Source organism: Abramis brama (assembly GCF_963993115.1).
Source record: "Abramis brama genome assembly, chromosome: 22".
Classification (NCBI taxonomy): domain Eukaryota; kingdom Metazoa; phylum Chordata; class Actinopteri; order Cypriniformes; family Leuciscidae; genus Abramis; species Abramis brama.
The window spans coordinates 25,619,240-25,758,205 of NC_139984.1; the positions used below are offsets into that span (position 1 = coordinate 25,619,240).

Consider the following 138,966-nt stretch of genomic DNA (forward strand, 5'->3'; position numbering starts at 1 on the left):
TGACCGTTCTCCTTTAATAGTTTAATATTTAATGCACTGAGCACTGCTGTGGTTAATATAACAACACTCTCCAACAACATAAGATTACTTTTAAATCTTTTATGCCCAATTCCTAGTCAAATCAGAATAATATCTTAGTTTTATATAACACCTGTGATGGTATTTTCTATATATGCTCAGACGTGCAGTCTACCAATAACATTAAAGCGACAGCACTAGGAACGCCCACAAGCGGCTTCACAATACAGAGACTAGCGACATGCAGCGACAAAATCGCTGGCGGTGTGAACGGGGCTTGACTGTGCGGATGAATGTGACCCTTCACAGCAGATAATGCTTTACAATGAACTAATATGGCATATGGCAACTTATCTGTTGAATAAAATACCTTACTCACTTGTTGAGTAATAAAAATGCCATCTCCACATCGCTTTTACAACTTTTCAAATCTTTAAGTTCTAGCCCTCTCCGAAAGCCAAGCCAGTGTTGATTCTTGTTTTATTACGAGCTCTGCCACGTTCACTTTCTGCCAGCAGACTCTCCTCTGTTTGCCGTTTCTCGCTCAACCTTTCTCACTCATTGTGACAACTAACCTCTCCCAGTCCCTGGTGAAAAAAAATATGCAAAGTATGCTTGCAGCCAGATCAATTTAGTATACTTCAATTGTGTTAATGATTAGTTAACTTGAAGTGTGCTATTTTGAAACAATTAATTTTGTACTAAGTATATTGTAGTTGTAATTAAATTGTTGTAAAGCATAACTTTAAGTGTATTTAGTGTACTTTTGTGTTCTAAATTGGAACAACTTCAAGTATACTTAGTATACTTTAATTAAATGCCTGTGTAGGGACTAATTACATGCTTGATTAGAGATATTAAAGTGTACTTTATTTGTGTTACAAGTAAATTCATTACGAGTGTCTTTGAAACATACAAGCAATATACCATAAGTGTATATATATATGTATGTATATATATATATATATATTTATATATATATATATATATATATATAATTAAATTTTTTATTTTATTTTTTTAAGATTTATTTTTGGTGTTTTTGCCTTTTATTAGGATAGGACAGTAGCTAGACAGGAAGTGAGGTCTCGGTATCGGGAAAGGTCCACGAGCCGGGACTCGAACTCGGGTCTCCTGAAGCACAACAGCGAACAGTTACAATGATCATTTCCAGCACACAGTTAAAATATACCTAAAATATATTTGTAATAAAGTGCAAATAAATACACTTTTAAAAAATAAACTGAATTTTCACTTCAAGTATATTTTTATAAAATATATTTTTATAAAATATACTAAAGTACAATTAAAAAAAAAATCATAGTGTTCATTTAAATTCTTTCTGGTTCCATCCCTGCTAAAACCCTCAGAAGTCCAGAACACATAGCAACCTCCTGGCAGCCAACCACAGCAAACTATATGGTTTCACATACTATAAAGGTTTAATGTTTTATTTCTTTACACTATACAGAAGCTGAGCTGTATGGATGATCAAATTCAGTCTAATGAATGATTTGGTCATTCATTTGATCACCTCTCAAGTCATTCATCATACACTTTATCTGATTCATTCTCAGAGTCTTGCTTCATCCAATCTGAGTGTTTCTTTCCTCTCCCACGCTATTTCATCCAATCCGACTTCATCAGCCTGCGGCCGAATTCACAATTCCATTCATTAAAGCTGCAAAGTAGATAGAAGACATTGAGACACAGAAATAGAAAGATAATATCTGACATTCTGACATTATCATTATCTACCCAGAAAATCTTCATCTTTGAAAAGGAGGTGGGGTGTAGAGCAAGAGAGAGAGGAGTCATTCATAATGCCTTGTCTGCAACCCAAGTTAGTTTCTCTGCGTATGTGTGGATTTATCCAGACACGTTCCATTTCATCCTGTTAGTTATTAATGAACTCCCTCCATCATCACCATGGCGACAGCACTAACAATCAAAAAGTAGACAGAAAACTAAATCAGGGCCTAAAGAAAGCCCCTCTTTGAGCATTTCTAAGCATGTGTTATTAAGTTGAACCTATAAACCTTCATAGTGTAATCTGTAACTTTCATATCAAGCCGGTTCTGACCCTGGCCCTCTCACCCTGACTGCAGCAAGATAAAAGCAAAAATTTAGGAATGCTTCAATCATACTCCTACTGTCATGTGTTGCGTGTGTTGCCAGCAGAGGCTGCAGAAGGTGGACTAAAATAATCCTCTATATTTATAGCAGCTATAAAAAAAAACTAACCCTGTGGATAACATATGTTAGCATGCAACTCATCCCATTTTATATGCATGTTTGCTTGCTTTAAAGGTGCCTTGTGTAATGTCCGCCAAAAAATCTATTCATACTCCACATTCCATACCAGATGGGGGCAGTATACCTCCAGAATTTAAGTTGGTCTACTCTAGAGTAACAACCGAGAAACGGCATAGTCTCTATGCTCCGCCCCTACCTTCACAGTGATTTTGAAATATTCAATTCAATTCAATTCAAATTTATTTGTATAGTGCTTTTCACAATACATATTGTTTCAAAGCAGCTTTACAGAAAGTGCATTTCAAAAATGTACATAGAAAAATACAGTTAGTTAATCATGTATTAATTTAGGGCATAAACATATCGCCAGCGTCGAGTCGTCTCTTCACAGGCTTCGAGTCGTCTCTGCACGGGTGTTGGGGCATCTGTAGTTTCCATGGGAGGCTGGATACAAACTGGAGCTGACGATCTGTATTTACCTTGGGACTAGCGTCCCGAGATAACAACAGAAAAGCAGATGGGAAATAATTAGCGTAGCTGCTGTTCATAACAATAATGCATTCAATCTGATTCAACTGTAGTAGGCTATAAAAGGTAAAATATGACATCTTCAAGCTACTCCCCTTCACCTTTACCAGTGAATATGTTCATATTCGTTTTGTTCATATTACATTTTTATTGTTAGTTTGAATTACATTAATTTGACAGACAGCATTCGCTGATGTTGACCAAGCTAGCGCCAACATAACCAGAGCTGCCAACTCTCACGCATTCACCGTGAGACACACGCAATTGACACTTTTCACACGCTCTCACGCCACACATCAATTTTCTCACGCACAGAAAAATCGCGAAGCAAAGAGGACACAGAGACCGACAGACTAGACAGAGCAGGTTAGTTATGATATAAAAAAAGCTCAGCTCTCAGATTCTGTCAATTTTATTACGTTTTGGCGCTTGTAAATGTTACACGACAGATCCCTAGCGCACGCGAACCGATCATCTCTACTAATAGTAAAAAAACACGAACACTGTTGAAAGATACAGTAGGCTAGGCTACGACTTACCAAAATGTATTCCTCATACATAATATCGACCAATCAGTGTTTTTTATCAGCGTGAAGAGGTCAATAACATAGCTGGAGAACAATTATGTCAGATTTACCTCAGGAAAGCCATTTAATAAACATAATATAGGTCACGTAGTTGGCAAGAAAAAAAGAGCTATAGAGATTGTGCTATATATGTGTACTATATTACAATACTATATTTATGTACGTTATATATAGCCTACGTTTATCGAACAGCCTTCGATACATTTCTATGTTATAACTTCCCGAAAAAACGACACAAACATATAAAACAAACTTCTAACGAAATACTAACAGCATCTTAATTACCAATCCAAAAGAAATGTTGCAAGTTCGGAGTCTAACCTCATTTCTTTCATGTCCATTAGTTGTCTGGTTCTGTTCCTTTTTTTATCAGATTTTATTTGAATGTAGTAGTGGACTGTACTTTCCACACGATTGACATCAGGTTCAAGTACACCCACAAGCCGTGCGAGTTATTCGTGTATTGCATGTTTGGCTGGTGGTTATGTTGCCCGCATACCGCCTCCCATGGCCGAAACTGGGGGGGGGGACGCTGCTGGCAAAACCAGCAATGCAAGTTTGAGAGGTGGCGCCATAGATATCATATATAAACGCTAGATGTCTTATGGCGCAGTCACTTCCGGCATCACCGTTCGGCCATCTTATGTCAGTGCTCTGTGCATTAAGGTGAGTGATCAGCATGCACACAAATCCTCATATCTCGCTGAAATATTGACGGATTTACAAACGGTTTGGTTTCTTACAAACGTTATTAACGTGGCTATAATTCCGAATGCTTGAACATGTATGTTATAATTTTTCATATGTATGCAGTGTATGTATGTAGTGTCATAACTACATCTCTGACGTTTATAACAAACCAAACCGTTTGAAAATCGGTAGAAAATTGGGCAAGTTATGGTTATTTAAAAGTATTTGCACCATTAAACGAGTGAGCGAGCACACTGTGGCAAGATGGCCGCCACGTGCGGACGTCGACCTCCATTGGCCAGCAGCGCGCACGAGACATCTAGCCTTTATATATGATATCTATGGGTGGCGCCCCAACAAATCTCGCAAGAATCACGACTTGCTTTATGGCACGACGTCACATACATCAACAACATATGAAGCAGCCTCTATGGAAGACACTAGCACGCATTTCAGACATGAATCATGGCAGAGTCGACGAAGAAAATGAAGAAAGCACGGTCGGAAGAGTGCAGAGACGGCTCTGCGTGAGTGGTATTTATGACGGTTACGTTAAATACAAGTACTCCATAGCGACTCTAGGGGTCACTGTTTGACAAAAACAGAAACTGCATAGTGTGTCTTTAAGGCGAGACAGGTGAGTAGGGTAAAAATTTTAACTAGCAGATATCACCATGAACCTTTCCCAGTTGATTACCTACATTAAGATGAGAAATGTACTACAAGTTATCTGTAATTTAATGTTTAAATATGCAAATTATGCATTATCTAATTAAATATGCGCTAAATCTGAGTATTGGATAAAGCCAAGTTCAAAATTATTTTTTCATTGTGTTCACATATTAGATGGGAAAAAAATTACAGAGGGATTTATGGATATCTACTTTTGTTATCCTGTAAATCAGAATATACTGTCAATAGCCTTAAAAAAACAATGTTTTTGCCTGTCGTGTCTCGCCTTAAAGATACGAATGATTACGAAAATCAGACTAACCAGCATAGATGTTATGTTTTTTTATAAGTGATCCAAATTATGATTTTTGCCTGCCAGACACTAAAACAGGGAATAAATAAATTTCCAGTCAAAAGTTTGGAATAATTATGATTTTTCAAAAATACAGTAAAATATATTGTGAAATGTTAAAATTTTAAATTACTGTTTTCTATTAAAAAAATTTTTTTTAAATATAATTTATTCCTGAGATGCAAAGCTGAATGCTCAGCATCATTTCCCCAGTCTTCAGTGTCACATGATCCTTCAGAAATCATTCTAATATGCTCAAGAAACATTTATTATTATTATCAATGTTGAAAACTGTTGTGGCAAGCAGGACGAGGCAGAGAGCTGAGGGAATGCGTCACCTGCGAGCCACAACGGCCTAGAGTCTCGTCTCTACCATGTGCAAAGACTTCCTTGACTCTCTACCTTACCGTTCTCCTGACATCCTCATCCTCATCTAAATGAATGTACACTCATAATCTTTCATCAAAAAAACTTCCCCTCCCTCGTGCAGCTCATCTCTCCTCTTCTCTGATGATGCGTTTACTGGCGCGAGGGCGGGACAACCTGTCACTCACTCGATATCGACCAATAGCAAACCACAACCATCCAATCAATTCCTGGTGGACAAAATCAAGTCTCGCCCTACATTTTTTCTTGTTCAAGAAGCCATTTCACTCAGAAATACGTCACAATAGGGAAGAAAGTCTATCTCAACTTTCATTTCAAGTCGACATGAAATCAAAATTAACCCTATTTGCTTTGTTAGCGCACATTACTAGTCTTGTGGTGAACAATTAATCCGTGCAAGTTAATACACAGAAAAAAATTGTTTGCCGTGGTAATCTTTAATCAAAATCTGAAAAGTTACTTCCGGTCTGGAATGGCGTTCCTTTTCTGATGACGTCAGTTTGACGGCTTGGGTTGAAAACGCTTAACCACTCCCCTCAAACCGTTAGTCTGCTATGAGCGAGAGATGGAGAGGAGGAGCGCTAGAGTAAAACCCTGCCCTCTGTTCAATATTCTGTTTCACTTGGAAATAACGTCACAAAACTGGAGAAAAGTCGTTTGCAACTTCCGGTTCACTGGGATTTTAAAGAGCTGAAGCATTTTAAAGTGGCATTGTTGTGGACGCTAATATAGTTATAATAGTTACCGATCTTGGTGTGAACGGGACTTATATTGTATCTAAAGTCTTGGTTATTGAACTGTTCTATAAAAGCTAGCTGTTGCCTGTGATTTGTTTTTTTAAATATAGGTCTAGTCTATAGTAAACACTGGGAACTCAGCTGTACTTTTAGACACGGGGTGTACATTTACTTTTCTTGCCAAAGGTAGAAAGAATGTGTTATCATAGCTCAGTATAAAAACAATACGATTTCATGGAATTTCTCCACTATGATTTTAAAACAAACGTGTACATGTGCATCGCTGCATGTGGATGTTTTGATATCAGTAAGTAATGTGCTGAATTGGGGCTTCCCCCATGTCATTAAAGCACTATCACTGCTGATCCAGCCAAACCACACTCAGCATGCTTTCCTCGCACACTACCTCCTGCACGCATGCACACTATAATCAAATAAACGCTCGCTGACTTATAAAGAAACAGTAATAGCCTTTAGGGCCGGAACAACCAATGCTGGTGATGTAATCATCCATATTACAATCAATATAGCTGTTGTACTGATGCTTATGTTTGATTTGATGACTGAGATCAAACTAACTTGTGATATCACAGAGATTCTGTTGAAAGAGACCATCATCAAAGGCTATTGTGTTAGTCACTCATGATTTTCATAATTGTCCGAATAATTTACGCCACTCAATGTCCAAGTACTGTCTGTGTTCAGAGTGATCCTAAGTGCCACGTCATATATGAAGGTTTATACAATCATTTGCTTGGGATTTTTTTTTTTTTTTTTTTTTTGTGGTTTTAGCTTTTATTGCCAAATGTTTCTGATTCGACGATCTGAGTAATAATAGTTTCAATAATAATAATTCACAAGAACATCACCTGCCACACACACATACACACACACACACCAATGTTGTGTTTTCATGTTTTATGGGGACTTTCCATAGACATAATTATTTTTATACTCTACAAACTGTATATTCTATCCCTTACACTTACACTAACCCTACCCCTAAACCTACCCATCACAGAAAACTTTATGCATTTTTACATGTTCAAAAAACATCAATTAGTATTACTTATAAGCTGTTTTCCTCATGGGGACCAAAAAATGTCCCCCAAGGACAAAGATTTCAGATATTACCATATTTTTGGGGACATTTATTCCCAATAATGTAGGGTTTACGAGACCATGCACACACATACACTCTCTCTCTCTCTCTCTCTCTCTCTCTCTCTCTCTCTCTCTCACACACACACACACACACACACACACACACAAACAAATTGGTGTAGTGTCTACTTTGAAACAATTTTCACTCAGAAATTGCTAGTAAATTTCACAACTAATTACAAAAAGATGGCAAGTAACACTTTGAATTATATGAGATTTTGAAGTATATAAAGACTTGTAAAACATCCTCCAATCATCTTTTATTTACAATATTTACCCATTACACTGTGCAAAATATAGTTAAGTTTAATCAATGTTACTGAAAAAGCAGCTTGTTAAATGATAAACACAATTAAATTAAAAGAGGAACAATTCAAGAGGTGATCTGACACCAACAACTTTTCAGTGTGCTTGTACAGTAATGGGTTTGTTTGACCCAGACAAGGACGCTATTATCCTCTTTCCTTGATTCTGAATGACACACGCTCAAAATTGTATCCTTCCATCCTCCTTCCTCTCTCATTCTCTGCACATCTCACTCTTTTCTGACTGATTTGATTTGGCCTTATTGGCCCTTACCTGCGTCATCATGTCTTTTTGAAGAGATTCCCATCTGCCTTGTAGCTGAGACACGTTGTCAAACACAGACAGCCCTTCCGGAAGGATCTTTGAGACAAACACGGGCAGTCATATCTAATGGTATTTCCAATAGTCAGAGACCCCGGAGGCCCTAAAAATATCACATGCACGCTGAGAGAGCTTTCCTACTTTTATGTAGCAAAACATCAGAAAGAAATAAGTCATTTTATTGAATGAAAAAAATTTCCAATGGTAAGCATATTTTGCCATATACAATTTATAGATGATTATTAATTAATTCTATAATTAAGTGATTTTATTTTGAATATAAACTAGCTTAAAGGGTTAGTTCACCCAAAAATGAAAATGAACAGAAGCTCAAGCTTGCTTGACGCACAAGAACCAATGAGGTTCATTCTCGTGTTACACAGAACGTTTGAGCTTCTGCAAGAACCAATGAGGTTCGTTCTCGTGTTACGCAGCACGTTTGAGCTTCTGCAAGAACCAATGAGGTTCATTCTCGTGTTACGCAGCACGTTTGAGCTTCTGCAAGAACCAATGAGGTTCGTTCTCGTGTTACGCAGCACGTTTGAGCTTCTGCAAGAACCAATGAGGTTCGTTCTCGTGTTACGCAGCACGTTTGAGCTTCTGCAAGAACCAATGAGGTTTGTTCTCGTGTTACGCAATACATTTGAGCTTCTGCAAGAACCAATGAGGTTCATTCTCGTGTTACGCAGCACGTTTGAGCTTCTGCAAGAACCAGTGAGGTTCATTCTCGTGTTACGCAGCACGTTTGAGCTTCTGCAAGAACCAATGAGGTTCATTCTCGTGTTACGCAGCACGTTTGAGCTTCTGCAAGAACCAGTGAGGTTCGTTCTCCTGTTACGCAGCACGTTTGAGCTTCTGCAAGAACCAATGAGGTTCATTCTCGTGTTACGCAGCACGTTTGAGCTTCTGCAAGAACCAATGAGGTTCATTCTCGTGTTACGCAGCACGTTTGAGCTTCAGCAAGAACCAATGAGGTTCGTTCTCCTGTTACGCAGCACGTTTGAGCTTCTGCAAGAACCAATGAGGTTCGTTCTCCTGTTACGCAGCACGTTTGAGCTTCTGCAAGAACCAATGAGGTTCATTCTCGTGTTACGCAATACGTTTGAGCTTCTGCAAGAACCAATGAGGTTCATTCTCGTGTTACGCAATACGTTTGAGCTTCTGCAAGAACCAATGAGGTTCGTTCTCCTGTTACGCAGCACGTTTGAGCTTCTGCAAGAACCAATGAGGTTCATTCTCGTGTTACTCAGCACGTTTGAGCTTCTGCAAGAACCAGTGAGGTTCATTCTCGTGTTACACAGCACGTTTGAGCTTCAGCAAGAACCAATGAGGTTCGCTCTCGTGTTACGCAGCACGTTCGAGCTTCAGCAAGAACCAATGATGTTTGTTTTTGGGCATCAAGCAGGTTCCATTTACCATATTTGAATGCTCTTTGTATGAATGTATGTTAATTGTCAAATGTTTATATGTGAATAAAAAGCCTAAAGCCTAATCTGTTCATCAAAGTGATCGTGTCTTTTCAGAAAACTTGGATTAAACCACTTGATTCATAAGGAATTGTTTGATCTCTTTATTAACTCAAAATCTTTCTGATTCTGATTCCTTCTGATCTTTCATTAAAAATATATTAATTTGTGTTTCGAAGGTGAACAAAAGTCTTGTGGGTTTGGAATGACATGATGGTGAGTGATTGATCACAGAATTTTAATTTTTGGGTGAATTATCCCTTTAAGACATTGAGCTGTTGCAATGATCTTGCAGTTGAGCCGTATTGATTTGTCCCGTCTCATATTTGCAAATGTATCTGATTTGTTAGCCAGTGACTCACTAATCGTATAAAGTTACTGCTGACCACTCGCTGCTCTTATGCACTGACCTCTCTGAACATGTGATGTCATTAAGAACGGTCTGTGATGACACACACTGATGACATCAAATGCTGTCATACCACAAGCAATTTATTTTCTAGTACATAATGCATATTTAATGCACATACAAACTAAAACACTCTGTAGACACTACAAATAAAGAAAGATACTACAAATAAAGCTTGCACGAATGGATTTGCTGCTTTACGTCAAGCGTTTGTTTGTTTGTATTATTCATCATCCCAGCATGTTTCTTCTGTGACTAAACTTGGCAAACAAAACTATTTATACACATCATACATCTGTCATGTTGTTGATACATCAGAGAGGGACGAGACAGAGAGGAAAGGCAATTAATAAAATATAAAACTATCAATATACAGTGTGGAGAAGGTCGAGTGGGACGTCACATCCTGAACGGAGCAAAACTACGCTCAGAGATGTGGTTCAGTTGAGGTTTAGTTCTAATGGCAAAAATAACCCTAAATTTGAAAACGGAGTATTCTCTGTATATTTATTTGAAAGTTGTTTGACTGAAAGAAAAAGGTTACCCATAGTTTTCCATGTTCCATAGTTTTTCATTTTCCAACCTGAAAGCCAATTCAAACTAATTTTGTTGAGAGAAGCTGGCATCATATGTACTTATTTACAGTGTAGTTGGCTAAAATTTTAAGTGCGTATTATTTTTCCTGAAATTTGTGTGGAAAAATTGTACATTTAAAAAGAAATAATTTAATGCTAATATATCTATACATACACACACACACACACACACACACACAAAATATTGTAATCTGATACATTCTTCAAATGATTCTTCAGTTATTTCCTCCGTCGTTTCTGCATCTCACGGTGCACTGCGCCATGTCCTGTCAAGAACATGTTTGGAGTAAGAGGAAACGTTGTGTTTATCAGGTCATGCATTTTTCATTCATGTTAAATACATTATTAATACTCTCATAACATTTACCCTACTTCCTGAACCATTGTTTTATTTTTCACCCCTGGTTTCACATTAATTAAACATTTTGTTTTATTTTTGCATCAACGCAGCCTTGCTTCTGTCATGAACTATGATGTGATCAGCCATTCATCCTGGCTCTATCCCAGAAAAGCACTCTACAACATGACAAAAATGTTGTGCAGACACTGTGATAATTCATTTTAGGTAAAGTTTCAATTATTAATATACAAATTGTCTCACCAATCAGATGGAGAGCTACTGAAAACAATAACAGCTTATATTTTTTTAGGTTTGATAGCGTAGAGAAATATGGATTTGTGACCATTTTACTATAAATTATTGAATAACATATGTTTGCTTTATTACCTCATATGGTCTTGATAACTTCTTGACAGCGAAAATGATTTAGGTATCTCTATATCCGCAAAGGGCTCAAGTCTAAAGAAATATGAGCAGATAAAGCTTAAATAATCACACAGTAGGTTTTTAACACGCACTATATCATACGCTCAAATCCTAGGCTGTTTTCCTCCAAACAAGTGAATTGCTTATTTTAATGATGAATTACATTCAGTGTACGTAAAGAAAACACAATTTTTGTCAAGTTCTGTTCTGTTCTGTGTCAGAAATCATAGGCAGTCTGCATGTTTGGAGAAGGCGATGTCACCTCTATCCTTAACATGCATAGCCTATTTATTTATTTATTCATGTGGTTGTGAATATTAGCAGTGTTTGTATTGTCAGGTGAAACATAACAGGCTCTTTGTGAATATTTGGATGCTGTGTTGTTTTAATCAGTATTGGTCATTCCAAATAAAATAAACGTGTGTGTGTGTGTGTGTGTGGTGTGTGTGTGTGTGTGTGTATGTGTGTGTGTGTGTGTGTGTGTGTGTGTGTGTGTGTGTGTGTTTTTGAGATTGTGAGTTTTTTTTAAAATCAGACACTTCAAAGAATGTTTCAACAGTTTTTTTCCATATGAAATGATTTAACTAACGAAAGTCAATGGAGTCCAAACTAACACTGAACCCCACTGAAAGCCATACAGGTTTGGTACAACATGATGAGGGTGTCACGGTTTTGGTTCTTTGTGTTTAGAGACTCTTAATGACCTGTTATACTCACAGCGAAGTTCTGTTTCACTCTTTGTTTAGGGGTAAAAAGAAGTTTAAAATACCTTTGCAGTGATATACTGTTGGCGAACATCTTGATTATTATGCAAATATGTGCGCCGCACTTTCAAAATAATCACACAACAAAATGACAGCAGTGAGAAAAGCGACGTGGATGTTTGCACGAGGTTCTGCAATTCGGCACTCCAGTCAGTAAAGTCACGTTTATTTATATAGCACTTTATACAATGAGATTGCTTTAAACCATGGGTCACCAAACTAAGGCCCACGGGCCGACTCAGGCCCGCCACCCCCTTTTGACTGGCCCCTCAGCCCCTCTGCCCCCCACTACTTGAACCGGCCCTATGAGGCAATCCCCAAAAGTCGTCATGGCCTATTATATAAATAAAAATAAAACTTCCGTGCAAATTAATTAATGCAATGCGGAACTACTGTTAGATATGCGGGTTCTTTAGGGACGCCTAATCTGTAGCTCCGCCTTAGCTCTGAAGCAGGCTGTGATGTAAAGATTGCAATGCTGGAATAGCCTATGTTGAGAGAGAGGTGTGGGCGCGATCAAAAAGTCGCAAAGTGTTTACTTATATTTGTGTGAGTGTGTGAGTGAGTGAGGCGCGGGCGCGATCGAACAGTGGAAACATAAAAACATACTCTGTCATTTTGTTTATACAGGACATTATTCAAACTGCAAAGTGTGAATTAAAATTTTAAGGAAAACAAATATATTAATCTGAAATGTAGCAAATTAATTTTCAATTCATTCAGGTACAATTACCAAACATATCTCAAGGTCTTTTTATTAATTTAATTAATAAACTAATTATATAAAACTATTGCCAGTGCACTACAAATAAACTGGTTCTATGCCTTTACTTTATTAATAAAACTTATTTAAAAAAAATACAAGGCTTAAGTAATTTATTTTCCTTTGGTGGTACAGCCTGAGACATGCACAAGCCTTCTGCATTTTTGTTTTGCTTTTCCCTCCATTGTACCGAACTCGTACCGAACCGTGATGTCTGAACCGAGATATGAACTGACTTCTGTGTACCGTTCCACCCCTAATAGAGAGTGCAGAGTTTTCAAAGAACAGTGGACCAACGATTATTTTTAAAGTGAAGAATAACTTTAATTAAAACAAAGTGTGAAGACTTGATTACTACTTTTGCAAACCACTAGTAAAGATAAACAAATATGTGCCAGGAATCAAGTGTTGATATAGTAGTGTTGATATAGTAGTGGGGATGGCTGTGCCAGGCTAGTAATCTCTACTACACAATGAGGCCTGCTGGCGGTCATTTTGGTCTGGGTCATACAATTCTATGTTATATAGCTGAGCCGGCCCCCCCATCACAGTCAGGAACGATAATGTGGCCCCCAGAGAAAAAAGTTTGGTGATTCCTGCTTTAAACCAAACAGCTTTACAGTATTAAACATGAAAAAACAGTGTCAATGTTGCTTTCAATTAAAATTACACTCCCACTCGTGGAAGTCTGACCTTGACGGACTCAACAGAGGAAATTAACAGGAGAAGAAGGCGGAGCCTCAGAGCGCACTTACTTATTACTTAATCGCCACGGACCAATGGTAGTACAAAGGGTTTACCAGTCAAAGCAAACTTTTCCCAGCAAGTTCGCTTTGGCAAGCTGTTTCGAACTCCCCCAAAAAACTCCAAACGAACTTCGTTTTGGCCCGATTTTATTCGTAATGACGTCACACCAGTTTGTTCTTAAAAGTTTATTTTGTTCAGTTTCTTCTAGTTTCCCTTTCCCTATTTAGTTCCTGTTTCCTCGGTTGTCCTGGTTTCTGAGTATGTTCTCATTTGTTTTCTTTGGTTACTGATTATGTTCGCCACCTTTTTTTTGTTTAGCTCTCATTGGGCCTGTTTATAATAATAATAATAATAATCAGATAGCTATCTGATTTATTAAAACGATTCCATTTACACCTGTGTTTTCGCAAAACGGATATAAATCCGATCTTCAATTCACGCGTACAGATTTAACGGAGTTCACGTCACCGAAAGCAACAGATATCAGCTAATTTCAAAATCAAAGACCGCAATAGGAGAGCAGCAACAGCCCTGGAAAGATCATTTTGTTTCTTTACTTTTAATGAAGATGATTGTGTGTTAAGCATCTGCGACTTACTTTCACTTTGATTTGCGATAGTTTGCACGTCGATGTGTGTTGTAGCGTTGTCATATCTGGCTATAACACACTCTCACACGTTTATTTTTTAGCATTGTTGGGAGGAGTAAAATTTACATATGTGGTTTCAACAACCAGATGCGTTTACACTTGTCCAGTTTCGTCTGGAATGCGGCCAGACCACATCCTGAAGTGGTTTGAACGATCGGATTTAAATCCGTCTCGAATGCGTTTCGGAGAGCATTTACACCTTCTTTTCACGATTGGATAGCTATCCGATCACAGAAAACAGATGAAGTGGCACAGTGCAAACAGCCCCAAAATGTCTTGTATTTAAACCCTCAGTTTGGGTCTCTATGTTGTCTTTGTGTTAGAAAGCTGTCACGGGTCCTGCACTATGGATTATCTTCTTTGTTTTTTGTTATGAATAAAGTTTTATTGCTGCAAATAGATCCCTTGCTCTTCGTCTTGTCTTACCAGTTGTGAGTGACAGAGATGATTTTTAAATGATAAATGATTTTTGGGTGAACTATCCCTTTAAGTAAAATATATTTAAAAAAGAACATCCCAAATGAAATAACTGGCTTTAATATTTTTAATTGCAATCATTAAAAAACTATCTAGAAAATATTTACTGTATTAAGTGTACATTTTGTCTACACATTATTGTTAAATGTATACACACTTTGCTATTTTTTCCCCTTTATAACCGACTAACGCTGTCATATTGGCACCTGTTGCTTTCTCTCATTTTCTCTCTCCTCTCATTTTTTTATAGTGTCCTTTTTAGAAATACTTCTGTAGCGTGGGATGATAATCTGTTATAATTGTTGACAGCATGCTTTGCTCTTCAGGTTGAATAAAGACCCATCTTGTCTTACCTGTTTGAACAAAATAAGTGCGTCCATGTGTATTGTTGCACAGAAGCAGTGTCATTAGCGTCCCTTCTTAAGCCTTTAAAGTGCAAATGGAGACACCCACTAAAGCGTTCTCCTCAAAGATATCACATACGCAGTCAGCCTACACACAATGCCATCCTGAGAGGTTCCTCTGCGATCTCTAATGATGTTTTCTGGGGGAGGGAAGACGCGCTGCCCTTTAACATGATGCAGGGCAGAGAATAAGTTTAGATATAGGGAGGTGTCGGAGAGAAGGTCAAACAGTACATTGTCTGGTGGCCAGATCCTAGGAAAAAGACAGACTTTTTCACTTTCTTCCCTCCCATGCACAAAAACAGTGGACGCTTCACACACCCATGTCAACCGCATGTTTTCTTGGTGTTTTCCTGCATCTCCAAACAACTTTGGAACTGTCTTTGCTGGCTTGGGAAGCCAAAACAGAGAAAAACAAAGTGGTAGATTGCTGTTTGGCTCTGGAATGTTCTGTTTCTTCCTCCCCGAAAGAAAATAAATCCTTATATAGCCTCTACCAAAGTAAAGAAAAGAAAAGTCTAAATAAAGGTTAAACTTCTGAAGCATAAAAGGACAATGAGACATAAGACCCTTTTTTTTGTCAAAAAGATGTTTTAATGTTTTTGAAAGAAGTATTTTATGCTCACCAAGGCTGCATTTATATGTTCAAAAGTATTTAAAATATATTGAATAGTATTAATATATTTAAAAATGTAAAAATGTTTTTTTATTTACTTACTTTTATTCAGCAAATACTGTAAATGCTGTTCTTTTGAACTTCATATTCATCAAAGAATCCTTGGGGGGAAATGTTTTCCACAAAAATATGAAGCAGCATAACTGTTTTCAACATTGATAATAATCAGTAATGTTTCTTGAGCTGCAAATCAGCATATCAGAATGATTTCTGAAGGATCATGTGACGCTGAAGACTAATGATGCCGAAAATTCAGCTTTGCATCACAGAAATAAATTACATTTTAAAATATATTCAAATAGAGCACATTTATTTAAAAATGTATTCATATTTCACAATATTACTGTATTTTTGATTAAATAAATGCAGTCTTGGTGAACCTATTATGGGAGACTTTCAAAAACATAAATAAACAACTCTTTGAACAGTATAGTGTATATTCCTTCAAATTTGCTTTGGATAAACGTGCCTTCCATATGCAAATGTAAGCTTCAGTTACCAAGCCAAATTCATTGAGTAACACCCTATCAGCGTGACAGCATACTCTGTTTGATGGTGTTACGACATTGCAATGCATACACTTGACAGCAACAATTCAATGAAATTGAATATAATTCATGCTGAGAACAACTTTCTGCCTCATCTTTAATATCTCATGGCTAACCTCCGTTGCCTGTAATGTAAATATATCCACATTCACATATCCATCAATCCATTTTTTTTTTATTTTTTGGTCTTTTTTTTTTTGTCATCAGCCTCAGAATTAAAATAAATTCCTGCTTTCTGGAAGATCCGGGAGTTTTTGTAATCACTGTCATCATTTCCTGTAAGTGAACATATCCCTTACATTACGATAAGTGCTGTGGTGCAGTTCCTGTTAGCACCATGGTACTTCCTGCATTATTAGTGGAGATCTATCCAGATATTCTGCAGGCATCAAAAACCTTGACATAAACTCTGCCAGTCAAACCAATATTACGCAACAACAGCATTTGTGATGCTTTCAAGGAAATCATTAATAGAGGTTTTCTGACGTCTAGACGGCATGTGCGTCTAAGTGTGTGCGGTTCATCTCCGGTTTCTCTGGAAGAATCGCACTGACACACTCTGCTCTATGATGGGAAACGTAGCGTTTGGGTCATGTGACTGGGCGGAAGTGGGATGCAGTCAACGTCAGGGATGCTGGGAAAGCAAAGACCTCTGATTAGTTCTTAGCAGCTCGTAGACAGGCAGCATCACTGCCCTACTGAGCTGATAGACTTCAACTGAACCATCACACAAGAGATCGATAGTGCTGATACGTTTACAGTAAACCATGGAAGGCAAAAAGACAGCAGTGACACTGAGACTGTCAAAGAAAGATTTGCTCTTTCTGTAAACATTTACATGAATCTGACCATTTGAACATTGTTCAGATTCACTGCATGTGCTACATTTTATTTTTAGATACTCACCAGAAAGGAATTGTAACCAATGATAAACTTTTAAACACTGAGTAGGGTGTAGTTTATGTGATACGTTTACATCACAGACAGCCATGATTTGCTACTTGCTAATACCAGTCTTAGGCAAGTGGTATTAGCAACTGGAAAAATCCATCTTTAAACCAGTTTTATAGGGGTTTGGACACTTACTCTAATGAGAGTTAGTCGACATGTAGGTGCAACGTGACTTATAGTCAACAGATAGTCTAAAGGGGACCATCAAAATTAAAATTAATATTCACGTGCCCCTGTAATCTTTAATCAAAATAACTTCCCCTCCCTCCTCCAGTGACATCTGTTCTCTGATGACATGTTTACTGGCGCGAGGGCGGGACAACCTGTCACTCATTTGAGATCGACCAATCGCAAACCAATCAATTCCCCATGGACAAAATCATGTCCCGTCCTACATTTTTCTTGTTCGAGAAGCCACATCACTGGGATATACATCACAATAAGGCAGGAAAAACTATCGCAACTTCCGTTTCATGCGGACTTCAAACGTCCCTGATCTACAAGTCAGCGTTAAGTATACGTGGTATTAATGATGATACATCATTTATTCAGGATTTGAAAAAAGTTACAAATATTAAAGCCATCCATTGTCACCCTGTGGAGGATGAGAAAAAGTGTGAAGATGAAGGAAAGATGGGGATTTGTATTCTTTCCTTGTAGTTTTAACTTGCTTTCTTGGCCATGTCGAGTGCCAGGAGTTTGTAGTCGGATAGTTTGCAGATGCTGCTCGTGAGATCCTATAAAACAAAGTGATCCACAGCTGCGAATGATAGTTTGATATCATCACCATGTTTGAATGGAGCTTACGATTAAGAACAATGATGCACCTAAGCTGTATTACAGTTTGTCAGACATTTCTCATTTAGGAGACTTTTTTTCTCTTTTTCTGATAAACATAGCCTAGCTCTGCTATGATGTTTGAAGTCTAAGATCTTGTTGATTTAATAGTTTTGGCTCACTTTTGCACCACGAAGGTATAGTGAAATCAAAGAATGCTCTAAACAAAGCAGCAGGAGATTGCACTGGATACTTTTTCTGTCAGAACATCACAAATCCTCTGATGTCCTAAAACTCATTTATCTTCCTCTTAAGTGCAAAGAGGACAGGGATTTGACATCTCAGCACTCCCCAAGAAACATAAGCTTTCCAAGAAAGCAGAAAGCACCTGTTTCAGACGGTTCCTGTGTAACTTCTCTCATGGTTTGGCCATGGAATTGGCATGGAAATCAGATAAAAACTCACAGCAGAGAAATGCAGAACCGAAGCCCAACTTCACTACAGCTCACTCACTCTGAAACACATGAACTTTTAATCTCAAGACCCTTGAGGAGTATTGTCAGTATTGCAAGTTTCCAGAAAATAATATAATATAACCTCTCACACCTATATGAAACAGAACACATTTTGGAATCCAGTGCTAGATTTCAGCTCCTCCGGTGCATTCACTTTCCCATAGAGAGAGAGAGGGTTGTGATTGATGGAGAATGAAAAGTAAATAATCCTGTGAAGTATGACTTCATACAGCCTCAGGAGGAAGGTAGTAACTTTGAAGTTTTGCCACTGTTGGTCTCAAGACTGCGTATAAGTGAAGCATCAAAATCACCAGTGTTGCACCTCTGACCATATAGAGTGCACTTCAACATTTATGGACTAGCTATACACAAAACGCAAAACAAGGAGGGTCGGAATAATGGGTGTGCCGAAAGGTGTGATGCCACATCAGAAACTTCCCAAACCCTACCCCACAACTTGTAGTCAACAGATTGTCTAAAGGGGAACATCAAAATAAAGTGTTACCTTTTTTAAAAATGAATGTGCCCCCAATCTTTAATCAAAATAACTTCCCCTCCCTCCTCCAGTGACATCTCCTCTTCTCTGATGACATGGCACGAGGGCGGGACAACCTGTCACTCATTTGAGATCGACCAATAGCAAACCAATCAATTCCCCATGGACAAAATCAAGTCCCGTCCTACTTTTTTCTTTTACAAGAAGCCACATCACTGGGATATACATCACATTATGGAAGAAAAGACTATTGCAACATCTGTTTCATGCTGACATCCTTGATCCACTAGTCAGCATTAAGTATGGTATTAATGATACATAATTTATCCAGGATTTTGAAAAACGTAACAGATTTTACAGCCATCCACTGTCGCCCTGGGGAGGATGAGAAAAGGTGTGATGATGTGAATATGTACTTTTAACTGTTGTAGGTGAAATGCTAATAAAACCCTAACCCTTCCGCACACCCCCTAACAGGCAGCTTTTGCGAAAAATTGTAAAGACCTTTTGGCACATGCCCGTATTTCGTTACACCTATAACTCCAACCTGCAGATACCCACATTTGCCCTGGGGAATTGGTGTACTGCCCCCTCTACTGGTTAAAGGAAGATATTTCACTGAGACCATTTATAAAATAAAAAAAACTTTTTTCATATTTACTAATTTAATACCTTTTAAAATTGCAAATCATATAATTAGCATAATAGTTTAAGTGAAAGTTAACTAGGTTATTTGAATGTAAAAGTATGAACATTAAAAATATAAGTGTTCATGTTTTTACATATATTTTGCATAATATAAATTCTAAAACTGTTTATTTCGAGAATTTTCAATGTGGTCTCAGACATTTGGATTTGTGCATCTGATGTAGTGGTAACATCCAAAAACAAACACAATGATATCTATAAATAAAAAAAACATTCAGTTTATTCCCATAAATACACAATTTACATGTCCGGCACTCGATAACAGGGAGTTTTATAGAAACCATTCAATGGTAACAATAAACAAATAAGCAAAACCAAACTCTGGAATGGTCTATTTTTATGTACACAAAGCAGTTGCATAATACAGTTGATGGCTTTGTCCAATAGGTTTTGGATCAGAACACGTGCCATGGAACGTTTGCTAGTAGGTGGAGTAATCATCCATCGTAATCTGAAATAAACACTTAAGAACCTTCACTGCAACCTTTTGTTTTCACCTCATACTAACAACATGTGTGCCCTCCACCTCTGGACATTACAACATTAGGAAATGGTGCACGTCCTGTTCATGTCTTCTATTGGGTTTTCTTGTGGTTCTCTCTGGCAGCTTTTCTCTTTAACTGCAGAATCTTCAATTCTGTCATGGTTGAGAAGGTCCTCCATACCCACACAGCCTAAAACACAGAGAATGAGTTTAAATCAACATCTTAAACATACTTTGTAAACATAATTAGATGAGATGCATATTGTAGTATTATATATGAAGAAGAATATTCTTAAAGGAAAACATTACCACAATAATAACTGTGTTGAGCAAGAGCGGGACAGAGTATACTAGTGATATGAACATTCCTTTTGAATCAAAGTATTGGAACTTTGAAAAAGACCTAAAAACAAAATGCAGACACATTCAGTATATAAGAACAAAATACATAACATTATGTCGGTGGGTTGTGGTGGGTGTATAATTACGTACCTCCAATTCATCGCTGCCAACTCATTCAGATATTCTGCACTGTAAACCATTGAGACTGCAAAACATGAACTACTATGTTATCTGTTGATCACAACACAATCTAAAGTGCCTAATATTAATATATATAAAAATGTTGTCCCGCCAGAGCCTTATTTGATCGGTGAGTGAAGTAGATGATTGCTGCGCTTGTGACAGGGGCGAAAATCAATTGAGAATTGACACGATAGTGAAAGATCGGAAGACCGAAGTTTCACGTGGACCATTCAGAGATTTTTTCCTGAATTTCCGGTGGGTGTGAATTGTGCTAAAAAAAAAAAAACGTTGCCTTATCTTCTCTGAAAAGCGTTCCTCATATTCAGCTGACATTAAAAACACTTTCAATAAACAAAAACCGATCTGTCCAACACTGAACTCACGAGGCGTCTGAATCGGTGTATAACAAATCGGTAACACTTTACAATAAAGTTCAATTTATTAAACTCTAGTTAACATTAACTATTAATAAACTGCACTTCTACAGCATTTATTAATCTTTATTAAAGTTAATTTCACCATTTACTAGTAGCCTACATTATTGAAATCAAAAGTTGTATTTGTTAACATTAGTTAGCCTAATGCACTGTGAAGTAACATGAACAAACAATGAACAGCTGTATTTTTATTAACTAAGATTAACAAAGATTAATAAATACAGTAACAAATGTATTGCTCATGGTTCATGTTAGTTAGCGCTAAAACATTAACTAATGTAAAAAAAATAAAAAATAAAAAACACATTTACTCAGAACACCTCTTAAAATGAAAATGTAAGTGTGCTTACCCCATTTTATTTTAGTGGTTAGCAAGATTGAACCTTAAAGGGTTAGTTTTAAAGGGTTCATTTAGGGTTAGTCACCCAAAAATGAAAATTCTGTCAGTAATTACTCACCCTCATGTTGTTCCAACCGCGTAAGACCTTCGTTCATCTTCGGAACATAAATTAAGATATTTTTGATGAAATCTGAGAGCTGGATCACTCCTCCATAGGCTGCTAGGTGACCGAAACTTGCTGGCCCAGAAAAGTTATTAAAGAGATCGTTAATATAGTCCAAGTGACTACAGTGGCTTAATCTTAAGTATATCAAGCGACGAGAATACTTTTTGTGCGCAAAAACAAACAAAAATAACGACTTTATTCCACTATTCATTTCCTTCTATATTAACGATCTCTTTAATAACTTTTCTGGGCCAGCAAGTTTCGGTCACCTAGCAGCCTATGGAGGAGTGATCAGCTCTCAGATTTCATCAAAAATATCTTAATTTATGTTCCGAAGATGAACGAAGGTCTTACGCGGTTGGAACAACATGAGGGTGAGTAATTACCGACAGAATTTTCATTTTTGGGTGAACTAACCCTTTAATAAACTACAGTATTTTCAGGTTATTTATATGACAATGTGTAGAACAATTACCAAAAAGATCTTTTAGTTTAGACTGAAGGTGAAACCAGAATAATGCAAAGCAAGTTGTTGTTAGCTAATTGTATTCAATTGTATATGGTAGAAAATTAGACTATTAGTTAAAATAAACTTTTAATGCTACTTTTTTATTCTACTTTTTGAAATTGATATGATTATATACCAAAATAATTATTAGGTCTAGCAAAGAAGGATTTTATCTTACAAAGCTATGAAATCCAGTGGTAAGACCAATTTTGGCCCAAGAAAAACCCTGATACACGTGTCGATTTGACAGCATTTCTGCACATATATATATATGGTGAGATAAATTTATAATTATGTATTTAATATAATTAAATAAATATAAATTATGTTTAGGGTCCTTTCCCAATCTAACCGCACAACATTCACAAAACGCATCTTGTCTGAGCAGTTTGTCGTCTTGTAATTTTTCGGAAATTTAATTTTGTATTTCACTATAATTTAATACATTTACCCTTACCTTTAACATTTTAATTATTGCAGAAACTCACCCATCAAGAGAAAATGACAGATCTGAAGGCGGTAGTATTTGCAGGACATGATGGTGAAAGCAAAACAGAAGACATGGAAGGCCAGCAGACAAATCAGCCAGGACTCAGTCCAGTCAACCTGGAAAAAAGTTTACATGATGATTATTATTACTAGTTCTTTTAGTAATAAATCGTTTTCTTTATTTAATTCGGATCACGTGACGTCGGATGTACTGAAAAATAGCGACAAAACAAAAACTCTGGATTAGCTTTATGCCTAAGAGAATCAAATGTTGCTGTAAACTTACAGACTGTAGAAAGCTCCATAATGATGTGACGCGAACATTGCTGAATCCATCGATTGGAATGGCGCTGATATTTTTAGCTTTGGACTCGGTCATTTTGTTTGACTACACGCCACTAAACCACATACAACCATAAACACTTCCGCATTCGTCACTTTCTTTCTCTCGCGACACAACCTGAAGCTCACCAATGGATGGCGCTATTACGCTTCTTAAACATGTAGTTGACGCTAAGACTAAGAGCAGTTTATTCACAGACAGTAACATTAAATATTTAATATTTATTTTCAGATACGGGTTTTCTACATTTTTATATTGAAATAACATAGAAAGCCTTTAAATTCCCGCATCGATTTAAAATGAAGAAAAAGAAGATATGTAGGAACGGATATGTCAAAATAAAAGTTCTCTGCAAACCTTTATTTTGCAGACAGCTGGGCGACATTGCAAGCCTACTTACAAATATTATAACAATAAAATAAGATATCAAACGGAAAGAATGTATATGATTATCATATGTTTAAAAAAACAGCAGATGTTACAATTTAATGTCAAAGAGAATGATTCATTCTCAACTGATTTATGATTGATTTGTTTTTTATTACTTTTTTTATACTATTTGACGAAGCATTTTATACACAAATATAGATTTAAGTCTCCCAGTTTGTAGTATTTAATAATAAAAACATTTATTTAATTAATTTATGACTTTTGTATATTTTCTTTAAAGTTGTTTGGTTTATCGTTATTTCCTATTTAATTTCATCCCTTGGCGTTGAATTGTTTTTTGTTTTGTTTTGTTTTGTTTTTTTAAGAAAAGCACTTGATTTGTTAAAATCAACTTGAACCTAAATTATTTTGCATTAATCTATAATTTATATTAAAGTTTTCTTGAAATAACATATCCTTACATCAGGATGGTTCAACGGTTTATTGTAATGGCCATTGCAGATACCTACTAAACTTGTCATAAACTATTTTATTATTGATGGTAGTATTATTAATTATAATTTATTCCTGAATTTAGGGTATAAATAAAGTTTGTTTCAGGTTTCGGTTTTTTGGGACGGGCTCTGGTTCAGGTTTGTCGCATTCCAGCCAGCGATGACGCGCTTCCTGTGACGCAGAGAGATTTTAAAACATTGTCCTTCTCAGTAATGGCGGCTACGTTCCCTTCGCCTTCGCTAAATAACAATAAATGGTACTTCACGCGCGAACAAATCGAAAACAGCCCATCTCGCCGAGCGGGACTTGATCCCGACAAAGAGCTCTCGTACCGACAGCAAGCTGCTAACCTGCTGCAGGACATGGGACAGCGGCTCAACGTGTATCTTTTTCAGTTTGTGAGGCGTCGTTCTCGGCATCTGCTGACGCCGGTTTGGGCGGCTTGTCTAGCGTTGAGTTTCAACGTTATAATGACCTGAAACAGGTCTACCAGTAAACACGCCTTTTGTATTGTGAAACGTGTGAATTAAGGCTATTGGAATAAACGATTTATGTCCCAGTTTTGTGGTTTTTGGGGGTTAGTTTAGGCCTCAGGGCCTAGCTTGAAGTGTCTCTCCTACTGAACAATAGCGCAGCCGGTGTCATTGCTTTTCCCACCCTCCGGTTTCCACTATTTTCTTCATTATACCATTTGTTTACACTCCAGTTATAGACTTAAATGTTGTTTATGCCATTCCAAAGTATGTCTGTTAGTATTGCAATTAAACATATCCCGTCGGGGAGAGATTTGCCCTGTCTGATACAGTAACAGAACATATAGTAATTGGGGAGAGATTATGAGTTGTCCCGATTTATTTTTAGGTTAATTATGTGCCTTCAATTAATGGAGAGCAGTTAAATTCTGTTTTTCTATTTTCAGGAGTGGGTGTTTTCACTCTCTACATTTGAATATTGACAAATATAAATGATTGTTGCTCTAATTAATTAAAATACAAGAATTGAATGTGAATGACAAGCCCATACCACTTTGGGGTGGACGTGTCTTTCTAAATATCTATGGTGGTTATGACCCTGTTGAAATTCTGAGTTTGTTGATATGAACAGTAATGCAGTTTCGACATGAAACTGAAGTTTCAGTAGTCTTGTCCATGTGAAACGGCTTCTCGAACAAGAAAAATTGTAGATTGGTACTTGATTGGATGGTTGTGGTTTGGTATTGCTGTGATATCATGTGAGTGACAGGTTGCCCCGCCCTCGCGCCAATAAATTCGTCATCAGAGAAGAGATCTCGCTTTAAGAGGGAGGTGAAGCTATTTTGATGAAACATTACAAGGGTAGGGTACATGAATAAAAAAAAGAATGTGCACAGATAAATAAATTACAATAAATGCAATATTCCATAATGAAATAATAATTTTTAATTTAGATTTCATGGTGACTAATTGCTTTTAATGTCAATGCCATCCTTAACTTTGGACGATCAGGTCACAACTTACAATTAACACTGCCATTGTGTATATGCACCGGTTCTACATGATCCAGTCCTTCACCCGCTTCCACCGAAATGTGTGTGCCTTATCCTTCGACAAGCTTTTTGCTAAACTTTCATATGAAACTGCTGGCTGGATTGGACAGGAATCTAACCTCTTTGTAAATGTCATGTTTTGCACAGGTGATTGCTCCTGCAGCTCTCTTTTTAGCTGCGAAGGTGGAAGAACAGCCCCGGAAGCTGGAGCATGTGATTAAGGTGACCCATGCGTGTCTCAATCCTCAGGACCCGTCTCCAGACACCAGGAGTGATGTAAGTAATGATAGAATTTATGTCCGATTTCTTTAAACTGTCTATGAGTCATTGGATCAATTTACTTGCTTTGTTTAAATGTAACTTATTAGCAAATAAGTTATTTTACAGCAACAATTTTCACTGCAATAATTTCTTTTGCAGCAAAACAATTTTTAAAGGAATATTTCACCCAAAATGAAAATGACGGAATTTTCCCTTTTTTGAGTGAAATACTAAAAAATAAAATTTAAAAAAATCATTTTTCAGAGTCCTTGATGAATGGTGGATTTTCAGTTTTGTTTTTTTATAGCCATCTTTCTTGTAAAATTAACTATGTTTTTCCCCCTAACTATTTAGCTTGACAAAAATTCTTTACCAGCTTTTTAACTCATATCAGATCAATGATCGTTTTTATCAAATAGGGCTGGGTTAAAAATATAGATTTCTCGATTTTAAGTGATTCTCGTTTTGATGAACTGATGTTCTTCTTAAAACCCAAGAATCGATCTTTTAACAGTTTTCAGTTGATGAATGAACAAAACTTTGTAGCGTGCCTCCCATCCAATAAATCACAATAAGCTTTGTGCTTTGATATGAAACAGAGTCTCAGCCTTCAAATTATGTCAATTTAATTATGAAATTCAAACAATAAATATGTTTTGCCACTCATGAATGTGGTGTGACAGATCGCTATAGTGCCGCTCAGTTAATTTCTTCCACATTACTACTAGTTAAAGCAAATAATCATGAATGAACATCAGAAGGTATGCCTGAAAGATACAGTACAGCTTTCCAAAATCCGCTTCATGTCTCATGTAATCGCTTAATCAGTGTTTCAACAGCGGAAATACGTCATTAAAACAGCTTGTAAACAATGTCATGTAATGTTACATTTACCTCGGAAAAACATTCAATGTCCATTAACTCTGTCTTCTAGAAAAATGTACTCCAGAGAGCAGCATTTTGCTAAATATATGCACTATATTGCATATTCATTGTATTTTGTATTATGTTTTGTTAAGGGATATTTGAATCCGTTATGTTTTTATGACAGCCACCATTTACATTTTTATATTTCAAAAAATGAGTAGAAACAATTATGTCATTCAAAAGTTATTATTATAACATTATTATTATGAAAACTTCCTTTTGTCTAATGTAAATATAAGTAGCCTATACAAATTGAAATTGTAACCTTTAATATTGTAGTAATATACTTAATCGATATCGAATTGAAATCAGAATCGAATTGCAAGCTTGTGAATCGAAACGAATCGTGAAATTTGTGTCAATACCCAGCCCTGGTATCGAATGTGAAATTTAATTGCAGAACTACAGCATCAGACATAACATTGCTTTTCTTTTGAACAGGTTGTGCAAGCCACAGTTTTTGTATTTCTATATTTTCATTTTGAATCAAAATTATCTAAAACATTTTTTCTCTTAGGTTGGATATGAATAATCTTCTTTCTTCAGTCTTTATCTGTTGTGTTAGTATTATTCATATGCCTCTCACTGTCATATGTTGATGAATTGAAGGGGCATAGCTTGTATAATAAGGTGCTGATTGGCTTGACGCAAAAAAGGGTCATCTTAATTTGACGAGAGCGAGTAAACGTGTAGTCCATGACCAAGAGAACATGTGAGTAACCTGCCTGTCCTCTCAATCTCAGACATACCTGCAACAAGCCCAAGACCTGGTCATTCTTGAGAGCATTATACTCCAGACCCTGGGTAAGTTTGGAAGGGCAAGAATGGGTCAGTGAATCACCATACTAGAGAGATGTACCAAATAACCACATTTATTCTCATTCACTGCTAATTCCCAGGGGTCAACAGGACTGTCACTATCTCCTAATTAAGAGTTATTACTACTCTCACCTTTTCCATTTCTATTTCCATGTCAGTCTGGCAATGCACCCTTCCTGTGTGTGGTTTACGATGCTATCGATTTTGTATGCTGAGCCTATTTTAATCTTGAGTACAGTAGGGATGTCAAAAATACTGGTTCTAAATAAAAAAAAACATGTAAATGTACCAATCTTTTTGCAGTACCAACTTCAGTCCTCTTGAATGCTTGAATTTTTAGTAAAAGAATTTGTGCAAAAGCATATTAATTTTATAGCATATTAAATCAGGATATTTCACTGGTAATGGTATCAACTACTGACATTTGTTTATCGTGATAACCCTGGTGTAAACCGTCGTCTGTGTCCTGCTTTGCAGTCCTCCGCTTTGGAAAATTCTGTTCTTGTGCCCATAATGGTAATTTGTTTTGAAAACTTTGACTATAACCAAATCGCCCCACAGGCCACTTGCAAGGAGCTTGGCTCAAAGATATCTCACCAGTCAAGCACAGGAAGCCCCATGTTTGTGATTCACTCACTCATCGTGTATATTGTGTGTGGGGGACTTCACCTATATGAAGAGTCAAAGCACTTCACTGCAGTACAAATGAAAAACTAAAAGTCTGTCTCTCTCTCTCTCTCTCATCTCCTCTCTTCCCTTCAGCTTTTGAGATCACCATTGATCATCCTCATACACATGTTGTCAAGTGTACACAGCTTGTGCGAGGTGAGAACCAGCTGCTCACTGTAAACTGTCCTTCGTATTGCTCGGTAATGAGTACTTCTAGCCCACCAAGCTCACAGATTTCACATCTGATCACGAGCTTTCCTTTTGTTCCAGCGAGTAAGGATTTGGCTCAAACCTCATATTTCATGGCAACAAACAGGTATGTTCAGATAGCATTACTTATGTAGAAGATACCTTACTTGTGTAGAAGTTTTCTCTGTGTACACTACCAGAACTATGTGAGGTTACAGTTACATCAATCTTTAATCCAAGTATGATGAATGAATCTGGAACTTGAGTTTTTATTTGATTGATTGATTTGAAATACAAATAATTTGTAGCATTATATACATGTCACTTGTGATTAATTTAATGTGTCCTTGATTACATTTACAAATGTATTCATTTCTTTAAAAAAACTTTTGAACGGTAGTTTATGTATGGATTACTATAATTCAGTAATAGCAATAAATGGTTTCTAACAAATATTTGTTTCTTCTCCTGTGTTTTTGGTATCTCTGGGTGATCTCATTGCTGCAGTCTCCACTTGACTACATTCTGCCTTCAGTACAGTCCGCCCATTGTAGCTTGTGTTTGTATTCATTTGGCCTGTAAATGGTCCAACTGGGAGATTCCGGTTTCCACAGACGGCAAACACTGGTGGGAGTATGTTGACCCTACAGTGACCCTTGAGCTGTTGGATGGTATGTAAATGTAGCTGTTGTTGGTCTTTTCAAGTGATTTTCTTTTGAAATGGTTGTCTTTTTAATAGAGAGAAAGTTTAATTCTAGAGATCTGGAAAAGTATGTATTGTAGTTTATTTAGTTCAGTTTACATTTATAGACAGTTTTACTAAGATTTTTAGGAAGTAACCATTGGAAGACCTTCAGTGTAACATTGGACAAAATTTGGGTTTTTTAGCCGGGACAAGAAACTATATAGCCATTTAAAGAATTTCTCAAGTAATGTGTGATTTTGCCCCAAGTTGCCCTAAATATTTTTGATAATGATTTCACAGAGCTCACTCATGAGTTCCTGCAGATCTTGGAGAAGACGCCCAGCCGCTTAAAACGCATAAGAAACTGGAAAGTAAGTCAGTTTGCCTCCATTTTAATTATATCTGGATAACTGCAAATACTGTGTGCCCACAAAGTACAGTAGTCAACATTTGAAGTGGATCAAAACCTTTCATCAAAGTTATACATGAATTCTTTAATGAATAGAAAGTTCAAAAGAACAGCATTTATTTGAAATAGAAAAACTTTTGTAACATAAATGTCAAATTCACTGATCGATTAAATGCATCTTTGCAGAATGAAAGTAATAATTTCTTTCCAAAAAAAATGTCTTACTTGCCCCAAACGTTTGATTGGTACTGTGTTCTGACCATCCAAATTGCATCCTCATTATCTTTTTTTTTTTGTTTTACTTGTGCTTCAGGCTGCAGGTCAAACTGCCAAGAAATCAAAGGTGCAAGATGGTGATCAGTCTGAAGCCATTATGAACATGATCTCCATGGCATCGTCTGACAGCACGCTGGCGGGACTGATGAGCCTTTCCGCCCCTCCCTCTGGTTCTTCCATGGACTCCTCAGCAGATGATCCCAGCGCTGCAGCCTCATCCCAACACTGGCAGCCTTCCGGCAAGGAGCAGCCCACTGCTAACGAACTCCACGCGCCTGCTAAAGTCTCTCTGAGTGAGTATCGGGCCAAGCACGCGGATGAACTGGCGGCGCAGAAGCGGAATTTGGTGAACATGGAGGCAAGTGTGAAACAGGGATACGCCACTGCCGCACAGGCCCTCATGAACCAGCAGAGGAAAGACAAGCACCATCACCACCAGCAGCAGAGCTCTAGTTCCTCAGATCTGAGCAACCCCTCACCTATCGTCCTGAAGATCCCACTGGATGAGCGAGAACGCAGTTCCTTAAAGACGCGCTTCCCCGCGCGGGGCCAATCAGACGGCGGGGGGCACAGCAGCGGGGGGCACAGCAGCAGTAGCAGCAGTCGTGGATCCGAGCAGGACATTAAAGTGCGGATTCGGGTTCCAGAAAGGCGAAGTGGGTCCGGGGAAGACGGGAAAAGTCGTGAGAAGCACAGAGATCGGTCCAACCACCACCACCATCATCACCATCACCACCACCACTCCTCCTCTTCCACCACCGGCTCTTTATCTGCATCGTCTTCCTCATCCTCAGCACAAAAACACTCAAGTTCTGCCGGCACCTCAGGAAGTAGCAAAAAGGTCCCTGGTGACTCTGTGCGAACGAGCTCTTCGTCATCGTCGTCTCGAAAAAGGACCCACTTGCCAGATCCTTCCACTGGCACCCACCCCTCGAAAGTCAGCAAATCGTCCAGAAACTCATTTCAGTTGCCGACGCTTTCCGGAGTGCCGTCCCATGCGATGGGTCACGGGTCTGACATCCTGAGCCTCTCGCACCATCAGGGAAACTATTCGCACTCCAAGGCAGACAAAGCCGACACGAACGGCCACAATACGGGCGGCCAGTCCAACGAGTATCAGGACACATTTGACATGTTGAACTCGCTGCTCAGCGCGCAAGGGGTGCAGCCGGCGCAACCTCAGATATTTGACTATCGCTCTCAGTACGGAGAGTACCGGTATAGCAGTAGCGCTCGCGGAGGAACCCAGCCGCCACCTTTACCCTCAGAACCACCTCCACCTCTGCCACCCTTGCCCAAATAAACCCCTTCATCCCCCCTCCCCTCCCCACCATTCATCCGTCCACATACACTGATCAGATCAGTCGTCTTTGGGAGTCCTGGGTTCCTTTTGTGCGTCTAACTTTCTGTGATGTTGAGTTTGACAGCAGAGTAATGTAAGGCAAAAATGTACCTGTATCGTTTTGTGCGGTTGTGTGCGAGCGAGTGTGTTCACAACACCCATCTGTGGCAATAATGTTAAAATAGAACAAAATATTGCAAAAAATGTTATTTATTGAAAAAAAAATTGTACATACTATTTTTGATGTCACTCAGTTTTATATCAGCGCTAACAGAAAAACATAATGGAATTAAGGGTATGTATTACTGAATGAGAGGGACCCATTGTCCTCTTTAAAAAGTGTAACCTTGAATGCAAAAAGGAAAATGTTTTTGGTTTATGTACGGATTTAAGTCTTGCTAACAATATATGTGTCTTTTTTATTGATTATGGTATTTATTATTAGCCTTTTAAAACCATAGTTATTAGCAGTCGTTGCTTGAATGCATCAGGTGATATCTGGATTTTATTTTTATACTGTTGTAACCTGCTTCCCAGTCTGTATTTACTTGATTGATACGTCATGTATGTTTTGAGAATGAACATACGAATCCCCAATATTTGCATCAAAATGTATGTTTCTAATATACGAGTAGTAACTGAAGTAACATTTTGATTTTGTTTGGTAAGTATTTGTGGTCTTTTTTTGTTTGTAACTTTCAGCTTTGTATTCTGTAAATGACTGAAAATCGACACAAATTATTTTTTAAAAATGTTTCCCAAAAACAAGGATATATGCCTACTTTGGGAAAGTATGTCTGGTAAACCTACAATTCAGAGGCAGATGCAGTCATTGTTTTAAATGGTTGTAGAATATCATGCTCATTTATAATACACTATACACAACAGTATGTCCAGCTTGTACTCGTTTCATCTTTTACTTCTGTTTGTTAATAACACAAACCCAAATGGTGTTAGATACAGGCTATTTGTCATACTATGATGTAACTGACTTACAGTGAACGAGTGAATATGAATCTGTGATGGACAAAAGTACAATCTGATAAAGAAATATCTTTCCACCAATTTTCAGTTGAACTAATGTTTTTTTTATGCTGCTTTGGTTGAAACTATGATAGTTTGCCATGCAAATATTTGTTAACTAACAAATTGCTGAAATTCATTCTGTCTGCATTTATGACTGAGTCTCATTGAACTGATGGTACTTTTGTCCATCATACCCTTTTCCACATCATATTAAAGAGATAGCCCCCCCCCCCCAAAAAAAAATCTATATTCTTTATAGTAAATCTATATTTACTCGGCCAAAACTATGATTTTCTTCTGTAGAACACAAAAGAAGATATTTTGTCTGTATAAAGTCAATAGGGTCCACTGTTTTTTTTTTGTTTTGTTTTTTTAATATCTTCATTTTTGGATGAACTATGTCTTTAAATATGGCATCCATTTTATGGTCTGTTAGGTTTATATTAATATCTGTCTCAGTTTAAACACTCAAATCAGCACTTATAGATTGAATGGCGAGCATGCTGACCGTTCATGTTTATTTGTTGCAATACCTCCATTTTTGTTTAACATTAAGGTGCGTTTACGCCATGTTGTAATTACGAGATTTCAGCTCAAAATGACAGCTTTCTGAGAGCTCTTACTTGTACCACCTGACTCTGAACAGAACGTCACGTGTTGTCATTTTGAGACTACGGTAATTACGACACAGCGTGAAAGCTACATTATAACCGTATCAAGGTCATTTTGGTGTTTTCCAGTGATAAGCCATCCAATCCTGATTCATGAAATCTTGCATGAATGCTATACAGTGCACATTAAAACTGATAGGGATTTAAATGTTTTGAGCCAATCGTTTTGTACCTTTAACAATATTGTCTCCATATTCATATCTTGCTTGATCATGTTTTTGTATGCAGTTAATAGCACAATAATGCAGATTACTATATGGATCAGTCTATGTAACTTTCTTCTGATTAAATGGCATGACTTTCATTGATCAATTTACAGACAAAAAAAAAAAAATGGAAGCATGAAATTGAGTTTCTACTGTCAGAGTAAATTTTACTTTAATAAATGTTGCGTTCTTTTATTAAGATGTTAGCAGGGATTCCCCAATACTTTGACCCTTTTCCTGATTGTGCCTGTTGATGATGAGGAACATTTCAGGAATATTGTGAAATTAAATGTAACACTATAAGCTATAAAAGATCTGTCACAGTTTTGGCATATATTCCTTATATGATGCACTCCTCATGTCCTGTCCCTGTTTTATCATTTCTAAGTAGAATTTGAAGGTTTAACATGTTTTAGTTTTGTGTTTGCTGGTGTCTAGTCTGCTTCAGTAAGACTAAAGAGAAGGCGTTGTGTGGGTCTAATGCAATTCATGTCACCACTGTATTTTCTATGTACCTCCATTCTCAAGAATATAGCGTTTTATCAAATGTATATACTGTTTTCTGTGTTTTAGTGGTACCACATGAACTCTCAGGTTTTGAATTGAATTGTTGGGGTGTTTCTTGTCAGAAGTTAAGGTTTGCATTTTTGTGAACTCGGTTCCTTTTTATAAATGTGGTTGATGTACAATAATGTTTTATGAGAAACATACTTGTGGGTGTTTTTCTTACCAATTGCAGTGTAAATTGTTATAATGTGACAGACGTTCTACTCAAGCTTCTTGCCGTAAATTCACTTTTATACGACAACTTGACCAGTTTTGCTTCCACCTGATGTCAACAACACCTTTATGGTTTGCCTTTGAATTCAGTTCTGGAATAAAGAGATACAAGAATAAACCAGGAATGTTAAATGGCTATTTAGAACACAATTCTGAAAATCTGAAACCATTCTGAAAAGCCGAGAAGTCACAAGAGCTGTTGTAATCCTGATTAACTTTCCATTCCATGCATTGGTGTCTGGCCGTAATGTGTAACTTATGTTTTATTGACGCCTTATTATTGAGCATTATCTGAATTAGTGGCATAGTTCCAATTTTAAATTTTACCCCAAGATCAAAAGAAACATATTTTCAATTTCTATTATAATGTACCATTAAGATTTTTAATTGTTGTGTTAGGGTTAGTGCTAAACTGAACCTGTTAACCTCTGTGCGTTAGTATTCACAGAATGTAGATGATCCTTGCGTGCCCAGACCTGAACAGACTCTATTGTTCTTGGAGTCAGCCATCCTTGATCTCTGACACTGTACCAGCCTCCTACAGCAGGTTTGACACAATTTCCCCTTCATTTGCATTAAGCATTGTTTCTCATACACATCTCAAAATGAACACTTGCAAGCTTATCTTACCAAAACTCATTCTATTGCATTTGTAAGGATATGTAAAAAAATTAAATATCAGATGTGGCAAAAAAATGTAAGATGCTTATGGCCACTGACCCAATTAAGAAAGAAAGCCTTTAAAAGCGTCAGATTTCCAGCCAAATGCAGTGCTCCACTGATATCACATGTAAGCATTCTCCAGCTTTGTTCCTCATTAAAAGAAGCTCAGCTTGGAAAAGAGCTTGTAATCTCAATGTGACTCTTAAAAAAATAAGACCCATTATGTAAAATAAAGTATTTTACATTCTTAAACAAAAGGTTGTTCAGTGGTTGTTTGCAGCGCTTCGGAACTATTTTGTTTCTTTTACATTTTAAATGTTTTTATTATTTTTTTATCTATGGTAAGTAGATATTATTGATGTTTTCTTACAAGTTCTTCAAATCTATATTTTGGATTTTTGTTTCCCCTTATATTTTTAATAATAAAATACTTTAGGTTTAAAGTGGAACCTTTATTTTTTTTTAAGTGCCCATGCGCGACTGATCAGCATAATTCATAAATGAGTTTAATCAATTAGTGCAAGTAATATTTAATGGAATTGTAATCTGATAACTCTTGCACAGCATCACTAGGACATACTGCACATTTATCTGTGTGTGTCGTATCAGCATCCCCGACACCTAGAAGCTTAGAGATGAGGACAAGAAACGAAGCTAAAGACAAAGAAGCCCAGAGATGACTACACCTTTGATTGAAAGTGTGATATTTTATACTTTAATGAATTTTTATTTGCCTTAACACTTTTGTTTTTTATAAAAAGAAAAGTAACCAAATAAAATAAATGTAATTGATTACAAAAACTTTTGATTTTTATTGTTTAAGACTTGAGCAAAAGCAGTCTTCTGACTAAATTGTAAGCATTTTTAATGCTTATAATTTAGGCCAGACTTTAATTACTTTACCTAACCTGATAATAAATAATAAGGTTAGAGGTGTCAAGATGAAAGTAGCCTACACACTGTGAAACTGTGTGTGTGTGTGTGTGTGTGTGTGGATGGTCTTATGGGAGGGGCTATTCAGCCACAGATGTATGATGTGGCTATATAAATAGCGATACTTCTGAAGCCGAAAGTCATTAAGGTGCCAACAACAAAGTGACAAAATGAAGCTACTTTCAAGAATACTGATAGTGACCTGTTTGTCTGTGGCTTTAACAAGTAAGTAAAGATTATTTCAATATTATTTATATTTATTGTGTGTTTTATTAATTAGATGCAGCACCATGCTGTATATCATACTTGGAATTGTGTTTACCAGCATTTATATTTAGTGGAGAGGTTTTTTTAACTGCATTGAAAAGAACACTGGTTATCAGGAAAGTCAAAAGAAAATTGTTAACTTAATAGTTAACTATTTCAGTGAATGTTGCTGGAGGGTATTCTTTTGTCTTTGCTGTACTGTTAAAACCTTCCCTACTACAATTCCTAAACCTTACGGGTAGATTTAATGCTGCATGGCAACGTCCTGATCTCCTTGACCCCCTTATATTCATTAAAAGTATGTCTTGGAATTTTCAGATCAAATAGGAAATAATGTATCCTATGACTTAAAAATACAAAATGGCCCAGAAGCATTACTGTAATATGACAAGTCTTTTATACCTATAATGTAATGGTTTTGATTGGCACAGCACCAGCTGTTTCTTGGAGCAAGCCTGTCCTTTATGCAGTAAAACCAAAAGTATGGTCACATGTATAGCTGACCATCACATGCACAGGATTTGGGGTCACACTGCAGAAAGTGTGCTAAATATCTTATCCGGTCACATGCCCCGACTCTCATTCTCTCAACCAATTGTAGACTTTAAAGTTTATAAGCGGGTCAGTCACCCATTTAGAGTTTAAGGGCTTTCAAAGCCTTTTCTCTCAAATCATTTTCAGTTTCCACCAAATAATCTCACTGCAGTTTGTTTCCCAACTTTTCATTTCTGCATAAGGACAAGTTGACAGAAGCAACTCGAAACCCAGATTCAATCAATATCAGACATGGAATACAAAACAGTTCCCAGTGTGGAAAGATGGAGACCCACTCAACAAAAACAGCTGGACAGGTAATACAATTCAGTCAAGAAATATATTTTCTACATCATTACATCAACATGTTTCATCAATTTGTTTCATTACTGTTCTGTAGCTCAAATGGTAGAGCATGTTGCTAGTGACCCCAAAGTCATGGGTTTGATTAGCATGAATTGATAAAAACTTATATCTTGAATGCAATGCAAGGTGATTTACACTCTTAAAAATCAAGCGAAGTGTCAGTTCTGGCAGGTCACGTTAGCCAAGCTCACATAAGCTAACTGATCCACGTCTACCTACGAACTCCTCCTCTCATCAGTCAGAATTTGGCATTCTGATTCCCCCTGAATCAGACTAAAATTCTCTAATTATGTTGTACATTAAAATTAATTAATGATATCTGCAATATATGTTGGTTCTGTTCTGTTTACCCTAAGGGGGGTTATTGCTGCTCTCCCTGCTCTTATCCATGCTAGGCTGTATGGATGTGCGGGGAGTTCTTGCCCAGAACGGAACCATACCATCAATCCAAACTCTATGCTAACTGTCAATCGTATTTGACGATAGTGGTCCTGACAGAAATAAAGGTTCTTTATTGGCATCTTTGGTTCCATGAAGAACCTTTAACATCCATGGAACCTTTCCATTCCACAAAAGGTTCTTTATAGTGCAAAACGGTTCTTTAGATTATTAAAATACTCTTCACACTAAGAAAAAAAGGTTCACTAAAAGGTTTGAGGAACCTAAAATGGTTCTTCTATGGCATCGCTGTGAAACTCCCCTTTGTCAAATGCATAAATGTACATTTCTACAGGTGGACAATTGAAGTTTGAAGTGGGAAATGATGCACCCACCTTGACCGGTGCCAAAATCACCTTCACCATTGACATTGTGTTCCCTCACAACCAGAAGGTCCTGCCAGATGGACAAGTTGTTTGGGCAAAAAACGGCACTTTCAACGGTATATTTACATGATTTTTATCTCACCCTATTTACAAAGATGAAAATGTATATTCTGCTGCCAGTACTATGACCAACAAATGTTTAGTTGTATTAATAATAATGCACAAAAATGTCAACTTTCTAATTTAGGCACACAGTTCCATGAAGGAGAGCCTGTCTATCCTGAGGAGAACTCTGTAGATGCATGGAACGCTGTGTTCCCTAATGCTCCTCTCCTTTCCAGACAGGGGGAAAAGCAACCTCCCTATGTGTTTGTATGGAAAACCTGCGGTAAGGAAAGAAGCACTTACTTTACTGTAATGTGCAGTTATCTCACCTACCTGACAATCCACTATTGTGTTTGACAGGTAAATACTGGCAAGTGTGCGATGGCCCTTCCTCATCGTTGACCATCGGCACTGATGATGTTCCTCTTGGCTCTTATATGATGGATGTTGTCATCTATCACTACAGGCAAAAAGATAAATTCATCCCTATTGGATATGCATCCACACAGTTTAGTATTACAGGTAAGCATAATGTAATCAGAATGTCGATCTTTTGTTTAGTTTGGTTTTCAGATGTAATGAAACTATTTTATCCCTGTGTCTCTAGACCAGATTCCCTTTGCGGTTTCCCTGACTCAGGTAAATGACAAAGATGAAGGTGATCGGAAATTTATCCAGAACAGAGCGGTGGCCTTCAGCATCACCCTTCACGACCCCAGCCAATACCTGAGCAAATCTGACGTGACTTTTAACTGGAATTTCGGGGATGGCAGTGGCACTGTAATCTCCAGGAAACTCACCGTCACGCACACTTACATGGTATCTGGTGCCTTCAAGCCTCAAGTTGTCATACAAGCAGCTATTCCGGATTCATCTTGTGCAACTCCACCAAACCTTCCGACTGAGACTTATCCCACTACCAACACCCTCACCTCTGAGAGCCCCATTGTCCAAACTGAACACATCACTACAGGTGCCCAGCATTGTTCTATGTGTGTGTGCAGGTTTGGCTATAATTGTGAGGGCCAAATGTCCTCACTTTCATAGTGAAGTATTATGACAAACCACTAATGAGGACATTTTACTGGTCATCAGTTAAAAAAGGCTTATACATCGGTCAAAACATGTTTTTATTTAAAACTAGTGTTTTTCACATGTTTCTGTGATGGTTATGTATGGTTATATATATAGATGGTTAAATATGAGGGTTATGTTTGGGTTGGGTTAGTTAGGCAATAGAAGATATCATTAACCTGATATAAAATCAATGGAAGTCTATGCAATGTCCAAACTAATATAGTGAAATATATAGCCTATATATATTGTGTGTGTGTGTGTGTGTGTGTGTGTGTGTGTGTGTGTGTGTCTGTGTGTGTGTGTGTGTGTGGAGATACTAAAATACTACATACTAATAGATAGCCTAGCTAGATAGTTAGTGACTTACTTTTCGCGGAAACACACATTACGTTTCTTGGCTCGTTGAGTCGTTACAAGACCAAATTCAGAGTCAGACTCGCTCCGACCAATTCATTGAATCAGTGAGTTGTCAACTGTCTGCAATCAGATCACGCCAATTCGCTAATGAATCGTTCCCTGTGATTTGTGAACAACTTCAACGGGTTCATCGAAAAGAATCGATTTCAAGTGAATCGAACATCTCGGTTTCGGAGCGGTTCGATTCTTTTGTTTCGAAATAACGAGGAACGAAACGACTTAAATAAAAACATCAATAGAAATTTAAATATCCTAATAAAGTTTGTTACTTACCACCACTGTTTATTTAGATATGCCTGTGTGAAATACTAGAGAGCATAACATAGGCTATAAAAACATCAGTGCTAATTCTAGCCAGAGTAAAATTATCCTACTTTTTGCTTTATGAATTTACAGATGATGCTTCCAGTCAGCCTTCAGCTCCCATTCTGAAATCCACTCCTGCATCTACAATGAAAACCATTCCACCTGCACCTACAAATGAAGTTCCAACAAGATCCATCCTTGAGAAGGTCTTTAACCTCAGATCTGGATCTAAGATGTCCGAAACAGTGAATACTGCAACAAAGACAACACTGAAGACAAACAGTGAGTTGCAGTTTTCTTTTTGTCTTTTTTTTTTATATATTCAGAGATATTTTTAATTATAGTTAATTATAAATGATGTAAATATTTATTTAAATTTACATATGATTTTCCAAAACATCAGCTGCTGACATGGAGGCGATTGTGGAGGAAGACACAAGTGACTGTGTTATTTACCGTTATGGATCCTTTGCCACAGATATTGAGATTATTGGTGAGATTCTTTGACCACTTGTATTTTAATGATGCATTATAGACCTTCATTGAAGAATAATGTATGTTTGTATCCTCAGAGGGCATTGAGAGTGTGCAGATCGTCCAGGTGGCTGTAGCTAATGGTTTTCTGCTAACAGAGATGGAGCAGAATGCTGTTGATTTCACTGTTTCCTGCCAGGGAAGGTGAGGTCTGGCAAAGCATGAAGTTGGAACCACAAAATATAGCCTGATGGAGAATTCATGACCTTACCTGCTCCTTTTTAGCCTACCCACTGAAGTGTGCACTGTAGTGTCGGATGCAGACTGCCATATGCCAGTTATGACCATCTGCAATGCTGTGAGCCCCTCCTCAGACTGCCAACTCATCCTTCGACACTTCTTCAACGACTCTGGGATCTTCTGCATCAATGTGTCTATGACGAATGATGTCAGTCTGGCTGTCACAAATGCCAGGGTTAATATTAACATAGGTGAGTTTATTCACTGTTGAAATGTCATGCATGGTGCGCCAGAGTGAGAACAGTTCTTCAAAATGCTCAGAGTTATTGTGCTATTGAATCATCTTGCATGTCTCTATCTCGGTGCCAAATTTAGCAGGTTCTAGGTTGACATCAGCAGGTGTCGCTGCCCTGTTTTTGGGCATCCTGACTGTTGCATCAGCATTGGGTGCAGTGGCTTTTGCATATAAGTGAGTCATTTTAACACAGCGGAATATCCACGCACTGATTTATTTAGTTGGCATGAATCATTCATGAATTATTATTAATTATTCAAAGTGTTCCTTTTAGGTTTACTAAAGCTTAATCAGTAATCAAATTGGTGTGAACATTAACTGGTAAAAATTGGTTGGAAAACAATAAACTGGCCTTATTTTTCCACTTTTCTAGACGTCTTAAAGGGTATCAAAGGCTGACTGAGGTCCCTGCATGCCAATCCAACAACGCTGGTGTGAGCTCTGTACCAGCGCTCTTCTGGAGCATGGTGAACCAGCAGACGGTGGATCAGAAAAAAGGAGTAGTGTGAATTTTACTTTAAAGCCAATGAAAATTGACCTGAAAAAGAAATGTTACGTTAGCACTATTTTGAAGTGTAAAAGCATCAACCTTTTTTACCATTTCATTTTTATAATCTTTAATGTTTGGATTTTTATACACATATTTGACCCTAAATCATTTTCTACAAAACCTTGTTTTTAATTACAGCATTTGTCTTAAATTTTTTACTTTAAACTTGAAGAGGAAAAAACTGTCATTTAAGCCAACAAAGCATATTTAACAACATGTTGACATTTAAATGACCTCTGGAACCCTATCCATGCTTCTTTTTTTTTAATGCAATTGAATAAAATATCACAAAAGCTGCCATTACTTTCTGGCCTCGTTATCTTCGACATTGGTGTCTACAATCAATTTAATTAAGGTTTTTCACTATAAGACCTTTTAATACCATGACCTGCTTTCCTTCTTTCATGCAAGCATACCACTGCTGTAGCTCATTTGCACCTCCCTAAAAACCTAGAATGGCCTTAATACCGACTGCTGAGTGACTACTAATCTACTTTTCCTTCATCTGAAGTTGTTGGAAGCCAAACAAGGTTAGTAAGCAGATTACTTGTCTTGAATGCCCAGAATGTCTTAAAAGCCTATGTTAAGCTCCACAAAAAAGATTTTTAAAACATTGCACATACAGATTTTTGATCACCATCAATTTATTCAGTCAAAATTTGGCAAGCAAATTCCACAAATAAAAGTCATACTGGCCATATAAATAAAACAACTGATCAAGAATGTGTCTCTAACATTTAGGAGTAGACTTTACACTTGATACCTCATGTATATCGTTTGTAAATTAACGGTCTACTGTTTTCAATCTTAGACATTTAGTGACCATTTTAATACTCCTCGCCCTCTTCCTCTCCTTCACCCTCGATGGAGTCGACACCGACCTCCTCGTAATCTTTCTCCAGGGCAGCCATGTCCTCTCTGGCCTCTGAGAACTCGCCCTCCTCCATACCCTCACCCACATACCAGTGCACAAAGGCACGCTTGGCGTACATCAGATCGAACTTATGATCCAGACGAGCCCAGGCCTCAGCAATAGCTGTTGTGTTGCTCAGCATGCACACGGCCCTCTGCACTTTAGCCAGATCACCTCCTGGAACCACAGTGGGAGGCTGGTAGTTGATGCCAACCTTGAAACCAGTGGGACACCAGTCCACAAACTGGATGGTGCGCTTGGTCTTGATGGTGGCGATTGCAGCGTTCACATCTTTGGGCACAACGTCACCACGGTACAGCAGGCAGCAAGCCATGTACTTGCCGTGACGTGGGTCACATTTCACCATCTGATTGGCTGGCTCGAAGCAAGCATTAGTGATCTCAGACACAGAGAGTTGCTCATGGTAAGCCTTCTCTGCGGAGATCACTGGGGCGTAGGTAGCCAGAGGGAAGTGGATACGAGGATAAGGCACCAAGTTGGTCTGGAACTCGGTGAGATCGACATTGAGGGCACCATCAAACCTGAGGGAGGCTGTGATGGAGGACACGATTTGACTGATCAGCCTGTTGAGGTTAGTGTAAGTAGGACGCTCAATGTCGAGGTTCCTACGGCAGATATCATAAATGGCCTCATTGTCTACCATGAAGGCACAGTCAGAGTGCTCTAGGGTGGTGTGGGTGGTTAGGATGGAGTTGTAAGGCTCTACCACAGCGGTGGAGACCTGAGGAGCAGGGTAGATGGAGAACTCAAGCTTGGACTTCTTGCCATAGTCCACAGACAGACGCTCCATCAAGAGAGAGGTGAAGCCAGAACCGGTTCCACCACCAAAGCTGTGGAACACCAGGAAACCCTGGAGGCCTGTGCACTGGTCAGCCTGAGAAGAAAACCTGTTGGTCAGTAACCCAACATAATATATAATTCATTTTATGTTTGTTTATTTGCAGCTACCAACCAGTTTGCGAATCCTGTCCAGCACCAGGTCAATGATTTCTTTTCCAATAGTGTAGTGACCACGAGCGTAGTTATTGGCTGCATCCTCCTTTCCTGTGATGAGCTGCTCAGGGTGGAACAGCTGACGGTATGTCCCAGAGCGCACCTCATCTGGACAGACGGGTCATGAGTAAATGTTTAGTAAACTGTGTACTCTGGCAAACACAATATCACAGATAAAATGAAGTATTATCCTCTTACCAATGACAGTGGGCTCCAGGTCTACAAACACAGCCCTGGGGACGTGCTTTCCAGCACCAGTCTCACTGAAGAAGGTGTTGAAAGAGTCATCGCCTCCTCCAATGGTCTTATCACTGGGCATCTGTCCATCCGGCTGGATGCCATGCTCAAGACAATAGAGTTCCCAGCAGGCATTGCCAATCTGGACTCCAGCTTGACCAACGTGGATGGAGATGCACTCACGCTGTAGAAGGGAATGGGGAAATCAATTTTTATAGTTTTTATAGTTAACAACAAAAAGCCACAAATTTTTTTATAAGGTCGCTGGCTCTCAAGACATGCTCAAAGGCTTTCTTTTGCTCGTTCTGTTGTCATTTGAATGTGTTCAGTGTTTTAGGTACAACAATGGACATCTGACTGACATTGCATCAGAAACACACCATCATAAATGCGCTGTAAAAACCTGCTTAAACAATATTTATCTTAAGGACAGACATACAAGTGAACTGGCATAGTAAAGACTTAGTAGGTTACCAAAAAGGAAGAACAAAGAAAGCAGTCAGTTCTCTTTATTCAAAGGGAATGAGGGAGCAGAATGGGAACAAGGCGGATGCCCCACCCACACAGAAAAGGCTTGCCAGACCGTGTCTGACTAGCCGTTGAAAGAGAACAATAAAAATGTTGACAGAAATCTACCTTTTCCCATTTATCTGTCATCTCAATGGTCTAGGAAAGAGTATGGATTTCAATTTTGGGAGCATTAGTTATAGCAGGTTTTTAGATGCAGAAACTGAATGGTATTTTCTCAAGGGCTGTGTCCACTATTTGAAGGGAATTCAGAATATTCTTTGATTAATATGGATTTTTTAATGATCAATTCTTGATTATTTATATTTGGTCAATGCTAATCTTGAATATTTGGTTGAATCTTTGAATTTCCCTAAAGACAGCATGATAAAAACTACGGCAGTTCCCAGAAATTCAATAAAAACAATATCAGCAAAATAATAAAATGCATGAACACATTTAATGTAAAATCTCAATGGAGATAATAACAGCTGTGGAATAGAACAGGAATAGAAATCCAGTCATCTGCTGCACAGGCCTGGCATGAGCTTCTGCAGACAGCTGCAGTCCCCACCCAGTTTACTCCTCATGCAGATGGGAGGAGGGGTGGATGCAAATTTCAAGAAAATTCTCTGTTAATATCTGATGGAGGAAAAAAATCTATCTATTTGTGCATTTTTGTTAAGACATCATTTAAGTCACATTTATCAATTATAATACATGGTGATTTAAATTATACAGCAATTGCAAAAGAATATATATTAGATTATTATATCGTATATAATATATAATGATTGAGACAGTGATAATGCACACTGTTTTGACAATCATATTCAATGCATAGGCTACGTCAAAATTTAAAATAATCACTTCATCATGTCAGATGGTTTTGGACATGCACCCTCATAACAGGTGTACTACAACCTAAATATGATTTATAACCAAAAAGGGTTTGTGCATCATCTAAAATTGATTATGTTATTTATAACGGCATTTGACCATCAACGCGTAATTTCGAACATATTCTGAAGGCACCGTTATGAATGAATGGATTGATGAATGGGTGAATGTAATCGGGATGGCGTTTGCAAAGGCATTTATAAACTAAATGTCACTACGATGAATAACACTTTTAACTGTAGCATTCTTTGCATTACAGCACTTAAGATTATTTGCAAAAATAAATCTTTGCTGTCGACACGTCGTCGCAATGTCGCGAGCTTTTCCTCCATTTTAAGGAAAGGGCGCGCGCTGAATGACAAAGAAAAGCCGCTCGAGCCGCTTTGAAGAATACCAGACGAGCATTAAATGACAAGCACATTTGGGATAAAAACCTTTGCCGCGTCAATGTTTGAAAGGTAAAGAAAAATAATTATACTCACCATTGTTCTGGAGGGGATGGAGCGATGAGGAGAATATCACAAGGCAGGCAATTTCTTTTTGGGGGGAGTATACTGTGAGTATACTGTCCAAGATTGAGTCAGTCAGTTGAGGATGAAGGGGAGGAGTTGAATGAGCATGACGACGGAACGAGGAAGAGAGATTAAAATGTAGCAAGTGTCCAATATAAATCAGTGTAATGCACATCAGATATTGTTTTACCGACTAGTGCATTTCTAGTTTTGATATTCATACATGAATATGAACCTGTTAACATTAGCCTTGTATTTCAACATTGAATCAATGTCAACTTGCTATCTGGGTCCTAGACCTGCTGAATGAAAAATGTCAGTTACATTTATACATTTATTATCTATTCAATGCGTTATTAAACCTGTGATAAATGAAGATATGAAACCATCATGAGGTTTTTTTGTAGCCATTCTAGATCATATTGTAAATTATAGGCTAGTGTAAAATCTAATCTGATTGTACACTGTAAAAAATGTTTTTTTGGTGAAGTAAATACTACTGAAAAAAAACAATGTAATTTACATGAAAAAGTTAGTTCAGGCAAGAATTAAAAAAACTAAGTAAATTCCATATCAGTACTTAATTCAAGCGAGTAGAAATGAAAGCGTAAATATCAACTCAATAAAATTAAGTAAAAATTACTCAACTTTTCTGATACTGGGGTTCCCATCATGCACTGGACCTTGAATAATTAATGAGGTTCATTTTTCACTGTTTTCCAGCTGTATTTACACTGTTTTATCATTGCTTTTGTTGTCAGGATTAGTAACTTGCCATTTTGTGACATTTCGAGTAAATTTTCTGCTCAAAATGACACATTCAAACACAAAAATGATCCATCAAATGTTACCGTCATTGTGTATTGTCTACCAAGTATTGAGGTCTTTGCATTCACATGATGCTTAACTTCTGACATGCTGTAGTATAAATTACTTAGATAATCTAAGTAAAGCACATACTATAAATGACTGGTATAATTCAATATTATTGTTTGAGTGAAATGTAATGCAAAGGAAATTTCAACTAAATCGATGTTAATCAACCTTTTACTAGCCAAGTTAAAATTACTTATTTTCTTTGTTACTTTCACTTAACTAGGTCAAGTAAAGTTTACTTAATTCCATATTCCAAGTAAATTTAACTTAAAGATTTCTAATTAAAGCTACTGATAAATATGTTTAGGTTTTTACTTGGCAAACTTTGTAAATTTACTAGCATTTTCTGAGTGAAAAAACTTAGCAAGCTTTTTTCAAGTAAATCCTACTCCAAATTTGTTTCAGTGTAGGCCTACACAGAAATGCCATGTACTATTTACTACTGTATTGCATATCATAGCTTGTGACTTATACCTGCTACAGACTGTGATTTTGGCAAACCTATAAAATCATTACAAATCACACTGTACGGCATGGATCATACACCATCGACCAGTGGTGTAGGGGGGTATGTATATTGCTCTATCATATTTTATCTTTAGGTGATTTTCTTTTGTAGATTAGAAACTTTTGTAGATTAACATTCAACATACTGTTACACACGCGTTATCTTTTGAACTGTTTACGTTCACTTAAGACATAACATAACATAACCGACTATGTTTCACATGGATACTTGCCTATACTGGCATTTTGACATAATTGTGTGTGAATTTGTCCGTTCAAGCGCTGAGAGGCAGCTTTCTGGGATCCAGATCCGGATGTTTACGCACAGAAAACTTTTTACTTACTGTACCACCTTCCTGTAATAATGTAGGGAACCACTCGTTATACATAAGTCATGTAATAGTTAATGTTTTTACTTGCACATCCGATTTAGTTTTAGTTCAAATGACGCATGTGTGCTAAGCGCGATCAGCAATCAAAAGCATGCAACAGAAGTGCTCTCGTGCTCTCTCTCTCTCTCTCTCTCTCTCTCTCTCTCTCTCTTTACCATCAGTTAATGTGAATAAAAGCCTACAGTAAATTCAATCTGTTCATCATAAAGTGATTGTCTTTTCAGAAAATGTGGACTAAACCTCTTAATTCATATGGATTAGTTTTACAATCTCTTTATGAACTTTTTGAAGCGTCAAAGTGGTAGTTAAGTAGCTGTCAATGGAGGGACAGAAATTAAATTAAATTAAATAAAAAAATATCTTCATTTGTTCACAAGATGAACGAAAGGCTTATGGGTTTGGAACAACACGAGGGTGAGTAAATGATGACATCATTTTCATTTTTGGGTAAACTAACCCTTTAATGCATCTACCAGTCTGACATTACATTAATGAGAACTGAGATCCAACAGTGCGAGATGGCTTACAGCAGGGATCATGTTCATACAGACTGACAAGCAACATTGTGCACCCAGCTTTAGGCTACTGTTTGAGGAAATATTGCATCATGTAGAATTGTAGATACCAATTAAATATTATTTTTGACTAATACTGAATAAAATAATAATTTAATCGGTTAAGAGACCAGCACAAAACAGCAAAGACCATACAGAAAACCATATTGGAATTGTTATTGTCAGCAGGGACATATTAAACAAATTTTTGTATTGCCTGTTTTTTTTTTTTTTTTTTTTTTTTTTTTTACTGTGTTGAGTTTTGACAGTGCTGAGTTTGTGAACGCTACACTTTAAAGTATAAAATAAGAATGTAGAAACAGTCAGACAGATGCTATCAGACTGGGCCTAGTGTTGCATGGTACCATGAACCCTCTCACTGTCCTGCTTGCAGTCTCTCCTCCCTCTGTGTCCTAGATTTTGTTGAAATGATGTCATCGTATTCGTCACGTGGGCTGTCAGTGTCAGTGAGCTGTTCACATCTGCTGGGTTTCTGAAAAACTGGAAGCCTGTTTGTGTCTATTTAAACACATTCCTAATTGCAGGGTCTGAGTACAACCAACTCAGTCTTATTTCCTTTATTTTATGTTTAAATACATATAACAGTATAACCTATAACTATATCAGTTAATATAATCAAACTTTCATTTAAATCACATATTGTTTCTCCATTCACAAGTGTGCTTACAACATAACAAAAATCAACAACAAAAAAGCATCATGAAGTGAAGCCCTATTGGCTGTAAAACTGCAGGGAACTCTCACAGCTGCCTGCTACTATGAGAATAGGAAGGGAGGGACGGGTCTGTGTGCAGTTGCCAGTGGTGAGCAAACTTTAAACATAAACCACAAACCCTATTTGGCATTATGCCATTGGCTATGTCAGTCTGTAACTCTGAGTCATGGACTTTTTTACATCAGCTAAATGCTTGCAGTTCTCTACACATGAATACAGTATTGCTCCTTTAAAATACTGCTTTTGTTGTTAGTAAGAAGCCTCCATACTTTTTAAAGTCATCATAAAATCAAAACTGGCCATTCTTGTTTTTTTATGGAATATTGCAGTATTTATAACAAATTATTTATCCATGCATGGATAGGCATAATTTGTGTGCTCTCATAATCTTTAACTAAAATAACTAGCATTTGCAGGAACATCTTCTCTTCTCTAATGACGTGTTTACTGGTGTAAGGGCAGGACAACCTGTCAGTCACATAAGATCACAATACATAAGATCATAATAAAAGACTATCGCAACTTCCATTTTTTCCCTCAGTCTTTAACTTCAAGATGTTAGGAGGTTATTAATTCCAATAAATAACTTTAGAAACTTTAAGAGGAGCATAGTTTACTGTATGTTCACTGCCTATTCTATTCTGTGTTTACACATAAATCAAGTGACAAATGAAGTATCAATAATCTGTCTAGTTATTTAAACTCTATTGTTCAACTTCTGATATCAAAATGCCTCCGGTGTAGATAGAAGTTAACATCTGGAAGTATAAGGTGAAAGAGAAGCTCTTAATCTATATGAAAAGATAATTGTATATCATGTCCGTCAGTGTTTGCATATCAATTTGCATATCAGTGTTTTATCTTCCTGTTATACCCCCTTGGTCATGCAGGACATGCAGGATAGCAGTAGCCATTTTTTACGCCTGCGTCATTTACAATATTGATTTTTGGTCCTTGTCTTAATGGGTTGTGCACTGCAGTGAGCAGGATCAGAGATTATGCTGAAAAAGCAACAGAGATGCAATCTGTTTCAGGGCAGATGATTGATATGGCATTAAATCTTGCCTACAAAAATTGCTAAATGAAAGGACTATATATATATATATATATATATATATATACACACACATATACAATAATGCAAATGGTTACAAGCATAATCACATTAATAATGAGTAATTTAAAATAATACCAATAGGTGTATAAAATACTGAAAAAATGTAAGAATTACAGAGAATTCCTAGCCTGTAGGAAAGCATTAGTATTCTAAACATGTACGAGGAGCTATGTGAGACCGGTAGGCTTATTGTTTTCACTGCTCAAATGTTGTTAGCAACCAGCCTATAAACAGTGAACACTCATGCATAAAAAAAAGAGAGGGAAGAGAGAGAAGAGGGAGAAAAAGGACATAGGCTAAAGTAAGAATTTTACATTTATCAATGACAAATCAATAAGAGGTTATGTGCATTGCAGAAGAATGGCAGCAGAAAAAATTTGCATGCAAATAACCATGGCGGAAGACAAACATCTGATGGCTCATAAAATATATTGATACTGGAAAACATAATCTTTTGGAGCTCACATGAAATATACTAGAGGAAATGTACCTTTATCCTCATAATATTGCATTTCATTGTGTTTATACTAACATAACTCTCAGTTTCAGTGTCTCCTAGACTGCTTGGCGAGAAGAGAATAGCTGAAAATATTTACGTTGGGCCACTTGTATTTAAGATAATATACATTTCATAATTTTCATAATTTATTGATTCTTCCTAATTATATAGCCTCCACTTATATCAGAAGGTTTTCTAGTTTTGTGGAATTTCACACACAGACCAGTCACTAGTCCGGTGGCTATAATTAACAGGCAACACAGCATTTATCATTTAACTTTTTCTCAGGGTTTTCTCAACATTGCGTCGAATCAACTCCTGATGAACACATTAACTATTATTAGAATTATCACTCTGTGAGTCATTTAACAATATTCTTATGTCTTTGGAAGGCTTTTGTCTTTCAAATACATTTTTTTTATTATTATTTTTAAATTATTTATTTAAATTTTACATTTAATTTTCTATGATTTACATAATTATACCTTTTCGAGTTTTATTATTAAACTCAAACCCCCTGGACTTCAATCACGAACCCTATAGGAAACACTAATGTAGCGTTTAATGAACTTCATAGTTGATAACAAAGACTGGGATATATTTTCTTTATCTATGTATTTTTTTTATCAATATGGTACAAGATTATTAAAAAATGTGTAATGTAATATACATACATACATACATACATACATACATACATACATAAAACATTAAGGTTTTTTTATGTTTTTGAAAGTATTCTCTTCATCTCACCAAGGCTGCATTTATTTGATCAAAAATACAGTAAAGAAAGTAATACTGTGAAATAGTATTACAATTTAAATGAACTGGTTTCTGTTGTAATATATTTTTAAAATGTAGGCTAATTTATTCCTGTGATCAAACTTTCATTATTCAGCATCATTACTTTTGACCAGTAGTGTGTATATGTACAGTATATTAGAGCCCGACCGATATATCGGCGGGCCGATATTATCGGCCGATATAAGGCATTTTCCTAACTATCGGTATCGGCATTTATAATGGCCGATAAATTAATATTTAAAAAAATGCAGCGATGCAGTGATTTATGTAAGGATGGCGCTGGCGCTGCTAATAAAGCACCTAAAAGCTGTCACAAAGAACTGGCAAAAGTGGCAAAAAAATAACGGCCGCGTCCGGTGTAGACACAGTGTTAAAGCTCATTCTGCTACGTTACAACATCAAGCAATATTCCAATAATTTATGTAATTATAACACTTTATATAGTGCCATTTTGCATTAAGAGTAGCCAGATGGACACGCGAGACGCAACACATTCAGAATTAATACACTTTTAGTAAACTACAGAACAGCACGAGCGGGAAGCGGCGGGCAGAGAACGCGTCCGAGAATGGACACTGCATTAGTGATATAAAACGCACACACACAGGTCTGTTAAATTAAGCAATACTTTTAAGGTAGTCTAATATTTTTCTGACTAACAAAATTACTGATACAGTAAAGGGTAGATTTAAATAAAGAAAAACGAAATTTAAATAAAGAAATTAAACGAAATTTAAATAAAGAAAAACGAAATTTAAATAAAGAAAAACGAAATTTAAAAAAAGAAATTTAACGAAATTTAAATAAAGAAAAACGAAATTTAAATAAAGAAAAACGAAATTTAAATAAAGAAAAAACGAAATTTAAATAAAGAAAAACTAAATTTAAATAAAGAAAAACGAAATTTAAATAAAGAAAAACGAAATTAAGTTAAATTAAAAACGAGATTAATTTAGATTGATAATAACGGGTAAAAAGGCTAATACATTTTGTTTCTATTATTCTATTTTCCACAATTATGTCAAAGCAACATAGCTTAATCCAAATAACAAGCTCAGACATGCACTTCGTCCATACAAACTCCGCTGTTCTGCGCTCTAGCCAGAGAACACTCCCGTTGCTGGAACACTTGCGCGTCGGTTCTATTTCCGCGTGGCTCGAGCCGCACCTGAGAGACGCGTGTCACACGCAGGCAGTGTGCAAACTCCAACCTGTTAACATGGGAGCCGAAATAAAAATGGCCATGCCACGCAGTCAGTGTGTCGCCGGCCTTATTCAAGCGCGAATGAGAACCGTTTCGCGGGGGATCCCAGATGTAAAAAAAAAAAAAAACGAATATTCGAATGTCAAATTTTCAAATCGAATACCAACCCACCGAACGAATATTCAAATATTCGGGTCCAGCCCTACTAGTTTCACGTTTAGTACATTTTGCTTACTACTTATTTAAAATAGTATAAAACTACTGTACATATGTAATTATAAACGTTTTCATTATGATATTATTAATTTTACTTTACTAAAAAGATCTGAGTTCTTCCTCCACTGGTAGATATTAGAGAAATTAAGATTAAAAATAGAAGATAAGGTTTTGTCAGTGACACTTTTGATATATTTATTGATACAAGTTATGTTTTAAATAATGTGACTAAATTAAAAGACAAAGTCGTTAGTGAAGATTATGCAACAGTATTTAGAATATAATATAATATAAAATGCAATGCAAACTAGTTTGGTTACAGCTCAAATTCTCATTCTATCATTTACCCTGCCTCCATTACATCTTTGTCACACAAGTGTTTGATCACCACATTTGAGTGATCATTGCAAACCGTTTATGTATTTATTCTGTTTATACTGTGTATTCTATATACAGTACCCATCAAAAGTTTGTACACACCAATTGGAAAGTGTGTCCAAACTTACTGTACTATAATACACATAAATAATATTGCTACTGTATTATAATATACACATAAATAATATCGGCCGATATATCGGTATCTGGCTTTTTTTTATCGGTATCGGCATCGGCGCCCAAAAATCCATATCGGTCGGGCTCTACAGTATATATATATATACTCTGTTGACAGCATGTGGTATTGGTGTAACTAAATAGGGCCAGATGGAAGAGTGAGTATTAAAAAGGATGGGCCATCCCCTCATTCCCTGCTCGGGCAGCTGCATCCTCCCCCTGTGTGCTGCTATTCAGATTCAGGGTCACGTGATCTACACATAATGGCCGTTAATGTAGGCTTGTGTGTTGGATACTAGTCAGTATCTAAGCAACTCCGTAATTCATCGCCTAGCAACGGCTGGAGGATGGGTGGAGGGCATGGGGGGTTGGGTGTCCTAGTCCCATCATGGCCTATATTCCTAACGTCTATGCTGGGTCATTTCATCCCATAGCTATTTATGACTCAACATTTTTAAGAAAATATTCAAATGCATTTGTATTCCTTTCTGAAGAGGAATAGTGAAGGAGATGCTGAGTAAAGGCTGCTGATTTTCATAAACTATAAACTATTATTTCTTGAGTTAGTGTGTGTTTGCTACATCCTAGAAATCCTTTATATTTTCACACAAAGCCTTACAACTTCCCTTTTCACCCCACGTTATCATATAGTAATTTCAGCCCATTTCTTCTTTTAATTTGCTAAATTGCACCTTGGATATGCTATATACAAAAGTCCCTATTTTAGTTCCTTTTCTAAGCACAATTTAAAGAATGGGAAAAGAATATGTGATAACTAAGTCCAAAATTTACCCCAGGCTAATCTCTTAAAAGGGGCAGAAGGTGTCAAAGAGAACAGATGGAGAATAGGTTGATCAAGTTACACAAAGTTGCTTGTACATAAAGGTTTACGTATATAAGGTGTTCGTCTAAAATTATTACTAATGTAATATGATACAAGTGTTTTAGAGTCATTAAAAGCATAATGGGAGGGGTAAGGGAGAACAACTAAACTTGATGCAAATTTTAAAATCATAATTTCACCTTTTTTTCTATCTAGCAGCTGAATACAGCAGCGTTCCTGATACTTGATTGTTGAATTGAAACAAAATCGTTGATTCCTGCACAATCATGTCTTGGATTAAAACGTTATTCAGTATTTTAGATGTGTATTGGGTGAGGTTCTGGGAGGTGTTTCACTAAGCCTAATCTTTCTGACAACCAATAGAAATTAGTCTAGCCTTCTGAACTTGGCAGAACTCATCGCGTCTGACCAATCAAATGTGAGAAACGTAGTCGCCAGGACAACACGTATATAAAGTGAGGTCAGTCCGTTATAACGTTATTATTCTTACATCGACCCCTCGTTGTCGAACTGTAAGATCTCTCCGTTGAGAATCTTTCTCGCCCGGCCAAGCAACACTTCCAGAAACAATGGTGAGCATAATTTCATATACTTCATATTGCTTATAATAGAAACAAATATTTTCATTCAACGTATTTACTGTGTATTATGCGTATAATATTTTGGTTATAAAATAGAATATGGAACAAGAAAATAACGTTACACCTCTATACGTATTCTGCAAAAAAGCGGTAGGATGATTTAGTAAATAATGTATTTTTTTTATTATTATTTTTTTATTAAGCTAATGTATGTATTTAAATGTGTGCATTTTACGTGTAGTCATTGATGCATTAATAACCTAAGAAAGATTGTGAAAAATAAGAAAGGTTTTATTAGGGGTGTGATGCACGCTAGAACGAGACAACAAAGAGAACAGAGCCGCATAAATGATCTGGGTGTAGCCGTCTCCTCCATACTGTCCGGTGTGGTGTCATTTTGAATCATGGACAAAAAAAGAGATGCAGCGCCTCCCAAAGGATATGGTCGTTGGTCAGTTATTTATTTGAATCATATGTCCTATTAAGAATATAATTAAAAAAGTTTATTAGAGTAGCGCGATTAAATTTAAAGTGATAGTTCACCCAAAAATGAAAATTATGTCATCATATACTCACCCTCAAGTTGTTCCAAACCTGGGTGTATGAATTTATTTTTTAACCAAACATTTGATGGGCCCCATTGACCTCCGAGTCAATGGGGTCCATCAACTGTTTGGTTATCGACACTCTTCAAAATATCTTCTTTTGTGTCGAGCAGAAGAAAGAAATTCATACAGGTTTGGAACATCTTGAGGGTGAGTAAATGATGACACAATTTTCATTTTTGGGTGAACTATGCCTTCAATTATTCTCAGAAATCGTATCACATTTCAGGGCTGTTGGTGAGGCTGTTAAATATTCATGGTGATGTAGGCAGCATCACTAATGCAGCTGATGGACATTACCAGTAAACCAGCAGTTGAGGGTGTAATGTGATCTCATGATATCTAACATGATATCTCACTGGGATACGACTGCACAGAAACAAGATATACAGGCTGTAGCCTTAGAAGTTTAGATGTGAGATGAAATAAATAAAGTTTCGCTTCACAAGAGAGTGATATTTACATGTTTTTTGTTTTAGTTAGATTTTAAACTTTGCACTTTCCTTCACAGCGTGAGTGCATCTCGATCCACGTTGGTCAAGCTGGAGTCCAGATTGGCAATGCCTGCTGGGAACTCTATTGTCTTGAGCATGGCATCCAGCCGGATGGACAGATGCCCAGTGATAAGACCATCGGAGGAGGCGATGACTCTTTCAACACCTTCTTCAGTGAGACTGGTGCTGGAAAGCACGTCCCCAGGGCTGTGTTTGTAGACCTGGAGCCCACTGTCATTGGTAAGAGGATGGGACTTCATTTTATCTGTGATATTGTGTGTCAGAGTACACAGTTTACTAAACATTTACTCATGACCTATCTATCCAGATGAGGTGCGCACTGGGACATACCGTCAGCTGTTCCACCCTGAGCAGCTCATCACAGGAAAGGAGGATGCAGCCAATAACTACGCTCGTGGTCACTACACTATTGGAAAAGAAATCATTGACCTGGTGCTGGACAGGATTCGCAAACTGGTAGGTAGTTGTAAATAAACAAACATAAAATTAATTATACATTATGTTGGGTTACTGACCAACAGGTTTACTTCTCAGGCTGACCAGTGCACAGGCCTCCAGGGTTTCCTGGTGTTCCACAGCTTTGGTGGTGGAACCGGTTCTGGCTTCACCTCTCTGTTGATGGAGCGTCTGTCTGTGGACTATGGCAAGAAGTCCAAGCTTGAGTTCTCCATCTACCCTGCTCCTCAGGTCTCCACCGCTGTGGTAGAGCCTTACAACGCCATCCTGACCACCCACACCACCCTAGAGCACTCTGACTGTGCCTTCATGGTAGACAATGAGGCCATTTATGATATCTGCCGTAGGAACCTCGACATTGAGCGTCCTACTTACACTAACCTCAACAGGCTCATTGGCCAGATTGTGTCCTCCATCACAGCCTCCCTCAGGTTTGATGGTGCCCTCAATGTCGATCTGACCGAGTTCCAGACCAACTTGGTGCCTTATCCTCGTATCCACTTCCCTCTGGCTACCTACGCCCCAGTGATCTCCGCAGAGAAGGCTTACCATGAGCAACTCTCTGTGTCTGAGATCACTAATGCTTGCTTCGAGCCAGCCAATCAGATGGTGAAATGTGACCCACGTCACGGCAAGTACATGGCTTGCTGCCTGCTGTACCGTGGTGACGTTGTGCCCAAAGATGTGAACGCTGCAATCGCCACCATCAAGACCAAGCGCACCATCCAGTTTGTGGACTGGTGTCCCACTGGTTTCAAGGTTGGCATCAACTACCAGCCTCCCACTGTGGTTCCAGGAGGTGATCTGGCTAAAGTGCAGAGGGCCGTGTGCATGCTGAGCAACACAACAGCTATTGCTGAGGCCTGGGCTCGTCTGGATCATAAGTTCGATCTGATGTACGCCAAGCGTGCCTTTGTGCACTGGTATGTGGGTGAGGGTATGGAGGAGGGCGAGTTCTCAGAGGCCAGAGAGGACATGGCTGCCCTGGAGAAAGATTACGAGGAGGTCGGTGTCGACTCCATCGAGGGTGAAGGAGAGGAAGAGGGCGAGGAGTATTAAAATTACAGAAAGAAGTGTGACATCTAGGAACCATGAAATGGAAACATTTAATGAAATGAAGATTAAATGAAAATTAAACCTCACAACCAATAAAAATATTGTTGTTACAGTTCTTTTGGACATCTGAAATAAACCTTCTTTAAAACTAATTAAAGGGTGTCTTGTGTTAAATTGTTGTGTATAATTATATAATGTATAACAGATATAGCAATGGTAGTGTTTTAAAGATCAACCAAACAGGTGAAGTGTAACTATTATTGAAATGTATAAAACGTTTTGAAAAAAAGTGGGAAAGCATGCTTAAGTTCAACCATTTTTCAACATGACATTTAATCATTTAATCTCCTGGCCTTAAATTTAGGTACGATAGAGTCTGGGTCTCAGTGCTAGTTTATGAATAAACCTTTTGTAAGCTTTATATTCTAATCTCTGAACACATCAGACACACTTTTGGCAGAATTCAAGAATAAACAAACCATTTCTCCTAACTTAAAAAAGTAACATCCATGGCTGCCAACTCACGCTTTTCGCACTTTTCATTATGCTCTCAGACATCCATTTTCCTACGCAGAGAAAAATAGCGAAGCAAAGAGGAAACTTACACCGACAGACAAGACAGAGCAGGTTACTTTTGATATTAAACAAATCCTCAGCTCTCAGATTCTGTCAATTTTATTACGAACTGCAAACAATAGGCCTAAATACCGTTTTGGCGCTTGTAAATGTGACATGACAGATCGCTGTAGCACCTCAGTTCAAGCGGCTCGTGAACTGATCATCTCTTACTAGTTAATAGTAAATAAACACGAATGAACAATAGGTATGTTAAAAGATACGGTACAACTTACCGAAATGTATGCCTCATACATACAGTAGGCTAATATCGATCAATCAGTGTTTTTCAACCTTGGAAAAAAGTCAATAAAACAGATGGAGAACAATATAGTTACAGTTACCTCAGGAAAGCCATTTAATGACCATAGCACATTAGTTGGCTAGAAAAATAGCTATAGAGAGGAGTATTTTGCAAAATATGTGCACTAGCCTATATTACATATTTATTATATTTTTACTTAGGCTATATCATTAAATATTATAACGTTGTTGTTATTATAATAAAAACGCATTATATTTCATTTGAGTTGTTATTTTTAACTTTTAATAATAATACCAGCTGACAGGGATCTCTGTATGTTAACAGCATTAGGTGATTTTTTTTCTTGAGAAAAAATAACATGTATCTACTGTAGCTAATAATTATCCAAATGAATTGATATTGAATCAAGATCGAAGTCAAATCACAAGAATTGAATTAATTGAATTGATACTGTGAAATTTGTGTCAAGCCATAATAACAGTAGCCCAGTCTATTGTACCATGTAAACATTAACATGTTGTCACTAAACATAATAAAAATCAGTTTAGTTACCAAATGTTTTGACAGCCACAATATTGTGATGCAAGGTTTTTTTTTACATCCCCCCCAATCCACCCCTTTCCATAATTCAAACTCTAAACTAAACTCAATAGTTGGCAGCCCTGCATAAACACATAGAGCAACATTAGCCTACACAATAACATTCTGAACATTGCTGCAGTAAATTACAATAATTTTAATGAAATACTTTTTTGACTTTGTAACTATTTTTATTCTTTACGATCCGGTTTTAAAACAAATCAGATCTCTTCTCTGCAGCAACATGTCCATGAGAACAATTCAGTCTGTGTAACTATGTGGGCAGTGCAGATATAACATTACATTTCATGCAAATGCCATCATTGTGTGGTATTCTGATGAATACATATACTTATCATAAAATGAAGGGGAAAAAAATGGGTGTAGGCTATTTTACTCATGAAAATTAAAACCATTATCCGAATTACTGAGACAGTTTACTCATGCCAAGTCTATGATTAATGATATAAACGCTGCCTTTTTTTCAATGGCAAATAATTATATATGCAAATAATAATCAATGCACTTATTGTCAAAGACTTGCTTAACTGGTAAGCTAATGAAAAATACATGCAAAATACAACAGCCATCTATGCCCATAATTATGTAGAGTGCTACACACCCTATTTTAAACAAAACAAAAACCAATCAAAGACAAAATAATGTAAATTTTCTTAATTTTCTTTAAAAGGTCCCTTTTATGACCAACATTCATCATTACACACCGGTTCGTACCGCCCTGGCTTTAACAGATTTTCTAAAACAAACGTTATTGTTCAATAGTTAGAATCAGCCAATGGGGTGTCATTGATTCTCAACCGAACCAATGGGAATGTGACAGGAAGCGAAACATCTCCTCGCGCTCGCTCCGCCTTGTGACGACCAACAGAAAAAGTATAAATTCCCACCCCGCATTTTCCGAACACTTCATTCTCTCACCAGACTCATAAAAGTCAACCTGTGAGAGCGTTAATAACAGAAAAAAACTACGGTTTTCTATCTCCTCTTTTTTTTTTTTAAAGCGAAATATTCATTTTTAAAAATGGTGAGTATAAAGCTGTTTTTAAATTGTGTAATTTATAAAAGAGGTATTGTTATTTATCATTAAGATTGGGTGTTTTTACGTCATCTGTGTAACGGTTCTTATAATACTGTGCATTTAAAATTATGGATTATTATTTTAACATTTAGGTGATATACTTTGGTTCTGATTTTTTTTAAAGCATCAAACATAACCTACGAAATAATATTGGTCTAATTTAGGTATTTGGACTCGTGGTTAATTAATTAATTAATTAATCATTATTATTATTGTTTTTTTGTTGTTGTTGTTTTTTAACATGTTTAACTGATTGAATGCTAAGGAAATCGGTTAAAATATATCTTGGATAGAAACATGACGTCCCTGAAGCTTGGTATAATTTGGCGCACAATTCAATAAAAAAAATTGCCTTTTTCTACCTTGAAATGACATATAAAAACGCAAATGTCATTATCAAGGTCGCTGTAAAGAGGTAAGAGGATTTACTGACGTGTAACGTTAAAGTGAAACATCCTCCTTTTGTTCTGATGATTCTGCACAGTCACTTCTTTAGCAGTGGGTACCGGCACAGGAAGTGAGTCAGGAGGACCACGTGCGTTCTAATGAAACTTGATGAACTCAGTGCTCTTGTGTCAAGAAGTTTAAGCCTTAATAAGTTCCTCATGGTTATGCTTAGTGGCCATCTGGTTCATGCGCATGATCAGCCTAAAACAGAGAGGTGTTTAACCCAATTTAGATTTGTCTAAGTTAAAATTGTATACAATATACAAGGCTTAAATGCCCTTCCATTACTAAAATTAACATTGTAGCTTGGTTTGAGTGCTGTTTTACATTGTGTGTGCTTTAAATTCCATTTTAAGTGTTTAATGAAACTCTTAAAATATGTTTTTGTACTTCTAATATACTTTAAAATTTGATGATGTAATTTTAAAGGAATGCAGGCTACACTATAATAAAACAAAGCCAACTCGCCCCCCTTCTTTGAAACAAGGGCTGGTCTGTTACATCAGCTGTTTGTGTGGTCAGGGGTTTGTGCAACTATAGCAGTTTCTGATTCACAGCGGAGGCATTTTCTATCAGTGCTTCTTCAATGCAATACTTAAAAAAAAAAAAAGGCTTGGGTATACAAACATTCCATTCCTGTATATGTTAACTTGCGCATCATCAAAGAGCCTTTTGTTTGTTTTACGATCTAGTAAAAGTGGTTTTAATTTGTGAAGATGCGCAATTGAATGGTTAAATCATTACTTGCAATTAAAGAATGTTGACTTAAGGTGTGTAATGTCTATAAATCTATCTATTCTCTTCACAGCGCGAGTGCATCTCCGTTCACGTTGGTCAAGCTGGAGTCCAGATTGGCAATGCCTGCTGGGAACTCTATTGTCTTGAGCATGGCATCCAGCCGGATGGACAGATGCCCAGTGATAAGACCATCGGAGGAGGCGATGACTCTTTCAACACCTTCTTCAGTGAGACTGGTGCTGGAAAGCACGTCCCCAGGGCTGTGTTTGTAGACCTGGAGCCCACTGTCATTGGTAAGAGGATGTATACATTTTTTATAATATTTTCTACCATTATGTTTAGTTCTCTAAATATTTACTCATGACTCGTCTGTCCAGATGAGGTGCGCACTGGGACATACCGTCAGCTGTTCCACCCTGAGCAGCTCATCACAGGAAAGGAGGATGCAGCCAATAACTACGCTCGTGGTCACTACACTATTGGCAAAGAGCTCATTGATCTTGTTTTGGACAGAATTCGCAAACTGGTGAGTCATTCAATTAACTTCAAAGGCATTGTAATTTAATTGTGTTGAATTATGTTTAATTAAAATAATACTTGAGTGCCTTTTTAACATGAATCATGTCTTTCAGTCTGACCAGTGCACAGGCCTCCAGGGTTTCCTGGTGTTCCACAGCTTTGGTGGTGGAACCGGTTCTGGCTTCACCTCTCTGTTGATGGAGCGTCTGTCTGTGGACTATGGCAAGAAGTCCAAGCTTGAGTTCTCCATCTACCCTGCTCCTCAGGTCTCCACCGCTGTGGTAGAGCCTTACAATGCCATCCTGACCACCCACACCACCCTAGAGCACTCTGACTGTGCCTTCATGGTAGACAATGAGGCCATTTATGATATCTGCCGTAGGAACCTCGACATTGAGCGTCCTACTTACACTAACCTCAACAGGCTGATCAGTCAAATCGTGTCCTCCATCACAGCCTCCCTCAGGTTTGATGGTGCCCTCAATGTCGATCTCACCGAGTTCCAGACCAACTTGGTGCCTTATCCTCGTATCCACTTCCCTCTGGCTACCTACGCCCCAGTGATCTCCGCAGAGAAGGCTTACCATGAGCAACTCTCTGTGTCTGAGATCACTAATGCTTGCTTCGAGCCAGCCAATCAGATGGTGAAATGTGACCCACGTCACGGCAAGTACATGGCTTGCTGCCTGCTGTACCGTGGTGACGTTGTGCCCAAAGATGTGAACGCTGCAATCGCCACCATCAAGACCAAGCGCTCCATCCAGTTTGTGGACTGGTGTCCCACTGGTTTCAAGGTTGGCATCAACTACCAGCCTCCCACTGTGGTTCCAGGAGGTGATCTGGCTAAAGTGCAGAGGGCCGTGTGCATGCTGAGCAACACAACAGCTATTGCTGAGGCCTGGGCTCGTCTGGATCATAAGTTCGATCTGATGTACGCCAAGCGTGCCTTTGTGCACTGGTATGTGGGTGAGGGTATGGAGGAGGGCGAGTTCTCAGAGGCCAGAGAGGACATGGCTGCCCTGGAGAAAGATTACGAGGAGGTCGGAGCTGAGAGTGTGGACGGAGAAGATGAGGAGGGAGAAGAATATTAGAAATGCTTTTCACTTCCGCTGCCTGTTCTGTTTCTTGTCCATTGTCATTTTTATGTTTCCTTTTTCTTCACTTTCCAGCTGTCAACTGGCTAAAAGGTCAATGTGACAAGCAGGGCGGGGTCAAGGGCCATGAGAGAACGGTGCGAGGCCGGTGGTGTGATTGATGATGAGCAACACCTGCGCGTTGTACCGTCTCATTCTCTCTCGACCCCGCCCTGCTTGTCACAGTCAATCTTGCATAATTATTATGCTCTTGAAAGAAATAAAAGGTTGTAATATTTACATGCTCTCCTGTTTTCATTCCTGTCTAATGACCCTTTATACCCATCTTGGGGATGCATCTTTGTTGCATTGATTTGATTTTAGGTAAATTTAACACCACAGGCTAAGTGAGTTGATTTCTATTAATACAACATCATACAGTTATTTTTTTAATAGTCATTTGTAATTTTGAGTGTAGTATGATCTTACTGCTTTGTTTTGAAGGCAGAGGGCAGTATTGCTGTACAAATGGCAGTTCTAATGTGTTGAACAGTGCAGTAGAGTAATTAAATGTGAATTGACCAATCTGTCTTGTAAGCTTTCTATTGCTTCTGCAAATGCTTAAGTGTTGACGACTTGCAACTTTATCAGAGTGAAATATTCTTTCATGTTCCTGAGTAAATGGTGTTAGAAGAGGCCTGTCAACCACCCTAATCTAAAATTGGGCCTGGCATTCAGACCCTGTCAGGGGAGAATATGTCAAGCTGGTGGACAGGTGGAGTTTAAATATATATTCTTTGTTCCCACTTGCCGCTTCTTCAACAAGAGAAGATTCAGCATAATGTATTCTTTGTTCTTATTTGCCTCTTTTCATCGATAGACATTTTGTGGTATTGAGCTGACAGAAGGCAAACTGCAGATAATGATGAAAATGCAGTGTAAAAGAATGCTTCTAGAAACAACTTTCTAATGCTGACTCAAAAGTAAAGAGGTTGACATGTGCAGTTGAAAGAAATTTATTTGAATTGTGTGGTGAATTTTATTTTATTGTAAGTGCTGAAACACAAGACGCTAAGTGGAGAAGAGGAAAATTTCAAATAGAGAAAACCTCAAGTAATGAAAGGTATCATAACCATGCTGAATACTATTTCTTTAATTATTAGCTAAATGTAATGCATATGCAAGTCATGTTACAGAAACCATCTGATGAGCAACTTGTATTTTGTACAGCTTGAGCTACAATTCTCTTTGAGAATACAGCATTTATTCTAAACAAATACATTTTTTAAGGTTGCAAACAATTTAACTTTTAAGGTTGCAAACAGTGAAAAAAACTAAATGTAGTGAAAAGGGTTTTAAGTCAAAAGGGTTAAAACAATGGGTTAAAATCTGTATTTTGAGTCTCTAATTTGTAAATTCTGAATTAGGACTTGTGAATGAGTCAGATACAACTATTCTAGATATGACTATTTATAACACCCTTTTATTTAATCAATAAATAACGTTTTGGACAGTTAACACCGTATTTCCAATAAGACCTTTACAAATTTGAGGTAATATTTACTAGTATACAAGGGGTAAATTGAGAATGTCTAATACTGCATTAGATATAATAATGAAATGTGCATTTATCTGATAATGTACATAATTTAAAAATGTACAAAAACACTCAAATGTCCACACATGCATAAAAGACACTTTTGTTGCACAACCTGGTTTGGACATTCTCAAATCTCTTGCATACTGTTTTATGTCTAATACAGGCAGAAAAAAATGCTGAAGAACCATCACAAATTCACAGTACAACAGTTATAGGAAGCCACAACATTTCTTTTCTGGTTCCATTCAATAAATAGTGGTATTTTAATATTCTTGTTTAAAATCTCTCATGGCAACTTTTGGAGGCTCTCTCTCTATAGGGATGCTTCAGCTTAATAAAATAAACCTTTTATCTTCTTAGATCTCATTTTCATAATTAAACCGTTCTCATAACAACTTTTCATACCAATTGTATTTTTTTTTTTTTTTTTCAGCCATGTTATTCTTTGTCATGCAGGGGAGACTTTAAGACATTGAATGTGCATACAGCATCTGAGATTGTGATGCATGACACCACCTGGTGTTAAAGCATAAGTGCACTGGTGGATTTTGTTTGTTCTAGCCATTTAAAAGAAAAAAGAAAAACAGTATTGACCCATTTCGTAATGTCATAACTATTTGTTTATTCTCCAAAGATGAATATTACGTGCTAAATGACATATTCTGCTCTATAGGATATTTGACATGATTGTGAATGTGCTCAATGTAAATTAGCCCTTATTATAGATGATTCCAGCTGCCAGCTGCATTAGATTTCAACAAAACTGTTAAATGCAGCAGTACCTTTCACAAACAAAGCAAATGCTTTATTTTATAATGTTCAGGCACTGGGACACACCGATCATTTGCGAGCACTCGGTCCAACTGCAGATGGCAACCATCTGAGTAGCTCAGGAGGGCTGCTCTGAAACTGGATAACGCAACAACAGAGCCGTTAATGGAGCGCAGTGCATCCTCACAGCTCCTCACGGTAGTTTCTTTCACCTGGATGGTTTTGGCTAGAAAAAGGTGTAATAATACCCACAGTGTTTTTACAAGGAAAAAAAAACAGTTGCATTTAATAAATGCACTCAATATTTGCAGAATAGAGGTAGGATATGTAGCAGCTTACCTTAGGCTTTGTCATCTCAAGACAAGATGTGAACAAAAAGAATTGCCAAACCAATGTTCAGCAATATAACCATGCAGATCATAATCGTGTTTGGCCCCTAAGAAAAAAAAAAGAGTTCACACCCATTAGTGTCTGTTGTGTAAAGTATAATAATCAAATGATGGTGATCCAGGTGGCATTTATTTGTGGAATTGCTCAAAGGCCACTTTACAGCAGTTTAGCTCCAACTCTAAATAAACACACCTGAACCAGTAAATCAAGCCTTCAGAGTTGCTGGAAATTTCCAGGCAGGTATGTTGGAGCTAAACTCTGCAAGAAGGTGGCCCTCCAGGAGCAAGATTGGACACCGCTGTCTTAGAGCAGGAGTGTCCAGTCCTGCTCCTGTAGGGCAAGTGTGTTGGGGTAGGCTGGAGCTAAACTCTATACAGGACACTGGCCCTCCAGGAGCAGGACTGGACACTCCTGTTTAAGATGAACCATAGAAATAAAATCGCAAATTTTTCAGATGCAATGGGTAAAAGTCATTCTGCTTACAAATAATTTTTTCTATAGGAGAAGCTTGGTGTGGCGAATGCTTGGTGAGCCACAAGATGCTGCTGTGATGCAATGCAATACTGGGTTTCTGACAGACCACAAGGGGCTTTCTGAAGGTGAGAATTTGTTATTTTGATGGTTCAGCCTTGAATAGATATGCCTGATTGTGAAAAATGGACTGGGGCCAGGGCTAGATTTAAAGGAACACAATCTGTCTGTGTTTCAGAGCAGTGTGTTTCTCTACTCAAGAGCTGTTTAGAAGAATGAGCTTTCTCATTCCATGGCCCAATGGGAGGAGATCTGAAACTAAGATAGGCGGGCCACTGTACTCTAAATTGAGATTTCCTGATTAATGCAAGAAAACAGGCAAAGGTTATAAAAAGCAATTTTGCTGAATTTGTTTTTGTTATGTCTGGAAGCATGTCTGCAATCTTTGGGATGTCTAGTTGGATTCAAATATTCATTGAAAATACCAATTGAGACCTTACTTGTTATCACAAAGAATATCAAGGTTTGATTTGTTAGCCTTACCTCATCTAGTTCCAGAGACTCTTGTGTGGCTTCACTAGAGGCTTTCACAATAGACCTCTGCCTTGCCTCAATTTTGGCCTCGACCTTGGCAACTGGTTTAGCAACCGGCTTGACAACAGGTTCTTTAGGTTCTGGTTTAGGCACTGACTTGGGCTCAGGCTTTGGTGCAGCTTTTGGGGCAGGGCTTGGTTCTCGTTTCGGTGAAGGTTTAGGCTCAGGCTTGTTGGTTAATTTCTTCTCCTCCCTGACTTCTGTCCAAGACCTAGGCTTGATTTCTGTCATCGAAGCTGGGCGCTCTTGGGCAGCTTTTGGGGCAGGGCTTGGTTCTCGTTTCGGTGAAGGTTTAGGCTCAGGCTTGTTGGTTAATTTCTTCTCCTCCCTGACTTCTGTCCAAGACCTAGGCTTGATTTCTGTCATCGAAGCTGGGCGCTCATTTACAGGCTCCCTTGTTTCAGCTCTATGTTTGACTTCAGCTGCCTTTGGCTCTGGCGTGACTGCTTTAGAGGACAGCTTATGAGCAGGGTGAGGTGGTTCTTCTTCGTCAGTGTGGCGGACGGGGCTGGTTCTTACTGGCATTGCAGCAGGGACAGGTTCTGCTGCTTTTGACTCTGAGTCCATTTTCTGCAGGGCTTTGATTTCCAGGTCCGAACCCTGCTCTGTTTTGGCACTTTGGCGGCTAGGGGTACGGGATGGGGCCTTGCTGCTGGGAGCAGAATGCTCCTCAGGAGGGGCTGCTGGAGCGGGAGCAACAGCAGAAGTAGACGACGGGGTGGTGGGTCTACTGCTCGGCCTACTACCTGCTCGACTGCTGCCTCTGCTACCACTGCCTCGACTGACCTTGTCTCCATTCCAGTTGCCAGGGCTCAAGAGATTTGGATCTTCCTTGCTGGGTGTGTGAGGGACGATGACTGGAGTGGGTGAAGGGGTGCGTGCAGAGGTGGAGCTTGGTCTTGGACTGTCCATCTCATGCATGAAGGGGCTCTCTGGGGGTGTTGGTTGGGGATCCTCACCCAACAAGGGCTCGTGCATCCCAATGTCCGTGTTCTCATGACTCTCAGCAACCTCCTGCAGGGCCCGTTTTTTCAGATACTCAGGACCTGAGGGACACCATGTGATGCATGCATTATTACAATATAGGTCCAATAGATGATATTGATACTGGCTGATTATAATTTAACTCATTTTACACATACAATAATTATTGAATGATAGTTTTAAAGGTGCACTAATTAAATGCTTATGTTTTCCAGGCTTTTATTTATGTTCCTAAGCAACCAATACAATTAGGCTCTCTGCTGCGCCTACAAGTTGATGTTCTCTGGAAAATGGTGTTTGAGGTAAATTCATCTTAGGTTTATGTTTATTAACCTGTGATACCCATCTTGTGCAGAACAAAATACCTTTTCTAATCACTGATATGACCACTGTATATTTACACTTTAACAGTTGATATTTACAGATATTTATATTAAATTGAAAAAGAAATGGTCAAAAGATCAATTAATTTCTTGAGATATAAATGTTACCTTTATTTTTTCATTTTTTCAATCTTTCATTTTGCCATTCCTGACAATTGCTTGGTCTCAGATTCATGCTCAAAATATAGTATCATAAAGGAGTGGATGATAGAATAGACTGCATATTATAACTATTTTAGTTTTGATTAAAATTCTTACAAGTGCTGGCAGTTATGAGATAATTGGAAGTGCATGCTAATGTATTTGAGGGTATACTGGAGTCCATGTGCTGCCTCACTGTCTGTCTATCTCTGAATCTGTATCACATTATCACATTTCCTTTCAATCATTTCCACAAAAACGCAAAAGAGGCCTATACTGTATTTTAAACACCTAAACACAAGACCAGGGTCTTGAATAACATGTTCAGTTTCAGGCTAACAAAGGCCAAGAATGCAACCACTCAGGGACAGAATAGAAGAAAGATGAAATGTGATCGCTCTTCTTCAGCTTTGTCTAAAATTTTGGAGACAGACAGTGCCAAAATAAAACCATCAAGAGCTTAGCAGTGCCCTTCAAATGGACAGTTAGAAACACGGTGAGCTGATGAGGGGCTTTTGTCCCAGCAATCTAATCCTGTTTCAGACACTCAGAGATGTTTGCATGTGTTCTTTAGGGACTCAAAACATTATCAGCACCTAGACTGTTCTGTAATGGATGCTGCCGTACAGCGAATCTGACTTTGTCTGGATTAACAAGCATGCATGCTACATTTACTTCTCTGAGCTCACATCCGTTAATCAAACACACTGTCATTGGATCGGGAGGATCTTATCCAGCCTCCGCTCCTGTGGCCTCTGTTGATGTACATTTAGCAAACAATGAAATCTTCTACCTACCTGGTTGATGGAAGGAGGGAGAGAGCTCTCTGGCAACCACACGAGCTATACTAGACTCATTGTTAGCAGCGATAGCCGACTGTTCTGCGGCGTCACCTTTGCTTTTGGCATGGGCCGTTCTGTGAAGAGGGAAAAAGCATTCAGTCATTGGTATTAAATCAAATGCTGGGAAATCAAGTTAATGTTGTGGTCAAAAATGAGATTGGTGGGGGGAAATGGTGTGAAAACTTATATTTGCCCTTTAAAAGTTTATTATATAATGTGTTTACCAGGGTTGGGCACAATTCATAATTGAAGAATTGTGTTCCTTTCACTTCATGGGTGTGAATTTTAATTGAATTATCCACACTCCACAGGAAGTTGAAATGGAATGAAAGAAACTGAATTGCAATTCATAGAAATTCAACAATGGTAATGCATTCTGGGAAGTGTTCTTCCACCCTGCTCCCCAATAGTTCATTAAATATCATTTAAAAAATAATTTAATATAAGTTGATATTTATAATTGAATAAATATCTATTATGTAATAAATTACTTGTCTGTATAATGTTTATGTATACTTGTTTATGTACAGTATATTTGTACTGACAAACTTTTAGTAAGAAATTGCAGCTACATGAATTTCTTTTAAATATCAATTAAAGGCATTCTTCTCAGTTCTATTCTGAATGGTGCGCATCCTGCTTACATATTTGGCTGATGTTTTTAACCACTTGCAGTGTGTTTTTGAGATACATTTTTTGTAATCATTTTTTATGTTTTTGTTTTGTTTTTGTATCTTCTATTCCCTGTGAGCCAAAACCACAGTCTTGGCACTGTTGTTAACATGCGCTACCAGTTGAGCCATAAGGACTGAGCATTTCTATGGCTTCAATAAAACCAAAATAGACATTTATTAGGACTGTATGTTAACACCTGTCTACAACAGTGCATACATGTAATATGTTGTGGCAGTGTTTCAGAGGTGCACTATTAAAGGAAAACTTTTATTAATTTCTGCCATTAGATTAATATTTTCATGTGGCAAAGATACCATCTTCAGTTCTCATATAGTTGGACTAGTTGTTATGTTATGAGAGGAAAGGCATGTGACCTTTTTCCGTAATATTAGACGTGTATTTGTCTAATTTCAACCATATCTTGCTAGTAGAACTAGAGCAACCTAAGACATCCCGCCTCGTCTTTATTTAGAGAGATGGGTTAGCAGTTGTCTGCACTATAAAAAGTAACATTAACATCCCCTCAGCACTTAAGAATCCCATGCAGTACCCATCCCAGTCAGTGCATTAGAACAACAATAATACTGAAGAATGTTCCAGAGAACGCCCTACTGACCCAAGAGCTGCAAGTGTTTGGGTTGCTCTCCGTATGTTTGCCTTGAATACAAGAGGAAGAAGTGTGCTGGGGGGTCGTATGACGGGGGTTATTTATAGCAGAAGAGGGTGTCCTCTTCACCCATTGAGCCGAAACTAAAATAAATCACTCTTTTAACACCCTGCGCCTCACAGTGAGAGATGAGTACTGCTGTGATAGGACACGTTGCTTTAGAGAAGACCACCATTTATTCTTTACCGCATGCACTGATTACATTCTTGAAATAAATTATTCATGTGTTTTATTGGTGTTAGTCACATTAAGAATTACTGCACTGCAAAATTACAGTGCAGGCCACAAAACATTAGTTACAGCGTGATTTTACTTTTTTTTTCATATTTACAAATTTTTTCAAGCAGTTATGCAGAAAAAACAATGTTTTACACATTTATTATTTTTAACAACGCCTAAGTTTGCTTTTAAAGTATGTATAAGTGCTTTTGTAACATGTCTGTCTTTACGCATGCAGTAAAGATGGCAAACCTTCACTCTTAAACATTTTGTTAGTCACTTTGATTAGAAACTGCTTTGTAGTATTTACTCTGTGATATTTTCCATACTGTAATTTCATCCTGAATTCAAAATAGCCCTACCACTTAAAGACACTGTACTGAGGGTGGCTGTAAGTGGAACGTTTAGAAAAGTTCAGACCCTCCCATGTCATAGATATACATTTACAGTAATGTCCGCATTAAATTCTTGGCAGGTACTTTCATAAATTCTCTACTGTAACCAACTATTTCTTAATGCTGCCATGCATGTACAATATAAAAACCCTGATAAATTTAAAATAATGTTATAAAATCATGCTTTCAGCTATTGCAATGTATTGTTCTGCATTACTAGGTTAGTGGCTTGTTGACAGATCTGTGATAGATGCCATTTTCTGGAAAGATACTTTTAGAATGTGTGATGTTAGTAGGCTAATAATGAAACCCATTGACCGTAAATTCATTAACGTGCAAATCAAGTTCTACTTTAGTAATGCTTCTCATGTGGGAACTATTCCACTGTATATCTATCTTAGCAATTTACCATGTCACACCGCATTACAGGTCAGCATTCCAAATATATGATGTATGTATCAGAATACTACCAGCCTTGCATATGTTTTTAATCACATTTTGTACTTAGATCAAAAGTTTTTTGTGATGGTGTTGTCAGTTCAATGACTGATGTTAGAATCACTCTTGGTGGTGAATGATAGTAAGCTATGTGTAGCAGCAAAGTATTATCTGACATAAACTCTCTCTAATCTCTGAATTGTTTTTTCTTTAGATCCATCATGTTTGCCATCCTTATTTTATTTGCATAAATAAGAATATATTTCCTTAAAAATGCAGAAAAAGCTTAAAAAGCACTGAAAAGCATCATAGTCTATAATTATGCATCCGGGTATCATGTACTCTGATAATCATCAATAAAATGAGCTGCAGTGCCTGAGTTCAGGATCTAAGCAGGGTGTTGTACATCTATATACTGCCAGCCTTCTCACTCATTTGCAGGATAGGCAAAATTTATATCCCATGAAACGATCCGACACCATTGCTGACGCATTTTTTTATGTGATACCATCATCAAGAGCTCTTTTGTACTGGTTCCAAGATCAGCTCAAAAGAAAACAGGACTTTCAGGGTGTATATTGTATATTCATAATATTTATATATATATTAGATAATTAGATAATATACAATATTTTTATCTATATTTGTTAATTATATATATTTCCGGAGGAATGTGAGGGTGGTAGATTACATCAAGTTCGTCTGTGTGAGTGTCTAAGAAGCTGAGGATAGAAGAGGCTATCAGCTGTTGCATTCCCCCATGATTGTGATATAGCAACAGTGCCTGTCCTTTTTTAGGCAGGCCTCCTTTTCTGACACCAGACCCATGTGCGTCATTTACACCCAGTGCCGTGGCCTCCCGAGGAGTCTCGTCTTCCCTCTGCTGTTCTAAATACACTATGGTTAGAGCAAAAGGGCTAACCGGCACTTGGACCCCACTGAACAAACTCTACGGCCAATAGTTTTCCTTTCTGATCTCACCACACTGGCAGAGGGCAAGGAAGTCTGGTACAGATAGGACAGGGGGTTGCAGATATGGGATTAAAATAGTAAAAAAGGTAAAAAATAGAATTAAAAAAATAAAAAAATAATTTAATTTAATTTAATTTAACTTTACTTTATTTTATTTTATTTTATTTTATTTTATTTTATTTTATTTTATTTTATTTTATTTTATTTTATTTTATTTTATTTTATTTTATTTTATTTTATTTTATTTTATTTTATTTTATTTTATTTTATTTTATTTTATTTTATTTTATTTTATTTTATTTTATTTTATTTTATTTCTATTGTGGGCCATAAATCCTGAGTAAGATCCCACCTAGCATATACACTGTTAAAAAAATCTGTAGAAATTACAGTATTATTGGCAGCTACTTGCCAGTAACTTACTGTAGATTTAAATTGATGTTATTTACTGGCAACAGTTTGTTCAAAGTTAAATGAACATTAAACATTAACAAGTCTTTATCTTTACAGAATAAAACTAAAATAACAGCCTCATGCAAAGCATTCTGGGAACCAAAATCTGAAGGAAAAAAACGAAAAAAAGGTTGATGAAGATTTCTGGTTCCCAGAATGCTTTGCATTAGGTTGTTATTTTATAGTTTTATTCTGTAAAGACAAAGACTTGTTAATGTTTAATGTTCATTTAACTTTGAGCAAACTGTTGCCAGTAAATAACATCAATTTAAATCTACAGTAAGTTACTGGCAAGTAGCTGCCAATAATACTGTAATTTCTACAGATTTTTTTAACAGTGTACCATTGTTGCCTGATTCATTATAAAAAATGACCAAATAAGAAATACCTTGATTTTTTGTTGTTTTAACTTATTTTCATGCTTGTTTTGTTTTATATATATTATTTTAAGTCCCCTAGAGTGCCCCAGTCCCCTATTTGAGAACCACTGTAAATTATAGGTTACTGGGATTTTTTTTATATGCCAGCCATACACCATTCAGAAGTAGAATAAAAGTGTTTCTGTTTCTTCTTATCACACTTTGACCTGAATGACAACAGAAAAGTTCACTGTAGACAGTTGTGTGTTGGTTTTGATTTCCGGTTGTTCTCTGATTTGTCTAGTAAGGAGTCTGTTTGTCTCTTTCCAATAATGATCTATAAACAATGATCTGGCATTGTATGACTGCACACATGAAAAGTGGCATGGAGGTGTTTATTAACAATAGGCTCCTTATTTGAATAATCTTTACTTAAACATTACTTGAATGTTATTCTATGAAGGTAAAATGATGCCAAAAAGATTTGCATGCGCAGGGTAGGATTTATGAAAGTGTACATAAGATTGCAAGGCGTAAATTAAATCTGCATGCATAAGAGAAGCTTTGTAAATCCCCTTTCAAGTGTAAGAAAAAAACAATCAGATAAAATCAGTAAATCAAGAGTCAGTGAGAACCTTATTTGATTGGCTACTTGAAGACGATGGACCCGCCTTCCCCCTCACGCTTGCAAAACTCCAATGAGTGAGAGAATCGTGCCAAAACTGTAAGTGCAGCTAAAAGAAAGACGGAACAGTATATATCGGGTTATTTCAGGAACTTTTTGCCTATATGTACATTTAGACATTTGCAATAGTTAATTTTTTTTTTTTTTACACAAAGGTTGGTGGCTTTACGCCATCAATCTGTTTTGCAGTTCTTGATACTGTTGTTTTCGTTTGCAAATCGCTGTTCACAGGGTTGCAATGCTTTTAGCAGTATTTTGGCGGAAAAAACTGTAAAACGGAAGTCAGAAGATTACAGATCATATTTATTTTGCGTTAACATGAAGCTGCAGTTTTAAAATACATGAATTACACTTACCAAAAAAAACCAGTAAAATGCTGCAAAAATGTTTTTCAAACACCTGAAGTTGATTTACACTTTTACAAATCCTCTCTTGGGCATGCAAATTTACTTTAGACTTGCATTCTTATGTACACTTTCACAAATCTTACCCATGCGCATGCAGATCATTTTGGGATCATTTTACCTTCATATATTCTGGCAGATATGAATGTTTTGCTTATGTATAAGGAATGAGAACAATGAAGTCTTGTTTTTTGTTCCTAAAATGTGGGCTTTGATTGACTGCTTTTCTTGTCATTGTGTGCATTCTGGTTTAAGTCTGCTGTCAGGTTGTCATCTTTAATAATGCATGAATTCATTTTTATGGGATGAGCATCAACAGTATGCACTTGATGATGACTGAGAACCTAGGGCTGTTTGTCTTTGGTTTGTGCATCTCCTTACAAGGAGGGAAGATTTTATCAAAGCCGCTGCACCTGAATTTGGCCTGCTGTTTATAACCGTTAGCATCTGATAAACTGCAGATGCTGTCAGGACTGTGTGTAAATCTAAATATTTTACCCTGGAGGGAAGCTGTATTATTAGTGTCAGTGCTTTAGACTCCTCTTTATCATGTCTGGAGTTAGGCCTAGCCACCAAGACGCCACGAATAGAAAAGAAGCTTGGAGAATGTGGCCTGCTTTGAGACTGTTTGTTTCTGCATTTGGACAGACTGTCTGGAAACCAACACCAAGGTGGTATCAGGATGTTTTTTGTTCTCCCACAAAGCACATCCTCTGGCTGGCAACTCTGTGTAAGTGTTGACATATTAGTTATCTATCAATTCATTGGGGGAAAATATATATTTTTAATATATATATTTTTTATATTTGTATAATTATATATTAGTTATATAATATACACTGCCTGTCAAAAGTTTGTAACAATACATTTTTTTTAAATGTTTTTGAAAGAAGTTTTTAATGCTCGCTATAGCTGGGTCTTTATAATCATAATCATAAATACAGTAAAAAAAAACAAAAAACAGTACTATTGTTTTTATTATTACAATTTAAAAGAACCTTTTCATTTTAATATATTTTCAAATAGAATTTTATTCCTGAATTCTCAGCATCATTACTCTAGTCTTCAGTGTTGCGTGATCCTTCAGAAATCATTCTATTACTTATAATATTATTATAATTTTTTCTATATTTTTACTATTATTTTATTTTTATACTGTCTTGATCATTTACTGTACATTATCCCGTATATATATATATTATATGTATCAAGGAGGATATATAATATGTATAAAACAATATTGTATGCATTCAATTTCAATTATAGGCCTACACCCAAACAAAAACCGCAACCGTTCAATGATTTACCTTGAGTTGGCGATTTCGGCCTTCTGTTTTGCTATGGCAGCTGCCCTATGGGCTCCCTCCACACTTCGCTCCACTTTCTGCTTAATCTTAGTGCCCTTCAGCTGAATCACCTTCTTCTTAGCAGACTTCACCAGCAGGTTGTTAACATACTTGCCTTCTTCTTTTCCACCCTCAACGAAAGTGGTGCACCCATAACCGTGACGTTGGTTGTTCAGCCATTCGCCCTCATATTTAAGCCCACTAGAACGTTCACTGATCCCATAACCTGACCGCTTGTCGTTTTTCCACTCTCCCATGTAGACTTCAGTGGTGGTGGCGTCAATGTCCGACTCCACAGGGGGAAACTCTTGACCTTCACCTTCCCCTTCGCTCTCACCCAGGCTGATGGTGGAGTTGGCATCGCTGGCGGCGGAGCTAAGAGCTGACTCACTCCGCAAAAAGCTGATCTTGCTCTTCTGGCTAGAGAGGGATGTGCGGGAGTCAGACTTCTTCAACTTGCCAAGAAGTGAGCCACGGCGGAAGAGGCTTCTCTTCTTGGGCTTGACCGCATCTGGGTCCACTTGCAGGGTGAGGGCGAAGCCACCACGAGATGGGCCCAGAGGCATGGGCGCGTTGACCATGGTCTCCTGGCCGGATGCGTTGGTGGCGGTGATGACCGGGACGTCCTGCTGCAGGAGCGTCCCATTGCTGTGTTCACTGCGCAGGGAGCTCAGAGAGTTCCGCAGAGGAGAACGCACCACTGCTGCCATGCCGTAGGGAACGCTCTGACGCACCCCATAGCCGTGCCGCATGCCACCAGTGAACTGGCCCTGGAAGGTACCTGTATTGCCAAAGACATTAATCAGGAAACGTTAAAAATATAGTTCACCCAAAAATGAAAATTCTGTCATGTCATTCCAAACCTGTATGACTTATTTTTGTCAGTGGAACACAAAAGAAAATATTTTGAAAACTGTCTGTTTTTCTTTTGTCCATATAAAAATGACATTTCAAAGTTGTAAATAAAAAGATTATTGGAGAACATTTTACAAGAAATGCTATTTTAGTCTTTCTACTTCAAAATTTAAATTTAATTCAACGTGTTAAGACGCGTTCACACCTATGACCAGTGTTGGGTGTAATTACTAAATAATCGTATTACTGTAATTTAATTACTTTTCCCTTGAAAAAGTAAAGTAAGGGTTTACAATAATTTTTATGTCATTTAATTACAGTTACTTCTTATGTAATTGCATTAAATACTATATAGACTATAACAAATCTCTATAAAACAATAGTGGATTTAGCATAAAAATGTAATATCTTTTGTTAAAGTGTATGTTTTTAATGTAACCTTCTCCCTTTACACACTTTGGTCAATTCAAGAATAATTTATGCAGTTGTATATTGTTTATTTGAAATATTAAAAGTAAAAGTTTTGTATCTATCCTTTTATTGTTCAACTGGTTGAGGTTGATGTGCGATTTAGGAAGTAATTAGTTGTAAGTAATCCAATACTTTTTAGAGGGAGTAATTAGTACAGAAATCGAATCACACTGTTCAAGATGTAATTAGTAGCTAGTAATTAATTACTTTTCTAGAGTACCCAACACTGCCTATATGTTACGTTTCAGTCCAATGATGATGGAGATTCAAATAGAAGTATCTTTATTAACACAAAGTAAACTCAGGTAATCCACAATGATGCAAGACAGCATGCAAGCTTAAACACACAAACAATACCAGACAACGAACTGAATGCAAGGAGGAACTTAAATACACAGAGATAATGAACTGAATACAGACAGGTGTGCTCGTTAAATGAATGTCCATGACAAATGATTAGTGGCGGGAAACTGAAACAAAGGAAACAGGTAACAGAAGAGAAACAAACTTAAAGTCCATGAAAATGAAACTAAAGGTAAACTGAACATAATGGTGACAGAACGCCCCCCACCGGAAAGGCGTGGCTTTGAGCCGTAACAGATGGACAGATGGGTAGGGAGGGTGGGGGCTCTGGAGGTGGACGAGGGGCTGGCGAAGAACCAGACCGAGAGATCTGGAGACACGAGTGAAGCTGAGGCGATGACAGAACCGGACAACACTGTAGGATCAGGCGGAGCAGCAGCGAAGAGCCAATGAGGTCGAGCCAGGGTACTAGTGGACTGAGGCGACTCCCATGCGACCGAGGACCAACGTGGATCCGGAGGGAAGGCAGAGCCTGATGGAGCCGAAGGGGTGGAGGGATGAAGCACAAGAGTCCCGGAAGCCCGCATAGGCAGACCAAGGTGGAGCCAAGGGACGAGGGTGCTCGGTGGAGCCAAGAGGGTGAGGAGTCAAGGTGGAGCCGACAGGTCGCTGGGCCCAGGTGGAGTTATGGGTATGGTGGCCCAGCAGATCCAATACGGACAAAACTTGAAGGGTAAATGCAATGGTGGAGTCGAGGGACTGGAGGGCGCCAGTGAAGGTGGGGCCAAGAGACCAGCTAGCCTGGGCAGAGGAAGTGGGAGAGGGAGGCAGGGTGGGTGTATTATCCACAACAATGAAGTCTTTAAGCTGGGCAAGACCAGTGGCGATGAAGTTTTAGAGCTCGGCAGAACCAGTGGAGAAACTGTCTTAGAGCTGAACAGGAACAGCGGCGATGAAGGCTTTGTACTGGGCGGAATCAGCAGAGGAAGGCTGTCTTCGGCTCATATGCAGAAGTCGCCACACAAACCTGGTCAGACTGGGTGGCGACATTCGGCTCCGGGAAGGACGTGACTTCAAGCTCTGGCTCCGTTGCAGGCATTGGCATTAGCTCAGGGTCCGTGGTGGGCGTCAGCACGTTCTACAGTTCTGCAGTGGGCTCAGGCTCCTTTCCTTTTGTGGGAGAGTGCTCACGCTCTGCAGTGGTCGACAACACATCCATCAGCTGCAGGTATGCACACTGCAGACAACGGAGGATCGCCTCTTTCCAGGTTCCTTTTCCCATGTCTGGTAAGTCAACGGGGCTGTAAAAGTTTGCCCCATCCAATAAAGAGACTTTATGGTCTTGTTATCTAAGTTGGATCTTGCAGTCAGTTGACTAAAGCAGGCAGAGTAAGAGTAAGAGTCCAAGAGAGATTCTTACTGGCTAAGTTGGTGAGTGTTGCTGCAAAATCCATTTTCTTCTCAATTTGGTGGTTCGGTATTCTGTCATGTTACAGTCCAATGATGATGAAGAAGATTCAGATAGAAGTATTTTTATTTAAACACAAAGTAAACAATGATGTGAGACCGTGTGCAAGCACAAACAATACCAGACAACGAACTGAATGCAAGGAGGAACTTAAATACACAGAGATAACGAACTGAATACTGACAGGTGTGCTCGTTAAATGAATGTTCATGGCTGAATCCGAAATCGCCCCTAAACACTCAATCTCTATTCCCTATATTAGTCCACTAATACAGTTTACTTGAAGGACTGAATGAAAACGAGGGAGCGAATTCAGACGGTCGTTGAGTGTACATTGGCTGTACACTCGTTATTGCAGTGAAATGTGGGATTGAATGAGTGCACTCGATAACAACCACTATGGTTTTGGACACCACTACAAGTGGATGTCCCCTCGAATAATGCCCTATTTGAGGGTATAGGGGACGATTTCGGATTCAGCCCATGACAACTGATTACTGGCAGGAACAGAAAACAGGTAACAGAAGAGAAACAAACTAAAAGTCCATGAAAATGAAAATAAAGCTAAACCGAACATAATGTTGCCACTATAACAATAAGTAGATTAGCATCCACACCAAGGGACGATAATGTTAATTTTTTTTAAGAGTGCACTGCATTTATTCCATCTGCTTTTAAATGCTTGTGTTCTTTAAAGTCAGGTGGATTTTGATTGGTTGTCAATGTTTTATTGTTTATCATCTGAAAAAATAAAACGATCTGAAAGTGATTCCAATGATATTGTTCTTCTTTGCCGTTATAGTTGCAGTGTGGACTTCTCTATTCTGATGGAATTAGAAAGATCATTAAAACTTTATAGTTAGTCTTACAGCTATCGTCTTTGGTGAGAACGGGCCTTTACCGTTTCTTTAATTATCTTGGAAATTTACAAGCAATTTGTGAGTGAAAACGGTTTCAAAGTAATTTTTTTCTTGTGAGTAGCAGTTAAAGTCAGTGGTCTCCAATGTTGTTTTGGACTCCACTGACATTCTTCAATACATAATCTTTTGTGTTCCACAGAATTAAGAAAGTCATACAGGACATAAGTGAGTAAATGATGACAGAATTATCATCCCTTTAACTAAACTCCAGATTGTGTTACAACACTGCATTGTATTCAAATTCAGGCTACCCGTAAGCTCATTGTCACTTCAGGCATGAGAGACAATGGTATTTGGAGCGGTACAACTGCTAGCGTGCTGTGTCTTTCATAACTACCTCTGGGGTAATAAACCACGTGTGGTTATTTATGTCATGGGGCTTGTGGGTCTAGTCCTGTCATGCAACACATGTCTGAGATCCATCAGTCCACAGGGATTGGTAAGGCTTTTTATTGTGCCTTTATTCAAACAGTGCTGAACTAGCACTTAACATTACTAATGGTGATGATGACTCAGCTACCAGGTCAATAGATACAGTATATAGGAAAACACACTAGACACACTCTTAAAACAGATTGTATATGGACATTTAGCCAAACTTTGAAATCTATGAATTTTAATTCAATTTTAGTGGATAAGTCAGTTTTCTACAGGTATTTTTCATCACAGTAACTATAAACATATTTCACTAATCACTAATGTGTGATGAACCCAAAGTGTTCACTTGTATTGTTGAACAGTGTATTTTTGTTATATTATAACATATATTATATAATAAATAATGTATAATCTTATATTATATATCCTAATGTTATTTTTGTTTAATGTTTTATTTGAATAATGTCCATGTGCTGCTTGGTTTGATATTTAGCTATTTAATACAGTGACATCCATACAATCTTAAGTGTGGCTTAAGCATCCAAATACTTTTCACAGTCACTACTGTATATGCACATGGAAATCTAAATCTATAATGTCAAAACTGCTGATTAGCCCCAAACATAACACTATGGTGTTGTTGAAACTGACACTTAATTTACATAAGACTTAAAGGATTTTAAGGATTTAAAAGAAGGGAAAGTCAGTCGACGTAACAGCCTAATGTGGCTCAACAAAAGAAAAACAACTTGGCCACTAGTGAATGAGCCTTTTTATTTGTACTCAAACCACACGTCTAGAAAGAACAGGATTTGTGACACTAATTTGTAACCACCCTCCATTCTGCAACTGGCAAATGTTTCTTAGCAATAGGCATTTACCCAAAAGGCCATCTGTGGCAACACCAGGGTTCCATCAGTGTAAGCCTCATGTTTATACTACTAACATGTATTCAGTAAATGACTGTTCATCTGAATGTAATAAAGATTTACTTTTTAGAGGTATATTCATATGAATCTTTTAGCAATGTAAAACGATCAGTGTTGGGGAAAGTTACTTTTAAATGCAATGCATTACAATACCGCATTACTCTCTTAAAAAAGTAGCCTAACTAATTGCATTACTTAGTCACTTTTTATGGAAAGTAATACAGTACATTACTTTTGTGTTACTTTTTCTCACCTGGGCTGGGCTTGCTTGTTTGTTTTTAATGTAAATGTACAGGCCCTTTCACACCAAAAGTTAAATGAATAAGCCTCAGGCAGAAGGAAACGCAAATGAACTGTGCTGCAATTCTGTATTGCAGAAGATAGGACAAAGTAGAAGAAAGTTTGACACTCTTACTTAAGCAATAAAAACAACAGCAACAACAACAAAAAGAAACACAAACGTGATGTTTATCTGAAGTCATTTTTGCTTATTAGTATGGTTGAATTGGATCATCGAAGGTCAGCAGCAAAACATAATAAAGTGAGATTAAATTCATAAAGTAGGCTAGGCCTATATTTGTGATATTTAGCATATTTAATTATTCCAGGTTTGTGAGTTTGCATTTCCTGTTTTTATTCATTTTGAGGAATACTAAATCTTTTTTTTTTTTTTTTTTGAGCAAGTGAGATGAGTAAATGCATGCTCACATTCACAACTACAGTAACCAGCACCTGCACTTCTGATTTCTCTCAACATGGGGACAGGAGAGCTGTCAGTCAATAAATATGAAAACAAAGCAGCTTGTGTTACTCATCTAAAAAAAGAAACTCAGATATTTTTTTGTAAATTTAAAAGTAATGTGTTAGGCTACTTTACTAGTTACTTGAAAAAAGTAGGCCTATTGTATAGAAATTACAGTATTGTATAGGCTAGCCTATACTGGATGTGAATTTTCTTCACACAGTGATATGATATTTTTAAATATAAGTTTTATTCATTATTTGAATCAAAAGTTAAGACATTTTATACAAAATTGAAATGCAAAATAACCATTTCCAAGATGACTTCTAGATGTTTCAAGCTAAATTAAACGTGTAAACTAACATGGTAATGTGACAAGCATAGTGAAGTTATGTGTAGCAAAGGCTACTGTGAAACGCTTACCGTAGGCAACAATACAGTTTAACTTAGCTACTATTTAAAAACTAGATGAGTAAAGTTCATAAACGTACTTGGAAGTTGACTTGAGAAAGCTAGACCAGAAGGTTTTAATTTTAATCAGATATTATTCACTAAATTGTGCATTATTCCATCCATTCCACTAGCTAGGCTACTTTTTAGCGTGCGGCAACACATCGCGACCAGTGTACTGGAACAAACGATTCATATGATTCGATTTTTAGCGAATCAAAACCATATAGGCTTCAGCGCCACCAGGTTCATTTGATTCTCGAACGGTTTGAACCTGAGCCGGTTCCTTTTTGGGGGCATCAAAACCACTGAATTCATTTCATTTTAATGGAATAGCCTATATTACCACATTTCTGTTAGTTTAGTATTTTTGTTCATAGTTAGCAGGCTAATTATTGTATTAGCCAACATTTAGCCTATTTCTGATTTGTAATATGTGTTTTACTAAATTCTGAAATTATCCTCTGTTCTAATTTAGCACAAACATAAGGACAGTAAATACAAATAAGAACAGCATTTTTTCCCTTTAAGGATTTTAAGTAGGCTACACTGTAAAGAAAAAAGAGTTGCTGCTTTAACAGTCAACTGGATGTTTAAGTCATCTCAACTTAAATTTCATGACTTAAAAAACGAGTTGCGTCTTGTTTGACTTATTTCGATGAGTTAAAGCAATGTAAAATCATAACTTATTGATCATATCATGTTTTACAGTGTACTCGTTTTAAGAACTCAATTCCAGTCGGAATTGGAAACCGACTCTTGAACTCCTCACCCCCGGTAGGCATTGCGTTACATACTAACCCTGGTCTTAAAATGTCAGCTCACAGTATGCAGTTTGCACTCACAAAAGTACATTCTCCGACCTTACCGCCATCCGCATAGGTCTCCGTGCCATAACCATCCTGCAGTCCGTTATTCCAAGTGCCCTCGTATCTGGCACCGCTGCCCTGACTGATGCGCGTCCCGTATCTGCCTTTGAATCCGTGCGTCCACTCTCCCTTGTAGATCCAGTGTCCTTTAGTCTCCACACCTAGACCATGACGCTTCCCCTGGGACCAATACCCCTCGAATGTGTTTCCACTCGGCCAGGTGTAGACTCCCACCACCTCGAACCCGTAATTCCAGGAACCGGAGAACTCTCCTTGTCCTTTCGGTCCGGTACAGATCCCGTGCCCGTGCGCTTTACCTCCCTCCCAGCCTCCACAATAAGCTCCGCCATCATCGAACTCAAAGCGACCTCCGCTCATCACTCTCAATGCAATTACTTCTAACTTTTGAAACTTTCAGATATGACTGAAAAATCAACAACAACGAACGACTTAATCTCTATCAGGCGCTGTTAAATCCATCTGTCAAATTCCATAGATGCGTAAAATGGAGAGAAGATCTTTTCCTGGTGCTGAACTTGTAGAATCGTCGTATAGGCTCATCATTTGTTGATAGGTAGGCTATATCCTTAAAATAAACGTCCTAAAGCTTGAAGTTGAAATGACTTGGGAGAGGGAGGATTGGTTTTGTTTGTTTGTTTTTAATTTTTTTTTGTTACATGATATTGTTTGAGTTTATCTATTTAATCGAATTGAGAGCCAGTGGTCTTTCATGGCTTTCAACCCCTCTCCCCTCTCCCTGCCTCCCCTCTTTGCACTTGGTGCTGCTGGAAATGTGTTTGCTGTCCCAACAAGGCTACCAGATCCCAACACAGTTCCAAAAATACAGGCCAATCGGCCCTCAGCACCCAGGCACTTTTAAAAGCGCTGCCAGATCACTTGCAGAATAGGGTTTGGGCGCAATGTCCATATCAGGGGTCGGTGGAGTCTGTGTCTGTTATTTTAAGTGTTTATTTTTTAGTTTCAATACTAGAAACTGTTAATGCAGAAGCATCCTTTTTCTTTTTTGTTATACAGGGCACACTGCTTACACACTTTTTTAGAGTAATAAAGACAAAACATAAAAGGGAAAAGTGAGTACACCTCATACAGTAAACAGATCATCCTAAGCAGTCACTGGGTCAAGATTTGACCTTTTGTGTTTTGCAGAGTTTAACTGAGTAACATCAGTCTAACAGTGCAATAAAAATGACAAATATTATATTGCATCTAAAATGATTTCTGTTGAATTTTATATTGGAATTATGATTATTTATTTATTTGTTTGTTTGTTTATTTATTTATAAGATCTTTATTTTATTCTCCTCTGTTTTATTTTCATTTTCTTTGTTTACTTAACCTTACATTTTTAACTTTAAAAAAATTCTAGCACTTGTTTTGTACTTATGAAATATCATATCCTACATGTTAACAAGCATGTAAATTAAAGCTTTGTTGACTCTGATTTGATAAATAAATAAGCAAATGTCTATAGACACTGATGTTGTTTTTAAAATATTTTAAACTGAAGATTTATTTATTTATTATTTATTTATAATATTTACTAATTATTTTTTTACTTTTATTTTAGTCTCATTTTTCTTCTTTTCATTTTCTTCTTTGTTTACTTTACTGTATATTTTTTCATTTTGTCTGTTTCCTAACACTTTTTATACTTATGAAATATTATAGCCATGTTAACAAAAATGTTTTAAATGAAAGCTTAATTGACTGACTCTATAAATAAATAACCAAAAGTCTATAGACACTGGTATTGTTTAACAGTATAGTTTCAAGCTGAAGTTTAAAAATATATGTATTTTCTCTACGGTAAAATGATATGTCAGTCTTTGTCTTAGTCGAGTGATTGTTGAACAGAGTCCAGCTTGCACTCATTATCCATGCTGATAATGCTGACAGAGAAACTGAATGAGCTCCACTTGATTTCACAGAAGAGATTTAACATGCGTGGAGGGAAACCGCGCCATCTGCTGGTTTATATTTAGTATTGCAGTTGGCAGATGTAATTACAGAAATAATCATTCTTACTCAATCTTTATTTTTTTGTGATTCTTTATTTATGAAACATTTTGTGCGTATAACTATTTACAACAAAGCCAGATCCGCCCATAACCATAAGTACCACACATAAACATGACAAGAACTTAAAATAACATTTTGACCAAAACAATATAGGATCTCAAAGTCTCAGTAAGGTCCAACCAAAATTGTATTGTCTTTCTAGTGGCGCCATGCACTTTAGCTGTTGTACACTCCAAAAGGGCCTCAATCTTTATTTAACTAGGGTGACCATACGTCCTGTTTAACCAGGACATGTCTGGCCAGGCTTTTGAGATCGCCCAAAATGCCCGGGATTCGGCTTTTGCTTTCTACAGTCACCATTCATTATGTTTACATTATTACATTATTTGACACTGACACATACGTGCCAGCTTTGCAGGTCATGCATTCTGCTTCACACGGATCCCGATCAAGACGAAAACACAGGAATTTTCTTAGCAATGCTAAAACGCACATCAACCGATCACTTGTTTAACGTTCATGTAAACACTACATTCAGATTCACCAATCGGAATTAATTCAGTCCTACTGAATCAAAAGGTGTGCATGTAAACAAAATGAATATGGCGACGAGAAAGCAAAAGCCGTATCCTGGATATTTTGGGCGATCTCGAAATCCTGGCCGGACATGTCCTGGAATATGGTCACCCTAATTTAACAGAACACACCACATCGTTTGAGACCAATATTTCACAGTCAGTTTATTTTGCATTTTTAAAAACATGTGTTGTATCCTATTATTAGGCTAGTAGTTATTAACAAAAAAAAAAAAAAAAAAAACCTTAAAATGCCATTCATACAGAAAGTTACTTGAACACACCTCTTCTATGATGGGCATGTTTCATTTTTTTCATTATTTGTTATTATCTAAAGTAAAATAGGCTAATGTTTAGACGGTTCACCATTCAGGGATCATATTGTAATAAAGACAAAAAAAAATTTAAAAATATTTCAATGTTGTTCAAATCAGTGTTGTGTAACCAATATGCAATTACATCACAGAGAAGACCCCTGCATACCCTCATGACTGTGTCGTGACTTTTTAAAATATAATAATAAATGTGTATAATAATAATATTATACACATTATTGTGTATTATTGTAATAATGTGTATATAATAATAATAATAATAAGCTGTAAGGGAAAATAACCAACATGAAAACAAATATGACATTTGTGCATTTTGAACTAGATCTCTGAAATGCTTATTTTGCATGAACCCTTCTATACATTTATCGCGGACAAACAGAATAAATGAGCAGGTCGAAAGTGCGGCTGCCGATGGTGTGGATGATAGGCTACCCCTGTTCGTGGTGCTGAAACCTCCAGGCGCTCGTCCTCCCTCTCTCTCTCTCTCTCCCTCTCTCTCTCTCCCTCTCTCTCTCTCCCTCTCCCTCTCTCTCTGCTCCTCTCTCACACGCACAGAATCCTCTGTCATGGCGTCTTCCAACAATGTTACTCCCACCAACTGTAGCTGGTGGCCCATATCAGCCATGGATGAAGATGGTAAAATCACAGACGGAGAGGAGAGTCAAGAGCCCACGATAGAACACAAGCCATACAACAAAGACCGGCTCGTTCTGTATCACTGGACTCAGTCCTTCAGCTCTCAAAAGGTAAGGAAAAACACAGCATGAAAATGGTGGGTGAACCTATACTATGCAGTGGGACCAGTATTGCCAGACAGATAATATTGCGCTTTCTCTGGGTGGACGCGTGTTTTATTGGCCTACCTGTCTGTTCCGTCCTGTGTGAAGACATTACGAAACCTCAGCAGAAGATGGAACATTTTGACTTGACTGGCTCTAAGTAAACCGCATCCCAATATCATCGATCAGTTTAATGCATATGTCTATCAGATTGATTTATGGGCAAACAAATAGCGGATTTTACTGTATATAACGGGCACAAAGCTATTGTTGAAGAGTTGCGTGTTGCTTTGCTCTGGAGGATGATGGAACTCTAAATTATTAATTAAAATGATGGAGCTTTGTGAAAAACAAACGGTGATTTCGTATTCTGCTGTCAATTGCTTCGTGCACATTTCAGTCAGGGTCTTATGTGTCCTTCATGAACGTGTATACAATGACTTTAACAATTAAAACTGGCACCAACTTTTAATGGGTTATTATAGGCATTTTTATTAACATATCAGCAACAAACAAAAAAAGAGTACATTTATCTTATTTTTAATTCTCTTTGGCCAGTGTTTTCATCTCCTTCCTGCTGTATTATATATTATAATTATGAAATGTTTACATATATGCACATTTTAATGTAATAAATATATATGACAAATATATATGTAATAAATATGAGACATGTATACAAACACACACTATAATATATATATATATATATATATATATATATAGCCTATATATATATGAAGAGTTAAGATGCAAAAGCCTCTAAGTGCCATCTGAAATTTTCATTTTTATAAAGCTTGTATATTTAAGTTAAGTAATTTCACTTAAATGACAATTAATAGGTAATTTGCATTGCCATTTAAGTGAAATTACTGAACTTAAATATACAAGCTTGATAAAAATGATCATTCTAGAAGAAAATTTCAGATGGCACTTAGAGGCTTTTGCATCTGAACTCTTCATATATATATATATATATTTAATACACACATACACACACAGGTGTATATATATATATATATATATATATATATATATATATATATATATATATATATATATATATATATGCACAATCTAATTCAAAATGATATAGTATTTTTTCAAATCAAATTGCGCATATATATTATTGCTTTAAATGTTTAGTCTATATATATTTATATGTATTCTATACATTTGTGCATATTTTAAATATCAATAAATACATAATTTAGAAATAAATACATTCATGTATATGTTACCGGCAAAGTGTGAAATCCCGGTATTGTATAGAATGCCTAGGCAATGTATAGACTTCCTGATGTTTTTTGCAAAAAATACATTACCTAATTCTATACATTACCTAGGCATTCTATAGAATGCCGGATTACACACTTTGCCGGTAACATATATATAAATATAAATAAATACAATATTCATTTCACACATTTACACAAACACACACTATTATATGGATATGAAATATGATAGAATGTTTTCCAATCAAACTGTGTGTGTGTGTACACTGTATATATACACTGATACACATATATATATATTAACTAGAAACATATATAGGCCTATATGTATGTATAAGCGTTAAGCTGTCTTTTGTCTTTCTAGTAAACACCTTGTAGTGTCATGACCTTGAGGCTATGAGGCTAAATGGCTAAATGTGACCGTCAACCCTTTTTTAAAGGCATTGCAAATTCCAACATATATTAAATGTTAAACGTAGCATGAGATGCCACAATGCAATTTCTTAAGACTTAAAGACATTCTTTGTCTGATAAATTGTTTATTCTAATAAGATTTTTATTTTAAAAAATCACTGGAAAAATGGAAAAGGCCCCATATTTGGTGGAATAACACACCAGGTGTGAGGCTTATTATTTGTTGTTCAAGAGATGCCTCTCTCCACAGTCAGCCTGCTGTTGCTGTTTGCATGATTTGAATGAATGTCACGTGTTACCTAAGCTAAACCTGACACCTGACAACAATATTAAATTGACCAAAATACTGGTGAGGCTCAGATCGCAAAGTGATTCATTTTGCTGATTACAGTAGTTACAGACACACATGGAAAGCTGAGCAAAAAATCAATAACCTGCCAAAATCCATCTCCTATTTACTTACCAGCAGACTGAGAAATACAGTTAAACATGGGAAAGCTTCACACCACTGAGTTTTTCTCTTGATGCCAATTACTTTTTGACTCCCTTTTTATAGAAATATTAATTGGAGAACATTTACTGGAGATGAGCCTCAAAACAGCCCTGTCATCTCAGAAAATAGATTGGTGCTGCTGACCTTCCAATATCACTGCCTTGTTGTGAGTTTGTTTTGTGATGAATGGCATTGAATCAATGTATCTTCTTGATGAAGCTGTAAAAAGGTTAAGCCGGGGCTGCTAACTTTTGAGTTCAGCTTGGAGTGAGTGATTCAAATCATGAGCTTGCGATTCTATTTCAATGTCGATTCAATACTCATTTGTATATACATGGATATAGTACATATACATTTTCCTCAAGGAAAAAAAATCTAATGTTATAAACTACACAGGGAAGCCTGTCAGCTGGCACATTATTATTAAAGGTTAATTAATAACTGATTTGTAGACAATTGCATATAAGGCTCTTTTTATAATAATAACATTATGATAATACATTGTAATGGTATTTGAGTAAAAATATAATGAATATGTAATAAGTGTACATTAAGTGTATATTTTTCTCGCTAACTAGGCTACAGTTTATGGTCAATGAATGGCTTTTCTGATGTAAATGTAACCTTACCTGACTCGTTGTTTACAATGTTTTATCCGTGGTGGTTGACGACACACTGATTGAGCGACTACATGAGACACGATACATTTCAGTAAGTTGTACTGGTTCTTTCAACATACCATCTGATGTTAATTCATGTTTATTTTGTACTGTAACTAGTAGTATTGAGGTAGATATCAGTGAAGATCGGGTCACCGCTTCGCTTGAACTGAGGCTCTACAGCGACATTAAGATTGCCAAAACGGTATTTATTGTTTGAATTTCATAATAAAATGTACAAAGTTTTAATGCTGAGACTTTCATATCGAACGTAACCCATTGACAGCGCATTGTCGCATGTTTTGGTGTGAGAACTAGCAAGATGGCGAGCTGTAGGCTAATGCTGGCTGAGCCTTTCCCAGTTGATTACTTTGTGTCTGTTAAAATTCAGACATCGCACAGTTGTTGTGAAGTGCTTTATCAGATGTGTCTATTGGCTTTTCAACACTTCCCAGTCCTCAGCACAGTCAAAGCTGAAAGCAACCTGGCATTGCTCAAGCTTCTGATTGATGCTTTTCACTCATCAGTCAGCGCAGCGCTCCTTGTTTTTCCTCGATCGATTAATCTGGTTTTGTAGAATGAGACAGGATTGTATCTTTAAAGGACAAATCCAGTGAAAAATGAACCTAGGGGTAATTAACACATGGTTACCGAGTCGATCGTTCCCTGCGATGCGTTTTCATGAAAATCGAATGTAAAGAGTTTTATCTTTAAAAACAGATTAGCTCATAACACTAGTATATGGGGCACAGAGTAAGTAAAAGTAAATCGCTAGTTAATACCACTAACAAGGCTCAAAATAGCCTCACACTAACACGGTAGCATAATGAGGGTCCCTACATGCAAACTGAAGCATTGAGAACTTTGTAAGTGTACAGACAGTTTAATAAGAAGATACTTTATAAAGACAGTACATTACGCGTTTACAGACAGGCGTCATCTTGGAAAACAGTCTCAACTAATCGAGTCACGAACGCCGTGCTAAGTGAGCTGGTCGATAGGAATTACACATAGTGAAATCTAACGTAGCACGGCGTTCGTGACTCGACTATGAAAACGCATCGCAGGGAACGATCGACTCGGTAACCATGTGTTAATTACCCCTAGGTTCATTTTTCACTGGATTTGTCCTTTAATGCTACTTAAACCGGATGCCTATTGTATACTAAGCAAGTAGCCTATATGTTCTCTTTAAATAACTATCTGAATCATATTGTGTTGTTTAGCTTAATGCCAGAATGTCAGGGCTCAGGATACAAAATCTCTGAACAGACAGCAAGGCTTTTTTCCCATATTCCCATGTTATGTTTTATTAATATAGTTTCTATATGCATAGTTGCTATAGTTACTGCAGTAGACCTTTAACGCTTAAAAGAAAAGGTTCTATATAGAATCTTAAAGGATTCTGTCAGGCGCTTTATATAATGAACCTTTTAGGGGTTCCCATCATAGGAACATTTTATGGATTTAGTTTGAATTAATTTTTCATTTTAATTCAATGTTATGAATTTAGCAGCTTGGAAACATACTTCATCACTTGAAAAATTAACATGAAAGTATTCTGCAATCGTTTAAGACATTTATCCTTGTTTAAAACCTTTTTGGCATATCTGGTTCTTTAAAATTGAGGGTTCTAGAAGGCCTTTGAAACTTTTTTCCAGTGTAGAGAGTCACTTTTTTATACAAACAGGCAGTTTAAAACTTGCATAGAGTAAAAAGTAAGATATCAATGTTTAGAGCCAAATAATAACAACAACAACAACAACAACAAATTTAGAATTACACAGTGATAAAAGCAATCTTATGTTTTATTAATCTAATTTCTTACAGCTGGCCAGCCAGACATTTAATTAAAACCTGAATGCCTTCCAAACTTGTTTTTAATGATTGTCAAATAGATACAACATTGAAAAAAACTACAGTGGAAAATCTCTCAACTGGTTTGCGTTGTACGTAACCGACATGAAGTGGGACCAAATGTCTCAGACCACTGGGAGAATGCTTTTATTTAATACAGTTGTCTTCATTTCAGATTTTTTATCAGCAAAGAATACTACTGAAAATGTAAAGCTGAACTGCAAAACAAAGAATTTTCTAGTATTTGATATTTAGTTTTAATGACAGCATTTTCTTTTTCAAAATTCTAAAACTCTCCGTCTTGAGGCAGCATGATGTCATGATGATGTCATGTGTGTGTTTTCTGGCAGGTGCGTCTGGTGATCAATGAGAAAGGGTTGCTGTGTGAAGAACGGGATGTCAGTATGCCTCTCACTGAGCACAAGGAGCCTTGGTTCATGAGGCTCAACCTAGGGGAGGAAGTGCCAGTTTTCATCCACGGAGACACTATCGTCAGTGACTACAACCAAATCATTGATTATATAGAGACCAACTTTGTCGGAGGTATGGCTGACAAACCACTTACTCATGACTGCAGAAAGATACCTTGCTTGTTACTGTTACGCTCTATGGCAGGGGTGTCCAATTCTGCTCTTGGAGGGCCACTGTCCTATACATTGTTTAGCTCCAACTTGCCTCAACACACCTGCCTGGAAGTTTCTGCCCAAGGTTGTGTACGAAATCGCATTTACCCTCATTCACCATTTCCTACATTAGTCCACTAAAGTCCACTTGTTGGAGTGAATGAAAACGAGTTAGCGAATTCGGATACCGAGTGCCTACCGTTTTGCATAGTTGTGTTTAATAATTAATAAACTGAAGCAGCTCCAGTAGTAATGATAAGATTTATTTTAAACTCTGTTGTGGAAACTAGCATGGATAAACTTTTATAAAAAATAATAATTATCAATTAAAAAGGAATGTATACCTGTATGATATTACGCCATAGCCACATTGGACCAGTGGTTTGGAAAATGGATGATTCATCTGTGGGCGCCATCTTCTGGCGAGACGCGGGATTCATTTAGCGCACGACCCTGACAGTGCATTATGGGTATTCTCTAGCGGTTGAGCATACATCTGTTGGATACTCGTTACTGCAGTGCATTGTGGGATTGAATGAGTGCACTTGATAATGTCCACTATAGTTTCAGACACCACTACAAATGGCTGTCCCCTTACATAGTGCTCTATTTAAGGGTAGAGAGGGCGATTTCGGACACAGCCCTAGTTAGCAAGAGCTTGATTAGCTGGTTCAGGTGTGTTTAATTGGGATTGGAGCTGAACTCTGCAGGACAGTGGCTCTTCAGGAGCAGGATTGGACACCCCTGCTCTATGGTATGCATTTTTCTTTTTTTACATATATATATATATATATATATATATATATATATATATATATATATATATATATATATTATATTTTTTGTTGACACAAATTAGTAAATAATAATAAAAAATAATAAAAAAATGCAAATAAACAAAATTACCAATAATATTACAGGTAAATTTTTTTACAGGCAGTAAACATTTCTTCTCTAACTAAATTCGTGTATTTTTTTATGATAATATATTTGTATATTTTTGGAGATTCTACAATCTCAAATTGTATTCATTATCATTTATTCCTTGAAAATTGCTGTTAAAAGCAGAGCCCATCCTCAGTGTTAGTCAAATATGCACTCTTCTTCTTGTTGCCATATGTGTGTAGAAAGTTAAAGATATGCCTAAGCAATGCAAGCACTAAATCACTATCAACTGTAGTGCACTACATTTTCTCTCACACACAGTTGCATGACTATGTGTCATTTTGAATGTCTTCACAGTTCGAGTGTGGGAGTGTTTTCAACACAAATGTATTACCATTTAATTAATGTCATAAATCTGTTACATGAAACTTGATTTTCATTTTGAACACTGACTATCTGACTAAAATTTGCACATTTGATCTTTGACCAAAAATATATTTTGAATCTTATAAAAAAAGAAAATTGTTTAAAAAACTAAATTCAAATTGAGTCTATATGTTAAATGTTTCAGGCTAAAGTAAATGCAAAAGTTTAATATTTAGTGCATTGCAGACACTCAAATAAAGCCTAATACTCTGAATGTATAAATATAGTACATAAATCATTTGCATGACATGTAAAAACCTGCTTAACATATTTACAGTATGATTCTCTTTTTCTTTTGTTGTGGATGGTGTTAATGAGTTTAACTGCTGTATTATTTATGCCAGGCCAGTAGTTGGCGATGTCATTTTGTAAAGAAACAATACGTGCCTATAGACTGAACGCGTAATATGCATGCGCATGACGTCACCGTTTTCACAAATTTGCGTTTTTATAGTTAACACAGAAACGATAACGGTATTGTTTTCAAAAATTGCACTTTGAAACTTGTTTTCATAAGTGTGTGTTTTCAGGTCCCAAATGAAGCCCCAAATGAACAGCCAAAACGCATTAAAAGTTTTCCGTTTGAAAATGGTGTCCTGTAAACAGCCCCTTAGTGACAATGCAGATTTTCATGTTGTTTGTCTTGGTGATATGGCATATTTCAGCTGTTTGTGTGCTAGAGAAACAGAGAGATATTTTGATATTGTTTTTATCGGATGAATTGATCTTCCACAGTGAGCTTGGAGAGCTGCAGGTCAGCATGCTGAAGGTGCAGAGCAGTGTAAAATGGGATACCCCTTTGTTTTTATTCTCTATCTGACTGACTTCTTCAGTCTAGAGATTGGTCACCAAGAGACAAAGATGTCTATAATATCTAAAAAAGCTTTCTGTTAACATTTTTCATTCATCTTAATATCAGTGGCTTGCAAAAAAAAAAAAAAGGGTATCTACCAAAAGGGGCAAGAACTTTGACCAGCCAAACTTTGATTTTGACTTTATATATATGTTTGTTTTTGTATGAGAGGTGAATCATTGACCAATTTGGAAAAGTGCACATGTTAACATGCACCCCCTTTTAAGAAAAAAAAGAAAAAAATGGCATATCCAAACTAAAATAGATGACAGTCCATCAAATTTCACAAAATTGACCTATGACAACTAAATTGACCTTGTTGCTGTTTAGAAACTAATTGCACCTAAAACCTTACGTCTTATCATGTTCTATTTCACATTTGAAGATGATATTTCTAAAACTCAGTGTTTTAGTAATTATTTTTTAAGACCATGCCATATGTTTTTATTTAGAGAAGACTCTAAAATGCTAACTGATGTTTATTCACAACTTCTAAGCATCCATCCGGTCTGATATCTTTATTTTCTTCACTGCAGGCAAAAGTGGCCCAAATCTGATATTTTTGCTCATATGTGCCTCAGAATTTCTCCATTCATGTTTTGTCTAACCCTGCACACATTCACACCTCTCTGGCCAGGATATATAGCCAGATCAGAATAGTCGTGGGTATATTAATGTATATTAAAATACTTTGTGTGTGTGTTCTTTGTTCTTTCAGACACAGTAGCCCAGCTGATTCCGGATGAAGGCACTCCGATGTATGAAAGGGTACAGCAGTACCGTGAGCTGCTGGATGGACTGCCCATGGATGCTTACACACATGGATGCATCCTGCATCCTGAACTCACAATTGACTCCATGATCCCAAAGTACGCCACCGCTGAAATACGTAGTAAGTGATGCTACAATTCAGTGCACCATTAATTCTAGAGATGCTGTACAAAAATGCAAAGAATGTATTTTATTTTGTGAAATATGTATACTCTTAAAAATAAAGGCATCTATGGCATCAATTTATTGACATCTATGGTTCCATAAAGGACCTTTAACATCCATCGATCCTTTCCATTGGACAAAAGTTTCTTCATAGGGGGAAAAGGTTCTTTGGAATTTTCAAATTAGATTTAAAATATTTATTTTGAATTTATTTAAAAACCTAATTCCGAATTCGGAAAGGCACGAACAATGAGTAACACACACTACGGAGCCCCTAAAAGGTCATACTTAGGCTTGCTACAGTAGTCAGTTACATTACAGTACATCAGATGTCACTTATCACACAAAGATAGAAAGGAGAGAGGACGCTGTCAGAGGATTTAATGTGCAGCAGATCCTGAGCGTCATTGAGAAATATCTTATCTTGTAAAATGTGTGGTCAGTACTGACGCTCCCTATACACAGAGTATGTGTGATCGCAAATTTGAAAAAGTCAAAGTAAACAGCGAGCGTTCATTCAAAAGCGATTTCAGAACATTGCATATTGATAGTGGCTCCCTGATGCCCACAAATTATATACAATAAAATTACACAACTGTATAATCCTGAGAGAACACAAAAGCACTGAAATATATTTTTTCCTCCCATCTCGTATTTTTTCCATCACCATGTCCCTTTAGAGGCTCCGTAGAATGCCTCCTTTCCTTTCCGAACACAGTATTCATCTTCGGGCACATCTCTAATTAAAATGTTCTGCACATTTACAAAAAAGAAACTTACTACGGACTATAAGTGACTTTGCAATATCATGTCAATTTATTCTACTAACCCTAACCCTAACACCTAACAGTTTACTACAGTCTGCTTATACTCTAATGAGAGTTAGTCGACATGCAGTTGCAAAGTTATTTATAGTTAGCAGAATGTCTAAAGTGGACCATTGAAATAAATTATTAACCAAACCCATTTTTGGAATCTTTATTTTTAAGTGTGTAGAAAGCAAATTCTGTTTCTTTGCGAAACCTGCTTAGTCTGGGAATTCTTTTATTTCTCAGATTTCACGTTTTGAAGCAAATTGCTGTCTCAAATGTTGACTGTAAAGTGACATCCTTTCACTAAAATGCTCTAATGCTCTGTTGCCCTGAGTTCATCGATATTAAATCCAGTGTAAACCCGCAATGCTCACCTATTACGTAATGTGCCAGTGTAATGTAAATCAAGCCAAGAGTTGGTCCAGCCAATCTACTGCAGCATAATAAATTGTTATGGAAACCCAGCATAATTGCAAATAAATCTCTTTTATGGTTTACAACTTGGAAGGAGTCTGTTTGATAGGTGTTCTTTATCACAGTCACTGCTTTGATTTTATGTGTAAAGTCTTATTAAATCCCTTAATTGCTTGTCAGGAACATTAAAACTTTGCAGAAAAATAGTGCCAGTTCACAGTGTGCCACACGACAGTTACAGTATTAACTATTGTACACATATCTCATCACGAAGGAATTCCTAAGGCTACAATATCTGGGGAACTTTACAGATTTCTGGGGTTTTATGATGTAAATACAGTGGTGTAGTCTAGTTTTTTGTAGTGAGTATACTGTAATATACCTATATATATTTTGGAAAAAAAATGGTGTTATTGTTTTGGCAAGTTTACTGTTTAAATTAAAACATGTATGAAAACTTGTGTGATATTCCCTTAAAATAACGTTTTAATAGATTTTATTATTATTATTATTATTATTATTAGTTGTAGTAGTAGTAGTAGTAGTAGTATAATTTTAAAATACATTTTACTGTGCAATTTCTTTCTAATTTCTTTGAGTTAGACCGAACTTTTATTTTGGTGGGTTGTAGACATTTGAGTTTCTGTGTGTTTTAATAAACTATTATTATTATTATTATTATTATTATTATTATTATTAGGCCTACTTGAAGTATACTCTACTGTGCAATAGTAATATATTTCTGTTATAATTTCTTCAAGTTATACCGAACTTTTATTTTGACAGGTTGTCGTAAAGACATTACAGTTTCTGTGTGTATATGAAACGAATGAATGACGATAGTTTTATCAAATGAAATGGTGAAATTCTCGTGAAGTAACTCATAGCAGTTCTGCGATGCGTCCTCACGCTTTTTTTAAGTGGGTATACGGAAATCCTTGGCCTTTTCTAGTGGGTATACGGCGTATACCTGCTTATCACGTAGACTACACCACTGTGTAAATATGTAACCAGATGAAAGCTCTCTTACTGACATAGACATTCTGCTCTGATTTCTCTCAGGACATTTGGCCAATGCAGCATCTGAACTGATGAAGTTGGACCATGAGGAACCCCAACTGACAGAGCCATACCTCTCCAAGCAGAAAAAGCTCATGGTAAGCTAGCAGTTTTACATGCATATCTTATGTGCAGTCATATCTTAATCTGAAAATGAAATAATAGCTTGTCATGATCTTAAATACTTACATTTGGTAGGCTAAGATCTTAGACCACGACAATGTGAACTACCTGAAAAAAATTATTGGAGAGTTGGCAATGGTGCTAGACCAAGTAGAGGCAGAGCTGGAGAAAAGAAAACTGGAATATCAAGGTATGTTTTTTGTTAACATTTTTTTTTTTTCTCTTAATTTCAACAAATAAAATAAATTTAAAATTAAATAATTAAAATTTATATTATTTTAAAGGGATACTTCACCGATTAGCATTAAGCTTTGTATCAGTAGAAACCCGGTAGTATTTTTGAATGACCGTGCTTCCCTCCCTCATGTCCCCCTGAGACCAGAGATTTCTGTACTGTGTGTCTGGAAAAAAAACTCTGATGACGCAAAAATCGTCATTTTGTGTCATCGGAGGCTTTTTTGGCCAGAGACGAGAGACTACAGCCAGTAGTAGGAGCTCGTTCCGCATGTTTTCAACCCGCCCATAGAGTCAACTAGTAGCCTAGATGTATCATTTCTTCCAATACTGCCCTCTGTAACCAGTAGGCGTGGCTTGGGAGTGGCCTCGTAGGGCAGCGAAGCAAGTGCATTCTGGGAGTTGCTGTCTTTCATCCACATGAGCCAAAAATACATTTTCTGGCTTTTCTCATTCTAGAAGGCACCAACTTCTAAAATAATTTCACATTTCTACTACATAAATGACCCAATTTAAATGCACATTCATCTTTCCAGCGGTGAAATATCCCTTTAAAAAACAGCATTATTAAAAAAATATATATATATAACCATAATAAAATAAAATCACCTTATTTAATAACCTTACTTTAATATTTTAACCATTACAATCATGTTTAAAAGTATTTTGTATTTTATTTTATTAAGACAAAAGAACATTAATAAAAATGAAATTAAAATATTTCAAAGGTTACTTTAATTAAAACAATGTTATTTTATTGGATTTTATTATTAAAAAATAAGTATTTTTAAACATGATCTTTATTTATTTTTCTTGATGTTATTCCTGTTTATCTCATGTAAATCACAAGAATTCACATTTGTCATTCTGTGTTCGTTTACATTAGAAACATTAGCTTTGAGAACTGCTGTTTTATGATCTTATTTTTTCAAGAACATCTACAAGTTGTCTTTCCTGTCTACACAGGTCAAAAATGTGAATTATGGCTTTGTGGACCTACTTTTACACTAGCTGATATTTATCTTGGAGCCACATTGCACAGGCTCAAGTTCTTGGGACTCTCAAGGAAATACTGGGAGGACGGGAGCCGGCCGAACCTGCAGTCGTTTTTTGAGCGGGTTCAGAAGCGCTACGCTTTCCGCAAGGTGTTGGGGGACATCCACACGACCCTGCTCTCGGCAGTTCTACCCAATGCATTCCGAATGGTAAAAAAGAAGCCGCCGTCCTTCTTTGGGGCGTCCTTCTTAATGGGCTCTCTCGGGGGGATGGGCTATTTTGCCTATTGGTTTTTAAAAAAGAAATACATGTAGTGAATGTGCTCTTGTAGTGTTTTGTGTCTGTGTATCTGTGCGATGGTTGAACTTTTCGGTAACTGTTTTACGAGAGCAGGAAAATCAAGACAATATACAGAGGTCAACACTATTACTTACTAGGGTGAATACTTAAATAAATATATAATGAGAACATTCCAAGACTAGGAATTATTCTTAACAGCACCTTCTCTGGTAATTGATGCCTTCATTTTTTTGTTTTTATGATTTAAATGTCAGAACACTACACATTCTGACATTTAGGACACCTGTATTTGATTATAAGGTATAGCACAATGGCCAAAGTGTATTATAAACTTAAATCCCAAAATAATGTTTGTTAAAGGTGCAGTAAGCAATTTCTGAGAAAGTCCCTGTCCCAAATGGCACACTTCATATGCACTTGCGGTCTTGTGGACTTACAATGGCCTCCGCGTGCGCGTCTCTGTTAAGTCCTCAAGACCGTAGGGTGTCCCATTTGTAATTTTAGGTTTCAGAAGGGTGCTCGCAAGCGCCGTCTTTTCGGCCGATATGCCCCCTCGATGCAAACATTTTCTTAGCCTGCAAGCTCCGCAGCAGACTTCAACTAGATGGTCAAAGCGGCATTACATCACAAAAGTGGACGGAGTGGAAGATCGCGAGGGCATAGGGTTCCATTTGGGACAGGGCCAAACACTAGGGCTGAGCAAAAAAAAAAAAAAGTACGTTTAATCATTTTTACAAATGTTCTCGATTCGATTCGATTCCACGAATCGATCTCTGTATATTTCCGCAAACACTTAACAATATTTGATTGATGTTAATCTTATAATCTTCTCCACTAGATTTCATCCTCTTATTTACCTTGCACGTTGTTACAGAGGGGACTCTGTCATTCATTCAGTGCTGAACATGGCGGATGCAGGTGCGTCTCTCTGCGTGAAAGATGTTCAGGACAGTTGAAGGAACTGTCAGTGTCCTGATCGGGCCAGTGCTGCATGGTCTCGAAAGTTTATGATTTTCACATTTTCAAGCCTTGCCAATTTAAGCAAAAGAGAACTCATGCACGCTGTGTGAGAAGTTTTGTGTGCGCACACACCCGAAGCGAACACAGGTGCACGTCTCAGACAGTGTGAAGAGTTCTCCCTGCACTTAAACGGTCAAATTCACACAAACTTGTATACACGAGTATACAAGTAAACATAGTCAGTTATGGCTTAAGTAAACAGTAGAGCTAGAACGCATGTGTATCATTATATTTTATCCCTGCATTAGTCTTAAAGTGACAGCAGTGTTCTTATGTCAGTCAAACTACAAAAGACAAAGAAATCACTCCCTGTTCTTCACTGAATAACGTTTTTGTAACTTTAATAAGGATGAACTTTTATTTAATTTGTACAGTGAAGATTATATGCAGTGTTATTTTTACATTTGATTTGAAATTTGTATTAAAAGTGTTTTAGCTGTGGTATCGAAATTGGAATCGAGAATTGTTCAATTTTACTGGTATCTAAAATTTTGGGTGTCATAACCTTATTTATTAAAATACAAGGATACATAGTCAAAAACAACAAAAACAATAACTATTTCATTTATATATTACTTTCTTAGTGGTGGGGTCAGTGAAAATGGAATCACTGAAGTCAGAGAATCGAATCGAGAATCGAATCAAGAATCGAATCAAATTGAGATATTGTGAATCGGAATCGAATCGATACCTAGCCCCTACCAAACAATGTTGATATTTGATATCAACCCAAACAAACAGACCCCTCCCTTCATTCATACATCATTAGGCTACTTTTGCCATTTTTTTGCGGCAAGCTTTATGTGTGCGTTTGAGTGCGAGGCATATACTCCGTCCCCCAGTGGCCTTTGAGTCTGTAAAAAAAAAGTCATCAGGCTGAAAAAAATAAAGTTTTATTAGGTCATATGTAATGTAATCTTAAAAGATTTCTTAAAAGTGGTATCGAAAAAAGTATCGTTCAGGAACCGGTATTGAAGTCAAGGTATCGGTATTGGTATCGATATCAAAAGATAATTTGGACAAAACCCAGCCCTACTCTTTCTGCAGTCTTTCTTCAAATCTCCCTCTCTCTCTTCCCTCCCCCATCATGAGTGTATACGCCCCCTACTGCTGATTGGCAACAGAAATTTTCCAGAAATAGCTTACTGCACCTTTAAAGTACCCTGAATTCTTAATTAAGCATCTTTTTTTTTTGTATTATCAGCCATTGATGGGTTTCCAAACACTTTGCACTTAAAAGACTCAAAATTATGAGACTATTCTGCAAAACTTGTCAGCATTCATTCACTTTTTAGTGCACATTTACATGTGAAAAACTGTTCATTAGCAGAATCCAACGCTGCGCAATTTTCAGTCCTAGCAAACATTTCACAGGCCTAAATCTTCAGAATATTACACATCTTACCAAGAATGCAAAAACAGAAAACACTAAAGAGAACAGAATGTTTTCCTCATACAAGACTGCCAATCTAAGCATTTTCTTTCCTATGTAATTTTTTTCATTTTAGTTTTTGTTATCACTAGCACAATTTCTCAAAAGTCTACTAAACCACAGCATGAGTAAAGTTTCTTTCTTGAAATGTTGGTGGTGTAGAAATGTGAATGTGAAGTGCCAGTTCTGAGTGTAAAAGATACTGGGACATTTGGTGTGAAAACAAACACACCATTATATTCAGTTACGAAACTAGGCTAATAATAAAAATCAAATGGTCATTTAAACTTGCATATCCATTTTTAAGCATGCAACTGTTTGATGCAATGGGTTTATAGCCAAAGACAATGACAGTTTTTTTTCTTTCTTTGTAAGTTTTCAGTAATGTTCAGAAAATAGGAGTTTGTGTACAATCTTCTTCTTAAGTCATCTTAATTTGACTTACCAAAAAACTGTGAGACCATTAAATGTTTGCCAGCAAACTCAAGAATATAACTGAATATTATATGAAGTTCTATATCACCTCACACACAAGCCATATACAACTGTGCAGATGTATTAATACTCTATTATTTCATTTTATGTACTGCTGTTAGTCATTTTCAATACTATAACTGTACAGTACGTCTGAGATTAATATCTCAACACCTCGAATCTCACATAGAAATACACTTATTATGGAATGTTGGATATAAACTGAGATAAGTGGTGATCCCTACGCTAAAACGGAATGACTGGAAGTTAAATTAATACATGAAAAATATATTGATATCTGTGGTCATTAGACTTCACAATAAATTATTTTATTTTGTAATTTTTATTTTTATATTTTTAAAATATGCATTTATTTACAGTGCTTTCTAAGATGTTTGTTCATGAGCCTTAATTTGTTCAGTTGCCATCGATTTCAATAAATGAAAATGCTTACCTTAACCTTTTCGTATGGTCTGTGTGCAGCACAAGCTAGATATAGAAATGATCTCATTTAGTACTAAAACAGCTGTTCAATAAATTAAACAAATGCCTATTTTTTTTTTTTTTTAATAAGAAATGCATTGGACTCTGCATAGTGTAAGAGCATAGTGTTATCAATGCCAAGGTTTGATGCATGAATTGCTAAAAAAAAATTATACCGTTACCTTGAATGCATTAATGCAATGTAAATCGCTTAAAAGAATCTGCCAAATGCATAATTGCAATGTAAATTTAAAATGAGTCTTTATTGCAAAATAACGTTTAATTGATTTGCTGATCATATTCAATATTCAAATGAAGTGTAAAATACCCAAACATATTTTAATTTAAATAATCTGGTATTGCTTTTCTGGATGGATTGCTTCTTCTTTTTTTAAAAGTACAAACATAATCAGATTTGAAGGTGTTTATTGGTACTATTGACATTGCAGTTAGAAGAAGAAAAATAAAGCCATGTTCTTTCTGATTAGTTTTACCCATAAATACATTTGTTTAACTAAAACAACATTCATAAAGAAAACAAAGCATACAAAAAAATAACCCCAGTCCTTATATTGAAATCCAGTGTCTTTCTACAACTCAGATTTCTCCCTCTAATTTGGTCCCCTCTAGTCTGAGGTCTGCATCATTCCTGCCCACAGTGAAAAGGCTGACGACAGCAAGCAGAGCGGCCAGCATCATCCCCGCACAGCCTGCAAACATGTGTCTGGTGCCACTGCCAGCCTCACCCGCACCGGCCCCCGACACCTCCCCGTGAAGAGCCAGTAGCCCCAGGCAAGCCAGGAGGTGAAGAGGCAAACGAAACCAAGCCAGCACGGCAGCTCTGCGTTCCATGGGAACCACACGGCCCTGGAGAAAACTTACCGCCGGGAAATAAAGCCCGCAGGCTAGTTCCAGCAGAAGGAAGGCGAGAAGAGATTCCCTCGGCCGGGGCTGGCCGGGCACAGTGGAGAACGTCAGCATGAAGAAGGAGAAGAAAGCTAGTAGAACGGCTAAGCAGAGCAGGTGACCGGGTTGGAGTCGATACGGGGCCGACGTGGCCAGTCGGAAAAGCGTGGAGCCGGCCAAGGTGGCCGCCATCAGACTGGAGAAAATGATTCCTAGCGGCGGGCCGTGTGGGTCGAGTACAGGAGTCCAAAGAAAAACAAATATATAGAGAACGCTTTCAAAAAGTGCCTGAACGCCACCCAAAAGCATAACGCGGCGGTCAGACAGCAAGCAGCGCAGGCCGTCCACACAGCCACGCCAGAAACGGGCCCGCGTTGACATTTGCAACTTGGGGGCGTTTAGAGGGTTGAGAAGGGGGGCGTTCTTGTCTCCGTGTGCGCCCTCCTGTGTGTCCTCCTGACCCCATTCGAACAGCACAAACCAGGCACAGGCGGCAAGGCTTGGGATCGCCAAAAGAAACGGAGCGACCGGCCCCAGCCCGAGCCATTCGGCAAACAAATTCGCCACCAGCCCGGCGCCAACAGCCAGTCCGTGATTACAATTTGCGACTTTACCGAAGGTAACAGGAATCCATTCTTTGGGAAAATCATGGACGTCAACGTGACCGTGCACATACCAGGCCTCAAAAGTGGTGGTTAGCAGAGAGGTGGACAGGCCTCCTAGAACACGTCCTAGTATGAGCACAAAATAGTCTTGTGACAGCTTGGTAAAGCAGCAGATAGAGTAGGCCAGGCAGAAGAGGAGACACGTCTGTCTTCGCCCAAGAAACTGTGGTAGCCAGCCGGCCACTGGGGCAAATAGCACGCAAGAAGCCAGACCGAATACATATAGGATAGCGATCTGAGACTCCAGGAAGTTGTAATGTCGATACAGTTTATAAAGGTAAGGTCCCTGCAGCCAGTCGGCCCAGAGGGCCAGGAGATACGCCTTCAGAAAGAGCTTCTGAAAACGCTGGAATGCCGGATTGGCGACAGCTGTCTGTGTGGCCTGGAATGAGGTGAGACGACGGGCTGCAATCTCTAAAGCCACGCACAGTCCTGCCAAAACTATAAATGCCAGGTATGCTGTCACAAACATGATGGACAAAAGTTTTCAGGTGACTGGAGAAATCCTAAATAATCCTAGATCATCATCATCCTCCTGCAGCTCTTGGTCCAGTGAAATCTATAGTTCATCTGAGGAAAGAGAAAAATGATGCAAGAAGTGCATTATATAGACTATAAATGTTAATAACAATGGTTTAGTACCAAAATAGTTCTTACCAAAAATGACATTCTTCAACATGTTCTGGATGAACCCAATGGAGAAATCATCATGTCAGACTGTCAGCTTGACTTCTGAAATAAGCCACATGGTTACTATCAATACATTATATATCTATATCTATATATCTATATATATATATATAGAGAGAGAGAGAGAGAGAGAGAGAGAGAGAGAGAGAGAGAGATATTCAACTTGACTTAAGCTTGAAACATCCATAAATGTTTGTTTAAAAGCCTTAAATACCTTACTCTTAACATTGTCCAAAAGAGTTTGCAAGGTCTTCGCTGATTTTAGGAGATAAAACACCTTTTCTATGCCATGATTTCAGATGATTTTACAGCATAAATGTCTGCAATATTTGCCTTTCTGCTCTACAATATCCGTGTGTGTTTCCGGGTTACTCAAACGTAATGACGCAAAACACACGAATGACGTCTTTGCGTAGCTTATAAATATTAATGACGTATTACGGCGTTCAACCCAGTGGGGCTCTCTGATTGGTTACAAAGCAGAAGTTAGCAACGATTAATTAACCAGAGCCGAATAAACGAATTCTTCTGTTGTTAAAGATTGACTGACAATATTAATTAGGGTATGTATCAGGACGCTCCATCAAGTTTACCAAGCAACGTTGGATTAAGCGTGAATGAAACGCAAATATGAGTATATTCATTTTCTTAAATTAAAATGCCTTTTCGCTACTGCGGGTGGCCACACGATGTCACTATAACACCGTTTACTATGTAAAGCAATGTCTTGAATAATTTCATGGATGATATCTCAATGGCTCTCAGATTAAAGAAGACAATACAATACCACTAAAATATGATAGCTTCTACAAAGAAGTTTTTAAAGCATAAGAATAAAAAAATAATAATAATCTGGCTGCATGCATGTGTTTTAACTGATTCTTTTAGAAATAGAGACTAAAATAGCCTATGATTTTCCAGTGTCCTGAATTAAAGTGGATTAACTAAATTTGACAACCAAAATGCAACTGACAGTTTCAGGCCAGTTTATTTCTGCATCACTCTGAAAAGCTCCTGACATAAAGTATACTGAGGAGAAACATGACAACCATTAATGGTTTGTCTACTTATTTATTTTTAGAAAGAATAAAGCATGCATTGATGCTGCAGTATGTTACAGCAGGCAAAGCTCACCGAGGCTGCATTTATTTGATCAAAAATATTGCAAAAATATAGTATATTATTGCAATTTAAAATAACTGTTTTCTATTTTAATATATTTTTTAAATACAATTTATTTCTGTGATGCAAAGCTGAATTTTCAGCATCATTACTCCACTCTTCAGTGTCACATGATCCTTCAGAAATCATTCTAATATGCTGATTTAGAGCTCAAGACACATTTCTTATTATTATCAGTGCTGAAAAAAGTTTTTGCTGCTTAATATTTTTTTGTGGATACTGTGATATAGACCTACTACCAGTTTGAGGCAAGTAAGATTTTGGGATGCATTAAAAAGTGACATTAAAGACATTTATAATGTTACAAAACATTTCTATTTTTTAATTAATGCTGTTCATTTAAAAAAAAAAAATGGTATAATGGTTTCCAAAAAAAATGTAAGCAGCAAAAACTATTTTCAACAATAACCATTTTGCACCAAAAAATGACTGTTTTTACTGTTTTACTGTATTTTTTAAAAACTAAATGTCACAGGTAGTATGTGTATAGTTTTTTTTTTTTTTTAAAACAGACAACATCAGAATAGATAATCTTGTATTTATATATTGGTTCTACAGAAGAAAACAATTTACAAAATATACATTTCCATTGAATAACATAACTTTATCAGCCATAATAAAAATCAACTTAACTGATCAAATCAACCACATGGCAGTCCAAAATGCCTTCTTGACATGCTTTGTGATCTACAGATACTGTGCTGGTGCCAGAAGTTCAGGGGCTCGTTCTCACAACACACAGATAAACAGTCCATTGCTTACAAAGGCACCAGACGCCCCGTCTCATTCAAACACACGACTGCGAATCCCTCATTCTCTGAACAGGCAGTTAAATCAGTGTAACTGTGCAGGATTTTCAGTAAGAAAACAACAAAATATAACATGCATAGGAGAGAATGCTGGTTTTGTATCCCTAGATTTAGATATATTCTTAAAGGAGAATGTGTGGAAATATACTTTGACACACTGTATTCAGCTTGATGATCATAATAAAAAAGCAAACAAACAAATATGACAATTTTATCTAATCTCAAAAGTTAAAATGTTTCAGTTGTTTCTTTTATTTTTTAGATAACTTAAATGGTTGTTGCAGATACAGTAAATCTCCTGTAATTAAATGTATTCTTTATTGTCTCAAACTAAAGTTTTAATGTGATGTAACTGTATAAGTGATATCTATGGCTTATGTACATGGTATTTCTGTCCCTTTCTCAAACACACAGGCACATACACTGACACAATTGGCTTTAAATGGTCCATAAAATTACCTTTCTACTGTATACATGGCCTACTTGACTAAAGACTGTGTATTTCACTTTGCAGGCAGTAAAGAGGAATGACCCGTTTTTTTGGTCTTCAAAAGTTCTGTGGTAAGCTTATTTATGATGATATGACTGGCAAAACTTCCCCTCGGATAAATATAATCAACATTGTTCTCCAGGCGAGCTGAACAGAAGGGCAATGCATGTATGAAAATGATCCGTGAAAGCTTAAATGAAGATATAGTCTTGTTTAGAGCTTGCTGAAAGCCATCTGTTCATTGTGTTCCTCATTAACAAGCATCATAACCAATGGTTCCTATGGGAACACGCTCAACGTCTTCCCCTAAAATGAGCAGTCTTTCTCTTAACCAGGAAAGGTGTTCTCTGACTGGCCAGTCGTGGCCTTTGGTTGAGTTCCAGCTGCAGCGACTGATAGCTCAGGGATCGATACGGAAGGCCAGCAGCTTGTCGGAGTGAAGGTTGTTGAGGGTGCGCAGGTCTGGAAGACGCAGGAGCAGTTTGGGAAAGAGGGAGTTGTCGTCAGGACGGCGACGGTTGACTAAGGTGCGCAGCGCTCGGAGGAGTCCTTCCTGTAACTGTTCCACAGCCACAAAATCCAAAATGCCAGAGCAATCTGTGGATAAAAGAAAAACCATTTATTATCAAAAGCCAACAGAAAAATTATAAATAAATATTTCAAATAAATTGTAAAAGATTATAAATACATTTTGTGTGTATATATATATATATTCACAATATCTGTTACCTATAAATACGATTTTTTTAATTTATCGGTATTCAGTATTGTATATTTAATTATACAGTATATGGTTTGGTTTGGTTTTGATTTGGTTGATTGGGATTTTTAGAGTTTTATTTTATTTTATTTTTTTCATACAATGAAAGTCAGTGGGGTTCACTGTTGTTTGGGATAAATATAATAGATAAAAACTGTTGACAAATTCTCCAAAATATTTTCTTTTGTGTTCTGTAGAAGAAAGAAATTTATTCCGGTTTGGAACTACATGAAAAATGTGTTATAACAGTGTTATTTTAAAATAATAATTTTGGCTATTTATCTGACATTTTTGGGTTATAGGCTAGAACATAAATTATAATAATCTTAATATTGCATTTAATATGAATTGCTATTATAAATAATTAGTTCAAATCGCTAACACTAAGCATGAGCATTAATTATTTACTGTCTTTCCCACTGAAAGCATACCCTGTGATTCATGCCATAGCAAATAGCACTAATTAACTAATGACTCTGATTCCAGTGTTGCTCTTACCTGAAGAAACCAGCACCACAGCCATGAAGAGTGCCAACTCATCTGACTCCAGGCCCAGACAGCTCAGCTTGGAACTGAACTCAAACATGGCGTCCAGCAAGGAGCCCATACCCAGACCCCTAAGGGTGCCCAGTGGGTACGTTTGCCCATTCAGGAAAGTCAGTGATCGTTCCTTGTGGTTGAACAGTGAGCAAAACCTCACCATTAGAACCTGTAAAAGGCAACAAAATAAGATGGAAGTGAAAAGATTGACCCAGATGATGTGTGTATTTTTCAATCTCAAAAAAGACAACAAGTTAGCATTTAGGTTGATGTCCCTAAGGGGCTTAACACTGCTCCACTATCTACACATTGCTGTGTTTGTTTTGAGTGATTTGACAGGCCAACCTTTGGCTTAACCAATGGCATGAGTTTGAATTAGGACAAATTGGGAAATCTGTTTGGGTAGTGCTTCTTTAATAGCAATAAAAGAGATGTAAAAGGTCAGGGGAATTAAAGGGGTTATGTAAGCAGTACCTGGAAAGTGCCTGCTTTGAGCAACATGACTTGATCATGCTGGCAGAGCTCCTGGAAACCTGGAATGCCCTTTGCGAATTCGACCACTTCACGTACAGCCGGCGTGAAGCACTGTGAGAAAGACTCCCACACCTGCTGACTGGAGACGCCAGGTGCTGACACGGGGCATGCGTTCAGTGGACAGGCCTATGAGAGAGGCAGCAGAGACATTTTTTTTTTATAGCACATATGCTTAATTTATTGGTCTGTTCTTGTATTTTGATCTTAAATTATACTTAAAAGTACTATTTCTGCTATAATGAATGCTTCCATGATTACTGAATATTCAGAAAATGGCAGTAAATTATTCATAATTCATTGATTCTCCCCAATTCTTCTTTTTATCTATTTCATTTTCTATTCAAAAAAATGTGATTGCTTATCTATGTTCGAAATGTTTTGTGGAATTGCACACACAGACCAGTCACTAGTCAATATTTAATCTTTTTTTGTGTGTGTGTGTGTTTTTTTCATTTAACATTTTTACTATTTAAAGGGATAGTTCACACAAAAATGATTTTTATGGGGTTGGAACAACTTGAGGGTGAGTAAATGATGACAGAATTTAAATTTCTGGGTGAACTATCCCTTTAATTAATTATTAGCTTTCCATCAATTTAGGAATCCAGTTTAGTTCCTTCACAAACCCCAGTTCAGGAAACCCTGACATAATGTAACGTTTAATGCACTTTATGTTGTTGATAACAAAGAATGGCATAACTATATCAATATGGTACAAGATTAAACTAAGCTAAACTTATTAAACAAAAGTAATATAAAAGTAGTCAGATTATATTACCTAAAATGTGTAATGTAATAGATTACATTATTAACTACAATTTTCATGATGAAATCTGAATTCAGTAATGGGCTACATTTTGTAAGTAATCTACCAAGTACTGTAAAACATTCCTCACCAGCACTTTGGAGCCAGCAGCCAACTTAAACGGACACGAGGCCTGGCTTTGGGACTTGCCGGCCACGTAGCTGTTGTATTCGGCGTGAGTGGGTTGTGAGGGCAGGCTAACTCTAGACTGGGAGTGATTTTGGCTGAATGAAGGCTCGTAGCTGTACCGACTGTTGTCCACCAATGAGACCGGGCATTTGCTGTCGCTGGAAGCAACTGGGCAGCTGGGCGGTGCCGGGAAGCTTTCATGGGTAGTTGCGTGGTACCCTGCGAGAGGGTTTGCATGAGGATAGTTGCTGTCCTGAGAAGGGTTGTTTTGAAAGGTGTTCGTTCCGCTGTTGCCCGCACGCTTGTTTAGGTGGTCCTGCGTGTTTGTGAAGATGTTCTGGTAGGCTCGGGATAAGGCACCAATAGCCTCTTTGGATTGGTTCTCGCTGTTGCTGGGAGGAGGTTCAAGTGGTGGGGAGGTTTCCATGCCCATGGTGGACGATTCGTTGAGGCTGTTCATGTAGCTCTGCATCTCATCCAAAAGCCGCTGCTTCTCTCGTTTGGGGATGCGGCCGAAACGCACAGCTAGGGGTCAGAGAGAGAAACAACAGGTTTAAAGACATGAAGTCTTAATAAATTTATTTGCCATTATTGTGCCTGGTTCATCTGTGCATGTTATTTTTAAAGAAAATGTTTTATTATAATGCTATAACTTTTTTTTCCCTCTGAATAATGCAATTTAAAGAGATAGTTTAGCCAAAATTGAATTGGAAAGTCTGTCATTATTTACTCAGTCATGTTGTTCCAAACCTGTATGACTTTCTTTTTTTGTGAAACACAAAACAACAAAACACTCAGTGGGGTCCAAAACAACTTTGAACCCCCTCTTTCATTGAATGAACAAAAAACTATTTTTTTTCAACATAGTATTTTCTTTCATATTTAACAGTCGAAAGACAGTCAGGTTGAGTAAGTAATGACAGAATTTTCATTTGTGGGTGTACTATCCCTTTAAATGCATTGTGAATTTTCATTTCAAATTAAATATCTGGGATGTATTAAAGACAATTCATCTGAAACCGAGTAGTCATACGCCATGTTAAAAATAAAAAATGTTGTGAAACTACTGCATTTTCTATCCAAATGACTGATAAATGAGGCCATTAAGAGATCCTGATGATCAGTAATCAAAATGTCCATGACCCATTTCTTTTATAATAAACTGCATGTTGCTATCAGAAATAACCTAGTGTGAAAAAATAAATGAAATATTGTCTGAAAATTGCTTTGGAAGTTTTTGAATAGCACAGCCACAGTGTAAGAGACAACTCGCTATCCAGTACTGACAACGGTATGCTGAATTTTTGGTCATTGTGGTGTCAAATATGGATGAACATTAAATGTGTCAGTGCTGTTTTCTATGCTTTGCATCTTTTAAAATCCCCTCACTTATTTCTCCCTCACCACCCCTCCGCTAAGAAAATCTGTCAGCTGTTGAGTCTAAAAATAACACCATTGCAACAATGTGTTAACTCCCCCCACTCTTCATCACTCTCTCCATCACTACCTCCCCTTCCTATCTTCATCCCTATGCTACTCTCACTCCTCTCTGAAGCCGTAAGTAGGGCAGTGGGTCAGGCAGAACTTGATGGCAATGCCACGGTAATTGGGAGAGAAACTAATGAGAAGAGAAGAGAAGAGAAGAGAAGAGAAGAGAAGAGAAGAGAAGAGAAGAGAAGAGAAGAGAAGAGAAGAGAAGAGAAGAGAAGAGAAGAGACTAATACGTCATTTGGCAGATTGAGGTGACAGTAGAAGTAAGGGTTTGTGGTATATACTGGTTTTACCAGATGTGAGAAGGATGCTCAATATATCATATAAGTCTCACAACACCTGTAAATGCGAAAATGAGCCAAGAAGGGGGAAACATCTTTTTAGCTTTCTGTAACAAACATGCATTGGTTGTGTGTGTTACCCTTCAGCATGATAGATATGGTTAAATACACCATTCAGAATTGAATTAAAAATGCCTGTTAAATTGCAATTCAATTCCTGAATTTCAGCTCAATCAGAATTGGGGTAGCAAACAGGATACAGAAATTTGCTCTTCAAATTTGAATGCAAGGAAGTAGAAATCCAATTAATTGAAATTCAAACAAATTAAAATGACTAATTTTAACTAGAAGAGGAAAGTTAAAACTTTGAATGTTGATTTGACAAAGCCTTACTTTAAAGTTAGTTTATAGCAACTCTTCATTTCCCAGAATGCATTGCCTCTGTTGAATCTCTTTCAGTTGCAATTCAGTAAATTCCTATTCCTGTCATTCCAATTAAAATTCCAACTCAGCTTCCTGTGGGGTGTGGCCAATTCCAACTCCAACACACCAAATTTGAATTTTACTTGAACTTGAACCAGAATTTGGTTTAAAATGTTGGTATGAATCTGATATCAAAACTACAAAGATTCATCCTGTGCAAAACAATGTGTGACACATATAGCTGCACTGATTACTGCGCAAAGGCAAGATCAAAGCGGAAGTGAAACCATGCTGGCCCATCGTGTCAAACCAAACATCTGTTTGTATAACACAACCAAAATTAAACAACTGACTGAAGTGAAGTGAAGTGAAATCAGGGCGTCTGCTTTATTGTGGCATTTGAGGCAGTTAAATGAGGTTTTCCTGTTTGTGCATGAGAACCCGTAAGAGAAACAGGTTTCTAGGTTGTGGGCTCTAGCACTTTCAGGAACCATGGTAAAAATGACTGTTTACCTCCCTCACTTTGCACCCAATGGACTCATTTCTGTTGGTGCCCTCTTAGAACAACATCCATTGCAATCCTTGTTAACAGGCAACCCTACACTGTCACGCACATCTGCTGGTAAACACTGCATGAAATGCCACCGAGAACCTGACAGAAGTCAAACCCAGCTTAAATAGGTCACAATGTACTAGTATAATATAGGTACCAGTTTATTTTGCAACATTTCCTTAAATGTTTATCATATTTATTTTTCTTTCCAGTGTTTTTAAAGTTAAATCACAGCCGAAGGCAAATGGATGAGGCATTATTCTTCAGAAGAGTTCAGATGTGTGGCTTTTTCTGCATCCCTTGCTTAATTTTTGCTGCAGAACAACATTAATTGCTGAGGATGTTATAAGGGCATGAGCGAGGTAATCAAGTCGCCCGTGTTCCAATTTCTCAAAATAATTCCTGTATTTGCTGCAGTTTTCCAGATGACAGATAGCTTCAGGGACTGCGTGACTCCATCCCTCATAAATCATTGTCTCTAGGAGGGATTGGGAGGCAGAGCTTAGGGAACGTGTGAGGGGGAAGGGTAAACCGATGAAGAGAAGGAAGCGAGAAAAAGGAGGGACCACAAAGGGCAAAGCTAGAGATGGAAACGAGTGCACAGCCAAACTAAAAGAAACTTGCTCTCTTGAAAATTACCAATGGTGCAAGTCTAAAAGAGGAAAGTAGGTTGAAGGGGGTGGTGTGGTGCTGGGCTGAAGAATAAGATGAAAGTACGACTTTCTGCTATTTGTCATACTGTATGTCAGTGACCTGATAACCTCCTAAAATTCTTACCGTCGCGGGACATGCCAACAGACAGGCATTTTTTGAAGCGGCAGTGTTGGCAGCGGTTGCGGTTCATGCGCATTATCAGGCAGTTCTCGTTCTTCACGCACATCTTGTAGTTAATGTTCTGCTGAATGCTACGGCGGAAAAAGCCCTGCAAAGAATGAAAGACAAACATTATAATAAACCACAATGCTAGAAAAGACTTATGTACAGTATGTTTATTTTATCAGAGGCTCATTATGTCTTACCTTGCAGCCTTCACATGCATGGACACCATAGTGGAACCCTGATGCAATATCTCCACATACTTTACAAAGGAGCACCATGCCTCCTGTTTCTGCTCAGATAAAAATAGAAACATGTAGAGAATGAGGTCAGGATGTAAAAGAACACAAAGAAGGTGTCCTAAATAATAGGGACTCATTATTCTTTTGTGAAAGAAGATGCTGACTGACTGTGTTGCGGGTTTTAAAAAGGGAAAACACTTACTGGTAAACGTGCCAGTGAATCCACAAGGCCTTTTACCGGCGATTGGATGGGAGTAGCTGTGTGGGTTTGATCCTGCCGTAGAGTTACTGTAGATTTCAGGGAACTGAAAGACCCGTTTTGGAGAAGCTGGCGATCCAATACTTCCTTGCTGCTTGAGGGCCCCAATCTCAGTGAAGGTGACCTCCTCTGGTGAAGAGGGCTGGGAGTGGGAAGATGGAGACTGGGTTTGATAGCCACTAGAGGGGCTTCCTGGGCTTGGACAGGCACTGCCATTGGTACAAGCGTAGAGTATCACACTCCCTGTAGAAACACAAAAGTATATAAAGCCCAGTTTATTAAAAATGGAACTTTAGTCAATCGCATAAATTATAAATGAATTTAAACTGATTCTTTAAAACACCTTGGCTTTAAACATATTAAATCCCTAATCAAAAGTTAGGGTTAATTGTTCTGTCATGACAACTCTCAAGAGAGTTTGGCATGGTAATAATGTTAATGTGTTTGGTCTCGGTGGAATAGATCTGTTACGCAGCTGCTGCAGAACAAGTACGGGACTTCTATGACATGCTTCTATGAGCAAGAAAGACATGCTGCTGCTGTACAAGCATTCATTAATCACCCCCATAGCAGATCTATGGAGCTGGGGAGGTGGAGAGTTTCTGAAAGCGTGCAGCAAACTGCTACAGCAAACAATAGGCATGAATTAGAATGTTGAGCAGCAAGCTCATTGGCTACCAATTCAGTGGGAACCAATCAGCTGTGCCCTATATAGAATTATTTAATTGCAAGCAGATTGGGTTAAGGACTTATGAGCCTATGCCTAGAGTTTCATGACAGAACTTGTTTTTTCATGTGTCCCAATTCAGGTTGTTGCATTGGATAATTTACAAATCAAATCCAATAGATTCAGTCCGAGTCGTTTGTAAATTGACTCAACCGATTGACTGAAAATCTCTGGTTCAAATACTGACAACACTATTGCGTGCCTGTTTAATGTCTATCTGTCAGGTAAATAGGGTCATTATATGCAAGATATTTCATACGAAAAACCCTTACAGCAGCTTTCAGAAGGAGGAGATGTAGGCTAATAATCTAACTGACTGGGAGTGAGTGAGGTTCCCTCAGTCAGAACGATCTCACGCGCTAAAAATAGTGACGGCTGCACAGCAACATAGTGCAACGTTCCCGTTTGATGAAATAACCCAGGATGTGTTGTATGTTTTGGTTTTAATAGGCATGGGTATTTTAAATAAAACCGTTGGCTTGTTTTATTTTCATTTCCCCGCAGGTTTCAGGTTTTTTCCCTCTGGTTTTCTGCATCCTATCACATTCACATCCTCTCCGGTCATGCGCGCAGGATGAGCTGAGACACGGTCTCACGTGTTCACAAGCTCTCCCGCCTCTCCTCTCCAATAATAGCCCTGGCATAGTGCCCCAACCAAACTCCACAACACCTGACCGCCGCCTCACATGGATTCCTGACACCGTTCCTGCCCAAACTAAATCCGCAGTCTCGTGTAAACCGCTACAACAATCGCGAGTCGCGAGCATCAAAACAAGCATTCACAGGGGGCGCGCACCGGAGGATGCCGTGTCAGCTTTGCGATGATGTTACAGTTCCCACACAGATGCATTGCCTGAGAGAGCAGGGGCAACGAGGAGTCACGTTTTGTTAGAATGTGCACTGTGGCTTTCTGGTTAACTTTTTAAACAAACCGAGGACACAGTCGGTCTCTGGGCCAAGAGAATGTGATTTAGAGCTGCACAGTTCAAAATGTTTCGGGAATCACTGGCACCATGATTACATAAGATCACTAATGGCAGACATGTTCTCAGCATTCTGCATGATTTGAGGTATCATTAATATCTGTAGTATATAGGCTACATGGCAAATTGTGTAGGCTACTTATATAGTTTTGAATAACCTCTAGCCTTAAATGCTCTAGCACACGAATATATTGATTCACACTGACACAAACCTAGAGTGCATTTAATGAGATAGTTGACCCAAAAATTCTCTGAACATTTACTCAACCTTATGTTGTTAAAAATGCATATGAGTATCTATTTTTATTTTTTTAATGGTTCCTATCCACTTTTATTGTATGTTCCTGATTGATAAATATCTCAACATGAGCAACATGAGGATGAAAGTAAATGATAACAATAAAATTTTTTTTAGCTGAACTATGCCTTTAGTACTGTGTACAATGAGAAATGGCAATAGGGTAAATATTTCCTTAAGCAATGTTCCTCTTACTATCTTTCAATCTGTGTTTTATGGTGTACAAAGAATTTGGAACCCTTATGCAGTAAACAAGTTCAAACTACCATCAAATATCTGCCCTGCTCCTTTGTATGTGTTTTCTCATGCTGCACTCAGTATTTATTTATGCTCAAGTGTTTTTTTCGTGATCCCTCCACAGGCACGTGCAGCGCCGGGACTTATTATTGACATACTAAAGCGCTGGAATTTACAGCCTTGTGAGAGTGAGCCCTACCTGAGCAATGCTACTCAGCCCCGCCCATGCTTAGTAACCCCACCTACATACACAGAAATACTCACACCTGACACACACGAGGCCACAGAGTTTAAAGTGACATTGACATTAAGGATAACAGAACATGCCCCTTAAACAAATAGTGAGGCGCAGCTGCACTTATTTCAAATGATTGCAAAACAATCTAAAACTTTAATGTGCGATATAATTTTATTTTCTTTGTCTTGCCCTTTATAAAAATAACCAGCTCGTAATGAGAGGGACAGTGCAGCAGTTTCTAAAAGCTACATGAGGAGCCATGCACACGTCATTGCAAGTCTGTATAAATTGGGGTCAGTGAAACACCAGCATTAATTGAAGAATCAGCAGGTCCCTGGCAGCTCTTTGTGAGCTTAGGCAACCCATGCAAACACTAATCTGCTAGTGAGCTGAGACAAGCGTAGAAACGTGAGGACTTTGCAGGGACAAAAATCCCCTCCTCCCTTGCCTCAAACACTGGCATGGTCTCCCTCCCACGAGGAAAATAGCTGAAATGCTCTACCTTGCATGACCGCATCCTTTGTGCATTTTACTTGATGTACAACATCTTAACATATCTGCATATGTGTCGGTTGGGGATGCAAGACATTTGCATAATCCAATTGTATAAGTAAAATTATTATTAAGAAAAAAGCACAAGCTTTCACACTTTTTTTTCTTCACTTTTTGTTTTGAGTAGAAGCATGCAGTTTGTTTGCTATTGAAGGAGATATGCTAACTTATAATATTATTTATTAATTGGGTTAATACAGACAGAACTGTCATTCTAAAGTGGGTCAAAAGAACATGAATATGAACCATTTGAGGCAAAGAGTTTTCAAACCCCCAAGGGGGGTTCATTAAATATTTACAAAATATATTCAGTAAGAATATTGCATTTTTGTGACAAATATATTTTATTTCTTAATGTTCATATCTCAATGCAATGTATATTAAGTAGCCTATAGTTTGTATTTGCATTAAAGTTTTGAGTTTATAGCTTGCTCACATGGAGCTATGCACTATAGAAACTGCTTTGAAACAATATTTATTATGCAGTTATAAAAATATTTTTTTATTGAATTTAAAAAATATATCTTATAGGGTAGAAAAGGGACACACAATATACTTGATACAAAATAAATATTTTCCATTATGTTTAATATTTTCATAATCTGTTCTGGCTTTATAGTAGGCTATAGTGTTGTCTACAATGCTGAGCATTTTGCACACACTATTAATATATGATATAGCACCTGTTAGATTTTAGATAGATAATCAAAGACAAAAAGAGGTCCTATGCGATACAAATGTTTAAAAGCCTAACTATAAAATCCTAAACTGCCCTCAAATAGAACCCAAAATGTACGTTTGGGTAGGGCATTTCGTAGGCTACAATACAGAATGTTCTCATGCTGTCATGAAGCTGTTTATGCGAACCGCTCCAAAGAAAAAGTTGCATGAGGCGGGAAAACGTGATGAGGCGCTACACTGACAGCATGAAATCGCTGACCCACTGACCAACCTCCCCCTTTCTATCTTACAATCTGCACCAAAACATAGAATCACTGAAAGAACGAAGCGGTGATGGCGGGGGCGTGGAAATCACGCGCCGCACGCGGCTGAGAGAGCGCATGCACGTGAGGACGATTGTAGGCGCGAGGGATGCGTTCGGTGGGAAGTTGCGCGCGCGCCTCGCTCCTCTCTTATTATAACCCAAAAGCTCTATAAAATGGAGCAAGCGGCTATATCGAACGGTGGGGGGTGGATGGTCCGTTAACCGGCGTAAATCGCATCTGGAACCTCTAATTCACCTTGTATGAACTGGTGCTAACTGAGTAGCCTATAGGCTGAATGTGTGATGTGCATTTAATCACGAACATGTTCCAGAACGCCAGAAACGTAATAGCCTAATTGTTGCTTTTCACGAAGAATGAAAATAAAGCTAGCCATATAATGAAAATAATTCAAGGTCCTGTTGTTGCACAATAGCTCACATCACATTTTCAGCAGAGATTTCATAAGCGATTTTCTAAAGCATCTGAAGTCAGTAGGTTAGTGAACCAAACCATACCCCCAAAAGTTGGGGAATAAAATGGTGTACATGCTCCAGTAGTCCTTTTGAAGATTTTTTTTTTTATATGATTTAAACCCCTTAATGACTTTTGATGGTCAGGTCAATATTTTTGACCTAAATGAAAGCAGTTTATTTTTGTGTTACATTAGGATACCTGAAAACATTGTTATTGTATAGACTACATTAGAATTGCTCCGCTCCCTCCATGTAAATGGAGATGCTATACCGACTTTCTTTCTTTTTTTACCAGTATCAGACTGAATCTAGATATTTATTTTTTTCACATTTCAAGTTTCAAATATACTGTACTGTACATTAAAATGATTAAGCCTGATTTCACTTGCAGCATGTTAGTGTGAACAGTGGGGTTTTTTTTTTACGGTTGTATAGATAGTATAGGTAACAAACATGATATTGCTAATGGGTCATTATCAGTATCTATCAGTCCAAATTGCGATATTTTTGCATCCCTAATACAAATCCATGTGGGTTGGATCTAAACACAAAGTCACATGTATGAGTTGATGTGTAGGCAAGCCCTTTATTTCTGAGTAAATAAATCTGTTTCCTTGTTTCCTGTTGTCTACCACTCAAAGGTCATGTGTTCAGATGTTATTATTTCCCTGTCTTTAATGACTTAAAGTCCATGTCATTGTGCCTCGTATTTGTTTTCAAGGCTTTCTGTCAAACGCAGAGTTGAGAGGGTGCGCCATGCAGGCATGAGACAATGTTTCCATCACCTGTTCCGGAACGTGACTGCAGCTTTTGTAAATGAACCAACCGTAAATTAACATTGAAGTGGACTTGGTTGACTGAGCCAGCATGTAATTAGCCCTTGGCTAACCTCGGTAATGAACCACTATCCAAATCAGCTTAACCGGTTAACCTGCTTGGATGAAGGCTATAGTGCATGCTCAAGTAAAGTTAAATTATTATAAACTTTATGAAATATTGCATTAGTTCCAATGTTCCTCAAGAGCCCACCAACTCTCCCTGAGTGCTGGGACTGTGAAGGATGTCTTTTGACTTTTTTTTTGCTTTTCTATTTATATTACATTTGCATAAATAGTTTATTTTGAATATCTCATATGACTAATGGCCATACTCTAGTTTACACTGGTGAAGTGTGTTCATAAGCCAGAGCCAAGTTTAACAGCGCTACCATCTACACGTGAGTTTGTTTTCAATGCTATAGCAGGAAGTTGTCAGCACATGCGCGTGTTATTAAGCAGATTCCCTGAAAGCAATCACAGAGTTCATGACAACAGTTATAGCAGTTACTCTAAGTATGGTAATATTTATCTCCATCATTTATGTGATTCACACAGTAGACTGATACTAAATATAGATGCACTTTGTAGTCTTTATGGTGCACTGATGAGTCTGCCCAGCGCAATCATCAAAGCAAGTCAATACCTTCATGACACATGCTTAGATCATCTATTGCAAACCATGTGGATCATATAATTCATCACAACACTGTAAAACCCCTACCCTATGAGTATAGTTCATATGAAAGAACATAAAACCTTCTCTTTTAACTGCATTATGCATCTAAACAGTTTAATCAGACCAATCACACAGCATGAAAATATGCTTAATTATGAGCTAAGCATTTGCATGAATTGCCAGAATATTTACAGTAATGATGAATATAACTCAATTTGTTAAGAAGCTATCGGCAAAAACCATTGCCACCAATAATATATAAATAATAATAATATAGGTCACACTTCACATTAGGGTCCAGTTCTCACTATTAACTAACTATTAACTATGACTTTTGCCTCAATAAACTCCTAATTATTGCTTATTAATAGTTAGTAGTTGTTAAGTTTAGGTATTGTGTAGGATTAAAGCATGTAGAATATGATCATGCAGAATAAGACATTAATATGTGCTTTATAAGTACTAATAAACAGCCAATGTAATATGCATGCTAATAAGCAACTAGTTTATAGTGAGAATTGTACCCAAAACTAAAGTGTTACCTTATAATAATAACCCTTATCAGAGCAAAGTATGCACTGAACGCACTGAATTATTTTCATGAAATTATTATTATTATTTAATATTATTAGCATTATTTTGTGGTATTAAGCACAATTACCAACATAAATACAACCAATGTTATTTTATTATCATTTTTCCTATTTAAAATAATAATATAACAATAGACTATATCAGCAAGAAGAAGAACAAGAAGAAATGTATTACTTACCAGGACTATCCATCCTTGATATGCTTTTCAAGATCCTCTGTGTTCAGAAATGTTGTCTTCAGGAAAGTCTGTTTGTGTCAGTATGTTAAAGTCTGGTGAAAGCAGGTAAAAAAGTCACGAAATGCCAGTGCATACAGTGAACAGCCCAAAGTATCTCTCGCACAGAGCATTGGTGGCGGAGCCAAACAGTCGTTCGAAAATACAGTCTGTCACAGGTGTGCAGATGCCCCTTCCGCGCGCTGCTACCTGTCCTGCGTTCCTCTGTTCCTGAGCTAGTGTGAAGGACGCAGTAGGGATGCCTAGTGGTGATGTCTCATTGCCATCAGCATCTCTGTGGGACTGTCAAACTTCACTTCCAACCCTAGCCAAACAAACACACACCCTTCCACACCCACATAAATCACGTTTTCAGGTGACTGGCAAATGTGACTGGATTTAGGGAAACCGTCAACCTCTGTTGTTTTCTTTGACGGGGATTTATCTCACGTGCCCATGATCTCCTAGCTTTCTCTTTTCCTCTTGATCCTAGCGTGCATGTTCATTGGCGGGAGTGTAAGCGGCGAGCTGAGCTGGATGTGCTTATTCGAGCGCGCTACGTGCTGGTAAAGCCACGCTGCATGTGCCCTCCGCATGTGCCGCGGAAAGCGCTGTCCTACTGACACACATTTTTTTTTTTTTTTGTGCAAAACACAGCGTGAGATCAGGCGACATGAGAGGCACGCACATGTACTGCAGGCGAGGCTTTGCGTGACTGCTGCCGCGCGCTTCTTTTAAAATCTCTTCTGTCATGTGAATGATGCATGGAGTCATGGCATTTACAAGTGCATAAAACACTTGAATTGTATATAAGATACAGTAATATGATATAGTCATGTAGGCTATAAAAAAAGTAAAATATAAGATACACAATATAAAAAGCATTGTTTTACCAAAAAATGTTGCAATCAAAAATTTTAATACACTTTAAAAAAAAAAAACGTGATAATTGCCCCATAACATCCGACAAAATGCTCTTATCTGATCTAATTTTATTGTATAGTTGATTCTTGCCTGAATCTATGCTAGTGTGGGTTTTGTTGCTCACTTGTTTACCCAATAGTTACAGCAAAAATATGATGATATTGGAGTTTTAGATGTTAGGACAGAATTCAAAGAATATATTTCAATTTAAGCGGGCTTTGAAACAACACACACACCTCTGATAGAGATAAACTTTGGACTCAAATGTGTACAATTACTGAGCTATAGCCTAGCTCTCTTGTAGCAACTCCCTCCTGTGACAACTAGCCCCGATCTAGCCCCAACGCGCGCGCGTTGTGTTTTCGTGATTTATGGGGACTTTCCATAGACATAATGATTTTTATCCTGTACAGTACAGTAGTTGGATTTGCTTTAACGAAAGCATTGTGCTCATTTTATAAGAAACAGAGTTTTGAGGATAATGATTTGTAAACAATATCGAGTTTGAACTGAAACAAAGGTAAAACAGCGGCCTCTTGTGGTCAATGGACACGAATTGCTGTTTTTACACCTCATCAAAAATGTTTTAGCCTATATGCTGTTGTGGTAGTTTTTGAACAAATATTTGGCTAAATATAATTATATATATTTTACTTGGCATAAAAAAATACATGATATATGGCAATATAAAATCATATAGCCTGTATTTTTTAAATAGTTAAAAAGGTAAAACAGGAATGCGTGTTGTCTTGCAAGCCAAATTAGGCTTTTTAGAATTAAACTTAATATAAACTCGACCAATCACTTTATCCTTACAAAGCCTTGTAAATTGTAGAAATATGTCTTTTAGCCTACACTTTAATATTTTCTAAACTAGTGCTGTGCTACTTGTAGCCTACGAAGTTTTAGGTTATAGGTAGGCTAGTCAAAAATTACCAAAATAATCCAGCGAAACACACAGTTCCCATTCATAGTGTTTATAAACAATTAAAGTGCGTAAAATGTAGAATAATTAGTATAATTAATTAATAATTAATAATTTCGAATACTGTCTGATGGCTTGATGTTGCTTGGGGCGCGATATTTATTTTCCCAGGATGGTAGGGGAAGACTCATGAATATTCATTAGGGAAGTCATCCCTGATTAAGCCTACCCCTAACCCCACCCCTAAACCTACCCGCCACTGGGGTCTGATGACCTACCCCTAACCCCGCCCCTAAACCTACCCGTCGCTGGGGTTAAGACCAATCAGGGATGACTTCCCTAATGAATATTCATGAGTCTTCCCCTACCATCCTGGGGGGAAAAAATTTGCGCTTGGGGCGGAGTAAGGTGGATATCTACCGGCTCCAGGTCTGCAGCCTCCCCCTACTCGATTCCTTTGTTGACCGCTAGGTGTAGCTGTAATGCAAGAATTGGCTCTTAAGGCCCTACCGCTTCATATCTTAATTTAGCATTAGGCCACACCAAGAGATCACTCACAAACTTCCCTTTCAATTTCTTCCTCAGTTCTTAATATATTACATCTTTATCGTGAAACCACTCGCCCTTCCTCCATACATACAAAATATGCCTATAAATGTGTACTATCTGAGATAGTTTGTGGTATCAGTAGGCAACAGGAGAGACTGTTAAACCAGCAGTATGCACCTCAACATATAGGCTAATGAACCTCCTTTCAAGGACTTTATTTGGACATTGAGAAGAATCCAGTCAGACATGAACCTTTTTGCTGTTCTGAATCCATAAAAACTCCAGTTTACAGCTTGTGCGCTTGACACTTTGATTTAAATGGTACATTTCGCACAAGATAGAAATAATCTGAACAGAATGCCTCGCCTTATGTAAACCCTGTTTCTGTGGTGTTTTGACAGTTGCCAGGGTTAATTGGCTGTGTTAAATTTGGAGATCTGTTCCACAGCTATGAACCCATGACTGTGGGCGACTCGTGCACCGAGGAACATGTTATGGCAGGGCACGCCGATAATTACAGAGAGAACGGCAGTGTTTGGGAATCGAACAGGGGCCGCTGCCAACATGCACACAGTAGAAACACCTTGTGCCTCGGGCTAGGCAGACAGCTATCAGTGTCTGTCATCTTTCTGTTGCTCTCTCTTGCCCACCAACACTTACCTGCTCAAACTCTTTCGCTCTTTTATTGAAAGATCTCTGTTTGTGAAGTCATGCCAGATTCTCTGAGGCTGATGAGCAATTTAACAAGTTTAAACCAAGCTCTCTCGCTATAGTGTGGTGAAGAGGAATAGAGGAAAGTGTAGATGCGACTTACAAAATACTTTCAGATTCAAAATGCTTTCAGATTAGAGGCTCTCCTGTCATGATTTAGAACTTCTTAAAGGCTTACAGTTCCCACAAAAATGAAAATTCTGGCATCATTTACTCACCCCACATGTCGTTCCAAACCCATAAGACTGGCGTTCATCTTCAAAACACAAAATGAAGATATTTGAATGAAATCTGAGAGATTTTTGTCCCTCCACAGACGACTTTGACGAGATCGTTAAACTAATCCATATGAATCGAGCGGTTTAGAAGAGACACGATTGCTTTATATGATGAACAGATTGATTTTAGGCTTTTGTACACATATAAACATTCATCAAAGCACACATCAGTTATGATAAACGGAAGCTCAAGCATGTTCGCTTGACGTGCGAGAACCAATGAGGTTTATTCTCGGTTTATTTGAGCTTCAGCAAGAACCAATGACGTTCATCCTTGTGTGTTACGCAGCACGTTTGAGCTTTCTGATAAAAGCCTAAATTCAATATGTTCATAAAGCGATCGTGTCAATGCATATGAATTAGTTTTACGATCTCTTTATAAAAAAATCTAAGCGACAAAGTGGTAGTTAGACTGTCAATGGAGGTCTTATTTTGAAATCTGTTCCCCTATGTTTCCTGTTACAGTATGTTACTGGTACAGGTTTAGGGTAGTCTATAGGAAACAAAGGGGGAACAGACTTCGACACAGAGGGACAGAAAACTCTCAGATTTCATTTAAAATATCTTCATTTGTGTTCCGGAGATGAATAAAAGTCTTACAGCCTTGGAACAACATGAGGTTGAGTAATTACTTAACATTTTTGGGTGAAGTAACCCTTAAAGGGTGCAACCTGTGTTTTATGACCTTTTTTTTAACAAATGTGACAACTTGCCCCTATATAATATGACAAAATTCTCTTATCTGATCTGATCACAGTTCAACATTTCTTAAAAAAAAAAAAAACCCCTTAGTTTTCGAAGTTGTAAATAAAACAAAGCTTAGAGTACATTTGACAAGAAAACGCTTCAAAAATCCTTGTTTAATTCAGTTAGATGCAATTTCTTAGTAATTATTGTGAAATTTACTAGACATTTCTGAGTGAACATTAATTCAAAGTCTTTCTTTTTTTCAGTGTACAATGGCAGTTTTATTTGCTAAGGAGAAGGCATTGAGAAGGGGACCTTTCCTCTCGAGCACAAAGATTTGCCTCAATTACTGAATTGCTTCCATATGTGGATCTGGCAGTTTCTCCCGCTGCCCCCTCCAGCCCCTCTCTAGCTCCTTCCCTTCTTTCTCCTCGTTCTCTCTCCATGTCTCTTTCTTCCCCGACTTCTATCTGTTTTTAGCCGTAGGATACTAAAGCCTATTTTTCCCGCATTGCTTTCTTTCCCTTAGTCCCGCGAACGGTTTTTGAAAAGCCCACCTTTTAAAACAAAGCCCGTCTTAATCAGAACATCCTGGTACTTTTGGCAGTGCGCTTCACGTGTGCTGATTCAATTAGCGCGAGAGAGAGCCAGGGACAGAATGCGCGTGGACCAGAAAACCAAAGGGAGAGAGAGAGAGAGTTAGAGGGGGGGCATGAAGGGAAAGAAGAAAGAAAAAATGTGGTTTTACCAAAAGAATTCGGACTGGAGGGAGGCAGCCTGGTGAGTGCAATAGGGAAAGGTGGAAAATGAGAAGCGAAGGAGAGGGAGAGAGCGAAATGTTTTTTGACAGAGGTCGGTTCAGAGAGGGTTCATGGTGACATCATGGCTGATGTGAGGAAAGTATAGACAGGAGGGCCATTCACCTTTCATTGGACACATATGTTGGAGGGTAGGCTCATTTGCATGCGCGAATTGGCACTTTGTTTGTTAGGGTTTTTTCGACAACTCTGTTTGGACCTCCGAAGCGCGCTCGCGTTTTTGACTCGCGCACACAAACATACAAAAATAAGTGCAAGCATGCGCACACATGCAACCGTAGATTAAATATGACATGTGGCTTATACATTTACATGAACTTTAATGCAAAATATACACCACAGCCTGACCCTTTTTTCCCCCTTAAATCTTTTTCCAAAAGCTCTCTGTTGTTTTTCCCCTGTGTATGTTATTTTTTTCATGTCTGTTGGAGTCTAAATGTGTACATTTTGCCAGGCGGAATGAATGAGGCCCTTTATAGCCGTGCGTTTGACTTTGAAATTGAAAACTGCTTTCCGCGTGCGTGTTTATGTATGTCTTTACGTGTGCGTGCTTTTAGTAAATGGACGTTTTGCTTATTTGCGCGAGAGGGGAGCGCGCGCACATGCCCGCCTCTTGCTCTCTCAGCATGTCTCGTTGCAGCACAAAACTTCACATGACATCAATCTGCATGCAAGGAAATAGTGATCTCATTACAGGCATCTTGTTCCTGATTAAAACCTGCCGTAGCCACCAGTCTCTCTTTTTCTGTGTCTCTCTATCCTCCCCTCCCTTTTTCGTTTCCCCCCTTCCCTTCCCTTTCCACCCAAACCCACTAGTCCTTGGCACAAATAAATACCCTTCTTAGAGGAAATGTTGTTTATTTTTTTGCACTGAGCTATGACTATTAACAGAGGGGAAAGGCGGGTAATGGATGAAAAAAACAAATTAAGTAGGAAGGGGGAAAAAAATTAATCAGAGGCCTTTAAGATGAGTTATGATGTCATAGCAAGGAGTGAAGAAGAAACCATTAGGAGCGAAAGATGGAGAAGTGGAGTGAATGGCAGAGAGGCTGCCTAGATACTTCTTGATTGTTGATGAGTGCATACTATCACATCCATCTTACTGGCATTGAGACATGCGTTATTTGACCTATGACCTATGTGTTAATAACAAACTGCAATTTAGCAATTTACTAAAGGTGTTTCAAAAAAGGAATATTTAAATCCAAAGAACAACATTCACAACTTAAAATAAGCCATGCAGTTCACAATTCTGTTTTTGTTGTTGTTGTTGTTGTTGTTTATTTAATCTGATGGCTCCTCAAAACTGTGACTTTATAGATAGCCTAAGTGTCCGTTAGCATACTTCAAAATCTCAGCTAATATTTTATGACTGCTACTACTCATTTGATGAACTGCTTATTCATGCATGTTCGAAGAAAGAGTCATTCAGTTATTAGTATTCCGTATTGAGACTGTATAATTTAATGCCAGGATATTATTGGTTAAGTTTACGGACATTTCTTTTAACCCTACACTGATTTTTTTTTTTTTTTTTGTGAGTTCTACTTAGAAAATCTACTTCATGTGGTAACATCTACAATAACTGGTTTTGTTGAAATGAAATAAATTATTTAAGATTACTGATAACTAAATTCAACCAACCTGATTTTTTTATTTTTTACTGAAGCATAACTGTCAGTAGATATAACCTTATTTCTCCAGCAATGTAAAATTAATTAATAAGCTTGATATATATATATGTGTGTGTGTGTGTGATGGAAGTCATTTTCCATCTTGCTGTAAATATACTCATAAACGAATTATTTCCCTTAATTACATTGATTAATACACACAATTTCATTTAGATTGTTCAAAATAAAACAGAATAGGATTGGGTCACATAAATTAACTTAGAGGCCAATATTAAAAGATAATAGTGAGTGCCCACCCACACTCTAAGCACAAGCTCTACTCTTCAGCACAATGGTAACCACAAATTTCAATAACAGAAACAACTCTATATGTCCAACATAACTGAACATTAAACATTAGCATAAACTATCAACATGTTTCCCTTTACTGAAAAACACATAAAATGACACTTAATCCCTAAAATGACTCTCCTAATGCAGTCCCTTGCAAAGCATGCTGGGAACTACAGATCCACTGCCCAGAGCTGCAATTCTCAAAAGCATCCTGAGCCAAGTTGATGAAGAGACCATTGGTGGCAATGGCTCTACAATCTAATTAGGCTTACGATGCCTTTTGGAAACGCAGCCCAGTCAACAAAAATTATTTATTGTGTTACTTTAGCTCGTTTTACTTTTAATAATTTATTTAATTAAATTTGTCATTTATTTTTAATAATAATATATTTAATTAAATAATGTATTTTATTTTATTTCATTTCAATTAAATAATGTATTTTATTTTATTTCATTTCATTTCAATTTTGTTTCATTTTATTAAACTGAATAGGCAAAAAAAAAAGTGTACATTTTGAGTGTATATTTGTTTGATAATGCCAGTTGTGATTTTCACTTTGATGCAACATAATGTGTATAATAACCTCAAATCACAATTTCTAATTGAAGCAAAATTCGCCAATCAGCAAGGTGCAGCCAAACACCAACCTTTTCTTCTTCTTTTGCCTCCAGAGCAGATGTCCTGTAGCTGACAGGAGTCATGACTATACTGCCCTCTATGGGGCTGTTTACACCTGGCCACTTCATGCGTTTTCTGTAATCGGAAAGCTGTCCGATCATGAAAAAGACCAGGTGTAAACGCCCTCCGAAACGCATTCGAGACGGATTTGAATCCGATTGCTCAAACCACTTCAGGAGGTGGTCTGGGCCACATTCCTGATGAAACTGGACAAGTGTAAGTGGTCAAATGTGTTGAAACCACATGTAAATGTTACTCTAAATGTTAGACTTTTGAATGCAACATGAATGAAACTTTTCATGCCATTTCCTGAGACAATTATTATACAGCTTTACATTACAGCTTTCTGTACTTCATGAAAGAATATGTAAACAATCATACATTCCAGGGGCATTTTTATAATTACCATATTAAATGTATCTGTGTTATCTTATATGTTAAATACTTCAATTTAGTCAAATAATTCAAACAATCAGAATAATGAGATACTACAGGCTATTACCAATACAATGATCAAAGCAGCTATCTTTACCTTGAGAGGTGGAAAAGAAGCTACATCTGATATTTACACACACAGACTGTGCACAGACATTTACAAGACAATTGCACAATTTTATGAGAATAATGTAATTTTAAATACAAAGTATATACATAAATTATGAAAAAGCTCTATCCTGAAAAAAGGTTTAAGGATTCTCGGATGCCTCTTTTCATTTACACAGAACCAGGGAGCATCAGAACTTAGGACAGAGGTCTAGCTCAAGATCATGACAAAAATCATTTTTGAAGATTATTGCCCTTGATATTGTACGCATGATTATTAATGTGGATTGATAGAATACATTAAAAAAAAATTGTGTGTGGGAAAACAGCACACCATACACTGACAAAACAAGCTGAGAACCCTTTATAAATTAGTTTATTTCTGTTTTAATGAAAAACAAAACGGTTATTCAAATTGAAAATAAATTATATACAGAAAGCGAGCAAAGAACATTCCCCGCTGCACGGACAGTGACTTTAGTCAGTCTCGCAAAAACTCCCGTTATGATCAATAAAGCTGACTACACTGCACTATGAATCTATACAGTACATCTGCAGATCAAATTGTAATGCTGTTATAGACATTCTTCATTCATTTTCACATTTCACTTTAATCAGTCGAGACAATTCAGTAGTTGCTGGGTATTAGTAGGGACATGTCCCAATTGCGTCCCAACTAAATTGGACACCCCTGATGACATCTCTTCTGATGATGTGCTCGCTGGCGTGAGGGTGGCACAACCTGTCAATCACATGAGAACACAGCAATGGTAAGCCACAGCGATCCAATCAATTCCCGATGGACAAAATCAAGTCCCGTCCTACATTTTTTCTTGTTCAAGATGCCGTTTCACTCTTATATACGTCACAATATAGAAAAGACTATCACAACTTCCGTTTCATGCTGACTTTAGCAGTATATTGGGCCCTAATTTTACTGACTTTTCTTAGAGCGTACAACACATTTGACACACTGAGTTTTGCATGCTAAGTAGGAATATACAGATGAAAGAATTCTATATAAAAGCAGGTGAAAGTGTAATGTAATGTGAAAGACTGAAGGACAAAGACAGAAAGAAAGACTGAGAGATAGGTAGTCTGGGAGAAGGAGGAGAGCAAGAGAGGAAGAGAGAGAGAGAGATAGCAGTCTGATCTATCTTCATTATCCTCCACTCTGCAGTCTCCCAACACAGAGATCATAAATCTCAACCTCCAGCACACTTCACTGACAACGAAACACAAACACTGCTAACCTCTGACCCCTCTCCTGCTACTGACACGCAGACACATACTCACTCAGAGACACGCGGAGAATGACAGCACATACTGTAATATTATTTGAAATGGTTACACTTTAGTTTAGGGTACAATTCTCACTTTAAATGCTTATTAGCATGCCTATTACTAGGATATTACTTAAAAAACCACATATTAATGCCTTAATCTGCATGACCATATTCTACATGCCTTATACCTAAGCTTAACAACTACCTTATTAACTATTAATAAGCAGTAATTAGGAGTTTATTGAGGCAAAAGTTGTAGTTAATTGTTAGTTAATAGTGAGAATTGGAGAATTGGAAAAGTGTGAAACCTCATATTTTGCTTTGGACAGATAGTTAGTATATTTCCAAAGAGTGATCTGCAGATCAAGCTGTGTATTGTACAGTTGTGTGGCAAAGCAAACCACTTCCTGTTGACATGTATTGAGACTTATAATGCCAGCCCTGCTAAAGTGTCCTACTTGCACACTTTAGCTAAACTCGGTTTAATCTTAGCAAATAAAAATCTGTTGAGTTCTGAATGCTGAAAATGTTTTTAACTGTTATTTGACAGGAAGTTCATATTTAGTCCAGCATAACCTGAATGGAACCTTTGTACACAGCAAAGTTGTTTTATGTGCAACTGTCCAGTCAAAACACATCAGAATATGATCATATGTAAATATATTGTATATTGCGAGTTCTGTTTGATTTATTTTCTTGACTTACCGACAGACCCAAGGCTGAACCTGATGTACCACCTCCCTGAGCTTGAGATGGCACCGTCAAAGAGGAGCCAGTTAAGGTGTGTCTTCATAGTGAGGTTTGTGGGGGTTTCTTTTAACCAAAGCCAGTGCAGAATGGCAGCTTTAGGAAGAACCAGGCAAACGCCCAGAACCACAAACAAGCCAGCGCAGAACTGTTCCATGCAAACACAAACTGCACACTATAGCCTACTGATAAAAAACACATAAAGTGCCATATATACGGACACACCATCGGCACTATGAAGTTTGGAACTTCCCATTTACAGACTCCCCTCATCAAAAAGATGCCATGTGGACTTTTGTAAGAAATTAATTATTATTATTCATGACAATGAAATTATTCATCAATGGATGTTAACTGTTTTATGTTTTTCAACTCAAAATGGTTAAATCCAATACATTTTTGTGTTTAACATTTTTACATGTTTTATATTTAACACTGTTCATTCTATACCTTGTGTTCGTAATCCACACTGTATAGCTTTGGCACCATTTAGGGTTTTCACACTTTCATGCTGTGTTTTAGTGCACGGTTATTGCATTTTGATGCATATTACAAAGGCATTTTCCTCCCACTGGAATAACATGCACCAGTGAATCGTTCACAATAAGACCGGGAACATGCATCAGTCAATTTTGATTTCATGTTGAGGGGAAACTGTATCCACTTTAAGGAGTTACTCATTGGCATTCCTAAATCATGTGCTACTCACTCAGTGCATGTCACTTTGTGAATACACAGAGTTCAAGGAGTGAGAAAAAGAGGGAGAAAGAAAGAAAGAGAGGCAACGAATTAAAAACAGAAATTTAAGCTTGCCTCTGTTTCTTCCCTCTAGGCATTTTGTGGCTTGTGAAAAATGTGCTGTATATTTGAAGGGTGGAGTCACGTGACCCAGAGAGGGTTCATGAATCAGAGCGCATAATTATTTCTAAGAGAGACGAAAAGAAGAGAAGGAGGGAGGGAGGGAAAGAGAGAGAGAGAGAGAGAGAGAGAGAGAGGCAGAGAAAAGGAAAAAGATAGAAAGAAACGACCGTGTAGTGTGAAAGGGACTCTGATGAACGGAGAGCGCGAGCTTTTCTTCTCCTCGCGGATTTCAGTCACAACGGGTGAGTTTAACTTCCACAGAAGCGATCAAACGATGTTTGAAATAAGTTAAGCCTATACTCTCTTATGTCTGTCAGATATGCTACACATATAACAAAGGAGAAACCGGAGTGATTTAAAACTAAACTTGAGTAGGTGCGACAGAGAAGCGAGAGAGTGATAAAAGAATCGTATTAATCGCTCGCAACTTTTTGTTCGTTCGTTCGCTACGACTCGGTTCTCTTGAATTCATCTAATTGCAGCGCGTGCGCTGTGCGTGTGTTTTCATTTATTTTCGTGCGGCGTTGATGTTTGGCGTGCAAGTGTTTTCTCGATCCGCGATGTGTGTGAAGAGACTGGTTACGTTTCTCGTCCTTACACATACCTTTTCCTAGTGAGTTGTACCATGACACACGTAAAACATTTCTCTGACAGGTCTTTCTTGCCTTAAGTGTTGTGTTTAGTCCTCTGTGGTGTGGCTTACACGTTTTAAGTGTTTGTATCTGAGATTAATGTGTGCAAGTGTTGTCTACCTACAACTTGTGGTTAAGGGAGAGGTGTTTTCACAAGCATCTCATGCAACGTAAATACGTTTAGTCAGTTAACCTAAAATGTGGTAACAGCTAAATTAACTTTGTTTTGTTTTGTTTTTTAAGTAAAAGATATGATTTAATGTTATAAACCTGGATACATTAAGAGACATCAATGAAGTGTAGTTTAGTTCTTTAAATGGATAGAGGATAACATTTTAAAAATGTCGTTTCCTTGCAATGACAGTCAATGAATGGTGACTGAAGATGTTGCACCTCAAAACGGATGCAAACTCACCATTACAGTCCTACAACTCAGAGCCATTTGATAGTGACTGTGCAAGGAGCAGATATAAAAGTTTTCATCCACTCATCATTTTGACATCTGCCGTAGCCCTAGCTCTTAATGAGAAAAGTAGTCATTTGTAAACTATTTGGTTGATCCAATTCACAAAACTGATCTGAATGATTTGTTCCGGTTCTTGAGTTGCCTCAATAGTCCAGACACAGGAACATTGTCAGTTAAAAACTTTAATTCATATGGCTTCCGAAGCATGAGTCATGTGGATGCTTTTATGATCTTTTCTTAGTGATTCTACATCCCTCTTGAGGTTTGAAAGCATTCAGTTCATTATAATTACATGGAAAAAAACAACCTGGAAATTTTGCAAAACATATTCTTGTGTGTCTAGCAGAAAAAAACAAAATTTCACAGCGGTGAGCAAGTAATGACACACTTTTCATTTTTGAGTGAACCGTTAAGGTAACAACTGCATATTGGCGTTGTACAGTGCAATCACTTTGAACAAGTATTCCATTTGTTCCATTTTCAAGTAACAAAATGTATACAAATTCACATACTAGTGTGGTTACAGAAGTTTTTGTGTTGCTCTTTTTATTGTATTACCTGATGGGTGAACTTACAGGACTGTGAAACTCATTGCATTGATTGTAGCACCTGTTCTTTGTGCTTTTCTCTGACTCACTCTGTGATCTGACCGAATTTGCTTTCTTTTGCTTTTCAACATGTTGTGTGTGAGATTTTCATGAGTTGAAAGGGTTTTTTTTGTTTTAAAGTTTATGCCAGCAGTGTTTAATAGTGTCAAAGCCAGCCGTGATTTATGAGGTCTTCTTTTAACATGTGACAGAATGTTCACATCCAAACTCACATCTGGGGCTGAGGAGAAGTCTGAGCGCGTTACAACATTAAAACCAACAGACTTACTCCACACATGCACAAACAAATGCATGCACGGCTCCTTTTTTTAAAATGAGAAAGGAATGGGCCAGCCCTATTCTGTCTTGAGCTGTTTATGTCTCGCAGATCAGCAACATGAGTTTACAAGAACTCAGACAAAAGAAGCAGAGACAAGGAAAAACAAACTATTGTCAAACCAGATATTCACGTTCCACCAAAACCAAAACTCCCACTCTGACTCCAGCGGGACTGTGGAGTCTGATCTCAGCGGTACAGTAACTGTAATGGAATACGGGAGTGTCTTAATGTGTTTGTGTGTTTGGGTAAACTGCTGTCATTATATTCTTGAGTGTATTTTCCTTCACTTTTGAGTGACAGTGAAATGTGTCTTTTATTCACACTATATCAACCAACGCTAACCGCAGTATTAGATTTACAGAGTTACTTGCTGGATCTTCTAGTTTATTCATAATTTTTTTATGATTGACAGAATGGCCCTTTGTTTTTTGTATGCATGTTTAGGTTTGACTTGTTGCTTGGACCATGCGTGTTATTATGTGAATAAATGAATGTTTTCATTAAGACATGCATGGTTAGACCCCCCCACCCCCCACCCCCCCAAACACACACTGTCTGTCAATCTGTCTAGATCCCAATTTTACTTCAGTCTTCATAGCTCATCTGGCAGCTTTCTGACTTGGAATCATAAATCCAGGAGTTTATCCCTGACTCTCTCAGGAATCTTGGGGTGGGGGGGCAAAAGAATATAAGTGGCAGGGAGGAGCTGAACAGGTGGTTTATGGGGGATCTGGGAAGGTGGAGGGGATTTTGTTCTGTACTCTGTAATTATGAAGGAAACCATCAGATCACTATTTCCCTTGTATATTTTTGCAGGTGTGCAGGGATGTATCTCTTTGACTGTGTGCGTATAAGACTTTATATGTCAGGCTGTGTGTGTGAAGGGGAGAGAGTGTCCGACATCTGCTTATAGAAGTTCCTGTGTGTGTCAGGGCTTTTATTAATGTGTCTATGCTAGTGTGTGTTTATACTCATGAGCGTGAATGCTTCCCCGTGCCAGTGCTACTGTAATGAGCGCCATCTATTACCTTCTATTGCCCTGATTAAATAAACTGTGTTCATCTGAAATGGCTAGTTTAGCTCAGAGGCCTTGTCGTTTGTTTTTATAAATCTGATTTCTTGTCTGATTACGCTACGTAATAAACCACAACTACAATCTAGCGGCGATCATGTTAATGCTCTGATCCTTAACCAATTATTTAACCCGGTTTCCCACAGAGGAATACTGCATACTGCAAGCGTAAATAAGCTCACTGGTCGTGTTCCTTTCTTCTCCGTTCAGCAGTTTTATTTGTTTTTTTATGTTGTTTATTCGTTCTTGCAGTGTGCCTGGGCTCACCTTGTCCACATCACATCGTGGAACAGAACTGTCAGAACTGTCAGAACAGTCTTTCGTCCACTCCATTTATCCCATCACTCTTTCCATTGCTCTCTCTCTCTCTCTCTCTCTCTCTCTCTGTCTTCCATGTGTCACAACCACGTCCAAACCTCGGAAGTTTGTTTATTTATGTATTTAAAACCATATATAACATATATAATACAATTTATATAAAATTTTCACTCCAATTTTCACTTGCTAGTAAATTTCACAAATAATTACAAAGAATATTTAAGTAACAGATTGAATTAAACATGAAAAAACGACTGAATTAGCATTGTCTTGTAAAACGTACAATAATAATATATTTTATTTACAACTTTAACAAAGTTTATACGTATATATTATATATATATATATATAAAAATGATTATAATATATATATAATATTATTAATTAAATATTAAATATAATATTCATTAAATGTTTTATAAATATTTTTCAAATTAATTAACAGTAATTTATATAGTAACAATAGTTTATATAAAACGTTATATATATATATATATATATATATATATATATATATATATATAAATAAATAGAAACATTTAAATTAATTAATTTAAACAATTTTTTTATAATATTTCATATTTTTTATAAAATGTAATATATAATATTTTTGCTAATAAATACCTATTTCTCAGACTGCTTCAGCTTACCTAGTGTTTTACAATCACTGCATCGATTGTTTTAGTTTAGAGAGTGAATCACTTTAAAATTTCAAATGACAGCGTTAAATGATATGCAGTGTAATTTGAGGTAGAAAGCTCACATGGTTTATTGTGAATGAAGTGTACTTGAGCCTTACAGCTGGGGCTGTGGCAGTACATACTTTTTTAAATTATTACCGAGGGGCATGTTATAGTGGCGTGATAGATATTATGGCATTGTCAGTGTTGTACAGTGATTGGGTGTGAAGAATGTTTGTTGGGTTCCAGGAAAGGGCTCGGTGTCAGACTGGTTTTAATTGATGGGATATGTGACTCCGAAGCAGAAGATCATCTATCACTCTTAATGTTGTGCTACCATTTGACCTGTCAGAAGGCAGAGGAATTCGAACGTGTCAGTTTTATCTCCCACAATAAAAAGGTTTATGAAGGTCTTTGTCGGAAATGACTGCCTGATGACAATGATACGCTTTGTTTAATTTTGCAGCGGTCCAATTTGGCAAGGCTATATTTTACTATTGTTTATTAATGTCGCTTGACAGGACTGCAACCAATGTCCCCTGCTGTGGCGCTTTCATAGGGGATAAAAAAAAAATATTGAAAGATAAATAAATTAGTCATTAATAAGTTATCTTTCTGCATTTGTGTGTGTTTGGATGTGCGTGTTAATGACGTCTGGCCTTTGAACCTTCAGCACTCAGTTCTGACCCTCCTTCTGACCATGTGACCTCCACAACGCCTGGAGGTTCCTCAGCTGCAGACTTTCCACACAATACGTCTCGTCTCCCAACATCTTTCTTCAATTGATTCCACACAGATTTCTTTCAAGGTTACAGCACATTGTGCTGTGTCTTTTTGTAATATCTCCCATGCAAAACAAGCAGACAACTAGTTTTAACCATCAAGGTTTGCTGTAAACATCCCTCGGACACATATGCTTCTGTTTTATGCAGGATATGACAATTGTTTTCCCACAGAAAATATGCAAGCTACAAGCAGATCTCTTATTTTTATGGTCAGATGATGTGGTTTGTGTTTTCTTGTCTTGTCTTGTCTTTTTTTTTTTTTTTTTTTTTTTGCGTATTTAAACTGTTAGACTGCCTCTGAAATACAAGGCGTTTTTGTGAAGCATTAGTACTTTTAGTTAGTACTCTTTTTAGTACTTTTGGGCAGTTGTGGCCTAATAGTGAGAGAGTCAAACTTGTAACCCAAAGGTTGCGGGTTCGATTCTCAATACCGGCAGGAAACGACTGAGGTGGCCTTGAGCAAGGCAACTAACCCCCAATCACTCCCCGGGTGCCACAGAAAAAATGGCTGCCCACTGCTCCGGGTGTGTGTGTGTTCATTAATGTGTATGCACTAACTTGGATGAGTTAAACGCAGAGGACAAATTCTGAGTATGGGTTACCAAACTTGGTCTTCACGTCACTTCACCGTCACCTTCACTTTTACAGTGCCTTTAATTCAGTGTGTTCTCTGAGAATCGAACCCCTAGCCTTAGTGTTGCTAGCGCCATGCAACACACAACTTAAAATAAAGGTTCTTTATTAGAATTGATGGAGAAGAACCATTAACTTCCATGGAGTCTTTCCATTGCACAGAATGTTCTCTATAGTGCAAAAATCTTCTTTAGATTATTTAAATGTTATTCATATTTGTTCTTTGGGGGACCCAAAATGGTTCTTTTATGGCATCACCCCCTTTCGGAACCTTTATTTTTGAGTTCCGGTTCCATCGGGTTCCAATGGTTCTGATTAGGTGAAAGTGTCTTTCTCTCCTCGTTTTTCCTTGCTTTTTTTTTTCTTTTAGGAATGGAACAGTTTATACTTGCTCTTTAAGTGAGCTTGATGCCTCTCGTAGAAGTTTCCAGATCCCTCATCCACAAGACGTTTGATCTGAATCCATACGCCCCACTCTTGTGGCCTCCGCTATACAGTTCCTCTGTCTTTCTGGGGGTGTTTGAGTGTATACGGTCGGATGTGTCAATCCGTCTTAGCGCTGATCGACAGCAGGAAGGCTAATGTGGAAAGTTAAAGTACCTTTTAAAGTAGAGCGCCGTGAGCTTAGAATGAAGGAGTGGAAATATTCAGAGTTGTAGACAGGAAATGAACCCAAACCGCCGTACCATCCCAAATCCGTCACAGCTTTGGAGGAAGAATGGATTGCGGTTTTAGCCAGGCTGAGGGAGGAAAAAAATAACTCACCATCGGCTCAGACTGTTAATGCCTCCTGTGACGCCTCTTTTTTTTTCATACTTTTTTATTTGTGTACCAGTTAAGAGCGACTTTTGTGATGGCTCGACTTGGTCTCAAATTGTTGTTTTCCAAGTGAGAATGTGATACCTTCGGCGGTAGGGACACTTGATCCGTCCAGAGGCAATTCTCTCCTGAGTTGAAATGGATACTTTTTTTTTTTTTTTTCTAAACACAACCTGCTTACCCTTTCGCAGTGGCAAACTGCAGTACTTCAGAGAGTAGACGTCACCAGCCTCGGCTCGGCCCAGCCCCGAGGAGCCATGAATCACATAGAGCTGATTCTGTCAGAGATACACAGCGCATCACCCAACCATGCCAGGAGCATTTTCTCTCTCGCTTAATCTTTCTTTCTCTGTGGCTAATAGGCCTCGGCATGCTCTGCTAATGATGTGTTTGTTCTGTGAGGAGCAATGTAGAAACGGTGGTGAAATCAGGGTTTTGGAAAGTCCCGGCCTGTTCTTATAATCCCTGCGAAGGTCGGGTCTGCGGTGGGTGCCCGCCGTTGCCCTCCTCTCAACCCAGAGCGGGCTGAGAGTTTGAATAAGTGTGTGTGTAAGGGTCAGCCAGAGAATAGCAGTAATAAGAGAACATGTGCGTATGTACTTATACATATGTGCATGTGTGTGTGTTCGCCCCGGGGGCTTGTGCCAGAGAGAGAGAGGGCGAGGGCCCTAAAATGAGCTCACTTTCTGCACAGCCTGCCTGCCATAAAAGCAGAACATACTCTGTAAAACTCTTTGCCGATGTGACTCATGAAAATACACAGGCGCCAAGTGTTTTATTAATTCATTATTGTGTTTGGGAAAATTGTAGGAACACACAGATCCCTTTTCAATCAGTTCCCCTCTTTTCAAATGGTTGCATGAGATTTGGATTTTCCCTGGCTCCTCCCCCCCCCCCCCCCCTTCGTTTCCACTATTTTTCTGCTTTTTTATTTTTCTCCCTGTAAAATTTTTTTTGGGTGTGATTTTGATGTTTTTCTCCACTCTCTCTCTCTCTCCTGCCGTTCGTCTTGTTTCTTTTCTTCAGCTTTTCATTTTATTCCCAACATTCTCCTTATTTTGTTTCTTGATGTTCTTACTACTGGCAGAGTCAAAAGTTCAGAAGACTTTGAGTTAATGCAAGCCCTGAAACTTTATAGTGAGAGCCAGAGTGATATTGTATTTCCAGTAGACTCTTTCTTTTTTTATTTAGACAATTTTGTAATGCTGTATTTAGTCCAATACGTACTCCTACTTTTTTTTCCAAATTGCTGGACAACTCATTTTACATACTGTGATCAATAATCTTACTTTTTAAATACATTTAAAAAAAAATAAAAAAAAATAAATACTAAAAATAAGTAAAAATTCTAAATAAAATAATATTATTTTTATTTATTAGTTACATTTATATAGCGCTTTTTCTGAGACCTCAAAGCGCTTTACATAGAATGGGGAATAAGTAATATCTTTAAAAATAAATAAATGAAAATGTTACTAAATAATAAATAAATATATAAATACATTTGAAAAATAAATTCATTTATAAGATAAATATATATATATATATATATTTTTTTTAAATAAATATAAAAATAATTACATTTAAAAAAGTAAATATCTTTAAAAATAAATAAATACATAAAAAAACTAAATAAATACATTCTTTTAAAAAATAAATAAAGAATCTTAATTTTATCTTAATCTGAGGCTTAATCTAAGAAAATATAAATTATTTTTAAGATTTATCTTTTGTCTGTTGTCTTATTTCTTATATTTTTCTTATCTTAATTGACTGTTTTATAGCACAAAATGATATCTGATTATATTTTATGCCTTGGAGCATTTCAAATCAAATAGAAGTCTGGTAACATTCCCAGTGGATATATAACAAATATTTCCTAACCTTGACTGATATGTGTGGAAAACATAATTACGATATCATTTTAGTTCACATAACGATTTCAATTCAGCGAATAGAGCATTTGGCCCGAGAGCGAGCGGCTTCAATCTGCTGCAATTGCGAAGAATTTATTCTGTCCTGCCTCGGTCTCCGGG

At 37.5% G+C, this 138,966-nt stretch overlaps 11 protein-coding genes across 18 annotated transcripts in view; 6 read left to right on the forward strand and 5 right to left on the reverse strand.

The window, feature by feature from the left end:
• Nucleotides 1–19,928: 19,928 nt before the first annotated feature.
• On the reverse strand, nucleotides 19,929–23,148 carry tmem18 (transmembrane protein 18). Its single transcript, XM_084098731.1, has 5 exons — nucleotides 22,966–23,148; nucleotides 22,679–22,796; nucleotides 20,707–20,761; nucleotides 20,524–20,617; nucleotides 19,929–20,404 (listed from the first exon to the last, which is right to left on the reverse strand). The coding sequence occupies exons 1-5, from the start codon at nucleotides 23,056–23,058 to the stop codon at nucleotides 20,306–20,308; spliced, it is 459 nt and encodes a 152-aa protein (XP_083954857.1). The 5' UTR covers nucleotides 23,059–23,148; the 3' UTR covers nucleotides 19,929–20,305.
• A 931-nt stretch (nucleotides 23,149–24,079) lies between these two features.
• Nucleotides 24,080–33,618, forward strand: ccnt1 (cyclin T1). Of its 3 annotated transcripts, XM_084098950.1 has the most exons (9): nucleotides 24,080–24,289; nucleotides 25,392–25,473; nucleotides 25,580–25,708; nucleotides 27,364–27,424; nucleotides 28,202–28,264; nucleotides 28,379–28,424; nucleotides 28,805–28,968; nucleotides 29,283–29,353; nucleotides 29,705–33,618. In XM_084098950.1, the coding sequence occupies exons 1-9, from the start codon at nucleotides 24,120–24,122 to the stop codon at nucleotides 30,968–30,970; spliced, it is 2,052 nt and encodes a 683-aa protein (XP_083955076.1). In that variant the 5' UTR covers nucleotides 24,080–24,119; the 3' UTR covers nucleotides 30,971–33,618. The 3 variants fall into 3 exon arrangements, with proteins under 3 accessions (XP_083955076.1, XP_083955075.1, XP_083955077.1); XM_084098949.1 differs by having other exon boundaries at nucleotides 28,202–28,424; XM_084098951.1 differs by lacking the exon at nucleotides 24,080–24,289 and adding an exon at nucleotides 25,184–25,241 and having other exon boundaries at nucleotides 28,202–28,424.
• A 1,752-nt stretch (nucleotides 33,619–35,370) lies between these two features.
• Nucleotides 35,371–40,983, forward strand: pmelb (premelanosome protein b). The gene is made up of 12 exons (XM_084099198.1): nucleotides 35,371–35,513; nucleotides 36,293–36,406; nucleotides 37,189–37,335; nucleotides 37,467–37,607; nucleotides 37,685–37,846; nucleotides 37,932–38,297; nucleotides 39,215–39,406; nucleotides 39,528–39,617; nucleotides 39,697–39,802; nucleotides 39,884–40,089; nucleotides 40,214–40,307; nucleotides 40,507–40,983. The coding sequence occupies exons 1-12, from the start codon at nucleotides 35,459–35,461 to the stop codon at nucleotides 40,640–40,642; spliced, it is 1,809 nt and encodes a 602-aa protein (XP_083955324.1). The 5' UTR covers nucleotides 35,371–35,458; the 3' UTR covers nucleotides 40,643–40,983.
• A 326-nt stretch (nucleotides 40,984–41,309) lies between these two features.
• On the reverse strand, nucleotides 41,310–44,864 carry LOC311073429 (tubulin alpha chain-like). The gene is made up of 4 exons (XM_084099199.1): nucleotides 44,737–44,864; nucleotides 42,809–43,031; nucleotides 42,570–42,718; nucleotides 41,310–42,491 (listed from the first exon to the last, which is right to left on the reverse strand). Exons 1-4 carry the CDS (start codon nucleotides 44,737–44,739, stop codon nucleotides 41,511–41,513), a joined length of 1,356 nt encoding a protein of 451 aa, XP_083955325.1. The 5' UTR covers nucleotides 44,740–44,864; the 3' UTR covers nucleotides 41,310–41,510.
• Nucleotides 44,865–53,502: 8,638 nt separating this feature from the next.
• LOC311073913 (tubulin alpha-1A chain-like) lies at nucleotides 53,503–56,440 on the forward strand. The gene is made up of 4 exons (XM_084100030.1): nucleotides 53,503–53,642; nucleotides 54,768–54,990; nucleotides 55,079–55,227; nucleotides 55,306–56,440. Exons 1-4 carry the CDS (start codon nucleotides 53,640–53,642, stop codon nucleotides 56,284–56,286), a joined length of 1,356 nt encoding a protein of 451 aa, XP_083956156.1. The 5' UTR covers nucleotides 53,503–53,639; the 3' UTR covers nucleotides 56,287–56,440.
• A 2,211-nt stretch (nucleotides 56,441–58,651) lies between these two features.
• LOC311072875 (tubulin alpha chain-like) lies at nucleotides 58,652–61,918 on the forward strand. Its single transcript, XM_084098202.1, has 4 exons — nucleotides 58,652–58,787; nucleotides 60,097–60,319; nucleotides 60,404–60,552; nucleotides 60,659–61,918. Exons 1-4 carry the CDS (start codon nucleotides 58,785–58,787, stop codon nucleotides 61,634–61,636), a joined length of 1,353 nt encoding a protein of 450 aa, XP_083954328.1. The 5' UTR covers nucleotides 58,652–58,784; the 3' UTR covers nucleotides 61,637–61,918.
• A 700-nt stretch (nucleotides 61,919–62,618) lies between these two features.
• Nucleotides 62,619–82,587, reverse strand: jph2 (junctophilin 2). Its single transcript, XM_084098201.1, has 6 exons — nucleotides 81,792–82,587; nucleotides 74,369–75,188; nucleotides 67,750–67,868; nucleotides 65,394–66,490; nucleotides 64,329–64,425; nucleotides 62,619–64,215 (listed from the first exon to the last, which is right to left on the reverse strand). The coding sequence occupies exons 1-5, from the start codon at nucleotides 82,168–82,170 to the stop codon at nucleotides 64,345–64,347; spliced, it is 2,496 nt and encodes an 831-aa protein (XP_083954327.1). The 5' UTR covers nucleotides 82,171–82,587; the 3' UTR covers nucleotides 62,619–64,215; nucleotides 64,329–64,344.
• Nucleotides 82,588–85,283: 2,696 nt separating this feature from the next.
• gdap1l1 (ganglioside induced differentiation associated protein 1-like 1) lies at nucleotides 85,284–98,544 on the forward strand. 2 transcript variants are annotated; one of them, XM_084098952.1, is made up of 6 exons: nucleotides 85,284–85,488; nucleotides 90,533–90,725; nucleotides 93,688–93,861; nucleotides 96,194–96,288; nucleotides 96,389–96,503; nucleotides 97,514–98,544. In XM_084098952.1, the coding sequence occupies exons 1-6, from the start codon at nucleotides 85,309–85,311 to the stop codon at nucleotides 97,855–97,857; spliced, it is 1,101 nt and encodes a 366-aa protein (XP_083955078.1). In that variant the 5' UTR covers nucleotides 85,284–85,308; the 3' UTR covers nucleotides 97,858–98,544. The 2 variants fall into 2 exon arrangements, with proteins under 2 accessions (XP_083955078.1, XP_083955079.1); XM_084098953.1 differs by lacking the exon at nucleotides 85,284–85,488 and adding an exon at nucleotides 88,246–88,377 and having other exon boundaries at nucleotides 97,514–98,005.
• Nucleotides 98,545–101,661: 3,117 nt separating this feature from the next.
• mfsd5 (major facilitator superfamily domain containing 5) lies at nucleotides 101,662–103,893 on the reverse strand. 2 transcript variants are annotated; one of them, XM_084099076.1, is made up of 3 exons: nucleotides 103,733–103,893; nucleotides 103,481–103,555; nucleotides 101,662–103,393 (listed from the first exon to the last, which is right to left on the reverse strand). In XM_084099076.1, exon 3 carries the CDS (start codon nucleotides 103,293–103,295, stop codon nucleotides 101,850–101,852), a length of 1,446 nt encoding a protein of 481 aa, XP_083955202.1. In that variant the 5' UTR covers nucleotides 103,296–103,393; nucleotides 103,481–103,555; nucleotides 103,733–103,893; the 3' UTR covers nucleotides 101,662–101,849. The 2 variants fall into 2 exon arrangements, with proteins under 2 accessions (XP_083955202.1, XP_083955201.1); XM_084099075.1 differs by having other exon boundaries at nucleotides 103,728–103,874.
• A 1,323-nt stretch (nucleotides 103,894–105,216) lies between these two features.
• Nucleotides 105,217–120,221, reverse strand: nr1d4a (nuclear receptor subfamily 1, group D, member 4a). The gene is made up of 8 exons (XM_084099296.1): nucleotides 119,588–120,221; nucleotides 112,771–113,070; nucleotides 112,530–112,618; nucleotides 112,288–112,432; nucleotides 108,725–109,287; nucleotides 107,769–107,954; nucleotides 107,253–107,463; nucleotides 105,217–106,591 (listed from the first exon to the last, which is right to left on the reverse strand). Exons 1-8 carry the CDS (start codon nucleotides 119,598–119,600, stop codon nucleotides 106,395–106,397), a joined length of 1,704 nt encoding a protein of 567 aa, XP_083955422.1. The 5' UTR covers nucleotides 119,601–120,221; the 3' UTR covers nucleotides 105,217–106,394.
• A 10,443-nt stretch (nucleotides 120,222–130,664) lies between these two features.
• rarga (retinoic acid receptor gamma a) overlaps nucleotides 130,665–138,966 on the forward strand; it is a 50,503-nt gene continuing 42,201 nt past the window's right edge. For 2 of the 4 annotated variants that reach the window (XM_084098062.1, XM_084098064.1), the window contains exon 1: nucleotides 130,665–130,840. The gene's annotated coding sequence lies outside the window, so the exon portion shown is untranslated. The remainder of the gene's footprint in view (nucleotides 130,841–138,966) is intronic. The other 2 variants (XM_084098063.1, XM_084098065.1) reach the window with 2 other exon arrangements.

Coding starts and splice junctions, on each gene's coding strand:
- LOC311073913 (XM_084100030.1), top strand. Junction 54,991..55,078: donor CCTGGAGCCCACTGTCATTG/GTAAGAGGATGG, acceptor CTATCTATCCAG/ATGAGGTGCGCACTGGGACA. Junction 55,228..55,305: donor TGGACAGGATTCGCAAACTG/GTAGGTAGTTGT, acceptor TTTACTTCTCAG/GCTGACCAGTGCACAGGCCT.
- gdap1l1 (XM_084098952.1), top strand. CDS start 85,309: ATGGCGTCTTCCAACAATGTTACTCCCACCAACTGTAGCTGGTGGCCC. Junction 93,862..96,193: donor CGCCACCGCTGAAATACGTA/GTAAGTGATGCT, acceptor GATTTCTCTCAG/GACATTTGGCCAATGCAGCA. Junction 96,289..96,388: donor CCAAGCAGAAAAAGCTCATG/GTAAGCTAGCAG, acceptor TACATTTGGTAG/GCTAAGATCTTAGACCACGA.
- nr1d4a (XM_084099296.1), bottom strand. Junction 107,955..108,724: donor CTGCTGGCTCCAAAGTGCTG/GTGAGGAATGTT, acceptor CCTCTCTCATAG/GCCTGTCCACTGAACGCATG. Junction 106,592..107,252: donor TGTGGTGCTGGTTTCTTCAG/GTAAGAGCAACA, acceptor TTTTATCCACAG/ATTGCTCTGGCATTTTGGAT.
- mfsd5 (XM_084099076.1), bottom strand. CDS start 103,295: ATGTTTGTGACAGCATACCTGGCATTTATAGTTTTGGCAGGACTGTGC.
- tmem18 (XM_084098731.1), bottom strand. CDS start 23,058: ATGACCGAGTCCAAAGCTAAAAATATCAGCGCCATTCCAATCGATGGA. Junction 20,762..22,678: donor CTGTCATTTTCTCTTGATGG/GTGAGTTTCTGC, acceptor CATGTTTTGCAG/TCTCAATGGTTTACAGTGCA. Junction 20,405..20,523: donor TCAACACAGTTATTATTGTG/GTAATGTTTTCC, acceptor TCTGTGTTTTAG/GCTGTGTGGGTATGGAGGAC.
- LOC311072875 (XM_084098202.1), top strand. Junction 60,320..60,403: donor CCTGGAGCCCACTGTCATTG/GTAAGAGGATGT, acceptor TCGTCTGTCCAG/ATGAGGTGCGCACTGGGACA. Junction 60,553..60,658: donor TGGACAGAATTCGCAAACTG/GTGAGTCATTCA, acceptor CATGTCTTTCAG/TCTGACCAGTGCACAGGCCT.
- ccnt1 (XM_084098949.1), top strand. CDS start 24,120: ATGGCGGCTACGTTCCCTTCGCCTTCGCTAAATAACAATAAATGGTAC. Junction 24,290..25,391: donor ATGGGACAGCGGCTCAACGT/GTATCTTTTTCA, acceptor TTGGACGATCAG/GTCACAACTTACAATTAACA. Junction 29,354..29,704: donor AACGCATAAGAAACTGGAAA/GTAAGTCAGTTT, acceptor CTTGTGCTTCAG/GCTGCAGGTCAAACTGCCAA.
- pmelb (XM_084099198.1), top strand. CDS start 35,459: ATGAAGCTACTTTCAAGAATACTGATAGTGACCTGTTTGTCTGTGGCT. Junction 37,608..37,684: donor GTTTGTATGGAAAACCTGCG/GTAAGGAAAGAA, acceptor TGTGTTTGACAG/GTAAATACTGGCAAGTGTGC. Junction 40,308..40,506: donor GCAGTGGCTTTTGCATATAA/GTGAGTCATTTT, acceptor CCACTTTTCTAG/ACGTCTTAAAGGGTATCAAA.
- jph2 (XM_084098201.1), bottom strand. CDS start 82,170: ATGAGCGGAGGTCGCTTTGAGTTCGATGATGGCGGAGCTTATTGTGGA. Junction 67,869..74,368: donor GCCGAAATCGCCAACTCAAG/GTAAATCATTGA, acceptor CCCTCTTCACAG/AACGGCCCATGCCAAAAGCA. Junction 64,426..65,393: donor AGTCTCTGGAACTAGATGAG/GTAAGGCTAACA, acceptor TTTTTTTCTTAG/GGGCCAAACACGATTATGAT.
- LOC311073429 (XM_084099199.1), bottom strand. Junction 42,719..42,808: donor CCTGGAGCCCACTGTCATTG/GTAAGAGGATAA, acceptor CCGTCTGTCCAG/ATGAGGTGCGCTCTGGGACA. Junction 42,492..42,569: donor TGGACAGGATTCGCAAACTG/GTTGGTAGCTGC, acceptor TTTTCTTCTCAG/GCTGACCAGTGCACAGGCCT.